We start from the raw sequence: 144,179 nt of genomic DNA on the forward strand, positions 1-144,179 counted from the left end.
ACAAATCACAGAGACAAACATTTGAAAAAGTCGGTTTATTTATTAGAGAGAAAGAAACGAAGTTCACTCATGGGTAGTTATACGTTGCATTGTCATGATGAAAGTCCAAACACGGAATCTAAATTCAATGCCATATTGATGAAAATTGAATTCCAAAAATTGTTTTTACTGAAGTTTTACAGTAAAAGTGTAAGCTTAAAAGTTATTTGTGTGTTAGTTTCTATTATGCATACAGTATGTAACAATTCCCATGAAAATAACAATCTGTCTAAATTGTACATCCGCTTCCCCATACGCGAGTGGCTGATCCGCAAAGTGGGTAGCGTGTAGTGCCGGCCGGGGGGTTGACGAGCGAAGCGAGCAGGGGGCAAAGCCCCCTAGTTTATTAAAAATCAAAAGCTGAAGTCTCTCATTTGCATAAGTATTCAGACCTTATGCCGTGGCACTTCAAATTGTAGTCGGATGCATCCCGTTTGCTCTAATTCCCCTTGAGGTGTGTTGAGAACTTAATTGTGGCAAAATGACCTGAATAGACAATATTTAGAAGGGCACCCACCTGTGTACATATGGTCCCACAGTTCATACTGCATGTCAGGACAAGAAGCAAGCCACAAAGTCTAAGGATCTCTGTGTAGACCTCTGAGATCAGTTTGTGGTGAAGCATTAATTAAGGCTGGGGGCATGATCTCACCACATGACAGATCACCTGGATTGGGACCCGAGTGCAGTTGGTGACACCTCAGCACCAACCTGGAACAGTGTGAGGGTTTTTTTTTTTTACGATGGCTGAAGTTCCTATCATGCCACCAACCCCAAAGTTTTCCCTGTAAGTTGGAGGACCTGCTTGCGGGGCTGGATGCAGATTAAAGTCATACCCAGGACGGAGCAATTGAAGATTAAGGGCCTTGCTCAATGGCCCAATGGAGTGGCAAGGGAATAGAACCATTTCTATAGCTTTGAATGTTCCCAGCAGCACAAATGGTCTCAATAGTTTTGAAGTGGAAGAAGCTTGGAGCCACCAGGACTTTTCCTAGAGTTGGCTGTCCAGCCAAACTGAGTTGCTGGGCAAGAAGGGTGTAGTAAGGAAGGTAACCGAGGACTAAATATTCACTCTGCAACAGGGGTTTCCAACTACAGTCCTGCAGAGCTACAGTGGCTGCAAGTTTTCATTCTCTTTTCTTAATTAGTGACCAGTTTTTGCTTCCGATTAACTATTTTCCTTTATATTAATTGACTGTTCTTTAGACTCTGACCGCTGAATTGATTCTTTTTTCCTTAAATGGCACCTAAATAAAACTTTGATGTGACGTGAGCCAACAGATGACCAACTAAGTTGGGGCCTCAAACTCCAACCAACTTCACTTCATTCTGTTTTTTAACTTGAAGCCAATTCTCATTGCTAATTAAACCCGTTATTTAATTCCATGGCACTCATTCTGCCATGGCAGACATTTCCAAAACTGATTTCTTTTTTAAGAGCGCTGTCAAAATATTTTGTGGACCTGAGCAGATCAACATTACTGAGGCCTTCACCTTTCTTTATTTTCAGTTATTGTGTGATGGACACAGGTTGTTGTTTATGTGTTGGTACATTTTGGGTCTTAATAATGTTTGGTTGCTAATTAAGGAAAAAATAAATAATTAAGGGGCCTGAGTCTTAAGTTGTGCATCAATTAAAATCAAGGAAAAGAGTTAATTAGCAGCAAAATCTGGTCACTAATTTAGAAAAGGGTTAGAAGTGAAGTTGGTTGGAGTTTGAGGCCCCAGCTTAGTTGGTCATCTGTTTGTTCACGTCACATCAAATTTATGTTTAGGTGCCGTTTAAGGAAAAAAGAATCAATTCAGTGGTCAGACTCTCAATAAAAGTAAATTAAAATAAAGGAAAATAGTTAATTAGCAGCAAAAACTGGTCACTGATTAAGAAAAGAGTTAGAATGAAAACTTGCAGCCACAGTAGCTCTCCTGGACTGGAGGTGGAGACCCCCGCTCTACAAGAGCTTCGGAAGTCCTCTACTGAGATAGGAGGACCTTTTAGGAGGATGACCATTTCAAGAGCACTCCCAACAATCAGGGGTTTATGATAGAACAGCTAGATAGAAACCAGTCTTGAGCAGAAGATATAAGACGACAATTTTTGGGACTCTTAGAGCAGGAGAAAGAGAATCTCTGGTCTGCTGAGACTAAAATTGAACTCTTTGGGCAGACCACAAAGCACCATATTTGATGGAAACCAGGCACTTACCTGTCTAATAGCATCCCTGTGGTGAGAGAGGGTGATGGCAGCATCAAGCTAAGGGGGTGCATCTTGGCAGCAGAGACAGGGAGACTAGTGAAAACTGAGGCAGGATGAAGGCAGTCATATGCATTTAAAAAACCTGCTCGAGGGTACATGGGACCTCAGAAATGGTGCAATGGTTTACTTTTTGGCACGACAATGACCTGAAGCAAACAAACAACACTGGAGTGGCTCCAGGACAAGTCTCTGAGTGTGTTGTGTTTTAGCAGGGGTTTCTCCCCCTGGCTAGAGTTTAAATCCATATTTTAGGTTATTTTTTTCATTATTGAGTTATTTATTTAAATTACTGTTACTGCTGTTAATTATTTACTTTATTCCCGATGCATGTGTTATGTTCCTTGAGTTTTGTGGGTAATTCCCCAAGAGGCACAGCAAACTTGTCCATCACTGCAAGGGACTGTTCTCGGCCCTATAAAGGCAGGGCCAAGCCACAGTTCATTCTAAATATGTTTGTGGTGTGGTGAGCTCTCTTGTGGTTTTTTTTTGGTGATTTTTCTGGATTTTTGAACCTGTGCTCTGCTTTTGGCTTTGCCTCTTAGATTCCATATTGGGACTATTCACTATCGGAATGCCGTATTCCTTAGGCAGCTCCTTTGCTTTTTATGATCCATGAAGTTTCATTATTCGATAGGGCATTTTTTTGGGACAAATAAATCTTTTGTTGTATAAATTTGCTGAGCTTGATCTTGTTACTAGCTGGGTTGACGTTTTCCCCCTCTAGTGCACCTTTTGGAAGTTGTTGGGACTTTGTGCTTGGGAATTCTGGAGTGGTACAACAGAGTGTCCATGAGTGGCCCAGCCAAAACTCAGAGTTACACCTCCATACAACATCTGTGGAGAGCCCTGAAGATGGCAGATTACAGACACTTCCTACCAAGTCTAATGGGGCTTAGAGGATCTGCCAGGAAGATTGAGAAAAACTGCAGGTGTGCAAAGTTTGTAAGGACTTACTGAAGAAGACTTGATGCTGTAATTGCTGCCAAAGGGGCTTCTACAAAGTGATGAGGGTCTGAATGTTTACAAGATTTCAGTTTTTTATTTTTAATAATTTTGCAAACCTTTTTGAAGACATATTTTAAAGCCAAACAATATCTACATACTTCTGTCATATCACCTATGTCCATATATTCGATCTCTTTTCACTGTTCCGTTATTTCACAAAGTAATAATTTCCATTTGTCTGCACTAATGCAATCTTTACTATCAGTTTTTTGAGACTTTTAAATTTTAGTACTTTCATTATCTCTAACCTGCTCTGCATGCATATCACACCAACGTTCTTGAATTCTTTACGACGTTCTACTTTGTCATCTACTCTTTGTCTTTTATTTCCGGCCTCGGGCCTGGTTAAATCTCTTGGCACAAAGTCTCATCTTGCAGGACATGAAAGTATCTCTCTGAAAAAGTCATGTCACATTCCAGGATTTTTTTATTATATATATATAGTAATAATTATGAGTCCAAGACATTATAAAGGTTTGGTGCAGCCACCCGTATATTGTTTTTCCCAGCTGCATCTCACAGAGTCCAAGACAGAACTGACTATAGTATCACAAGATGGAGGCTTTAAAGGTCTGGAGAGGAAATGATGTCATCAAAATGGCAGAAACCAGAAGTGACGTCAGCAAAGGGGCCGGCTTCGGAAGTGGTCAGCAAAGGGGCCGGCTTCGGAAGTGACGCCAGCAAAGGGGCTGGCTTCGGAAGTGAAGTCAGCAAAGGGGCCGGCTTCGGAAGTGACATCTTCTGAGGCACCGGAACCTTTCAGGATTTCCCGGGAAAGGTCTGTAGAGAACTGAGAAAGACAGTCAGTGCACTCTGCCGCCCCCCAGTCTGATAGATAGATAGATACTTTATTAATCCCAAGGGGAAATTCACATACTCCAGCAGCAGCATACTGATAGATGTTTTATTACACTTACTCAAACCCTTTAGCTGTCTCCTACTCGCACGTGTGTGACAATATATATATATATATATATATATATATATATATATATATATATATATATATATATAAATATAGTGTATATTTGTAGATAGTAATCCACAAAGGGAGAAAATGAACCACATATCTTAAGATAGTTTTTTATTGGTGTCATCATCAGAGGAATAGGATTACTGTAGATATAAAGGAGTCAAAGGCAATATATAGCAAATGAAGGGGTGGGGGTACAGGGCAGGGGGGTGGATCAGTAAAGTGAGGTTCGGAGGGTGTGGTTTACTAATTTCGTCAAAGAATAGTTTAGCTGGAAACCAGTAGAGCTCTTGCTGGTTAGTTATTAAACTAGTCCACCTCCTTGTTTAGCATCTGGAATCATGCAGAGGTCTCAGTGCTGTATAAGTAAACTCCAGGACGGTGGCCCATAACCGGTGGCCAAATTAATGTGCAGTGCTTATTAAATGGAAGCCTGTTGCAGATTATGGTCAGTTACTAACCAAAAAACTGACACAGCGTAAAATGCTTAACACATGTCCAGTGCTTAACAATTTTAAAAACAGTACAGCTCCTGCTATTCAGTAATGACAAACTAGTAATAACGTCCAAAGTTTAAAAACCCATACAGGAATATAACAATCAGAAAACACAGACCTTTGTAACTATTTAGCAATGTGAAATCAGTAAAGGTCCTAATGTTCAATAATTTGAAAACAGTAAAAGTGACTGGTTTTTAGCAATTGGACACCAGTACAACTCCCACTGCTAAAGGCCTGGAAATGACTATCATACTGGGACCTAATGTCACTGCAGTGTCCACTGTTTAGTAAATTAATACCAACACTGGTCTTGCTGCTTACTACCTGGAAACCAACACAACATCCAGTGTGTTTTAGGTCATTAGCTGTAAGGGCTCCTAGTCATTTACAAGTCAAATCCAATGCAGCCTCTGCAGTTTAGAAATTGAAAACCATCTCAGCTTCTGATATTAAATTACAAAGAAACCAGTAAAGTTCACAATTATTTAAGCATCATGAACCTAATATGGATCTTATTATTTAGTATATGAAAACCAGCAAGGTTTCTAATGTTTGGCAACCCAGTACAGGTCCGAGTTGTAAGAGCACATAAAAGAGTGCCATACTATTTAGTGTCTGCATAGCAGTACAGCATCCAGGGCTTAGTAACTCAAAACCAGTGCCATGTTCAGTACTTGGCAACCTAAACCCATTACAGTTCCTGAGGCTGGTAAATGGAAATGAGTGTAGACATTCTGGGTAGCTCTTCTCACCTTGCCCATTTGTCTTTTCCTTCTTTTCCACTCCAAACTCCAGCACTGTTCAGCACAACTCCTTTTATGCTGCTCAGGCATCAATGGCTCCACCACCATGTAATCTCTACATATTTAAGCAGAGGTCAGTATCACTGCACAATATCAAACTGTTTTTATAAATGTTGTAATGGGAAGCAACTGTCCCGGCCAAGATGGATGTCAGTCCCTTTCCCGGATGGGACTATAAAATGAAAGGATAATAATTCATTACATTTATATAGCGCTTTTCTCAGTACTCAAAGTGCTATCCACACAGGGAGGAACTGGGAAGCGAACCCACAATCTTCCACAGTCTCCTTACTGCAAAGCAGCAGCACTACCACTGCGCCACCTGTGAGGACAATGGGTGGGAGGAGACCACCTACTACGACTATATGCTTCTCCAGTATGTTAAGTGGTAGCCTTCCTGTGTTTGTGCAAGCATACACACATCCACAAAGCATGCTGGGAACTGTAGTCCCAATGGGCAGCTCTGTTGAGTCCCATAGTACTGCCAGACTGACCTGCTTGGAATGCCTGTCCTTACATTGAGGAGCTTCTGCCTGACCTGGAAGTGCTTCCTTCATGCATTGTTCTTGCACCAGAAGTACTCCCAGGTCCAGCATTAAAGGCCCAATAAGATCTACAGTAGTTGCAGACCTCCATTGTTTGTCTCCATTGACAAACAATGTGTGCAGGACACACTGTGCACATCCTAAGACATTTACCATCCTTTGTATTCTATGTTAATGATGCTGAACGATACATTGGTCATTTGTGTCTTCCTTAACACACCCATTTTGAAGGTGTACCTTGCACCTTGTTCTCATAAAACATCCTTACACTATGGTGAGGACTAGGATTGTGGGAAGCTATCTGACTCATGAATAATGACGACTGTTGAGCAAATGTAGTGACTCTGGGCTTCTTCACTGTATAAACCATGTGACATAAACATGCATTCCAATTGGCTGTTCAGCAGAGCTCCTGATTCACAGAGCACTGGGATGGTCGGCAGCTAGACTCTTTTCATAAAAGGAACCTCCTTGTCTCTTCTGGGAGTCAGGATGAAGAGGACAGCACTTGCAGGAGGAGACTTGGGAGACAGAAGGAGGAAGGAAGGATTTGGGACTTGTGTCTGTGTGCTTTGAAGGTACAAACTTTAAATAGAAAATCATTTAAAGTCACCTGTGACTTGTGCTTGTAAAGTTGTGTCAAGGATTTGGGGTAACAAGACACCCTCTGCTGGCCACAATGTTTATGCATGATAAACATGCTGTACATCAAGGGTCTTCAACTCCTGTCCTGGTGGGCTGCTGTGGGTACAGGTTTTTTATTCAAACAATTTTCTTAATTAGTGGCCATTTTCTGTGCTAATTAACATCTTTTCCCTTCATTTTAATTGACCAGTTTTTTAAGATTCAGTCATCTGAATTGCATCATTTTTTTCCTTAAATGTCACCCAAATAGAAATGAGATGTGAAATGAGCCAATAGATGACCAGCTAATTGGGGGTCTCAGACTCCTACCAGTTTCACTGCAACCAGTTTCTTAATTAGAAGGCATTTTCTTACTGTTAGTTAACTCAGTTATGTAGAGAAAAGCCAAGCAAAATGACATGTTTTATTGGCTAACTAAAAAGATTACAATATGCAAGCTTTCGAGGCAACTCAGGCCCCTTCTTCAGGCAAGATGTAATCAATTATTACATGATTACATCTTGCCTGAAGAAGGGGCCTGAGTTGCCTCGAAAGCTTGCATATTGTAATCTTTTTAGTTAGCCAATAAAAGGTGCCATTTTGCTTGGCTTTTCTCTACATTCATAATGGCTAACACGGTACAACACCCTAGTACTATTAACTCAGTTATTTAATTCTATGTCTTATTAGTGGTCTCATTCTGCCACAGGAGACCTTTCCAAAATTGTTAGATGCACCACCTCAGGATCCCAAATTTGGACCCTTGTGCAGCCGTGTAACAAGTGACACCTCAGCACCACACTTGTTGAAATGAAATGGAACAGGGTGAGATTTTGTTTTTTTTTACAGTGCCAGAAGTGCCAATCCTGCCACCAAACCCCCAAGATTTCCCTGTAAGTTGGAGGACCTGCTTGCAGCATTGGATGCGGGTTAACATCATACCCAGAATGGAGCAACTGCAGGTTAAGGGCCTTGCTCAAGGGCCCAATGGAGTGGAATCACTTCTAGCATTTATGGGATTTGAACCGGCAACATTCTAAGTGCCGGCACTCTGAACGCTGTCATAAAGTTTTGTGGACCTGAGTAGCCCGACATTACTGAGACATTCACTTCTCTTTATTTTCAGATATTGTATGATGGACACGGGTTAGCTGATCATGTATCGACCCCTTTTGTATTTCATTATTGTTTGGCTGCTAATTAAAGAAAAACAGAAATAATTAAGAAGTCTAAGTCTTAAATAGCAAGTCAGTAAAAATGACGGCAAAAGGAGTTAATTAGCAGTAAAAAGCAGCCACTAATTAAGGAAGGGTTTAGAATGAAAACCTACAGCCACAGTAGCACTCCAGGACTGAAGTTGGAGACCCCCTGCTAGACATGAAATGCCCACAAATTTTATGAATTGAACCTCAGTTCACCTACAAAACAAACATGACAAACTCAGAACAACAACAGCACCAACATTTATTTCCATAGCATGTTTTCAGACAGGGTATGTAGCTCATAGTGCTTTACAAAATGTGAAACAATAATTGCAATGAAAATAACAATAAATCTTCTATATACTGTATATAAAAGCCAAATACCACTGACTCACTCATCACGAAATCTCCCAAACCATGAGGACTTGGGACTTGAAATTTGGAATGTAGGTTACCCTTGGCCCATAGGTGCTCGTTAAGAAACGGTTTTAAAAATTTCGTGCTCCAAGAGACGGAATTTCTCATAGTTTTTAGATGCGTTTGTCTGTCTGTCCGATTTTCACGAGAGAACTACTTAACGGATTTAGATCGGTTTTTTTTTATTGTAATTTGCTTGAACATTCCATTGAGTTTGCGACTTTCTCATCACGCTAAGTATCACAGTTCGCTTGCGGTACCAATTTATTAGCGCGAATCCGAGAGAGACTCATCGGGCTGCGGTGCCCTCATTTGTCACGTGTCTGCCTCAGGGCGTAACCTTAACTCTGCTTAGTTAGCGAACGAGAGAACTACTTCACGGATTTAGATCTTTTTTTTTTTCTATAATTTGCTTGAACATTCCGGTTGATTTTGCGACTTCTCTCATCACGCTAAGAATCATAGTTCGCTTGCAGGAGCGATATATTCACACTAATCCGAAATAGAGGCTGCGGGCCGAGGGGAGGGGGAGAGTGACGTCAGGAGTAGAGAGCTGGGCAGGGCCCTCCTCACTGTCCTGTTTCACTAATACACGGGCGAAGCCGCGGAGGATGGCTAGTTAGAATCAATCAGTACACAACTCAGATAAACAAGTAACAGATAAAGTAGAGTCCTTAGCACTCAGATCCTAATTTGGGATGCTGAGGTGGTTCGTCATGTGGTGGGTGTAGCGATGCGCTGTCCCAACCTCCACTCCTCCCCTTAATTATAGATTTAATTGCTCATATTTTTTCTTTTTGTGATCACATTGACAGGATATATCAATAAACAGACATGACATTGAAAATAAGCCAACCCACCCTTTCCCACCCAGTCTGAGCCAAGAGATAAAAAAAAAATCAAGGCGTTACAAGCTGAGATTTACACAATTGAGCCACCGCAGACCAGAATTCATTTACATTACTGGAAGGACCATTTTGTTTTTTTATGTATCTAATGATTATAAATCCAATGCTACGCTCAGATGGCTGGGAAAAACAGAACAATAAAAATTCCAGCCAGCGAGATGCTGGAAAAAATAAATCTGAAGGGCTTCCAAGACCAAATGACCAGCCAGCCCCCATAAGTGTTAAGTAGTTCCTTTTGTTTTTAGGTTTTGTCCTAGAAGACCTGACGCAGTTAGTCTTGTCAACAGCTGGTATGTCCACATTTGGGTCCAACTTCACAGGTGGCTGCACGGGTACTTTGATCAAAAAAACACAACAACACCACTGCAGAAAAACACAAATAGTTAAGAATGATTGCAAATCAATGAAGTACTGTACTGTATATAAAATTACAATGCATATATAATCTCAAAAATGGTGTTAAAAATCAGCTATGAAAAAGATAAATTTAAAAAGTGTTTTTTTTTTTTACGAGATTTTGAAAATGTTCCACAGTGTTAGCCTGGTGTTTCTCTGTTGGCAAGGCATTTTGGTGCATGACAGCCAAAGGCCGCCTCATCACTTCTTTTATGTTTGGATCTTGGAACGATAAGCAAACCAGCATTTAAAAATCTAAGATTAGATTAGTTTAGACGGAAATTTATTTGTTCCCAGTGGGGAAATTTGGCTTTTTACAGAAGCTCTTGAAATAAATAAATACATAAATAAGTAAATCAATTAATTAATAAATAAATATATACACACACTTTGGTCTGAAGACACAAAAATGCTTTATAAATGTAACTAATGAATAATTAATCTCTACATACTATATAAAATCCAACATCTGTCTGTCTGTCTGCTTTTCACGAGAGAACTACTTAATGGATTTAGATTGGGTCTTTATTTCTATAATTTGCTTAAACATTCTGGTTGATTTTGCGACTTCTCTCATCGCCCTATGTACTGCATCATAGTTTGCTTGCGGTACCAATTTATTTGTGCGAATCCAAGAGACACGCAGCGGGCTGAGAGGAGGCGGGCGGGGTCCTTCTCATTCACGTGCCAGCTTCAGGGCATGTGCCTTATATCCGCTTAGCTAGTGAATGAGAGAACTACTTAACGGATTTAGATTGGGATTTTTTTCTATAATTTGCTTGAACATTCTGGTTGATCTTGCGACTTCTGTCATCGCACCAAGTATCATAGTTTGCTTGTGGGGGTGATATATTTGTGCTAATCCGAGACAGAGGCTGCGGGCCGAAGGGAGGGAGAAGCGTGACGTCAGGAGTGGGGAGCCGGGCAGGGCCCTCCTCACTGTCCTGCGGGACACGGCTAGTTGATTATAACTGTAATTAAAGCATCAGGAGTGTCTAATGGGTTCTCAAAGAGGGAAAAATAAGGAATAACTAGGGGGCTTTGTGCCCTGCTCACTTCGCTCTGCAACCCCCGGGCTGGCGCTACAAGCTAGCCTCTTTGCAGTTCTGCAGCTCGTGTATGGGGATGCGAATGTACAATCTAAACAGATTTTTATTTTTATGGGAATTGTTACATATGCATAATAGAACTAACTATTTTACATCACAGCGAGTAATTAACCATATTAAAAAATAGTAAAACGTAATAATTTGAAAGTAAATTATGTTTCATGTTGTATTAGAGGTATTCATTGCGTAATACGATTTCGTTCTGTTTGGCTTTGAAATTAATACGCAAATACTTTTTAAACTTACACTTTTACTGTAAAACTTCAGTAAAAACAATTTTTTAATTACATTTTCGTCAATATTGCATTGAATTTTGATTCTGTGTTTGGACTTTCATCGTGACAATGCAACGTAACCATGATTGAATTTCGTTTCTTTCTCTCTATTAAATAAAACAACTTTTTCAATAGTTTGGCTCTGAGATTTGTTAATTGTCTCTGCAAATGCTATTCTAATGGGAAACTGTTAACGTTTTAATATGAGTAAAATATCAAGATCTCCTTTGGTGTCTAATGTTATCCGTGGAAGATGTACTACATTACCTTTCTTGGATACGTCCTTCTTTCTATAGTAATTCAGCCGGTGGAAGGCCGGATGATGTTAACAGTTGTAGCTATTCTTCATGATATTGTAAGTTGATGTTTTCATCTTCCGCACCATCACCACCAACTGTTTCAGCACAGTCTATTGCTATGCATTTAACCAATTTGCCATGTAACCAATCGACAATTTTTGAGTTTATTCGTTTAACATCATCGTTTCTCAGTGCTAGGATTGCCTGTGTACTCATTTGTTATGTTGATAAACCTTTGTGATGAAATTCTTCAATAAAATTTGGACATAATACGTCTTCTTTAATTGGGAACTTAAAGTGAGGAAGACGTTAAAATTTATAAGAGCTGAGAGTGCAGGAACTGTCTGACAAAAGCATTCACATGAATGGGAGATGAGAGGACCGTGTGTGTGGTTGAGTATAGTTGAGAGGTGGGTGTGACTTGAAAAAATCTCATGGCCAAAGTCTCGTCTTGCGGGACTTGAAAAAATCTCTTGAAAAACATCTTGTCTCATCTCAGGACCTTTTTATATAATTGAGAGACATTAAGGGTGTGACGCTTAAACTAACTACTCTTCTATTCCACCTCTAGAATGGACATCTGCGTGAAGGCCTGTGACGTCGCATCCAGAAGAACAACCGTGGCTGCATTCCTTCAGTTGTATCTGCCATATAAGCAAGAACGGCAGAAGCCGCTGTTCAGTGTGAACCCAGCTATCAAGGTAGACAGACCTTAAGGCAGCCACCCTGGACCTGGCAGCCTTTCTGTATTTTTTTTCTGTGATGTTGGTGCTTTTGCTTACATGTGTTTTTGGGACATTAAATGGGGCATCCTTAACTCTTCACCTTTTGTTGTCTGTCTTCTTCACAACAAATACTTAGTAATACAAAAAAACATTAAAGCTCATACTGTTTAGGAGCTAGTACTATAGAAAAGTATGTTCTTAAAGTTCATGATTTGCATATACTGTATTCAAAGAGAGTCATGAGCATTACATCATAGTGCACGTTAGTATAGCAAGGGTTAGATCACAAAAAGGCCTCTGCCTGTATATTTTTTATTTTTCTTAGGACTGTAAAAAATGAAAGGTGGCTGAGTTGCTAATTGCTCATTTCATCTGAATTGAGACCCTGTGTTCATCTCACAATAAAGCTGGATTCTGCCTGCACGTCCTGAGCTCTCCGAGTGCCTTCTTTGAGCAGCATGTTTCTGCCACAACAGTACAAGCCCTACTAATGGCCAAAAGAAACCAATAAACTTCCAGCGCTTACTATCTATTAAGAAGTACAATTGCTGGTAGGAATTGGAATTCAGTCAAGTTTTCAATGTTCAATGTCTGAGGTAGCAATGGCAGATTGGCGTACTTGTGTTCGGTTTTGTGTGTTGTATTTATCCTTTTTTTTGACACCATTGTATGCACAACCTACCTAGAAAGGAGTCTCTGTCTAAATTGCCCTTCCCAAGATTTCTTCCATCGTTTCCTTAATTTTTTTTTTTTTACTTAGGGGGAATTCTTTTTTTGTCTTGTTAAAGAGTCAAGGCTGAGGGGACTGTCAAAAAAACAAGGCCCGTTAAAGCCCACTGAGGCATTCCTCATGTGAAATAAATTGTCGCTGCTGTTGTTATTTTTATAAGATTAGGGGGCTTCGCCCCCTGCTCACTTCGCTCGCCAACCCCGTATTTGGTTTTCCGGATACACACTTTGAAGATTTTTTTTTCTTTGAATTGTTGCTATTTCATTAGTTTCACTTTTATTTCAGAACTTCTGTAAAAACAATATTTGTAGTCTTGTGAGTCCCAATATGCTGAATCTTTTTAATGAGGTCAGGATAGGTTTCTCTGTTTGGAATTTCATCACAGACAAAACGATCTACATCATCAGCAGTTAATAATTTTCTTTTTTACAAAGTAAAAAAGTAAGTAGAGTTCTGCATTGGACTCCTGTCTGTAAAGTCGTGCTATTTTCCTCTCACAGTTCCAAAAGTACATGGGGTTACCAAGGTGATACCCCAGCTTTTGTCTAGGTTTTTGTACAAGGGCTAGACAGAACGTTTTTGACTCCTGGTGTAAATTTAGCTTTTTAAATAAGCAGACAGATAAATATATATGAACAAAGTAACCAATAAATGCATGCGCGGTAAACTCCGTTTTTGAAATTCTCAAGATTCTTTATTTGTCACATGCATAGTTATACAGGACAACACGCAGTGAAATGCATCCTGATCTGCTTATCAAAAACTGTGCAAAGTTAGAAGAATATCAGTTAGATTAACCAAAAGTCATAGATTGAAAGGTAACAGTATAGTAGAACATAATAAATAAGTAAAATTATGTGAATAAAGTAGAATTAAGTGTTAACGTGCAATAGTGTAGTAATTATTGTGCAAAACCAAAGTTAGACTGGTGCATAGTTAAATGAGGCAGTTTGTTTGTTTGCGCTACTGCGATCTTTACTTTTTTATATTTTCTAATTTTCCTACTTTCATATCGTTTAATTTTCTCCACATGTGTATAGCGCCAACGTTTTTTTTTTTTTTGAGCCTTTCTAATTTCACTGGTTTTATAGTCTCTAACCTGCTCTGCATGTGTTTAGCACCAATGTTTGTAAACGTCTTTATGAAGTTCTACTTTGTCTTTTAATCACTGTCATTTAATTCTGAGCCGGATTGGACGTGCTTTTTTTTCAATTCCACTTGTTCCGGGCTGATAATTACTTTCCTTATTTTCTGAATTTGCACCTCGATTATTCTTTTTTGCTCTTTTTTTCTGTCCAACGCATTTGAGTCTCTTTTCTCCGTGCTTCTTCATTTAATCGTCGATGTTTCATTTCTACCCTATTCATTTCTACCGTAATGACCTTATACACTTTATATTGTGGACGAAAAAGGCACACTGAAAGCAGGCAGATAATATTTCTTCAGTTCTCTTTATTATTCATTCGGAGTCACAGTAAGTAGAGATTCAAAGAGCATAACTTATTGCCGCAAAACTCAATTTGAACCCTTGATCAAAAGCCAGGAGGGGTTTTTTTATACTTCAGCATCTCATGATTAATAAGACAGAAAAACATCCTTATCATCTAAGTAGAGTTAAACAATATGTCTGTTGAGCTAAGCATTATCTGTGTTCTCAAAGCTAAGCACAGGAGAGACGCCTTTGCATAAACTACATGTACTTTTCTGCAGCCTTGCCACCTTGTCCCTGAAACATTCACTCTGAGAAAGGGAAAACAAGAAACAGCTTAGATTTTATTCATGTGGACACTATTTCTCCTGAACCCTGGAATAACATATTTTTGTTAGTTCATAAGCCAAAGCGTCTCTCACTGGCAAGTTATAAATTAGTTGTTATAAAATTCTAATTAACAATACATGGTGCTGAGGAGAACATTCTTCTTCTACAATATGCACTGAGAGCCCTGGAGCTGTGTGTGCTGCATGACTACCTTTACACTACTGATTTGTTTTTTTTTATATTGTGTGGGCGAAAGAAATTGCAGACTCGACAGCAGGTGGCCTTTCAACGTAAAGGTCTCTCTTTTATTTTTACATCAGGAGTTACAGAAAGTAGAGATCCAGAGAGCACAGTCCGTCGCAGCAGGCTGTCCCTCTGAACCCGCAATGAAAAATGAAGGGGAGTCTTATATAGTCCTTTATCTCATGATTAGTAAGTTAAGCAATGTCTGAGCTAAGCGTTATCTAGGTTCCCCAAAACCGAATACAGGACAGACTTTCTGCACATATACCCAGTAGCCTTGTGATCAGCCTTGTGATCTTTTTCCCTGAGTCCTTTACTTTGAGGAAGTAAAGCATTGGGTAACATATTTTTTGTTAGTTCATAAATCAAGCTTTCTTTTACTGGCAGAGTACTGTTATGAAACTTAGTTACCAAACACACAGGGTACAAGGTGCTGAGGAGAACATTCTTCTTCTACAATTGCTTGTAAGTAGGGTGTGTCTTGCAAGACTCTCGTTCTATGTTCCCGTGAGACGCACCGTGCAGGTCTCTTTCGTCTCGCGGGTCTTTAAATTATCTTCCGAGAAAAATCACGTATGGTAGACTATCAGGACAGGGGACAGGATTCCTTTTTATAATAGAGAGATGACATATTAAAGAGTTCTTTACTTTTCATGGGATTTCCTCTGTCTCTTTTAATACATGGCTGGCCTCCACCTAATATGAAAAGTACAAGCACAGCTGTTGGTTATGGCGCTCATTGCTTAAATTGAATAGATTTGTGCTTCCCTGCGTTCTGCCGTCGGAATCCTTTAGAGCAGGGGTCGCCAACTCTGGTCCTGGAGGACCACCGTGGCTGCAGGTTTTCATTCTGACCCTTTTTTTTAAACGAGTGCCCTGCTTGTGCTGCTAATTAACTTCTTGTGAATTCATTTTAATTGAATTGCTTTCTTAAGATTTAATCCCCTGAATTTCTTCATCGTTTCTCTGAATTCCTTCATTTCTTCCCTTAAATGGCACCCAAACAGAAATGAAATGTGAAGTGAGTGAGCCAACAGAAGACCACCTAAGTCAGGGCCTTCTCAACTCCAACCAATTTCACTCCAACCATTTGCTTAATGAGGTGCCAATTCTTGTTGTTAATTAAACCCGTTCTTAAATTTTGTGGCTTGTTGCTGCTCTCGTGGTGCATTAGCAGACATTTCCGAAAATTGCACCGGTCAAATGTTTAGGGGACCTGAGCAGATCAACATTCCAGAGACTTCCATCTTTCTTTATTTTCAGATGGACACCAGTTGTTTTGGTTCATTTTGTATCTCATTATTGTTTGGCTGCTAATTAAGGAAAAAGAAACAATTGAAGAGTCTGAGTCTTCAAGAGCAGGGGGGTATTTTTCGTACGTGGATTACTCGCTTAGCCGGATGTAATTGTTGACGATTTGGCCTGATCCTGGATCTGTCGGTTTTTTGAAACTCTTGCTGGAAGTGTTGTCATAGCAACACATCCAAATCCGCAAACCTGCTCGGAGCAGGTTTGTTCTGCGTAAACAAGGATTAGTTTACACACGTGATCAGTGACGGTGTGGAAGTCATCCAGTCAGGGCTTCGCCGTTCATGAATGAGCGACCAATTGATATTGGTGCGCAAATTATATGAAGAGAATTTCATATAAAGAGGGTTTTGCGCGATTGGCAAGATCCTTTATTGCCCCCGGAGGAAATTCTGTATGAAAGATACCGCTTTAGCCGAGGGGGAATATTGTACCTCAAAGATTTATTAGCTCCGTATATTCGAAGTCAAACTCGGCGAAGTCGGGCTGTCACAACCACACAGACAGTATGCATTGCTTTGAGGTTTCTTGCAAGCGGCACTTTTTTATATACTGTAGGCGATGCGGAACATCTATCGAAAAGTGCACTTTGCCAGGCAATTCGTAAAGTCTGTTTGGCTCTGAAACATTACCTTCAGGTTTTCATTGTGTTTCCTGGACACCTGCGTGTGCAGACAATAAAAGAGGTGTTTCATGTCATTGCAGGTAGGTAATACACAGGCTAAAACACCCACAGTTCCATAAAGAATCCCACAATCAGCCTAACATTCTCATTACCAGGATTTCCAAATGTGATTGGGGCACATGGGACTGATCAGAGTGGAGTTTGATCAAACATTATTTGGAAAAAGTACCTCTCCTCCTGATGAATAATCAGACACAGTGTCTTCATCAAATATTTGACCTTCGTTAATATCTCGTTGGTCAGACACAGGTTCGAGGGATATGACATTCCCTGCAACTGACCCAACAAAAAAGAGGGCTATATGGAACATACCTATGGCACACATGGAGGACAAATATGCAATGACCATCCTTTACCTGAAATGAAGTGACCACTGCATCCTGCCACTGCTTCTGAGGAGGAGCTTCCCCCTGGAATGCCCTCAGAAACAGGGCGATGGGCATTTTGCTGGAGAGCCAACTCTTCTGCAGGGGTTAGGTCTGGACCACATGGACCTCCACCTGTTTTTTGCTTGTCTGCCTCCTTATTAGCTTTAAAATTAATGTTTTTTATATTATATATGATTCTTTATGTCAACAATTCTTTAAATAGTTATATACCAATATTTACCAGTATATTCTTGTACTTCACTTTAACCTGTTCCCATGTTCTCCTTGTGCTCACGTTTGATCTGGAATTATGACATATTAAATAATAATTAATCTGACACATAGGAAATGAAACGCTGCATTCAGTAAGTACAATGTACACTACTTGGCGTTTAATTTTTTCGGCCACCTTTTGCCAGCCGTCTTTTCTGGTCTGGGCTGCTTTTGCAGTGTTACCCATTGTGCATATTAAATCTTGAAATTTTTCGTGTCCTTCGAATAAAAGGTCTTGCGCTGCGTGTGTGAAAAAAAAAAAATGCACCCGTTCTTTCGTCATTTTGTTGCAGCCTATCAAAGACTTGCTGATCATGTTTTCTAGACTCAATATATATGGGCTTTTCACTCAGCGCGGGCGCGCGCATTCATCTCGTATGATTAGATCCAGCTACACTAATCTACTACACAGCTGCGTTTGAAAAACCGACTTATCTGGATGAGTTTCACTGGCATTAACTCATTCAAGATGAGGCACCTGATCTCAGATGGTTTAAGCGACGTACGGAAAATACCCCCCAGGTCAATTAAAATTAATTCAAAAGAAGTTAATTAGCAGAAAAATAGGTCACTCATTAAGAAAAGGGTTAGAATGAAATCCTGCAACCACGGTGGTCCTCCTGGACCGGAGTTGGTGACCTATGCTTTAGAGCAGGGGTTCCCAAAGTTGGTCCTGGGACCCAGTGTGGCTGCAGGTTTTTGCTCCAATCCAACTGCTTAATAAGAAGCACTTATTGCTCAAGTAGCACTTCTGCTTTACTTTCGTTGTCTCGCTCGTGAAGATTTTGAACCCTTATTGCTTTTTAGTCTTAAACAGCTGTAGTCTTGGTTTTTAATTGCTCCTTATTAGCAAAGTGCCAGCAAAGCAGCAGATCCAGATGGAGTATCGCCACGACTACTGAAGGTCTGTGCATCGGAGCTGGGGGGTCCTCTACAGCGCATCTTCAACCTGAGCCTGGAACAGGGGAGAGTCCCGAGGCTTTGGAAAACATCTTGTATCACCCCAGTCCCAAAGGTATCACATCCTAGTGAGCTGAATGACTTCCGGCCTGTTGCTCTGACATCACATGTGATGAAGACCATGGAGAGGCTGCTGCTTCACCACCTGAGGCCACAGGTTCAACACGCCCTCGACCCTCTGCAGTTTGCATATCAGAAGAAGGTGGGAGCGGAGGATGCCATCATCTATATGCTACATCGATCCCTCTCTCACTTGGACAGAGGTAGTGGTGCTGTAAGAATTATGTTTCTGGACTTCTCTAGTGCCTTCAACACCATCCAACCTCTACTCCTTAGGGACAAGCTGACAGAGATGGGCGTAGATTCATACCTAGTGGCATGGATCGTGGACTATCTTAAAGACAGGCCTCAGTATGTGCGTCTCGGGAACTGCAGGTTTGACATTGTGGTCAGCAACACAGGAGCACCACAGGGGACTGTACTTTCTCTAGTCCTGTTCAGCCTATATACATCGGACTTCCAACACAACTCGGAGTCCTGCCACATGCAAAAGTTCGCTGATGACACTGCTATCGTGGGCTGCATCAGTAGTGGGCAGAAGGAGGAGTATAGGGACCTAATCAAGGACTTTGTTAAATGGTGCGACTTAAACCACCTACAACTGAACACCAGCAAAACCAAGAAGCTGGTGGTGGATTTTAGGAGGCCCAGATCCCATATGGACCCCGTGATCATCAGAGGTGACTGTGTGCAGATGGTGCAGACCTATAAATACCTGGGAGTGCAGCTGGATGATAAATTAGACTGGACTGCCAATACTGATGCTCTGTGTAAGAAAGGACAGAGCCGGTTATACTTCCTTAGAAGGCTGGCATCCTTCAACATCTGCAATAAGATGCTGCAGATGTTCTATCAGACGGTTGTGGTGAGCGCCCTCTTCTACGCGGTGGTGTGCTGGGGAGGCAGCATTAAGAAGAAAGACGCCTCACGCCTGGACAAACTGGTGAGGAAGGCAGGCTCTATTGTTGGCATGGAGCTGGACAGTTTGACATCTGTGGCAGAGCGACGGGAGCTCAGCAGGCTCCTATCAATAATGGAGAATCCACTGCATCCACTTAATAGTATCATCTCCAGACAGAGGAGCAGCTTCAGAGACAGACTGCTGTCACCGTCCTGCTCCACTGACAGACTGAGGAGATCGTTCCTCCCCCAAACTATGCGACTCTTCAATTCCACGTAAACGTTAACATTATATAAAGTTATTGTCTGCTTTTACCTGCATTATTATCACTCTTTAATTTAATATTGTTTTTTTGTATCAGTAAGGTGCTGCTGGAGTATGTGAATTTCCCCTTGGGATTAATAAACTATCTATCTATCTATCTATCTATCTATCTATCTATCTATCTATCTATCTATCTATCTATCTATCAAATGACAAAAGAAACCAGCATTTCTCCATTTAGCTTGTTTCCATTTACACCTGTGTGTATTTATCATGCACTATTAGGTTTAATTAAATACCTGGAAGGAAAGTGAAGAGAAAAAAGCGAAGCACTGAGAATAACTCGTCTGTTTTAGACTTCTAATCATTTGGATGATATCCTTAGAAAGGAAAAAAAATCTAGGATATGAGAATGACTTGACATGGCAGAGTTAAGCACTAGCAAGCCATGAAATTAAATAATTGACAAGGATTGTTTTTTAATTAAGCAACTGGGTTGGAACAAAAACCTGCAAACCACTGAGGCCCACCAGGACTGAATCTGCCCACCCGTGCTTTAGAGCAGGGGTTCCCACAGTTGGTCCTGGGGACCCAGTGTGGCTGCAGGTTTTTGTTCCAACAAGATTCATAATCAGCCACAACAACTGATAACACTGATCTCATTTAATTAGCTGGTATTTTTTATCTTCTCTTATTCTACATTCAGAAAAGCACAGCAGCATGATTGTTATATTGGTAAGACATTTAGAAATATTTAGATATTTGCTATAGATTTAAATACTTAACTCTTTTTAGTTGATTTCATTTTGCCCTTTCTCTGTGCAGTTTGCTTCCTTCGTTGTATCTTAATAATGACAACTAAAAATGAGCAGAGCAGATACCCAGGCAAACGACAGTGAATCATGAAAGGCGGCAACTACTTTAGCGTCAGACCCACTAATTAGAAAATAATGGATTAATTAAACAATTAGAACACCTGGAAGAGTAGAATGAAAATCAAGATGAAAATATTCTTAAAAAAAAAGACCTTATTCCCATATGCTTAGTACATTTTACTTTTTTTTTCCTAACCAAACTTAGTTTTCTAAGTTCTATATTGATCCCAACATACAGAATCTGGGAAATAACACATCACTTAATTAGCCCAGGAGTCTAATTAAAAACTGAAGCTGGTTGGAACAAAAATCTGGGGCCACAGGACCGAGTTTGGGAACCCCCTGCTTGAGAGCAGTGGTCTCAAACTCCAGCCCTGGAGGGCCGCAGGGAGCGGTGCAGGTTTTCATTCTAACCCTTTTTTTAATTAGTGACCTGTTTTTCTGCTAATTAACTTCTTTTGAATTAATTTTAATTGACCTGCTCTTGAAGACCCAGACCCCTCAATTGTTTCTTTTTCCTTAATTAGCAGCCAAACAATAATGAGATAGAAAACCTGACCAGCAAACTGTGTCCATCACACAATATCCGAAAATAAAGAAAGATGAAGGTCTCAGGAATGTTGATCTGCGCAGGTCCCATAAACATTTGACCGGTGCTCTTAGACAAGAGAAAATCAACAATGTCAGAAATGTCTGCTATTACACAATGAGAGCAGCGACAAGCCACGGGATTTAATTAACGACAAGACTCAGAGCCTAATTAAGCAACTGGTTGGAGTTGAAGGCCCTGATTTAGCTGGTCTTCTGTTGGCTCACTCACTTCACATTTCATTTCTGTCTGGTTTCCATTTAAGGAAAGAAATGAAGCAATCCACAGGAACAATCAGGGGAACAAATTTTAAAAAACAAGTCAATTAAAATAAAAGGAAAAGGAGTTAATTAGCAGCAAAAACTGTTCAATTAAGAATATGGTTAGAATGAAAACCTACAACCACTGCAACCCTCCAGGACTGGAGTTTGAGACCTCTGCTTTAGAGGAAGTCAGATTAACATGTTGTAGATGGACATCACACAGCATTCCTTCCACTGGGAGGATCAACATTTGTAACTACTTAATTTTCCAAGTGCACTTTTATTTTTTCCCAGCCTGTACCACAACTGATGTGCACATCTCCATTTTAGTGGAGGTTGAATTGGGATTCAACCAGCTTAGCAGCAGCCCATCCTCTAGAGATGGGCTCTAAAAACCCCTACTCTCGCTTCTGTTTCCTTTTCCGGTGTCCTTTCTACTCAAAGCACCGTGATGTTCCAACAGTGATGGATTAAAAGCCAGAAGTCTGCATGACCATCATCATCAAGTCCTTCCATGAGAACCCTAATTACAAAGAGGACTATTTAATTTATGTTAGGTAGAATGCCCAGAGGGGACTGGGCGGTCTCGTGGCCTGGAACCCCTGCAGATTTAATTTTTTTCTCCAGCCATCTGGAGTATTTTTTTTTTGTTTTTTCTGTCCCCCCTGGCCATCGGACCTTACTCTTTTTTTTTATGTTAACTATCCATCCATCCATCCATTATCCAACCCGCTGAATCCGAACACAGGGTCACGGGGGTCTGCTGGAGCCAATCCCAGCCAACACAGGGCACAAGGCAGGAACCAATCCTGGGCAGGGTGCCAACCCACCGCAGGACACACACAAACACACCCACACACCAAGCCCAATTTAGAATCGCCAATCCACCTAACCTGCATGTCTTTGGACCGTGGGAGGAAACCGGAGCGCCCGGAGGAAACCCACGCAGACACGGGGAGAACATGCAAACTCCACGCAGGGAGGACCAGGGAAGCGAACCCCGGTCTCCAAACTGCGAGGCAGCAGCGCTACCACTGCGCCACCATGCCGCCCAGGTGCCAACCCACCGCAGAGAAAACTAAGTTTGGTATAAAACAAAAAATATTAAAATGTACTAAGCAGGTATATGGGAATAATGTATTTTATTTTACTTTTTAACAATATTTTCACCTTTATTTTCATTCTGCTTTCCAGGTGTTCTAATTGTGTAATTAATCAATTATTTACTAATTAGTGAGTCTGACGCTAAAATAGTTGCCGCCTTTCATGATTCAGTGTTGTTTGCCTGGGTGTGTCTGCTCTGCTCATTTTTAATTGTCATTATTAAGGTACAATGAAGGGAGCAAACAGAATGGAGAGGGGGCAAAATATAATGAAATCAACAAAAGAAAATTAAGCATTTAAATCTATAGGAAAAGCAGACTTACTTCTACATGACTTATAAATGTAAAAATCATACTGCTGTGCTTTTCTGAATGTAGAATAAAAGAAGAGAAAACAAATACCAGCTACTTAAATGAGATCTGTGTTATCAGTTGTTGTCGCTGATTATAAATCTGATTGAAACAAAAACCTGAAGTGGGCCCCCAGGACTGACTTTGAGAACCCCCTGCTCTAGAGAAACTACAGGAATGCTTCCAAACTGATAGGCAGAGGCACACATAATGACATACAAGATGGAAAAAGAAAAAATCCAGGCATACATGGCACTGCCCAGAATAAACACTGATCAGCCAGACAAGGCACAGCTACCATAAATAGGAAAACAAGGGGGAAAACAATCCAGCACTTGTCCTATTACAGCTTGTCCACCTTCAACGGGGTTTGTCCATAATGCGCCTGACTGTTAATTTCTTGTTCCATTTCTTTTTCTTCTTTTCTCTGGCTTATTCTGTTAGATAGATAGATAGATAGATAGATAGATAGATAGATAGATAGATAGATAGATACTTTATTAATCCCAGGGGGAAATTCACATACTCCAGCAGCAAAAAATATTAAATTAAAGAGTAATAAAAAATGCAGGTAAAAAACAGACAATAACTTGAATAATGTTCAACGTTTACCCCCTCTGGTGGAATTGAAGAGTCACATAGTTTGGGGGAGGAATGATCTTCTCAGTCTGTCAGTGGAGCAGGACAGTGACAGCAGTCTGTCGCTGAAACTGCTCCTCTGTCTGGAGATGACACTGTTTAATGGATGTAGTGGATTCTCCATAATTGATAGGAGCCTGCTGAGTGCCCGTTGCTCTGCTACGGATGTCAAACCGTCTAGCTCTATGCCAACAATAGAGCCTGCCTTCCTCACCAGTTTGTCCAGGCGTGAGGCATCCTTCTTCTTAATGCTGCCTCTCCAGCACACCACTGCGTAGAAGAGGGCACTCGCCACAACCATCTGATAGAACATCTGCAGCATCTTACTGCAGATGTTGAAGGATGCCAGTCTTCTAAGGAAGTACAGGCGGCTCTGTCCTTTCTTGCACAGAGAATCAGAGAATCAGGAGTTCCTTCTGTTACTCCAATGGATATCTTTCTCCATTTGATCAGATTATTATTTGTTAGAATCATATTCAGGTCTTCCCATATTCTTCACAAAATTTAATGTTTTCACTATCCCCATTGATCTAACACCTTAAACTTTCTAACCCTTTTGTTGGTCTCGGTTTATTTCCTAAATGGTGTTTCTAGTACTTGTTCATCTCATGTGGAGCTGTTGAGAGTTGAGTGCCTTCCACCTGCCATGAAAATCCATGGCCTCCATGCCCAATGGGCATACTATTAAGAAACAGTGTGTCTATGGATCTGTCTAGTGTAGGTAGCATCCAGCGCAGCATCTGCGTTGTTGTTTTGGTTGTTTCCATGTTATTATATATTCAGTTATCTCTCTATTATGATAAAAAAATCCTGGGAGGATACAAGACTTTTGAGCCTGGGATGAGACATGACTTTTTCAGAGAGATACTTTCACGTCCCGCGAGACAAGACTTTGTGCCAAGAGATTTAACCATGCCCGGGGCCGGAAATAAAAGACAAAGAGTAGATGACAAAGTAGAATGTTGTAAAGAATTCAAAAATGTTGGCGCGATACACCTGAAGAGCAGGTCAGAGATAATGAAAGTACGAAAATTCGAAAGTCTCAAAAAAATTATAGTAAAGATCCCATTAGCGCAAAGAAAAGGAAATTATTACTCGATGAAATAATGGAACGGTGAAAAGAGATTGAATATATTGCTCTGATTTAAACTTTACGTCATAGACTTGTAGATCGTCTCATTCGTGTTGCCATCAGGGAAAAGTAGTGTTTCTTCCCAATGAAGAGGTGTATACGTGAGAATTCAAAGATTTGTTGCTTGGTGAAAGTGAAATCCACGTACGCGAGGGGCAGAGACGCCAAGTTGCTGGCGCATAACACAGGCCGGGGGGCTGATGAGCGAAGCGAGCAGGGGGCGAAGCCTCCTAGTTTCTTTAAATACAAAGACACATCAGAATATAAGAGCCAGGATTTGCTGCACAGCCCTGAGAAGCTCTGGAAAGCTTACACCTAAATTTCATATAGCCACTCATATGCTGAGGCAACCCAAGCAAACTGCATTGACATCAGTTAGACTTCACACAATCACAGACTTAGGAATGTATTTGCCCTAACCTGGAGCCCGGTTCCCAAACATTACAGAAATATTTATTATTATGTATTCATTTAGCAGACACCTTTATCCAAGGAGACTTACAAAGCAAGTTATAATACATACAACAGTGATTAGAAGGTGTAGGAGTCGCACCACCATCACTACTACTAGATTAATTACACCTGCAGCTGGACTAAGACACTGGATATCAGTGTCCTAAACTTCTGTCAGTTCAACATCAGCCATCCCTTAGAAAAGATATTAGGCAGTTCTAAAACATTTAATAAAAATGCGCATTCTCAAAAGAACTCTTAATATGAGTAAATTAAGAGCATTTTAAATAGTCAAAGGGAGATCATCCAATACTTTGGAGCAAGAACGGAGAAGTATTGTCCAGTCCTGGCATGTCTGGCAAGAGGAGGGACAGCCAGCAGACAGACAGAAATGGAATGGAGACTTCTTGGAAGGGCATATGCAGAGACCAAAGACTGGAGGTACTGAGAAGCAGAATAATTCACAGAAGCCTAAGTCAAGACAAGAGTTTTGAACTGTATTCTTGCAGCAACAGGAAGCCAGTGGATAGACTGAAGCAGACAAGTCTGTAGGAGTGAAACAAGGACCAGAGAATATCAGACGAACAACTGCATTCTGGAGGAGATGAAGAGGTCAGAGGAAGACCCACCAGAAGAGAGCTGCAATAGTCCAGCCAAGAAAGAACAAGTGTGGAGTTGTGTGGCATTATTAGTGAGGAAAGGTCAGATCCTCAGAATATTATGAAGATTTCTTTCTGCTTGACATGGACATGCTGGACATGGTTGGGTCACTAAAGAAATATATTCAATGAATAATGAGGAGTCCAGAGACATGCAGAGATTCATGACGGTGACGGATGATGAAAGGGTGACATCTTCAACAGGAATCTGAGGAGGGAGAATTATTGTGTGTTTTGAGAGCATCTTGTAATAGAGTGTGCTGTGTTAGAAACTATGTCAAATAAAGATCAATTGATTAATTGATTGACCTAGTTGTCATACATTTTCACCCTGTCAACCATGTCTTCAACTGTACAGAATCCTGTACCCACTTAAATAAGAAAAGAAACGTTTTATGCCTTAAAAGTATCAATGTTGGAATGATTATCTTAGGGGTTTACTGACCAGTGGAATATCCATTCAGAATGTGTCATTTTGGTATTCCAGTCTACACTATCTAGGGTGCTCTGGAAATAGGCAGTGTGATGTAAAGGTTAAGGTCTTGGATTTAAGACCCTGAGGTTGTGGGTTCAAATTCCACTACTGACTTTGTGTGACCATGAGCAAGTCACTTGACCTGCCTGTGCTCCAACTGGAAAACCAAAAAGAAATACAGTATAACCATTTGTTTTATAAATGTTGTAAGCAGGGCTGGCACCACCATTAAGATGATTTAGGCATTCACCCAGGGTACAGATCATAAGGATGGGGTTTATCCTAGCCACATTATCAATTGAACAGTTGGTTGGTGTACTAATAACCTAGCACTGGTTGTAAGTCCCCTTGGATAAAGGCGTCAGCCAAGATAATAAATGTAAATGGAAGTGTAATCAAGGATAGTAATAAAGTTGACTAATTTCTTTGGCAGTGTTTTCACTTGCAAATACGTTATACTGTATTTTTGGGGGGTGGGGCCGTGGATAGAGAATGAAAGATGCCATAAACCTTGGCATCTCTAACAAAAATCCAGCCAAGACAAGATGCTTTGAATGATTAAAAATCAGTACCAGTCTGCTCCACATATACCAGGATGTGTTGTAATAAAGTCGCACTAAATCACAGCAGACCAGCGTACGCAGCGCTCACTAAACATAGCTATTGTGTGAGTTTCAACAGTCATCTTGTCGTCTCAGCGTCCGTCACCCATGGGCGCGGAACCCCACCCTCATGACTGGCGTACCTTTCCATCTATCCGTTTGGCGAGATCATCAATAATCTTGACTTTCATTGCTGACCGCCGCTAAAGGGGAGAGGCTTGGCTGTGAATGGGCAGGCTTAAAATGAGTGGGGCGGAGCTTCTTTGGTGCACTTGAGAAAGGTGGATGAGTGGGAAGGAGAATTAACATGAGCGGGGCAGGCACCTCTCTAAATAGGCGGGTCATTGAGTGGCGTTTTTTCTCGTGATTGGGTAGACATGTTGAAAAGGGCGTGCCCAATAGCATCAATGGGTGGGGCTGAGCAGCTGAATCTAACGTCGCAGCACAGCAGCAGCCAGACGCGCAGACACCGAGGAAGGAAAGTGTTTGTTGTGGCGTTGAATCTGAGTTTCTCTGCTGCTCCGTTTGACTTATAGGATTTTGTTTGGCTGCTCTCCAGCAGCATGGGAACCGTCCCAGTGCTGTCCGTCCTCATCCTGGCGGTCGCTGTCCCAGGCCTGGCGGGCTACATTGAGGTAAGTCTTGTTTACTGGGTGAGGGCTTGTCTTTTGCGTCCCCAGCGTTGTCGTCGTCGTGTCTCGTCTCGCTGCAGATGTCTCCCCCACCTCCTCCCGTTAAATAGCGGCTCGCTTTGATATCCGTTAGCGGACGCTGCTGAGCTTTAGCGGTGAGACAGCTGCGTTCCTGCGTGTTTCATTTTGGCAGCAGACTCTTCTGCGGTAACAATACGCCCGCCGCAAAGAACAAATGAAAGGCGTCACATTTGGCAGCTGAACAAAACCGTAGAGAGGGTATTGTGATGAAAGAAATAAGGCAGCATTGATAGCTAGACTCTGAACCCCTTTGATTGCCGATTTTGATGGGCTTTCGGGTGCCCACCCCACCCCGACATCTCGACCCCCTGCACCCTGTCGCATTTGTGTTCTGCAGGCGTGGAGCTGCCCAGTCACGTGTGGCCGAGGCTCCATTGAAAAGTTAATTATCCACTTGCTTGTTAATAATTGAAAAGTTTCACCTGATTGCGTGCCCAAATGTACCTCGCCATTATGGGGCGACATTGGCGAGCAAGGCCCCCCTTTCTCTCCTCCTCCTTCAGTAATTCCAGCAGTAAAATTAGGCAAAGCTCTGGCGGATGCCCACCCCCAGCACAAAAGACTTTTAGCATTTAATGGCTGTATAACAATGGAGGAAGAGGAAGAATAGCCGGGGCCATTAGAGAATGTTTACGCATTGAAAAGCAGGACACTGACTGGTAAAGGGGGAGGGGCGTGGAAGAAATCAGTTAAACATTCCACCAGTGATTAATGGTGATCACCAGCCAAAAAAATCATCATTGTTCTGTTTCCACAATCGGAAACAACGACAGCTTTTGTTAGTCGAAATGTGAAACTAGTGCAGTTTGTAGAGACTAGTTACCAGCACACGTCTAAGGGCTTAGTAATTGGGAAATCGGCATTTTGTTCACGGTTTAGAAGACATAAATCACTGCACCCCTTGGTGCTTACCACCTTGAGACCAGCAATATCATTACAGCTTCTTGTAGATAGTAACAGGAAACATCCATGGGTTTAACAATTGGATAGCAGTGCTCCAGGTCATGGATGTGGGGACCAGAACCTGACCTGACCGTGTTCAGTACAAGGGCATAAACCAAACCCGGACAAAACGCCACTTCATTGCAGGGATGTCATATGTATAGAGCCTCACCCGGGGTTCATTTTGAATAGCTTGTTAACCACCCAGCATACCTTTTTAGTATGCACATCTTTGGGACTGTGAGAGCAAAACCAGGTTTCCCAGCATAGTAACTGGAAACTAGTTCAGAACCTTTTGATAAGCAACAGAAAGGCAGTACATCTTCTGATTGTTAGTAAAATGAAACCAATACAGTATAAAAGGTTTGGAAATTGGAAACCGGTGCACCTCCTGGTGCTTAGGGGCAACAAACAGTCAAGCTCCTGAGCGATACACCATATTTTCTCTTGGGTGACAATAGGAAACTAGTACAAGTCCAATTCTGAATATACAGGAATAAGTGTTTGAAAATTTAAAAAAAAAAAAAAAAAAATAGAAAAAAACTGTTATGCAGTGCTTTGAATATTTAAGAATTGGCCTTTCTTTTGCAATGGGGGAAAAAATGTAGAGTTGGGAAGGTTGAGGCCTTTTATTGATTCAGTGGTGTTTAAGTGACCCGTAACATTGCTGTGTCACTAGGTCAAAGGTTGTAAAACTGTCAAGGCCTCCTGCTTGTGCCTAACTCAGTTGCTGGTGACAACTGCTTGTGGTGACTTTCATTCCATACATTTGGGTAGCGATTGTGTCAATGAGATACACTAAAGAAACTCTAGCAGGTGCATTATGCTTTTATTCTGGGTATATACTATTATCAAGCTTGTTTAAAAAAAAAAAGCTTCTAGAAGTAAATTGCTTTTGAACTTGCAGTTCAGTGTGTGGTTTTTGAGTGGACTCATCCTGTGTGTTCCTAAATCAGAGAGACATTATTTGAAGGTAATGTAACTAAGAGGAGATGCCTTCAGATTTAAACACAGAGCTTTTTTAACTCTGGGGCCCTCCTTGAGGTGCCGTGCGATTGCCTTCAGAATTACAGCTGTGTTGATATGACAGGTCTGTGCAAAGCTGTCTCTAACAAGTTGGTGTCATTTTTGGCAAGTTATTCCAGAAGGAAGCCCCCAAGTTGCTCAGGCTTGTCTGAGACTTGCTTAAAGTTCTTGTGGGACTTGTGACAGAAATATTGATTTAGCGTGCTGCAGTTTTTTTTTTTTTTTTCTTCTTTTCACAGTGCCGAAACAGAGCATTGCATGACCTGCACAGGCCCAGCCACCCACGCTTTTCCTGGCACCATAGGTTCACGTTCTTTGCCATGTAGACCATTTTGATGACCTTTATTGAACATGTCTACTTGCAATTTTTGTTCTCTTTCACCCTTTTATTATTGAGATGGAGAAATTTGGGGTTTCAGAAGTATGTCTTGTAGGCAGGTATACCAGTGGTGGCGTTTCTTCCGAGCACTGTCGAGCAATTGTCTGATGGGTTAGTCAGTCTGATTTTCAGATCCATCATGAAATCGATCCTCTGGCACATTCTGTGCAGACTCGGCCGACTCTTGAGTGGTATGGTGGAAGTTGTCCTGGTGACTATGTCAAGTTTGTACATAGGCCAATATTGGGTTGGCTGAAGGGTAAGCTTTGCGGGGTGCCTGTCCCCCTTTAGATAGGTGGGCCGCCATTTTCGTGGCTCTGCACTACTTTTGTTCACAATCTATTTTTATCTTCAACATCTGTCCCCCGTGATGTAAGGCGTGCTAATCGGCTCTGGGATCCACGTGGATATTAAGCTTGCTGTTCAGAACGGGGGGTGGGGTGGTGGGGGGGGGGGGGGGGGGGGGGTTTAGTTGGAATCAGTGCTTTGCAATCCACTCCCAGTTTTCCTGTCTGTGCTGATCACATGAGAGCCTGGTGCTCGTATAATGCAGTGGTTTTAGACCGGTTTTGTTTATGGGGAGGGAAGTGCTGCTTGTACTTGACTTTGTGCAGTTGGGCTTTTGGTATTTGTCTCATGGTCATCAGCCCCAGACTTCCCTCAATGAACAGACAGGTGAATGTTGGCATCGCAGGCATTCCAAGGTGAAAGGCAGTCTGCCTTTTTATTCCATCGCCCCTCTTTGTCTACTTTTGTACTGTGCATAGCTGGCATTCTTGGGTTTTCTTGGAGACTGTAGGTCTGAGCATTGGTGCCTATGCTTATTTGCTCAGCTGTGGGGAGGTCGGTCAATCTGTCCATTGCTCTGTTGATTTTCTTTCGGATTTTTCCAAATGTTTGCCTTGAGCTGTTACTGTTCTCTCTTAAATAATGTCTTATCAAATACTAGGGAAATCAAATGTAATTTTTTTGCTACATTTGACAGGGAACTCGCTGGACATTTTATGGCTTTTGGAGTGTGTCTTTGAACTTTTGCCTTTAAGAGTTTATACCCACCTTGATTATGGACTTGTAGATTTGATTTGACCACACCATTTCCGCCTATGGGTCAGATTTCCTTCCTATTTTGTAGACTAGCCCTTTGCTTTTATCAGGATTTTCACAAGGTGGGGACTGTTTGTTTATCGTCAGCAAATTAGATTCTGTACTCTGTTTTGATTAAGGGAAAAAAAAACAAAAACTTCCCATTATATAAATAAGTGTCGGCAGGTTGAGGGTGTAAAAAGCAAAGGCTAGCTGTGGCAGGGTGGCTGGGCATGTGCCCAGTTTAAGTAGGTTATGCTGAAAATCTTGGCAAAGAGAAAAGGAGAGGAAGAGACAGAGAGCGCGTTTTGTGTTTTAGTAGGAACAGTAGCTCTGGGCTTTCATTCTACTGTATGAATGGCTATATCTGCCTAGTGAACCAACAACCCCCCCCCCCCCCCCCATAACCAGTTGTTCTGAGAATGGAGGCGGGGGACTCGCGTCATCAGAGTTTATAAAGGGAAACCTGAACGCGTCACCGAACCGATGAGCCTCTGCAATTCCTTCTGGCTTAAAGCCCACAAGAAATATGTCGTCTTTTGTTTATTCTCCTTAATATCACAAAGAGGGATGAAAATGACCTTTTCCAGGGTCTTGGTGGTACATTGAGATACCATCTGGTTGCAGAGTTAATTTAGAGCTGCGGTTGGAGGTCCTTCTTTCTTCCTTAGTTTAAAAAAGAAAAAAAAAAATTCCTTTCCATCCCAAAATAATTGGTATGTTGTAAATTTAAAAATATCTCTGCGGTGGCCTTTGGCAGCTGAGACATGTATTTTTGGAAACGGTAGAGAAAACCAAGTGATCCCGCCACTCTGGCACTGAGAATCAAGTCACAGAGGGCACTGCTTCTCCGGGAGTGAGGTCGGCTAGATCTGCTGGTAGGCCCCTTCCCGCTACAACAGCTCATTAATTCCACTGTAACTGGTAGATTAGGCTGTCCATAGACGTACTGATGGTATCGGTGACTGCCTGAGGGAGTGGAAAATTGAAAAGCTGCATGGTAGGGTTTAATTACACAGCTGGGGCGTGAGACATGGGAGCCAAACTTGAACTTCATTGACCCATCGTGTTGTATTGTCCCATCTCAGTTCAGTGAACTGTGGCCTTGGTGGGTCTCAATCCTCCACTCTGCAGCATTGGCTTCCAGCATTTCCATCTGACTTGTTGGCCTGGGAGGAGCTGCCACTTGTAGCTACGTCGCTTCCTGCTAATCTTTGCTTTTGAGCCTGTGGATAAGAGGCCTGTTTCAACAGGAGTCGGCGCCAGCTGTGAAGATCACTTTGGGGAGATCTTCCATAGTTTGTTGGACAATTGGTGCCAGGGAGGTCATCAGTCAGTGGCTGGGCTAAAAATGGATTGAAAGTCAATAGCCAATAAAAGGTGTCATTTTGCTTGACTTCTCATTACATTCAAGATGGCTAACTCGGTAGAACACCCTAAGTACTATTGAAAGCTTTTGAAAGAGCAGTAGGACTGACCATTAAGAAGCAATTGAACATAACTAAGGATTTATATGTATATGTGTGTTTCATAATGGAACAATAGACACAGAAATATCTAAGGTGTGTAGAAACATCTTATCTGCTCAAGATCCAGCAAATGCCTCCAAACGCTTTGGACGACATTATTTTGTACAATAAGATAATGATCACAAACGTGTTGCGAAGGCAACACAGGAGTCTATCAAAGCTAAAAAATGAAATCCTGGAACGGTTATGCCAATTTCTCAGTTTAAATCCACTCGAGCATGCCTTCCATATATTGAAGAGCGAACTTAAGGGGACAAGCCCCCTGTACAAGCAGGAGCTGAAGATGGCTATGTTAAAGGCTTGGCAGGACATCTCCTGAAAAGATCCTCTTCACCTGCTGATGTCAAGTTGTCATTTCTATGTGGTGTGACCAAAATATGTATGCAAATACCCCTAGATGAAAGTCTACAATATACACTTTAATCACATCTGAATTGTTTAATTTGTAATTTGTAATAAGTGTGGAGCAGAAGGGCAAATCAAGGAGAAGTGTGTCTTTGTCCCAAACATTTTGGAGATCACTGTGTATAAATATAGTGCTCGACAAGTTTCATACTGAATGTGCCATGATCTCGATTGTCGTGTCGCTTACTGTTTGTTGCTTCTCAGTCATTATGGCCGGCTGGAGGCAGAGCAAGTGGATTATATTGACATATTGTGTGTGCTTCCTGGGGCTACAGAATCTAAGCTTCTGTCAGCATGCTGAATGGAATCTGATACTGCTAGGTATCAGAATGCTTCTTGGTTTCACACTGACTGATGGGGCTGGCTTCCTTGTAGCTGCCTTGTGCCTGATGCTTGCTGGGATAGGTAGGCTTCAGCTTCCCCACAATCCCGTGCAGGATAACCAGCCTTGGAAATGGATGGATTTAAGGGGTAGTTCAACAACAAAGATATTTATTTCTATAGCACATTTTCATACAGATGATGTAGCTCAAAGTGTTTTACAAGATGAAAAAAGACAAAATAAAATTGGGCAATACTAATTAACATAGAGTAAAAGTAAGGTCCAATGGCCAAAGGAAGAACCGAAAAAACAAACAAAAAAAAAAAAAACTCCAGACAGCTAGAGAAAGAAAACAAAATCCGCAGGGGTTCTGAGTCCACAAGACCACCCAGCCCCCTCTAGTCTTCTACCTAACATAAATGACCTCAATGAGTCCTCATGGTATTCAGGCTTCACATGGAACAACTTGATGATGATGGTCTTGTAGACTTCTGGCCTTTAATCCAGTTCGACTAAAAGTAGTAGATGGCTCGATATTTACAGTATGTCCATTAATCTCCTGAGCAGCAGGTAGGGTGGATTTGGCAGGTTCTAAAGCAGATCCATCAGGTGATTCTACAAATTCGGACTTTTTAACATGAATAAGATAAGGCCTGGTAGAATCAGGTTGCAGAAGGTATTCCTAACATCAGATCTGGAATGTTTAATTAAACCACAGAAGGTAGAGCTGCAGAATGATAGAGAGCTCATGGGATCAGGCTGAAAGTTGACCAGCATAATGGAATGAGATCTGAAAGAATCAACAGATTGTCAGATTTCCTTTGGCAGGGATAATAATAATAATAATTAATAATAAATCTTTACATTTTATATAGCACTTTTCTCACTACTCAAAGTGCTTTACATAGTGAGTGGGGAATCACTTCAACCACCACTAATGTGAAGCACCCACCTGGATGATGCGACAGCAGACATTTTTGTGTCCGTATGCTCATCACACATTAGCTATTAGGTTGGGAAGTGGTGGGTGAGAGAGAGACAGTTGGAGACGGGGGATGATTAGGGGGCCAGAATGACTAGGACATGGAGGGCAATTTAACCTGGATATCTGGAAACACCCTTCTCGTTATGAAGGCTACCCAGGGATCTTTTATGACTACAGAGAGTCAACACTTTGGGTATGAGGTTGGACTGCTAGAGAGAAAAAGAGAGAGCGACAACCCAGTGAGGAAAGTCAAGATTAGAATCTTAAGGCGACACCTACAAGATCATATCAGGCTGCAGGTTTACATTCTGGAATGCTCCACCTATATTATGGTGAGATTGGATGGATATTTTCAAAGTGTAGCTGTTAGAGCTTCACTAGAGGTTCAGAGTGTCATTTATTGTATGGTTCCAGTCTATAACAAAGCATTCGAGTGTTTTTTTTTTTTCTTTCTTGCTGTTTTTGGGTGCTCTCATTTATTTATATATATATATATATATATATATATATATATATGTAATAAGAAAACAAGTCTGTTGCATTTGCTGCTAGTGTTGATGACTTTCACTGCAGGCTGCTGGCAGAGTCAACTGCTCCACTTCACGCTGCCGTCACGGCCTTGAGCTGTCAGCTGGCTTCCAGATGAATGCTGCTTGTTAATGCCTGAGCACAGCTCTGCAGGTGCAGGCGAAAGCAGCAGCCTTCACGTGGCATGGCGGCAGCCTGCCTCTGATCTGCATTAGTGCTGCGTATCGGCTTGGCAGCTGCCTGCTGATTGATTGCATTTGACCGCCAAGCCACTAGAGTCACTTTACCTTCTATGCCTACAGCCCCATACCAGCAAATGACTGAGATGAGCTGTAAGAATATGTGAAATATGTGTAAGGTAAGCTGGATTGACCCTGCATGGTGAACATCCAGGTGTCATTGTTCTTACCAGAGAGTGCAGCTAAAGGAAATCTAAGTGTGTGTGTTAAAAGACATCACTGGAACATTTTGACTTGTTGTACTTGAAATAGTCTGAAATGGCAAAAATGTGTGTGTGAAAGGCCAAGAAAGTGTGCTAGCATTTTTCTGGTACGGGGGCCTTTTGTATCTGGGTGAGCCTGGGGACTGCGAGTTAAAAATAAGTGTGACGTAGTAGCATATCATGCACTGGGAATGTGTAGGAGGCCTTCTGGTTCTCCAAGGACTTCTCTCAGGGTGCTTGTGTGTGCTTTTTGATTTGCCTGGGCAGTGGAGTTGAGATCACTGATAATGTCGTCTAGTCTGCTTTGGTTAACCCTGCCTCTTGTTCTCTCTTGTAGGCTCTTGCCGCCAATGCTGACACTGGCTTTGCAGTGGCCGAGCCCCAGGTGGCTATGTTTTGTGGGAAGCTGAACATGCATGTGAACATTCAGACAGGAAAATGGGAACCAGACACATCGGGCATTAAGAGTTGTTTGAGAAGAAAGGAGATGATCTTGCAGTACTGCCAGGAGGTAAGAGAACCTTGCAAGACAACAGTTTATTCCACTTAGTTTATGATTTCTTGCTGCATGGCATCCTAACTATGACCTTGTCCTCCCAGATGTACCCAGAACTACAAATCACAAATGTGGTGGAGGCGAATCAGCCCGTCCAGATTGATAACTGGTGCAAACAGGGAAAGCAGCAATGTGCCGGCCATTCCCATATTGTCGTTCCCTACAAGTGTCTAGGTAAGTGGATTGTGGGTAGGCATGTAAGGGGGGTTTGTTTCATTATCCATTTCTGTAAAGAGATCATTTGTTTTCTTTATTTATTGTGGGTCTCAATGTCATTTGTTTCTAACTTTTTTATAAATGGGGTAATTTTATAGGCTATGGAGGGGGGATTTCAATGTGCTACTTGAGAATGATCTGATTTTGATGGACTACCGCATTGATCTTGCCATGTGCATATAATTTACTCACTATTCACTAACTAAAAAATTAACTACAGTTGAAATCAATACCAAAAAAGTTTTAAACATTATTACTAGGAAGTAACAGAATTATTTAGGACCAGTAACGACACCCTCCACGATAACGTGCAGTGAATACCCTTGACCTGAGCATTCATAGTTTTCATCCTCTTTCTCTGTACGTTTACCATTCGTTTGCTCAGAGGTTGATGCGCTTGATGTTTCCTGAGCAGCTCTTCTTTTCTCCACCATAGTGGCCCACTTCTTCTCTTCTTTCGTTGGCATATTTTTGTGTTAAAACGGATTAAGTCAGTGTTTTGTGTTGCAGTTACTTAGTATGTTTTCCTTAATTTTTCACTTAAGCTGCCTCTTAAGTCTTCAATCTGCCTAAAGAATAATTTAAGATATGAAGCGGTAGAGAAAGTGATGGCAAAGGTGGTAGGGATGAGAACGGCGCCTGTACGCATGTGCCACACGGCTGCTGGTTGAGAGTTGATTCTCCATTAAAATGAGGAATAACCTTGAAGGGCAATCATCCCCCCAAAAGCGGATAGAAGTCACGTAGTATATGTGTACCAAATTTCAGGTCAATTGGTCAAACGGTTTGCAAGCTACAGGTGATTTAAAATCCTGGACAGACAAACGGACAACCACAGTAGTGTATTATATAAGAAGATATTTTCATTTACACAAACTCTCTGCATTTGTAATGGCACCCTTTTTGAATATTTTTTTTTAGAATATCATGTCAGATTTGTGATATTTCCTGTTGCTGTATTTGTGTTTGGCTCAGTATATTAACAGAGTGTTGGCATCATTTATGAAGAGTGGCATTTAATGGACAAATCAAAATTTATTCAATTTTCGGCTTTTGCAAACTGTTGTAAAGGGATTAAGAAAATTGCAACGTTTTTTACATTCGACCAAATTGAAGGCTGCCTTTGTGAAATCAGATGTGTCCATTTGAAAATTGATCCATACTTTCAGAATCCCAGTTAAACTGCCATTGTTCTGTTTGGTCTTCAAGGCTTAGGTCTGTGTATTAAACCTGAATTAAGCAAAGAACTGAACTGACCTCTTAACTGGAGACTGCATTCCGTTTGCTCCCGTACCATGTAAATATGTGCTGTCACTATGCTTGTCGCATTTTCATTATTGCTTTGGTTTCAGATACCCATCGTGAATCTAGTGTTTGGTAAAAGCAAATCAGCAAAGTGTACTGTTTTAGCATCCCCACTAACGGCACATCTAAGCGATTTACTCACTTGTGTTAATCCATTACAGGTTGTATCAGTAAAGAGATTTGTTTTTGCTTCAAACTATTATGAATTGTCATGTCATTTTCTATAACCTGCTTAATCCAAACTAGGGTCACGGGGATTGTGGGGGGCAGGAACAAACCGTGAGCAGAGCAGCAGTCCATTGCAGGGTAACCACACACACACACATACTCTCTCTTCTTCTTTCGGCTGCTCCAGCTAGGGATTGCCACAGCGGATCATCTTCTTCCATATCTTTCTGTCCTCCTCATCTTGCTCTGTTACACCCATCACCTGCATGTCTTTTCCCACCACATCCATAAACCTTCACTTAGGCCTTCCTCTTTTCCTCTTCCCTGGCAGCTCTATCGTTAACATCCTTTTCCCAATATACCCAGCATCTCTCCTCTGCACACATCCAAACCATCACAACTAGCGTCGCCAGTTCACTCTGGCAGAAAGCCAGAGCAGCCGGATTAAACCCATGCAGACACGGGGAGAACATGCAAACTCCATGCAGGAAGGACCAGGGGCATGTCCACTGGCCTCCTTACTGCGAGGCAGCAGCGTTACGATTGTGCCACCCCTATTGTGAACTGAACCGCACAAGTCTGTGAATAATGTATTTTGAAACGCTAAGAAAGTAAATTTTTTTTGTAGGGGACTCTGGGAGCAGCTTGTTTAGTTACCTTTGTAGTTTAGCTACAGCTGCAGATAAGCCAGCTAGAAAACAATCGGGAAGATGGTTGACTGTACAGCTGCAGCTCGTTCCTTTATATTCCAAAGGATGAATGAAATGCCTCTCTTCCTTTGTCGGGGTTATGTATGGTGCTGTTTTACACAAAACATTAATATGACTATATTTTCTAACGTCGTGTACAAGTTAAAACTGTTGCAGCGTATAGCTGATTAGTCACATCAATGTGCTCTCAAAACAAGCATGAAGCATGCATGAATAATGAAAGGTAGTTTTTTTTTTTTTTTTTTTTTTTTTTTTTTGGGCCTTGAAAGAGCGGTGGGTATTTCCCACCTTATTAAGTTAAACCATGTGGAATTTTAAAATAAATAGGCATGATCCTGAGTTCTGCTCTGAAGCTTAAGCCCTGGAATAAGTGCTAGAGTTGTACCTGTTTTTGATTTTCAACAATACTACAGTGTTAGACTCTGATTACGTCCACACTATTATGTGTGTTTGAATTTTTAATTGAAAAATAATCTCCTCCAACACGTACACAACGAAAAACGCATATGACGTAGACGTTTGCCTACTGCTACAGTGTGCGTTGGCAGTTCCTTGAAGAGATGGCTGCAGGATTTATCGCAAAACTATAGCAACAAGTAAATTTGCCTTTTGTGTGTGTGTGTGTGTATATGCAGCATTCATACTGTACAAAACGCAATTTAGATGCACACTGGTTAGAAATGCAACACATGCTGTGGGAAGCAATTCTACTATGTCCACTACGTTAGTTCCATTACGGGTGTCCAGTTAGAGAATGAGACGTGGTAATGAGCAGGACTTCATCAGGGAAGAGCTAGGTAATAATAAGGAGACACAAAGCGCAGTGCAATTAGAGGCTGAGTTTTCAAAACTCTACATTTTTAGTAATCCACACTGCAATGCTGAGTTGGAGTTTTCAGAAGTATACAGCTTGTATACAGCAACAACAATTCAATTACTGTGTACATTGAGCTCAGGGAGGCACCCGATGTGTCCTTAATATTTGATCCCTCAGTCTGAACCCCACTAGCCATCTTGATTTAGCCTATCTGTGAAAGGGCACATGTGATGATGGATGACTCTTTGCAATCTCCTCACTTCATTCATATGCTTCCATCAATACAGTACATTACTTGATCAAACGTAGGGACAATTTGTGCTGATGTTGTCTGAGAAATCTCCAGTAAATGAACAATTTCAAAACCATAATATAAATACTGTGTGTATTTGTTTGACAAAAGTGATTGCTAATGCTCTTGATGTCCTTGACAGGCTAGCTTATTTATAAGGTGATCTTTTTACCGACACATTTCAGTTCTCTCTTCTCCCGCAGAGCGTAGATCCTGGCATCTGGAATAACATGCAAGTATTTTGGATAAATTTGTTGTACACGTGAAGAGGACCGTGTTACCAGTTGCATTGGAAATACCAATTTTAAATATTTTTGTTAGGCAGCATCAAAGAAAGTTAGTCTGCAGTAGAGGTATTTTTATCTGATCTGTCTGACGTGTCTGTGTAAATGCTGTATGCAATACTTTCCCAGAATGCCATTCAGATAACCAGGAAACTACAATATCAGGGTAAACTGTAACTTTTTTTTATTTTACATGAGGACTCCAGGCAGGTTAAACAACTTGCTTGGGATTATGTGAAGAATGAGAGGCATGGAAATAAACCGCATCATCAATACCCTAGACACTGGGCCGCATATCTTTCCCGCTGAAACATAATATTTGCAATGGTAACCTCTGTGAATTGAGGCGGTACAGTGCCATACTCATTAATCACAGTAAGAGAACCACCACTGCTTGCCATTACAGCTGCACTAGAACAGGTGCCCTTTATTCATTTGATGTGTGTGCTCAGGCCTAATGTGCAGACCTTAGTTCTTAGCCAAGGGAAGAATTAAGGGAAATTAGATCCATAACTAACTGACGCTGTACGTGTAGGAGATTTTGAACAGATATTGGTAAAATGGGGTATTCAGTATTAAATATCTAAAGATGGGTCCTGGAGTTTTGGGCCTACATCAACTGGCACCAGGTTCATCGCTGATATTTGCTGTACAGGTAAATGAGAATATCATCGAAAAGTTAATTTATTTCAATAATTCAGTTCATAAAGTGAAACTTGTATATTTTATATAAATTCATTACACACAGAGTGATATATTTCAAGTGTTTATTTCTTTTCATTTTGCTGATTATGGTCTACAGGTAATGAAAACCAAAAATTCAGCATCTCAGAAAATTGGAATATTACATAAGACCAATAAAAAATGTTGGCCTACTGAACAGTATGTCCATGTAGGCACTCAAAAGTTGGTCGGGGCTCCTTTTGCATGAATTACTACATCAATGCAGTGTGGCATGGAGGTGATCAGCCTGTGGCACTGCTGAGGTGTTATGGAAGCCCAGGATGCTTTGATCTCGGCCTTCAGCTTGTCTAATGAGGTGGAATTAAGGTTATTTATTATTATTATTATTTAAAAAGCTTTGAGGGTTCGTGCTAGAGCTGTACTCCTGCTGCCTTCCGGCTCTCTCTGGTTTACTGGCATGTTGCTTTTATTGGCATACTCTCAATAATATTCAATAAAAATACATATTAAGAAGAACCGTCAGCAGATTAAACTAAATTTCTAAGAGACATTCCGTACTTTGTTCTAGTGTGTACCGTGACTGTGCAACATGTAAGATCCTGCCAAGAGAGACTGATTTGAACCCCACCCTATTATTCCTGTCTTGTCAAATATGCTCATGGAACAAAGCTAAAAGATACTTATTTGAGAGACGTGTTCCATGAAATGTAGGCTTTGTATAAAGTTACTGTGTATGAAGTTGTTTGTAGCAGTGTAAAGGAACATTTCCTTGCCCGACTTCACAAAAAGTAATGACAAATGACCTGGCAGTAACAGAAGTTTTGGTGTTTTTAATGGCGAGTTGGTCGTATTGCAAAGAAACTTGTGCCTGTTTCATAAACATTTTTATGGAGAGTTAGAATTGGGCTGTTTGGTAGAAATCGCTTAATTTCTACTCCACTTATCCTGATGAGGCTGGAAATAACAATATGCTGATCTAGTCACCATATTCTCGGCAACTTCTCCAACCACCTAGGGAATTCCTAGAACTTTCAAGTCAATTGAAAAGTATAATCCCTTCTACATGTCCTGGATCTTCACTCTTGGTGGCTTGTGTTTTGTTCATTTTTTGTGGACCGCTACCACTACAACTGGCTCCTCTTCATCTTTCGGAGCAGCAGTTCTACTCCAGAGGCCTTCGGTATTGCTGAGCTCCTCACCATATTATGTGGAATGAGCCCACCAGTCCTGTGCAGAAACCTACACATATATATATGGTTGAAATCGTTTACTGTCAAATAAATGCAAAGAGTACACAACACGTGTTTCGCCCTCATTCTGGGCTCGTCAGGTGTACACACTCCACTGCACTCCCTCTCGGGAATCGAACCTCGGATGTCAGCGTCAGAGGCGATGCCCCTAACGTTGCGCCACGGCGTGTGGTTCGTGTATTTGACAGCATGTAGAAAGGGGTAATTACATTCACGGCATTCGTAGTCTGTGTCACAATCTGATTGTATTTATTTGACAGTAAACTATTTCAACCATTCTATGATCTGCTCCTCACAAACTGAGGGCACCGTGGCGGAAGTTAGCAGATTGCTGGCCAACCACAAGCGTTACCTGGTAGGTAACCACCCATACAATCAGATTGTGACACAGACTACGAATGCCGTGAATATATATATATATATATATATATATATATATATATATATATATATATATATATATATATATATATATATTTTTTTTTTTTTTCCTCCCTGATAACACCTGTAGTCTAATTCTTTCTGTCACTACCAAGGGCTGGTGATCATAGATGAGAATGCAGTTGTAGGCTGACTAATTAATCCAGTATTTTATATATGGGCTTTTCTTTTTATCTCCCATTTTTCCACTATAATCCAGGGTTGGATTTCTTGGAAGTGGTGCATCTTTGTAATGAACTAACAAATTACTGAAGGATGGAAGTGAAGTACTTGCCACTGTGACTTTTTCCCAAAGGGCATCATTATCTGATATTGACTATCCTGGCTTCTCCCTTCCATTGTCATGGGTGGTGGTGGGGGGGGGAGCATCATTGATCAAATAGTAAACAATCAATATGTTAAATCTATTTTTTCACTATGATACCTGAAAATTACATGGTAATTTTTGAAATGCAGATTAGAAATCCCTCAACGACAGACAGTACAGTATGAGTGGAATGTAAACACGACTCAGAAAAGAGTGTCGGTGTATTTATTCATGTGAAAATTAAAACAAAACTAAAAAGTCAAGTTATATAAATGCATTGGAGATATCACAAGCATAATTCATATACAGATCAAGTGAAAACCTTTTGTGATAATGTTCATTCGTGTATTCAAATCCAGCTGATGGTTTGCCCTGATAAGTAAACTGCAGGGTTCTCCTGTCATCTTCCACGTTTTCATGGGAAAGGCATAAGACAGCTTGAATGGCAATGTTGTACGCACAACAGTAAAAGCTCTGCAATATTCGGGTCAAAATCCAAATATACGTGATAATTTGTGTGGGCATCAAATTCACAACTTTCAAATTTCTGCACTGCTTGTCATACTGTTTTAACTCTCTTCGTCCATATTTTGTTGATTCATCACTGGAGTTAACAAGTATGCTTGGAGGAAGATACCTGATGTCACCCAATAGCCACGCACCAGCAAATGCATCATCTCTTTGCTATTTGAAACGGAGGCTAGAAGTATATAGGGATAAGAATTCACTACACCTACATCCATGGGAATATTCCCAATAATGTAAAGAAAAAAATTTTTTTTGGTTCTGTGCAGGCAACCCCAATTTGTTGGGAGTTATATGTACTTGCGTGCATGGTGCAGCAATATTGTGGTGACTAATGTTCTGGAAAAAAACTTTCCTCTGTTTTCAAAGAAGTCATTCACGGAGACCAGACGAAAATGCAGAATGGAGTAAGCAATCATTAATACAGTTCATTCCCTTTTGATACGTTTCTGTTACTATTACCTTATCTAATACATCACATCATCTGACTCTTAATATACAGAGCAGAATTTAGCCATTCGACTGGAGCCACCAGTAGCTTTGTATACAAGTCAATCCTTCCATTATTCTAAACATTCATCCATCCATTTTCCAACCCGCTGAATCTGAACAAAGGGTCACGGGGGTCTGCTGGAGCCAATCCCAGCCAACACAGGGCACAAGGCAGGAACCAATCCTGGGCAGGGTGCCAACCCACTGCAGGACACTATTCTAAACATGGCTTCTGTTATAGGGGTGTCTTACGGGTTTTTCCATTGACTATTTTGCTTTTTAAGGGGGTGTTCATTACGCATCTACTTCATTTTAACCTTGGCAGCAACTATCTTGGCGGACCCTCTGAGATTAGGCAAAAGCCTTACGTGCCTAGGCTTCAAACATCATTTAATTAACCCTTTAGATCCATTCAATTCTTTATCATTATGTTTAATAATTCATTGTTATAACTTCATATAAATTATACTAGCTGTGAAAGCCCGTGCTGTAAAAAGCCCAGGGTCCCAGGGATGATTGCCCTATTGCAATCGTCAAAAGAAAAATTGAAATGTAAAGATGTCGGGTAATTGAAAGGAACTACTCTGGGCATCTCTCTCTCCTAGGAGGTTTCGTTTTGTCGATGTGTTCGCCTCACTTCTGTATTAGCAGCGACGTGAGTTTGTTTCCTTGGAGGCAGATCCCTGACCCCGACTCCATCTCTCACTTCTAGGACGGACGGACGGACGGACAGACAGACATACACACTTCCACACGTAGACGTTTATGTACTAGATACATGATATAATTTTACAATTTAATACATGTATTGATTAAAAACATTAAAATTGTATACTAAATGGATGAATTTGGAGCTAGCAGCGTTGCTATCCCTGTGGGCATTACCAGCAGTCTGCAGGAATCCACCCATGGTATAGTCCCTCACAGTGGGACCAAGGGCAACTTTTCTGTGAGTCCTTTTTTATCAAGTCCTCTTACACCAAACCAAGGACAGTCATTGTTTTGCACCTGGACAGCCTGCATCTCTCTTTTTTAACCCATCTTTGCGGAGGTGGTCAATGGTGTTCATATTTAACCGCACAGCCATATTAAGGAGAACATCTTGATGTTGTGGATGTCGCAATTGTTTCAGACAGAGCAACTGACTCAAGAATGATATTCTTTGGACATCCGCCAACTTCCCTTTAGGTGCGTGGCCATCATCGCCTACCTTCTCACCTGTTATTTATTTAACTGATTAACAACAGAAGAATGATTTATGGTGTGTTGCTCTGCTAAGATATCAGCTGTCTGTGGCTGCTCTTCATAAACTTGTTAATAAAGAAAATAAAATACCAGAATGTACAAAACAACAGAAGAATGATTGGTTAAGTCCTAATTTGTCGGAATTGGCTACAAAGTTACATAAAATATAGAGCAAATTACTACAGTTGTGCTAAACCAGATTTAATTAAAGAATTATTCAGCATAACCTGATGTAATTGAAAATAAATATTCTAACGTAGTAATAATACTTGTTGTCCTTTGATTTCCTGTACATAATAGTCACGAACAGGAGAGGAGATGAGACCCACCTTGGCCGAGTCTGATGCCAGTAGTTTTGAGTTAATGCCAAGTATGAGAATACAACTTCTGATTTCTCAAAAATAGTGCTCGAATGGCATACAGCAGTGGGCCTGGAACTCCATATTTTGAAGCACCCCCACAATATACTATGGGGTACATGGTCAGAAGCTTTTTTTTTTCTTCCCCCAAATCCAAAAAGGACATGTAGACAGGAATTGCAAATTCCTATGTCCCCTCAGTTCTCTGCACAAGGGGTAAAGAGTTGGCCTGCTGTTCCGCTTCTATAATCTTCTTCCTGTGTCTGTCAATCACATATCCAATGGGGACCAGCTTGCTAGTCTGCTGCTCTGGAGACACTGTCCCCATCTTCTATGCAACACTGAAGAGGTGGGTTAGCTCAGATTCCATCAGAATATCCAGTGCTGTCACCATTTCTAACGTCCGTTTTCTTCCATCCCTACAGACTTCTTTTCAGCTATGGATATCTACTATTGCTAAGTACATATTTGGGAAACCATAAAAAATATATTTTGCACACCATTGTTAAACCCTCTCTGGCCATAATTTGAGCTATACAACAGACTCGACTGAACTATTTAAAACGAGATTGTAGAGAAAAGCCAAGCAAAATGACACCTTTTATTGGCTAACTAAAAAGATTACAATATGAAAGCTTCAAGGCAACTCTGGCCCCTTCTTCAGGCAAGATGTTGCCTGAAGAAGGGGCCAGAGTTGCCTCGAAGCTTGCATATTGTAATCTTTTTAGTTAGCCAATAAAAGGTGTCATTTTGCTGGTCTTTTCTCTACATTCATAATGGCTAACACGGTACAACACCCTAGTACTACAAACAAGATTGAAAACACATTTCTATTTTCTAGCTTTCTGTGACCTTCAGTGATACTGATGGTTCCTTCCTCATAGTCATTTGTTTGTTTCAGCTTACTGCTTTTTTGTATTTTTTTCTATTGTGTTTTATTCTAGGTGTTTTATTTATGTTTATTGTATATTTTATTGTAAAACACTTTGGCTACTACATTACTTATGTTGTTTTAAATATGCTCTATAAATTACTTGCCATTGACTAGCAGTCTTGTAAGCTTTGCATAATTGAACAACTCGAGAAACTTGTTTTTTATACAGTAGTAAATATCAGACAAGATATGTGCCATGTGTGCTTTCTTAATGATTTACAAGACAATTCCTCAGTGCCCAATTGAACTGAGTCTTTGGGTCCACATACCAGGATGAGCCATTTAAGTAATGGATGGATAAGACAGGGGGCAGCATGGTGATGCAGTGGTAGTAACACTGCCGCCTCGCAGTATGGAGACCTGGGTTCGCATCCTGGGTCCTCCCTGCGTGGAGTTTGCATGTTCTCCCCGTGTCTGCGTGGGTTTCCTCTGGGTCTCCGGTTTCCTCCCACAGTCCAAAGACATGCAGGTTAGGTGCATTGGTGATCCTGAATTGTCCTTAGTGTGTGCTTGGGGTGTGTGTGTGTGTGTGTGTGTTTGTGTTTGTGCCCTGCGGTTGGCTGGTGCTGCTGACTGGGATTGGCTCCAGCCGAACCCTGCGACCCTGTGTTACGATATAGTGGGTTGGGAAATGATTTGAGTGACTGGATAGATAGGTAGAGATGTGTCAGCTGAGGAACCTTTTTGTGACCCTTTTGTCATTTTTCACCACATAAGCAAAAAAAGGTCATAGCTTGACAGTTTTATTATCTGTTTATTTATATTGTGGGTTGGTTGTATCATTTTTCAGCATTTGCAGTTGCCTCCTTGGTGTTTGTGGTGTTGACAGTTGTAGCATGGTTAGGTTAGGTAGACTTTAGTATTCTACATGGGACTTTGTTTGCTGCAGCTATGTGCAAACGCAAAACTCTCTTACACTGATGCAAGAAAATAAGCCAAAATGATCCTTTTTGTTTTTATGATTGATTTCACACTAAAGATTTTTTTTCTTCAGATAAAAAATATCCAATTTTTGCAGTTTTCTGTAATAATTGAGTGTGTCGGGCCCTAGGCAAAAAGCTCTATGGGGCCCTTCAGCCTACATGGTTTAAGTTTGTTACGATTATTTTATCGCGAAATCTAACTTAAGATCAACAAGGAAAATGTAATAATCACAAATCCTTTGATATTTTTGTGAAAAACCGATTTATATTAAGAAAAATAAAGTGAATTTTAAAAATCTAAATAAATGCAAGGTTCTCATGGCAACGAAAATGAAATGCAAACTGCACGTTGTATGTTAAAAAATAAAAACATGCATCTAATATAAATTTAAAAGATGATGAAAATGCAAAAAATAGTGCATAAAAGTATTACTTTAACTTTCATTATTGCTGTTTGCATCCTTTGGCTGCAGTAAACACAGCCACAGTGTGCTCTGTGGAAATTTGATCTCGGGCTGAAAGCCTTCCCTGGCACATGGTAGGTTTCAAGTAAGATTTAATAATAAATAATAATAATTCCTTACATTGAGTAGTGTGAAAATAGCTATATAAAAGTGCTTTACATAGTGAATGTGTAGCATCTGCCTGCATGATGTGATGGCAGCCATTTTTGTGTCAGTATGGTCGCTGCTCATGAGCTGTTAGGTGGTGACATAGTCCGTTTGAGACAGGGGATGATTAGGGGGCCAGAATGACTAGGCCATGATGGGCAATTTAGCCTGGACATTTGGATACACAGAGAGTCAGGACCTCAGTTTTACTTATCATCCGAAGGACGGTGCCATTTGTACAGCACAGTGTCCCTGTCACTACACTGGGGCATTCAAACCACAGGGTAAGAGCCCCCTGCTTGGCCTTGCCAACCCCTATTCCAGCAGCAACCCAAGCTTTTCCTAAACGGTCGCCCATCCAAGTACTGGACAGACCCAAACTCTGAAGTGCATGAGGTATGGCTGCTGGCAAGAAGTTGTAAACATTTATTCATCTCTAAACTTATCTCAACATGAGGCATTAGGGATGGGAAGAGTCAGGACTGCCGAGGGACTAAATTTTAACTTCTTGGATCCTTGACTCGCTGTTTACCCCACTTGCCCAGTAGTGGGTGAATTGGTGCTGCTGTTTTTGGCTGCACACTCACTACAGTGGTACCTTGGAGAGACTGACTGAAGCCCAAAAAGAAATGGCTGAATTGTTGAAGCAAACAGAGTTCATCCAATTTTTTTGCTTCCAGGCATGTAATCAGAACCAATTTCACAAATCATTAAGATTACGTTCATCTCTTGCAACAGAGATTGGGGGGGGGGTGCGGCTCAGGAGGATTTCCAGTTGTGTCGTTGTAGTGTATCATTGCTATGCGTCAAGGGAGATTCCCGCAGATTTGTCATTGCCTTGAGTGGCTATGCAAACAGATTCCCTCGTGGGGCCCTCTATCATTTGGACAATTGCCTGTCCTGCTGCTACACCTCTGCTCCTCGCAGCCAGAACAATTTTTATAAATTGTTCATCACATTGGGGAATTAAATGGTTTATACACTTGTTGATTTAACTATGAGGTTGTTGGTTCAGTTCCCGTCTCTAACTCACTGTGTGACCCTGAACAGTTAATGTACTTGTCCTTCAGCTGTTAAAAAAATTAAATGGGTAAATGCATTTAAACAGTTTTACTATATTCTTTATTTTATAAGTCTTCTTAGTTACAAGCCTATTTAGTCTGCATTATTTCAGGTATTTTAATATTATGTGTGTTGCGAAAATGCATTGTCTGTTACTTGGGGTGGTGGTGGGGCAACCATCAAGGATATATTTATTTATGCAAAACTCCTATAAATGTTGGTTTGTACGTAAGGCCCAGTAATGCCCTACATTTTCAAATAGGGTTAGGATTCTAACAACTCTGTAATGGAAAATGCAGCCTCAAAATATGGATGAGTGTCGCAGGCTTATCAATGATCATAGACTAAATGCTATTAATTATGACGCATCTCACCTTTCACACTGAAGAGAATCCAATTAGTGCAACTTTAGCTTCTCCAGATTTCATGACATCAAATCCTTCACCTTTTGCTGTACTTAATTTGGCACACCCTTAACAGCTGGACTCTACGTTTTAGCTAGTATGTATTTAATAAAGTAAGACAGGTTACCTTAATATTCTAATTTTTTAATGTGGGAGGAAACTGGAATACTATGTAAAATCCTACAGGGAGAATGGCCAAAATTCAGGTAGGCAGTGTGGTGCAGTAGTTAAGGCTTTGGATCACAAACCCTGAGGTTGTGGGTTTGATGCCCGCCACTGACACTTTGTGACCCTGCGCAAGTCGCTTCACCCGCCTGTGCTTCAACTGGGGGGGAAAAAAAAACCAAATGAATGTATCTCAACACGTAAATCGCTTTGGACAAAAGTGTCCGCCAAATATATGTAAATTTTAAATTCTTGTAGGCAGTTGTTGTGCTGTGTATTCAAGGAGCAGCAATGGCTGTAAACTTTGCAATATTTAAAAAATGTGTTTTTAAAGATTACTAAAATGCTGAATCTGAAAATGATTAGTGACCACATAATGCGGACTATGCTTATTATTATATACTAGCCAGCCCGCGGCGTAACATACGCCGCATAATTATGTATTGATGGGTGAACACTTCCTGAAAGACACAGTTGTCCAAATGGGGAGGGTTTGAGGATACGACTGTAGGTGAATGAAAAGATGGAACTCTGGAGAGGGCAACATACAATTGTCCGTGACTGACAATTGGAGGACCGCCGTCGCACGCTCATTCAGCGATTCACATCCGTGACAAACATGCCTCTTCTTAGATGGACCTGTCGCATCCACCCTCGCACTCGAAGCATACACACTGCCTGGTCATGTGCCCGCTTGGAAGAGCAACTCACAGAGACCCGCCCACCAACTGTAAGACCATGGGATACCCCTCGCAAACTGTTTTACACGCTGCATACAGCGATTCACATCTGCGACAAACATGCCTCTTCTTAGATGGTCCTGCCGTGTCCACCCTTATTCTCGAAGCATACACACTGCCTGGTCATGTGCCCACTAGGAAGAGCAACTCACAGAGACCCGCCCACCAACTCTAAGACCATGGCGTATAAAACAGTTTGTGATGGTGGACGCTGTCGTGTGTCGTAACCGAAAAGAATAATGAAAAGTCAACGTGGCTCAGAGGTGCATGTGGAGAGTAGCAGAGACGAACGTGAATGATGCCCTGTTTTGTGAGTTGCTGTGTCTGAGTTGGTGGGCGTGGCTCTGCGAGTTGTCGTCGTATCCAATGGTCTTAGAGTTGATGGGCGTGGCTCTGTCCTGCGTGCTTCAGCGGTGGCGGCTGCTTAGTGAGTTTTTTATATATATATATATATATATATATATATATATATATATATATATATATATATATATATATATATATATATATATATATATAATATAATAATATATAATACAGCATTATATCATTAAAAAGTATATGTGCATAAACAGGTATATTTTGAAGAATAAGGACAGACGATTTCAAGGTAAGGTTGTTGCACTCAAGTTATGATACTGAGGAATGACAACACGTTGCATGTTTTTTAGCATATGCATGTATGAATTTCACTGTACTCTGTACGGGTGACAAGAATGGACCATTCATAGGCCTGTAACATGAAGCCAAACCATGCAGTGCATTTAACCGTCTTGTTTATTTGAAGGTGGTGGGTTTTTTTTTTTTTTTTTGGTTTTTAGTGTTTGTTTTTTTAAATGCAAAAAGCCTTGTTGTTCAGTTTTATTCTTTTATTTAATCTTTGGGTGTCCCTGTCTTTTATAGTAACCTGGGAATCAAATCCAGAGGCCGCATGCACTGCACTGGTAGCACTTGTCGTGTTGACTAGCGTCTGCTTCACTCACATCTTTTGTTTTGAGCCCAGTTTATATCCTTCCAAGGTTATGAAAGTAACAAAAAAAAAAAACCAATCGGTGGTCTTAACCATCTAACCGTGAGATATTTTTAGCTACATTCCACGTAAGACATTTGCATTGCCGCGGGCCGATCTGTAAATGCGAGTCTTGAGTTGTTTTAAGCAGCTACTAAAAAGAGGGCTTCCATTTTGCATCCCTTTGTGTTGATCTACTTAAATGAAATCCATCAGGGTTAGGTTATATAACCTTCAATCAGTACATTCCAAATATGTAATGCTGACTCTAGTAATAGAAGATTCAATTTAGAATGAGATAAAATAAGGTAAAAGTCTTAATATGTTCTATTAAAAACATGTATGCTTACTTGCAGTTCATTATTGTTTATTAATAATTCTAGGTCTGCATGGTTATAAATATTTCCTTACATTTTGTGAACCGCCATGCATCTCTCGCTTCTCCCTTCCTCTCTGTCTGTGTGTGTGTGTGTATATGTGTGTGTATATGTATATGTGTGTGTGTATGTATGTATGTACAGTATGTAGTAAAATAAAAAAATCGGATTTAGATTTTTTTTTTTTTTTTTTTTTTTTTTTTTACTCTAAGTGATAAGTATCGTAGTTCTGTTGCAGTTGCACAGATTTATTTGCGCGAATCCGAGAGACAGGCAGTGGGCCGTGGGAGACGAGGCCCTCCTCCCTCCTTCGCCAGCCTCCGTTCGAGTTGCTCTTCCTCTTGCCATGTTTTGGAGTGTACCTTGCCTCCGCTTAGCTAGCGATACCTGTTTGTTCATCAGACCTTATCATCTACAAATTGTTAAAGAGTAACGCTTGACGTTTTTGAGAGAGAGATCACAGCAACTTGTGGTGTAGAGGATAGCTGCTCATTGGCAGGGATATCACGGCCAGTGCTCTTCTCCCCACGTGGGAGACGCTCTCCCATCAGGGCTGAACACGAACAGATACAGTGGCAATGTCTGACGTTGGAGCGTACCTCTCTTCCGCTTGGCCACAGATTCCTTGCCAACTTTTTACGTTTGGCAAAGAGATCACAGCTACATTCTCACCCCTGATAGCAAAATCAAAAATATTATATATCAAGAGGCTGTTGGATACGAAAGCTATCAATATAAATTCTTCTCAATACAAATTACTTTTTTTTTTTTTTTATAATTGATGTTTAAAGTTTGTCCTGTTTCACTACTATGTGGGCAGAGCCGCGGGGGACAGCTAGCATTAAATATGCATTGAAAGTGTGTAAGTCTTGTTCCATCTTGATATCTGCAAATAGTGAGTTCTACTTGGAAGCACTTGCTAAAATTTGTATTCAGAGTTTTATGTGCATGGCAAATTTATTTTATTATAAATTTACATCCACATATTCCCTTTTTTTTTTCTCCTCCCCTTTGGTTTGGTGCAGATGTTCTATCGTTTTTCTTTCCATCCTATCAAGAGTAGGGGAATACATATATCTGCACCTGTTGCTGCTCTTGTAGAATCCTCCATTTTGTCAGCTGTGCAGTCAAGTGATTTATTGGGGCTGCAGCTGCACAATGCATTGTGAAATTTCTAACCTGTAAGATGATAGCAAGATGAAACCAACTGAAATTCTTCTGGCCGTATCCATCGTTAATGCCATGGATATTCCGATTGAGTTAACTGTTTAATGAGTGCTGGGTGGTTTAGTCAAATGTGATGCAAGGTGACTGGGAAAATTGATGCAGAAAACTTAAAGGCTGGATTATAGAGCACGCTGTGCAGGCTGCCAGTGGAGAGATGCTTCACTCTTGGTCTCTGCTTTAAAAGGACATAATTGCACTAGAGAAAATCCAGAGAAGAGTTAATAAATCTAATCCAGAACTGCTTCATATGAGGTGGGGGGGGGGGGGGGGGGGAATGGAAGAAGTTCCATCTTTTCATCATAAGTAAAGCGATACTAAAAAAGCACATGACAGAAGGGTTTAAAATTAGGAAATGGATAAATAAGGTTGATGCCATCTGTTACTTGAAATGAGCTGGATAAAGGCACAAATTGAAGCTAAAATTAAATGTAGCGCAAATGTTGGGTTGTATTTCTTCAACCTGTGAACTATATATACATGGGGCAACTTTCCAAAAATTATAATTTTAAAGCAGTATCTTAGGAACCTTCAATCAGAGACTTGATAGGCGCTGAATTCGATTACTACGCTACAGTATATTGGGCTGAGCGACTTGTTCTTACCAATGTTTTTATTAATGGGAAAAGTACCATCTTGCTCAGGAAAATTGACTTCATCATCTAATAATGATATGGTTGGCCTGTCCACACCCCAAGTTGAACACACACATGTGTGCGCACACACACACACACACACACTAACGAACTCACTGACTATTAGTGGCACCACTCCACTAGTGCCGTTGACAGAGACTCCCTAACTTTTGCTATAGCAGACAAAGCAGGTGTCCCCCAAGGCAATGGATGCTAGTGTGGCTTTTCTCATTATCACTTGCCATCAGTTGCGTTTCTCCATCCTGTGCACTATTGGAGGCGTCCCTCCTTCTCCGCCTAGCTAGGATAGGCCATCCTATTTGTTTCTCTAGCAAAGAGTTTGTTTTGAAGGTACCAACTGTTATTTCTATAGTCATTCTTGATAAATTTTGACATTTCTGGGATTTCCAGTTCGAGAGAGAGAGAGAGACTTGATTCTCCCCTACTCTATAGCATGTATGTTAATGTCAGACATACCAGGCAGGTTCATGTGCACAATACTTTTCATACCTTCTGTAGTATTCTTTATTGAAGAATGCAGTTGCCACACTTGCTATGGAGCCCTAAGAAGAAAAGCAGTAACACCGAAATATCTAATGAAGTTAAATGGGATTTTAACTTTGACTTGTCACTGGAGACAAACATGATACATTTTTGACTTATTATACCCATTATGGCCATCAAGTCCATAAACCCAGTCCTTGTGTGTTTTGAAGGTACTTCTGGCTGTGCAACCAGGACCTGAATTCCTTTTACCTTACACCAAGTGGCTCGCTGATTTGGTGCTGTTGCCCTTCTCAGGTAGTTGACTGCTTAGTCAGTGACAGCATCAAATGTGTCGCTCCTTCATAGAAAATTCAGGCAGTGGTAGACCAGTGCTAGGGCTAACAGAATACCTGAGTTATTGTCTGGCAACAAAGTGCAACAGTGTTGTATCTGAGGTCACAATCCACCCCATCTTATTGTGGTGGGCTGTAAAGACAAGATTTTCTCTCCTTTTTAGTAAACAACAATATTAAGATGCGACTGGAGTGGGCTAATGAACACAATCGGTGAACGCCTGAGGAAGGTAAAAACGTTGCCTGGTCTAATCAAACATTATTTCTAGGTCAAGGATATTGTGACAACTCAATGAGTCCAAGCAGCCGTGATGATGGTGGCAATGTAATGGTGTGGGAGGTGACTTTGTTGCATACACTGGCTCCCTTGTTGTGAGCAGAGTTTTGTTACTGTGCCATAGGATATCTGAGCGTCATTGTTCAAGTGCTCCCTTTCATGGCAACAGTCTGTTCGCCTGCCAGCATGCTTTTTAAGTAAGGTAATGTCAGCAAGGCAGAAATGTCCAAAAATGGTTCAGGAAAATAAAAGTGATTCAGTAACTTTAATCACTGTGGTTTCGATTTCAGTCCAAGTATTTGTGGGGTTAAGATGGAAAGAAATATTTTAAGGCAGAGAGATCCATTATCAACTAAGGGAACATCGCATTCGACACAGGCCGGCATCCCTATGCACTTTTTTTAACCTCTTTTTGTGTTGAAATAACAATTCAGGCTAGTCAGAGAGTAAATGTTAAAAGGCTGAAAGCAAGGTAACAATTAAATGGACCTGATCGAGTTGGCGCCTGTGTGTGTGTGTGTGTATTATATCCAGCTTAGTCTTATATATAAAAGTCTTTGAGAGGAAGTGTGTGCGTGTGTGTGTGTCTGTCCGGCCTGGAAGTGAGAGGCTACAGCATGAAGCTGAAAGAAAGTGACTCCATCGCCAAAGTGAAACTACCAACGAAGACGAACTTGCTTAGCCGCTGATGCACAAGGGGGGCGAGCAGGTCGGCAAAATGAAGCCACCGACTCTGTATTTCAGTTTTCTTCTGATGATTTCTTCAATATTTTCTAGGAGCTTGCGCTTTTTACAGTATGGGCTTACGCAGCTAATAAAAATACAAGTGCCTCTGTGTCTGTTTGTGTGTTTGCCCAGTTGCTATTTCTCTGTCCTTCCAAAAGATGGCGCAACACTAACATTTTTAGTCATAAAATGCATGCATTTGTCCTTCCAACAGACTGCGCATCACAAACATTAACATGAATCGCCTAACAATTGACATATAACCGAGACTTGGGCATTGCACAGTACACTGCAAATGTTAGTCTGGTGTTTTCACACTAAGTACATTTGGAACAGCTTTTTCAAATTGTGTTCGTTCAGGTAGATGTGAACACTCCAGTCACACTCTCTGGTGCGGACCAGAACAACCATACGTAGACCCTTTGGAAAAGGGTGGTCTCCGCATGGTGCCAAGTGAACCCTGGACCAGTTTGCTTGGGTCCTGTGTCAAATTGCATTCACACCTCATCTAACCACATGAAATGCAGGGCATTATGGGTGAAGTTGTGCGTGATGTGGTACTCTGGTTAAGCATGATTATGGAATCGCATTCACAGCGTAAGGAGTCGAGGATTAACGTGACACATTATGATGATGCGGGTTCGCTCCATGCTCCCATCTAACTTCTGGGAGCTCTTGAACCCGACACTGTCGTTAATGTCACTGATGAGCTAGGCAGTAAGGCACAACAAAGCAAGGGGATGGTGCAAAAAGTGCTTTTATTTAAAACCAACAAACAAAACAGTGTATCAGAATAGGTCATTAAATAAATAATCCATAAAACAGGTGAAAGGTGGAGGTTAAAATCCAATACAAAAAATATCCTTTAAAACCCGAGGTTAAAATAACGGCTGGAAATGGTCTTTCTTTAAAAATCCTGTGCCGCCGCCTTTAACCTGACAACTCCCCTGCTTCTCCCTTCCGGACCCCGCAACAGGGGAGTCGCCCTACCAGCATGTGCAGCTCCTTCAACGCTGGTCTTGTAGCCCTCCGATCCCTGGCTATGTCGGCTCCAGCCGGACCGAGACTTGGATTTCTTCCCCCAGCGGCCAGGGCACTCACGCTGGGGCTCAACACACCCAAAGCCTCCATGACTCCGCTCCTTTAGTCAGCTAGTCGTCTCCACTGCCGGTCACTCCAGCTACTCCCAATTGCTCAGCTGGAGCGACTGCTTCAGTCTACCCACTCCAAGAGTTGGCCAAACTCCTCCAGGGCTCTCCTTCAGCTGCCTCCCTTTGCTCAAGTGAGCCTACTGTCGCTCGCAGCGGCACCCCACTTCTCCAGCCTTCCTCTCCCTTAACTTCCATACTTCTCTCTTAGCTTTTCTCTTCCCTTCCTAACTGCCTCGCGCTTTTATTTATTATGAGGACATGGATCAGATGTGACAATTGGCAGCTCCCGGAACCAATTATGAATGCGGACGACTCCTCACCTGTGTACTTAAGTGAGGACCGTCCACATCACACATCACCCGTGAACCGCTCTGGCCACACATACCACGTCCTCTCTCTTAGCCACAAAGGCGGCGATTTATTTATTTAAAAAGTGGCCTTTTTGACTTGAGCTGTGGACCCGCTACACCACACACATTCAAAACAAAAGGGTGAAGATGCCTTTAGATTTCAACCTGCCTTAGACGGGTAGCACAGCTAGTAAATATACAAATGAATTGTGCATGGCCTATCTATGTCTGCATATTAAGGGTGTTCCCTGACTGTCTGGTTTACTAATCATGAGTTCACCACAATCTTCAATTAAACATAATTTTAATTTTTAACTTTTTTATGTGTACTCTTGGCAAACTGCCACAAAGTGTAATTGTTTGATAACTTGGTTTTTCCATTAGTGCTCATGATTGCTTACTGATTAATGGGTCCTTTACAATGATAACGTTCATAAACTGGGGCCAGTTTTAGAGCAAGAACAGCTATGTGAACAATCACTTTTTTTTTATAGACATGTTAAAGGATAAGTTTGGAATTTCTCAAGTCGAAGTTATTCTTCACAAACATGGCATATTTGGAGTTGTCATGTGAAATTGTGTCCTAAAGTTAAAATGTTCTATAGATTTAAAAGATGCATATCCAATCCTGGCATTTTATGATGAACCCTATGGAAACACGAGGCTCAACCGAAAAGGAAAGATGAAAACCCTACCGATTACGTTCTCTTTGTGTTTCGATAAAAGAAAACCACATGCCTCCCGTGTTTCGATGCACGTTTGCAACAACAAACGTGATCTTGAAATAATTGTATCATCGCATATTCTCGATTCTACTCTTCTAGAGGTAAGGATACGTTTTCTGTTTGCTTGTGTGAGTTTTCACATGAATTCGGAAGTAAATCAAAACAAACCGTGTGGCACAAATGGCTTACTGTGTTTTGTGTTTTGGGAGGCAATCGTGCACCCCATGGTGGAAGGTTATTGCGGAAGAAGATGAGGGCTGAACTATTGTGCACAGCTGGTGGTCTTTTAAAATGGCTGAATCACATAATAATGGTGTTTGTTTTTTTTTTTTTGTTCAGAAATGACATGTATAATCTATTTTATAATGTGCGTATGAAATCTGACCAATACTGTCTGATGTATCTGGTGTTTACATTCTATGGGACACTGGGCATAAAAAATAATGTAAAATGCAAGGACTGGCTATGTATTTCATTTCATATGTATTTATTTTTTAATTTAGAAGAAAAACTTAACTCTAGAAGACAAATGTGCCTAGTAAATGCATGTTTGTAAAAAAAATAAATTAATAAATAAATAACTTCAGTTTTGTGGACTTGGAAAAGGCGTTCGACCGTGTCCCTCGGGGAATCCTGTGGGGGGTGCTCCGGGAGTATGGAGTACCGGACCCCCTGATAAGGGCTGTTCAGTCCCTGTACAACCGGTGTCAGAGCTTGGTCCGTATTGCCGGCAGTAAGTCGAAACCGTTTCCAGTGAGAGTTGGACTCCGCCAGGGTTGCCCATTGTCACCGATTCTGTTCATAACTTTTATGGACAGAATTTCTAGGCGCAGCCAGGGCGTTGAGGGGGTCCGGTTTGGTGGACTCAGGATTGGGTCACTGCTTTTTGCAGATGATGTTGTCCTGTTTGCTTCATCAGGCCGTGATCTTCAGCTCTCTCTGGATCGGTTCGCAGCTGAGTGTGAAGCGGCTAGGATGGGAATCAGCACCTCCAAATCCGAGACCATGGTCCTCAGCCGGAAAAGGGTGAAGTGCCCTCTCAGGGTTGGTAGCGAGATCCTGCCCCAAGTGGAGGAGTTCAAGTATCTCGGGGTCTTGTTCACAAGTGAGGGAAGCATGGAGCGTGAGATCGACAGGCGGATCGGTGCGGCGTCCGCAGTGATGCGGGCTCTGCATCAGTCTGTCGTGGTGAAAAAGGAGCTGAGCCGCAAGGCAAAGCTCGCAATTTACCAGTCGATCTATGTTCCTACCCTCACCTATGGTCATGAGCTATGGGTAGTGACCGAAAGAACGAGATCGCGAATACAAGGAGCTGAAATGAGTTTCCTCCGCAGGGTGTCTGGGCTCTCCCTTAAAGATAGGGTTAGAAGCTCAGTCATCCAGGAGGGGCTCAGAGTAGAGCCGCTGCTCCTCCGCATCGAGAGTCAGATGAGGTGGCTCGGACATCTGATCAGGATGCCTCCTGGACACCTCCCTGGTGAGGTGTTCCGGGCACGTCTAACCGGGAGGAGGCCCCGGCGAAGACCCAGGACACGTTGGAGGGACTATGTCTCTCGACTGGCCTGGGAACGCCTTGGGATTCTCCTGGAAGAGCTAGAAGAAGTGGCCGGGGAGAGGGAAGTCTGGGCATCTCTGCTCAAGCTGCTGCCCCTGCGACCCGACCTCGGATAAGCGGAAGAGGATGGATGGATAACTTCAGCTTGAAAAATGCTAAACTTGTAAAGGTTAAACTATCTAAGCAGTAATAATGAAAAAATATTTCAGAACAATAGTAGTAGTCACTTTTATTTTGTAAAATCAGGATTGATTTACCCTCTTCAGTGTGGTGATAAGCCAGAATTCAACAAAATATGGTATGAATATATAAAATATTAGGAACATTAGACCATCATGGCCTATACCAAGTGACTAACTGCGCACACATTGCGTTTAAAGTGTTTTCTTTCTCTGTAGTATTAAAACATGCAGAGACAACTGCACCCACATGAGATGCAGGTTGCTGGACATAAGCCATTGGTGTTCGTTTACTCATTTCAAATAAAAGAACAATAATGAAAGCCTCCATCTTTGTTCATTCTATGCACTTTGCTTTAAGCCTAGGGCTAATATGGCTTTTAATGGTAATGTGATGGGAGCTTTTAAATGTAATTCACTGCGACTCTTCTCACAATCTAGCTGTCCTTGCAGCTGGTACTGCTCTCAGTTGCACTTGTGTCTTTGGTTAACACTTTACTGGGATAAGCCACCAATGTTTGACTTCTAATAGTGCACACAATGTGACACTCATAAATGCTGGAAGAGCTGGTATTCTGTGATATGCCAGCTACAGTTTTACTGATGCAATTTTTTAATTTTTATATATAGTGACGTCCCATTGGTAAGAGATGCTAAGGAGTGCTTCACTATGTGTCCATTTCTTGTGGAGTTACAGTCTAACAATCCTTTGATATTCGCTTTTTTTTGTTAATGACATTAGTGACTTTGCTCCATGTGGTTTGTTAAGTGCCTGTCTTTATAATGTATAATAAATGGAAAGAAAGATCAATCATCCCAACGGTCTGTGAATAACAGTAAGGAATGTCAAATGGATCAGATCATAAGATAGCTGTGTCCCTCATATGAAGGAGGGCCTTGTGGGGTTTCAAACTAGGGATGTGCAATGTGATTAATTTTGATATTCGAATATTCTTAAAGTGAACATGCAAATATTTGGTTAATGGCAAAAAACGCAAAAACAATGAAAAGTGTTTCACCACAAGTCAAAGCACGTTATCTCCGACGTTGAGAGTTATACTTAACGTGACTTTAATGAAACGTGTTTGAGTATTTAAACAAATATACATCAGAACCTAAACATGTAATTAACCAGAGTGTCATGAAACAAGTAAGGGAGTGTGAATTGATTTAATTGTTTGGTCCTTTTCAGTGGTGGTTCAACCCACGTTGCTCAAGATGGCGCAGAGGTTTGCACATGCCGGCTTGTGCAGGTGTTAATTGATGATTTGACGTGTGGTAGTAGCCCAAAGTCGGGATGCAACGGCCGAGTACAAAAGGGTGCATAAGGAGGAGCGGGGTAGTGCAGAAAGAACAATGGTGGGGGGGGGGGTTAAAACGGAAAGAAAACAACTGTGAGTTGCAAAAGGGAAATGGTGGAGGACAAATAGGGTAGCACCCCACTGCTGAGGAGTTTGTGGCGAGCAGGGTGGGGGGGACAGAGGAGCTCAGAGAGGTCAGCCGATGAGCTGAAAAGGCAAAGCTGTTGCGAGCGTTAGCTGAGGCCACAGCAGAAGAGGGAAGGATGGGGTCACAAGGTGATGCCATCTGAGAGAGAGGACACAGTGGCTTGAGAATTGTGATGACCTAAGCAGGTGGCAGCTCCAGATTTGTGGGTCCTGGCTGAGGTGGCGGATCAGGGGGATATGGAAGGCTGCATCCATGGGATGCCCATGGGTCCTGACGAGAACAGAGAAAGATCATAAAGGAAGAAACTGTGATTTTTTACCTTTCTGGTTTGGATTTTAACCTGTTTATTGGATTGAGGATTTTAAACACTCCAGTACACTTTATGGGGTGTGACGGTATGTTTTTATCACATTAGTAATAAATTAATTGATTGATTTTAATGATCTTTTATGCACTGCACTGTTTTGCATATTTTAGTCTCCTATAACTTTGTATTGGTTGAATTGTAGAAGGAATGTTTAGCATTCCAGATATTGCACTTTAGAAAATGAGCACACTCTAGACGAGAACAGGCCATTCAGCCCAACAAAGCTCGCCAGTCCAATCCACTTATTTCTTCCAAAAAAACATCAAGTCAAGTTTTGAAAGTCCCCAACGTCTTACTGTCTACCACACTACTTGGTCGCTTATTCCAAGTGTCTTATCGTTCTTTGTGTAATTTTCCATTAACAAGTTTCCAACTGTGTCCCTGTGTTCTTGATGAACTCATTTTAAAGTCACCATCTCGGTCCACTGGGCTGATTCCCTTCATAATTTTAAACACTTCAGTCAGGTCTCCTCATAATCTTCTTTTGCTTAAATTGTGAAGACTCATCTATTTTAATCTTTCCTCATAATTCAACCCCTGTAGCCCTGGAATCAGCCTAGTTGCTCTTCTCTGGACCTTTTCTAGTGCTGCTATGTCCAATTTTTGTAGCCTGGAGACCAAAACTACACCCAGTACTCTAGATGAGGCCTTACCAGTGTGCTATAAAGGTTAAGCAGAACCTTCTGTGTACTCCACACATCAAGGCGCTATATAACCTGACATTCTGTTAGCCTTCTTAATGGCTTCTGAACACTGTAGGGAAGTCGATAGCTTAGAGTCCACTATGACTCCTAAATCCTTCTCATAAGGTATACTCTCGATTTTCTGACTGCCCAGTGATGCTGTTATACTACCAAACCTGACTTTTCATAGACTCTGGAATTGTCTGATGTCCTGCCATGCGTCATGAGTAAAATACCCAAATGGTAATTTCGAATAATAGTACCTCCAGTGGTTAACTGCTTGTCTACCCGTGCACATTCCTAGTTCAAAGTTCGGTAAGAATAGTATTTGGGCCGTAAAAAATGTCCAAATAGATTATATAGTGGCGCTATGTACTTTTCTACCTGTGCCAGTACATTTTGTTTTGTTGATCATGGGAGATTCAGTATCACTTACACTACTGGGCAAAAGTTTAACAACTTTTTTTTTTTTTTTTTTTTTTTTTGGAAATGCACTGAATGTTTTATAAATTTTTTTTTTTCTGATGATTTTGTGTATTTATGTGCTCCTAATGTTGTTTTTTTTTTTTTTTTCTTTCTCCTCTAACATGATCAACAACAAAAAGATTAGATATACTGTACTTGGCAAGTCTTCAGATAGAGATATGGATGAGTAGTCTGGAAAACATCCTTGCATTCAGTGTTTGCAAACTGTTTCTTTGCTGCAGGTAAACTGGTTAGGCAATGCAGGCACAAGCAATTTCATGTTACAGTAATCCCTCGCTTATCGCGGAAGATAGGTTCCAAGGCCGACCGCGATAACTGAATTTCCGCGAAGTAGGGACACCATATTTATTTAATTATTTAACGTGTATTTGGACGTTTTTAAACCCTCCCTGTATTGTTTACAACCCACCCTTTACTCTATTAATAACAGGGACAACTGCTAAGCAATATGAAATCAGTAGATAAATTTACACTTACTGTATAGCGAAGTACACGTAGCAGCTTGTAGGCGGTCATGACGTCGTCGACCTTGTTGCAAAGATTCCTAAAGAAGATTCCATCCAGACTACTGCCTTATCACGTCCACTTGCAACTCGTTTTGTGCCCTGGTTAAAGGACACTGCGGCCGTAGATCTTATATGCTTTTCCTCCTTTTTAAATAAAAAGAATCGTGGACTCATTGATGCTGTGATGGTGTCCTGCAGCGGTGTAGCTGTTCCCTTCCTTCAACGTATCCAAAACTTTTACCTTTTCTGCAATCATTTGCATCTTCTGTTGGCGCTTGGACACGGCCCCTGAAGCAGTAGCAGGAGCACGCTAATGCTGAATGAGTGAGATGAGACTTCCTGGTTGGCTCAGCGACGGAGTGCTGCATTAATCAGCAGCACACAGGAACTTAACTGTGTGCTCTAATTGGGTAGCTTCTCAGCCATCCGCCAATAGCGTCTCTTGTATGAAATCAACTGGGCAAACCAACTTAGGAAGCAAGTACCAGAAGTAAAATGACCCATTGTCCGCAGAAACCCGCGAAGCAGCGAAAAATCCGCGTTATATATTTAGATATGCTTACATATAAAATCCGTGAAGTCGTGAATCCGTGAAAAGTGAACCGCGAAGTAGCGAGGGATTACTGTATTTCAAAAATAAATTTCTAATCTGTCAATCTATTTATGAAAGAAACCAAAGCTGTTCTATGGCTGCCCCTTCTCTTGTACTTGTGGTACGGTGCACCATTGCAGGATCAGATCTACTTTTCTACATTAACTGGAACTTGATTTAAACCTGGCGTGGTGGGTAGCATATGGTGCACTGCACTTTGCTGTTATTTGTGTCCCGCTTTTAGATGTGGCGAATGTATTTTTAAAGGTGTGATATGTGGCATCCGAAAGCTCCGCTCTGAAGCGTACAAGTATTTCCTCTTTTATTTATTTATTTTTTCTTTCATGATGCAGCAATGGAGAATGTTGTTGGAATGTGTAGAGAACATTCCAAAATATTTAATTTGCTTTTGTTTTATTACTCTCTCCTCAGAGGAGCTTTTATTTTTTTTTTTATCTGAGCCTGGAGAGCCTTTTGACTTGACAAGTAAAGAATTCTTGGTATTTCCATGTCATTTATACTTCAGACATTTAGTTTTATGAAGTACAAATTTATAAAAAAAAAAATAAATACAGAAACGCATTCACATGAAATGTCAGTAATGAAACCATCCTTAACTTGTGGGATTCCAAACAAGATCTAGAAACACTGAAAAGGAGGAAGTGCTAATAGAACAAAATTAATACTAATTTATTTTCCTGCCCTGCTTTTTTCATATGATTTGTCTTGGAGAGTCAGTGTCTGTGCCAACAGCATCAGACACGAGGCAGGAATCATTGAATCCATCAAAAGGCTCAATCATTCACATGCCTGCACCTCCTCATTTCAAGATACTTAACAAGGAAACCCAATCAGTGTGCATAAAAAGTTTCTAGTTGTGACATCCAGATGAATAATAATCCTCACATTATTCATTTGTTTGGAGACTACAGGGTGTTAATGAACCTCTAAGCCACCAGTACAGCACACAAGGGGAGGAAGAAAAAAAATGACGTTCTGTTGTTGCCAGTGCCGGAAGGTGTTGCAGAGATCTAGAAGGTGGAAGTAAATATTAAAAATGCAATTATTATTAAATTATCATCTGTTTATTAGTGATTTTTTTTTTCCATAGTACACCAGTAAAACATTGTTCAAGTAGTGCAGTGTTTTGTGGTCTTCAGAATCAACCAGTTACTTCGTTTTAATTTCAACAAATTCCAGCTTTTAGATAGATAGAACTATATTTGTCCCCTGGGGGATATTTTTTTTTTTTTCAGAAGCTCTTTAACTTAATAAATAAGCTAAATAAATTAATTTAAATATGTAGGTAGGTAAATAAGGGTGGCACAGTGGCGCAGTGGGTAGCGCTGCTGCCTCGCAGTTGGGAGACCTGAGGACCTGGGTTCGCTTCCCGGGTCCTCCCTGCATGGAGTTTGCATGTTCTCCCGGTGTCTGCGTGGGTTTCCTCCGGGCGCTCCGGTTTCCTCCCACAGTCCAAAGACATGCTGGTTAGGTGGATTGGCGATTCTAAATTGGCCCTAGTGTGTGCTTGGTGTGTGTGTGTGTGTCCTGCAGTGGGTTGGCACCCTGCCCAGGATTGGTTCCTGCCTTGTGCCCTGTGTTTGCTGGGATTGGCTCCAGCAGACCCCCGTGACCCTGTGTTCGGATTCAACAGGTTGGTAAATGGATGGATGGATATATAATTACATTACAGTGGAACCTCGAGTCACAAACATCTCGGGCCACGTACAAATCGGGTTACGCCAAACTTTTGCATCTGTTCACGACCACACACTCGGGTGACGAACAAGCCAGTTTCCCTTCCGGTTTGTACGCGCCGATGATTTCTGCATGTGTTCAGTCTCTCCCTGTGCAGCGAGCGAGAGAGCCCAAGCAGAAGAAGTATACGTTACAGAAGAAGTAAGTAAACATTTAGTTTACTATTGCACTGTGCATTCTATGGTATAATTTAACTATTTTTGTGCTTAAAAATCTTTTTTTTTTTTTTTATTTATTATATATATATATATATATATATATATATATATATATATATATATATATATATATATATATATATATATATATAATATAATATAATATTTACATACAGCTCGTGTGGTCCAGAACGGATTAATTGTATTTACATACAATCCTATGGGGGAAATTACTTCGGGTTGTGACCAGAGTTTTGGAATGAATTGCGGTTGTGACCCAAGGTTCCACTGTGTGTGTGTGTGTGTGTGTGTGTGTGTGTGTGTGTGTGTGTGTGTGTGTGTGTGTGTGTGTGTGTATGTATGTGTATATATATAATATATATGTGTGTATATATATGTATGTGTATATATGTATATAAAAATACTTAATTATACACTATGGTCTGAACACACATGAGAAGGACTGCTGAATAATTTGTTGGCTGAAAGTCCTTGGTGTGTCAGTGAGAGGGTGTGAAGCATTGTTCATAATGATCCTCAGTTTTGTCTTCATTCTCTCCTTTGCTGTAAACTGCAGGGGGTCCAGAGTGTGTCCTATATTGCCCTTTTAATTAGCTTGTGGATTTGGTGGACCTCTCTTGAAGTGACGTTACCAGCCCAGCATGTCACAGTGTAGAAAGTTGCACTGACCATCACAGAATTTATTGAAGATTTGAAGGTTGTCCACATTAAAGAAACACAGTCTCCAAAAGAAAGAGTCTTCTCTGCCATTTCCTAGACCAATCCAACCTGTCATTTAATGTGGACCCTTAAGTACTTTTGAGAGTAGACCACCTCCATATCTGCTTCATGGATAGTGACCGGGCATCGAACCAGTTCCTTGGTTTTGCTGATGTTAAGTTGCAGACAATTCTTTCTTTGTACCAAGAAACAAAGTTCTCCCCCTGACTTCTCTCCTCTGTCTCATCCCCTTATCAATGCACCCTTATAACATTAGAATTGTTATTCTCAGGTGATTCTGCTAATAATTCTTTGCATTCATATAGCGCTTTTCAGCCAGTGACATGACCTGGTGTTATATTTATAGTCGGATATGTACAGAGTGAAGAGAAAGGGGACAGACCTGTTCCTTGTGTTGCTTATACAGTCCATGAGTCTCTCAAACTGGAGTTAAACTTAAATTATTCACTTTTTATTGGTTCATTTCAAATTACCAGCAAGATTGATTGATTTTTTTTTTTTTGTTTGTTAATTTTGTTCCCTGCTTTTTTATTGACATGGAAATGCCTTGGCTATGAATATACAGGTGAAAACTAAATGGATGTAGTTGCTTTTCGTCATTTTAAATCATTTAAACATTTGTTTTGGTCTCTGTTTTGATCACTTTATTGGAAGAAAAAGTTGACATTTGATAAATCCTACAGAAACGAGTTCAATGAAAAGAAAGTGACTCATCCATCAAGTTGTGTTATTACATTTTCACATTCTGTCCATGTGGGTTTTTCTTTGCGTCATCTTGGTTTTCCTGCCATATCCTAAAGAGGTTGCCTATTGAAATGAAATGCACCCATATGAATGAATATGTGTGTTTGTTTGAATGTGCCCGGTAGTGGACTGATGCCTTCTTCTAGGCTGGTGCCCATCTTGTGCCTAGTGCTGCCAGGATAAGACATTTCCTCCCTGAAAACCTTAACTGGATAAGCAGGTTCTAAAGTGTATGGAAGGATGGGCTCTTGTACATTATATGACAAAAAAAAAGTCTCCCAAAAAGTAATTTACATGTGGCATCATATCTTTCTGTAGATTTAAAAGATGAAAAAGCCAGCAAATATGAAAGAGTTTAAAGCAGGAAATGAGTCGGTGAGGTTATGAAATTGATTGCAACAAGGACCTGCAGGAACAAGCGTTGCGCCGTAAGAGACAGGAAAACCTCCTAAGTAGATAAAACACAACTTTGTTACCTGAAGCAGTTTTTGAATGCGTTGGAGAGAACTGGAGGTGATAGCTTCAACCCCTGAGTTTTTTTGGCAAAGATTGAAACACCCAGTTTTACAAGCATTTCAGTGAGAATGTAAAGCAAATTTGTAGTAATTTGTGAATGTGTTGTATCAGCAGCCATGCCACCATTTTACAGTACAAATGTAAGCAGGCAGGTTACATCCGTTTTAGCCTAATTTGTTGTTCTTAAATCTTCCAGTCATTAAAGTAGAATGTACAGTGGATTCAGAAAGTATTCAGACCCCTTCACTTTCTGCCGACTTTATTGTGTTGTAGGTTTTATTTTAAATAATTCATCCATCCATCCATTGTCCAACCCGCTGAATCCGAACACAGGGTCACGGGGGGTCTGCTGGAGCCAATCCCAGCCAACACAGGGCACAAGGCAGGAACCAATCCCGGGCAGGGTGCCAACCCACTGCAGGACACACAAACACACGCACACACCAAGCGCACACTAGGGCCAATTTAGAATCGTCAATCCACCTAATCAGCATGTCTTTGGACTGTGGGAGGAAACCGGAGCGCCCGGAGGAAACCCACGCAGACACGGGGAGAACATGCAAACTCCACGCAGGGAGGACCCGGGAAGCAAACCCAGGTCTCCTTACTGCGAGGCAGCAGCGCTACCACTGCGCCTCCGTGATGCTTTTAAATAATTCAATTTGCAATTTGTGCCCATTTAACCTGTACTTAAATACCCGTAATGACAAAGTCAAAATGTATATTCAGAAAGGTTTGCTAATAATGAAAAACTGAAATCTCTCATTTGTATAAGTATTCAAACTTTTAATCCAGTGCTTTTGTAAAAGCCCCTTTGGCAGCAAATACAGCTTTTTTTTTTTTTTTTTTTTTTTTTTTTTTAAAAAGGCCCTGGTAAGTCCCTACAAGCTTTGCACCCCAGGGTTTTACCAGTTTATCCCATTCTCCTGGCAGATCCTCTCATGCTTCATTAGACTGGATGGGAAGAATCTACACACTGCCATCTTCAGCTATAGGGTTTAGGTCGTGGCTTTGGTTTGGCTGCTCAGGCCCAATAGTCAGAAGCTTGTCCTGAAGCCACTTCAGCATTGTCTTGGCTTGGCCTTGAGTCCTTGTTGTGCTGAATGGTGAACTGTCTCCCCAGTCTGAGGCTGTGCACACTCTGGAGGAGGATTTCTTCAAGGACCTCTCTGTATTTGACTGCATTCATTCTTTTAACAAATCTGACCAGTTTCCCAGTCCCTGTCTTTGAGAAGCACCCCCATTGCAAGATGGTGCCCAGCCAGGCTTCACCATAAGGTATGGTATTAGGCAGGTGATAATCTTCAGCAGACATAGTGCTTGGAATTCTGTCCAAAGAGTTGAATTGTTACCTCACCAGACCAGAGAATCTTTTTTGTAAATGCCATTTGGCAAACTCCCAAGCAGGCTGCTGTATGTCTTTTACTGGCATGGTGCTGAGATGGTCATCCTTCTGACGAGTTCTCCCATGTCAGCAGAGGACTTCTGTAGCACTGTTAGAATGACCATTGGGTTGTTGTTGTTGTTGTTCTTGTTGTTGTGACCAACATTTCTTTCTGTAGTATGTTTTCATACAAATGATAGAGCTCAAAGTGCTTTACAAGATGAAGAAAGAAAAAATATAAAAGTAAAATTAGGTAATACTAAGTAACAAAGAATAAAGTAAGGTCCGATGGCCATGGAGGAAAGAAAAAAACAAACAAAAAAAAAACTCCAGCCCTCTGGGGTTAAAAAAAAAAATAAAAATCTGCAGGGGTGCCGAGGCCACGAGACCACCAAGCCCCAACTAGGCATTCTACCTGACATAAATGATCTCAATCAGTTCTCATGGTTTTCAGGCTTCACGTGGAAGAATTAGATGAGGATCATGTGGACCTCTGGCCTTCAATCCATTGAAGTAGGGACTGCACGGTGCCTTTGATCAGGTGTTGGTGGAGCATTTCATCTGCCACCACAGAAAAAGAACAGCAGAGATAATAGGGGGTTAGTATGGGTTTTGGAGCCATGATAATTAAATGCATATAAAGAGTATCAGGATTACACTAAAATGAAGCTATGAGAAAGCCATGTTAAATAAGTGCTCCACCGTATCAGCATTGCAAATTTCTGTTGGTAAGCTGTTCCATATTTTAGGTGCATAACCGCAGAAGGCCACCTCCCCACTTCTTTTGAGTTTACAGTAATCCCTCCTCCATCGCGGGGTTGCGTTCCAGAGCCACCCGCGAAATAGGAAATCCGCGAAGTAGAAACCATATGTTTATATGGTTATTTTTAGAATGTCATGCTTGGGTCACAGATTTGCGCAGAAACACAGGAGGTTGTAGAGAGACAGGAACGTTATTCAAACACTGCAAACAAACATTTGTCTCTTTTTCAAAAGTTTAAACTGTGCTCCATGACAAGACAGAGATGACAGTTCTGTCTCACAATTAAAAGAATGCAAACATATCTTCCTTTTCAAAGGAGTGCGCATCAGGAGAGAGAGAACAAAGCAAGCAGTCAAAAAAAAAATCAATAGGGCTGTTTGGCTTTTAAGTATGCGAAGCACCGCCGGTACAAAGCTGTTGAAGGCGGCAGCTCACTCCCCCTCTGTCTGGAGCAGGAAGAGAGAGAGAGAGAGAGAGACACAGAAAAACAAAGTCAAAAATCAATACGTGCCCTTTGAGCTTTTAAGTATGCGAAGCACCGTGCAGCATGTCCTTCAGGAAGCAGCTGCACACAGCCCCCCTGCTCACACCCCCCCTACGTCAGCGCAAGAGAGAGAGAGAGAGAGAAAGTAAGTTGGGTAGCTTCTCAGCCATCTGCCAATAGCGTCCCTTGTATGAAATCAACTGGGCAAACCAACTGAGGAAGCATGTACCAGAAATTAAAAGACCCATTGTCCGCAGAAATCCGCGAACCAGCAAAAAATCCGCGATATATATTTAAATATGCTTAGATATAAAATCCGCGATGGAGTGAAGCCGCGAAAGGCGAAGCGCGATATAGCGAGGGATCACTGTATCTCTTGGAGTTATAAGCAGACCCTCATTTGAAGATTTAAGATTACGATTTGGAGTGTAAGGTGAGAGGAGTTCTGAAATACAGTGAATCCCTCGCTATATCGCGCTTCGCCTTTCGCGGCTTCACTCCATCGCGGATTTTATATGTAAGCATATTTAAATATATATCGCGGATTTTTTGCTGGTTCGCGGATTTCTGCGGACAATGGGTCTTTTAATTTCTGGTACATGCTTCCTCAGTTGGTTTGCCCAGTTGATTTCATACAAGGGACGCTATTGGCAGATGGCTGAGAAGCTACCCAACTTACTTTTCTCTCTCTCTTGCGCTGACTATCTCTGATCCTGACGTATGGGGATTGAGCAGGGGGGCTGTTCGCACACCTAGACGATAGGGACGCTCGTCTAAAAATGCTGAAAGATTATCTTCACGTTGCTATCTTTTGTGCAGCTGCTTCCTGAAACGACATGCTGCACGGTGCTTCGCATACTTAAAAGCTCGAAGGGCACGTATTGATTTTTGACTGAAAAACAAACTCTCTCTCTCTCCCTCTCTCTCTCTTTGTCTGCTCCTGACAGAGGGGGTGTGAGCTGCTGCCTTCAACAGCTTTGTGCCGCGGTGCTTCGCATATTTAAAAGCCAAACAGCCCTATTGATTTGTTTGCTAGAGATTGTTTTCTCTATCTATGTGGCATTCTGTGCTCCTGACACGCACTCCTTTGAAGAGGAAGATATGTTTGCATTCTTTTAATTGTGAGACAGAACTGTCATCTCTGTCTTGTCATGGAGCACAGTTTAAACTTTTGAAAAAGAGACAAATGTTTGTTTGCAGTGTTTGAATAACGTTCCTGTCTCTCTACAACCTCCTGTGTTTCTGCGCAAATCTGTGACCCAAGCATGACAATATAAAAATAACCATATAAACATATGGTTTCTACTTCGCGGATTTTCTTATTTCGCGGGTGGCTCTGGAACGCAACCCCCGCGACGGAGGAGGGATTACAGTATAGGATGGAGCAGATTAAAATGCTGCTTATGGCTTACAAAGCCTTAAATAAATAAAGTCCATTCTAAATGGTATGGGTAACCAGTGTAGTGACATCAAACCTGGAGAGATGTGCTCGGATTTTCTTTTCCTAGTTAAGATTCTGGGAGCTGCATTCTGCACTAGTTGCAATCGGTTGATGTCTTTATTGGGTGGTCCTGAGAGGTGTACGTTACAGTAATCGAGTCGACTAAAAACAAAAGCATGAACTAATTTTTCAGCATCTTGCAAAGTTATAAGGGCTCTAACTTTTGCTATATTTCTTAAGTGAAGAAGTTTTGTCCTAGTAATCTGATTTAGATTGAGTCGATAATTACCCTAAATTCTTTACCTCTGTCTTGACATTTAAGCCTAATGGATCAAGTTTATTTCTAACTAGCCATGTGCGCCCAACTACGTTGCGCATGTTAAAGTTGTCTGTGAAGGGCTCCCTGTTTAAACGCGGCTGCCATTCGTGAACTGGGCCCTTCGTCGCACAGCATTATGATTTTTTTATAAGGGAAACAAAATTACAAAAGAAAACCCTTGGACATTGATTCGATAGGAACGGCCTACTCGGAATCACTGTCCGAATAGTAATTATGTGGTGGTGGAGGAGCATTTCTGCTTCTCTCCGTTCAGTCCGTTTCGTTTTCACGACGCTGTCGTTTCCTCTCATGATCTCTTCTCAACCTTTCTCCAATCTCGCAGGTTGCTTTGTGGCAATCCAAAGAGTCCGGCAATATACACGGAGCAATGGTTATAAAAGGGAGACACATAAGTATCCAGGCTCTTTAAAGCATAAATAGGGATCACTTCACTGACATGTGAGCAAGCCACGGTACAACTGTTGAGACGCGCAGCACTCGCCGGCTACAACATAACAATAATAATTTCTGGAACGTGCTGTTACGTTGTCATTCATTTTACCCACTGTCTTTCTTTCATTCATATGTTACGTAGGCATGTACCTTTTATCTTTGGCAATCTCATTCTCTAACCAGGCCTCAGGAGCTAACCAGCGTAACACTGTCCACCACCCCTTTCGTTATTCCAGCACATTGTTGACATCGGTGAGTAACAACAACAACGTACTAAACTGGAAGGTGGTCTACGCATGCGTGGAATTCGCGGACAAACAAAGATCAAGATCCAAATGAAGATTATATATAAAGATTAGTTAATTTAAAGCACAACAATTTGTTTAGTTTGAATGTCTGTGTTTTGAGGTGTGACTGGAGTACTACAGTCTTCAGTAGTATAAGCCTGGAGGAGATTCTTAATGCAATGCCTATGTTTTAGCTGTCTCTCTACTGCCATCTAGTGCTTCTTCTAATTCATTCGCGGACAAACAAAGATCAAGATCCAAATGAAGATTATTTATAAAGATACCCTCACTATATCCCTTTTTGTCAATCACTAAGATTTCCGATTTCACCTTATTTAGTTTGAGAAAATGACTACTTATCCATTCAGAAACATAAGTAAGACCATTGTGTCAGTGAAGCAAGAGTCGGGGTAATCGGGCGCCATTGATAAATACAGTTGTGTGTCGTCAGCATTGCTGTGGTATCTCACGTTATGCCTTGAGATAATCTGACCTAATGGAAGCATGGAGATCGAAAAGAGCAGCGAACCCAAGATAGATCCTTGTGAAACAGCATATAGAATATCATGTTACTTCGAAGTATAGTTGCCACAACTAACAAAGAATTTTTGTACCTGTCAAGTAAGACTCAAACCAATTTAAGACTCTGCCAAAGAGGCCCACCCACTGATTAAGTCGATTTAGACGGTTACCTCCCTGACAGAGGTGATTAGTGTCCAATTAATCAGTTTGGCCGGAAGGCCAAATCTAGGAAGAACCCTGGTGGATCCAATTGTCTTCCATTTTACATTTCCTGCAGTCACTGTGTTCCTGGGAACACTCAAGACTTTAGAAAATTGGTTTTATACCCTCACCCTGATGTTTGCCTCGCCACAGTTTGACCATGTAGGTCTACAAAGTGTTTCTGGGACGTAAATTTTATCTTTTTTTGTTCTGACATGCAGTATGAATTGTGGACTTTAAATATGCGCGAGAATATGTGCCTTTCTAATCGATGTCAAGTCAATTGAGTTTGCCACAAGTAGACTCCAGTCAAGTTCTCGACACATCTCAAGGAGAAGTAAAGCAAGCAGGATGCACCTGACCACAATTCAGCAAAGGATCTGGATACTCAAATGAATGAGAAATTTCAGTTTCAGATTTTTAATAAATGTTCCACCCTTTCTTAACCCATAATAACAAAGTAAGAATATATTTTAAGGGTAGATTGCTAGATGTATCTATTTAAAATTAAATCTACAACACAATAAGTGTGAAGAAAGTAAAGGGGTCTTAAGAAAAAAAAAAAAAGCTTTCTGAATCCACTGTAGCTTAATGTAGTATATTTATAACGCAACTATCCTATCTGCACTGCTAAGTGACACAGCAAGTCCGCGGCCAAAGGCATTAACTAGTAAGTCCAAAGACCATCTTGCACGCGGCCTCTCCCATGATAGCAAACTGAAGTAGCAGAAGTGTTAAGCTGCAACACTTGAGCTCACATTCATAAAGCACTTTTATTACTCACTTCAAGCCAATTTTCTTCTGGCTGTGTCACTGCAGAGAGGTAGAAATTCCAAAACTGTTGAGGAAATGCTAAACCGTATGGTATGTGCTAATGTGTTTTCACTATGCTTGTTTTCAGTGCACAAACAATTGTTGTACCGAACTGCTAATTGTCTGGACACGGTCAAGTATGCAGTAGAAAATGTTCACTTTATCATCCCTCATCAATCCTAAATGAACAATGAGGCTAAGCAGGGGGATTGTATTGGTTAGTCCATATATCGGCCTGGCCTTATTTGAATATAAATGACAAAATGAAGCTTGCTTGCTAGCCAGCCCTGTCAATTCAGCTTGGTCGCACTAAGACTCATACTGGTGCAACCAATTTGAATTTAGATGTTCACAAAGCTTGAATCTGGGTCATAATGTATAGCCTTGCGTACAATTACAAGACCTGTCAAGCTAGCCATTCATTCTGTTGCTGTTGGATTAAACGGGTCTGAGAATGTATAATAGAAGTGTTTAAAATTATGAAGGGGGTTACCATAGTGGAAGCCAGGTGTTGCTTTCTAGCTTCCTCTTCTCCCGAATTTGTCTGTTGTTAAAGAGCTCATTTTAAAGTATTTTTTCCACACATATATTTGGAATACCTAATAAATTACCAGGCAGTGCATTATAAACCTGAATTCTGAGGAACGTCTGATCCTGACATCATTTTGAAAGAATTGGATCAAGAGATTAAGTTGACTGGCTTGGCCGAGCTAAGTGGCCTGTTCTCATCAAAACCTCATCTCCTTTTGTGTCTTGCAGTGGGGGAGTTTGTCAGTGATGTGCTATTGGTACCAGAGAAGTGCCGATTTTTCCACAAGGAGCAAACGGATGTGTGCGATAGCCACCAGCACTGGCACAGTGTAGCCAAGGAGGTTAGTGGCAAGGAAAGATGCTGGCTAGATGGTGTTTTCTTAGACTGAACTTTTCTAAACTCTTTCCTTTGATCCACAGGCATGCTCCATGGATTCCATGATCCTGCACAGCTATGGAATGCTGCTTCCATGTGGCATCGATAGGTTCCACGGCACAGAGTACGTTTGCTGTCCTTCTGCTCGACCAGGAGATGACGTAGTCTCCAAAGAAATGCAGAATCAAGAGCATCAGCAGGAAGTGGAGGAAGATGAAGAAGAGGAGGAGGACGATGAAGATGAGGAAGTAGAAGTTAGTGAGCGAGAAGAGGAGGAAGAGGAAGAAGAAGAAGAGGAAGAAGTGGAGAGCGTGGTAGAGAAGAGGTATAGTGCACGATTGCCCTATGGCTAGTCAGAACTCGGTCTATCGTAGTCATAGCTACTAATAAATATCTTGTGGTCCAGCAGTGAGGCTCCCACACAGGAGAATGTGGATGAGAAGGCTGAGGCAGTGGAGGAACCTGAGGAGGAGGACGATTTGGACTATGTGTATGAAGATGCAGGGGAGGACGAAGCTGAATATGGGGATAATGAAGAAGCTGTAAACACTCCAGAAAAGATCCCTGCTGACAAGACCTATGAAGAAGTCAAAGGTAACCTCCCACTTTGAGTCTGGCTGTTGAAGTATTGTGCTGGGGGATAGGGACGTCATCCCCTCTTTAGCAGCTTACCTGAGCCCTGATTACTGAGGTCCAGATGAAGCACATGGCCCAGGCCTTGGGCGATTGTAATGAAGTAAGGAAAGAACTGAAGACTTGACTGTTCCGCTTCCCCTTTTTTGCAAGGTAGATCCACAAGGTACCCATCACCTGCTTTGTGAGTGTGTTGTCTCTGTCCTGAAGGGGTATAGTAATCGGCTAATCAAATAATCTGATATAATTTTGACCCTTGGAAAGTAATTCCCCATGTTTGCCATTTCTGCATTTTAAATGTAACCTAGCTGTTGAGTTTTAGCTTTCCAGCACATAGTGTTATTAAAAAAAAAAAAAAAAAATCTATATATTTTTTGTAAATTGGTGAAATCTACAGTATTTACCACTTAACTTTGTTTTAGCCCATGGGAAATGGACACCAGGGTTAGTGGCATGTACTAACTTAATATTTTATTAGTCACAAGCTACTTCATAGGAACATTTGAAAAAAAGAGATTGGCTCCATTTTCAATCTCAGCCAAAAGGAAAATCTGAAATGAATCTTATTTTGCTTTAAGATGAAAAATAATTTGAGAAAGGAGTACACTGCTTTTCTTTTTAAAAGTTGGGTGCTGTACATCACATTTATTTGACTTAAAAACATTGTCACTACAGCAGTGCCCTTTGTTTGTGATACCTGCCTCGCTGGGCCACCTCCCCAGAGTACTGTCATTTCCTGACACACTCATTTCGGTTTCAGTCCTTCATTCAGCTAGCAGGCCAATCCCACCTCCGCTCCACAATGCCAGATCTTTATTTTAAAATGAAATTCCTCTATTTTATATTTTTTTTTTTTTTCTTGCCCTCAATTTACCAAACACCTCACTATCCATCAACCTCTTCCCCCATACATACACTTTAACAGCCTGTCCTGCCCTCACAGCTGTCTGCTCTCTGGAGGCGGAGACGGGGCCTTGCAGGGCCATGATGCCCCGCTGGTACTTCGAACCGGACCAGCACAAGTGCGAGCGTTTCGTCTATGGAGGCTGCGGCGGCAACCGCAACAATTTTGACTCTGAGGAGTACTGCATGGCTGTGTGCAGTCGTCTGAGTAAGTCCAGCGTGTCCCGGCCCTCGTCCTTGTCTGCTGCTCCTCTTTCTCTTTAACATTCTACCAACCCGTTGAAGCTGCTGAACATTGGCTAGTGGTTGGGGGAACTTGTGTAGCTGTGAGTGTGAATGCTGTCTTTTACTAATACCTTCTAACACTTGACTTCTCACAACTGGCTTTTCACCTGCAAGTTTTGTGACTTGGTTCAGAGTGAAGTTAGAGTCTGGCAAGAAAGGGAGGGCATGTCCTCATTGTCTCTTGGTAGCATTGCATAACCCCACTTGATCTATCATTCTCTAGTTCCACCAACCCCTCAACCTACTGATGATGTGGACGTATACTTTGAGACACCTGCTGATGAGAATGAACATGCTCGCTTTCAGAGGGCAAAGGAGCAGCTGGAGGTGCGGCATCGTACCCGCATGGAGAAGGTTTGTTGAGCTAGGGTATCCAATTGAAACTGTAGGTGGTCCTTCTTCTGACTTCATGATCCTCAAGTGTCACTTCTCTTTGTACAGGTGAGGAAGGACTGGGAGGAGGCTGAAAGACAAGCAAAGAACCTACCTAAGGCTGAGAGACAGACCCTCATCCAAGTGAGTATCTTGTCCCTCTTGATAGTCACTCTTAACTGCATTGCTTTTAGTGGTCTTCCCAGTTGAGTCCCATTTTTTTCCTCCTTGTGTTCTGTAGCGCTTCCAGACTATGGTAGAGTCCCTAGAGCAAGAAGCTGCCAGTGAGAAGCAGCAGCTGGTAGAGACCCATCTGGCAAGAGTGGAAGCTATGCTAAATGATCGTCGCAGAGTCTCTCTGGAAAACTACTTGGCTGCACTGCAGGCTGATCCACCACGGGTAGGTCCACCCTGAAACGGTCTTTGTAAATAGTCCATGCTGGTGTCGCACTTTGTCTCACTTTCTCTTGATTGTCATGCAGCCCCACAGAATCCTGCAGGCCTTAAAGAAGTATGTTCGCACTGAGAATAAGGATCGTCAGCACACAATCCGTCACTACCAACATGTCCTAGCTGTCGACCCTGAGAAGGCAGCACAGATGAAATCTCAGGTGAGGGGACTTAGCAACTTTGCCATCAAGCATCTGCTCAGACTCAAATATCAACTACTACTTGTCAAAATCACCCTATCCCCTACCTTCTTCATTCATCTTCTTGTCTGATATTTTCCTCCTCCTGTATCAATTAGGTGCATTGCGCACATTGAGAATGGTTTCTCCTCCTACTGCGAATAAGTAGAACTTAATACTGTGGATGCGTTTGCTGTTTTTTAGGTGATGACACACCTGAGAGTCATCGAGGAAAGAATGAACCAGAGTCTGTCACTGCTCTACAAGGTGCCATATGTAGCTGAGGAGATTCAGGAGGAAATTGGTAAACTCTTGACTCTTCGCATACATGACACGATTGTGGTGGTGATCACAGTCCTGCAGTAACCTCTAACTGTCTTTATCCAGATGAGCTGATGAGGGAGCAAAAGGAGGATATGAGCCAATTTATGTCATCTATTTCGGAGTCACAGACTGATGTCACTGTGTCCTCTGAGGAGAGTGTAGAGCTACCGCTTGTAGAGGGCAAACCCTACCGCCCCATCCAGGTTAAAAGTCTTGGGGCACTGCCAGAGGGAGAAGGTTGGTGCTCTCTGTGAGAGGCATTTCTGCGCTGCCTGATTTCCCCTCCTCTCTACTCTCTGGTTTTCATCTTGTTTTTTTATTTCTCTCTACTCTGCTCTGGCTGTCTTGTGGCTGCTAGCCGCTCTCCCAGATTCTCCCCGGGCCATGAAGAAAGGTTGGTCAACTTGCCGCTTGTCATCATCACTCACCTTTCATATCCTGGCGCTTGTTTTGAGATGCGCTCCTGCTTCCCTCTTTGTCTGTTACACAGACTTACATCCTCCTTTTTTTTTCCCCCTCAACACCAGCTCCATCATGCAATGCTTTTCCATTGGGAATGTTTACCGTTTCTTCTTTTTCTGCAGGATCAGGAATGTCGGGACTAGATGGCCTAATTGGAGCAGAGGAAAGAGTTATCAACAGCAAGGGAAAGCTTGGTGAAAATGTGGTAAGAAACTGCAGGTTAATCTGCTGAAATTTAGGTTTTTAGTAGAGAAAGAGTAAGGGACAACTTGATAGGCACAGCAAAAAAAAATCGGCTGCAGTTTAACATGGCTTGGATTTCTGGAACTAGAAGACTATTCTTTTAGTCAGTGTAAAATGGAAAATCATCTTTAGTTTGTTTAATATGCTATAAAGTAGAAATGTATTAATTTATGAAAGACTGACTATACAGGTCAATGAGGGAAAGGGTACCCACAAATTCCTTTGCTTTTCTCATAAGATGCAAGGTGGAAGTATTTTTAATATATATATATATATATATATATATATATATATATATATATATATATATATAATATTATATTTGTAAAAGACCAGGCCCCAGGCACAGACAGACAGACACCGTATGTCTTAAACACACACGTTTTATTTTCTTCACCCGTGGGCGCACGTCTTCCCTGTGACCCACAGGCAATACACAGTCCCAAACAAGCACAATTCTCACCACAGCAACAATCCTTCTGGCAGCACCACCACTCCTCCTCCTCCTCTTCCTCAGGCTTAGTCCTCCTCCTCCTCCTGACTCTGGCTCTCTCGAGTGGTGGTGGCTGGCCTTTTTTATACCCCACCCAGAAGTATCCCAGGTGATTAATCACCTGGGCCTAATTGCATTTCCGGGTGGGGCTGAGGAATTGACCAGCCGGGCTGCAATGTCCATGCAGCTCCCCCTGGCGGCCATCCGAGCCTCCAACCAGGCTGTGGAAGACTCCATCTCCCATGGAGCCATGCGCCCGGTTGGGGAATCATCGTCTGCCAAGGAGGCTGCCACCAAGCATCCCGGGGGAGGTATTGAGCTGTCCATGGTAGCTCCCCCGGAATAGAAGCAGTAGGGGTGTCCCTGCCGGGCATGGGACCCGGCTGTCCTTCACAATATATATATGAAATAAATAAATGGTTGCCCATATTTATGTATATGATTGAAAAGGCATTATTGTCAGGAAACTACCAATGTTATTATCAAGTAACATAATGGAACATGAACATTAAGATCCTTAAATGTTTTTTCATCCCCTGTTCTCCATGGTGTGGTCCACCAATGCACCATCCAGATCAATAAACGCCTGCAGAAGATCCCAGCTTTGAAAAGCATTCGCCACAAGAGCTGTGTTTGCATCGGTACGCACATTCCTGGGCTTACCTGCTCCCTTCGCTTGCAAAACAGAACCGCTGATGTCGGAGTTGGAGGGCCACTGCCTCCAATCTCAACTGTCATCCTCCGTTTAACCACCGCATAGTTGTTTGTTGTGGAGTGTAAATGCACACAACGTACGCTCTGTTCTAGTGACAATCGATTCGTCTCCATTCTGTATTCAAACACAGCAGGGGTTGCCCAGTCCAGTACATCATCACTCCCATTCTTAGGCTACGCAGTGATGCCATTTTTACTTTTTGTGAGGTAGTTCAAATGCTACAGCCTGTGAAACGTCATATACATACAGTAAATATAAGGGCCACTAAATTTTATTTATTTAATTATTTATTTATAGTATGTGTGTTTATAAAATGTGCATTATTTATAAGTCACAGCTTTTGCAACAGTTTAAAACAGTTCTGCAGCTAAAGGGGGTAGGCTTAAGATAATTAAACTTTCCAAAAAAATTGATGGTGTTTTCAGAAATGTTAAACTGGACACCTCATGAAAAATGTAATCACTCCAGAATAATAATTTTATCAAGTTTCTATACCACTCACTACATTTTAATGTTAACTGTTCAAGAAGTAAATGAAGACCTATTGTTTTCGGCTAGCATGTAAATTATTTTGGGTAGATATATATGTCAAGGTAGATTACAAAAATTGCCTGGTGAAGACATGCAGACTTCATTACAGATGGGGCGTGCCATCTTTCTGTGTGCACCTTACTGCTTGTCATGGGATGTGCTGCATGTTAAGATGCTGGTGATTGTAAAGCTCCTATGATGCTCCTCTGGTTCCCTTGTTCTTTCATGTGTGCAGACTGGCCCCGTGTAATACCACATCAGTGTTGCACAAGTTGCCTTTTGGCCTGTAGCTGGTGGTGAAAGTGCAATTGCTGGTTTCACTCTGTGGCAAAAGCTACAAAATGATGCCCTGAAGACTGTAAGCAAATGGCAGCTGGAGAACAGAGGGTAGCTGGATCAGCACAGTGACCATAATCTCTAATAAAACCCTACATCTAATCTGTCTGTATGGAACAGTGCTGCTCGTAGGATAGAATTTTTTTTTTTTTTGTGGTCTAAAATGTCTCAAGTTAAATTTTATTTTCAACTTACTGATTTCATTATAGAAAGTTAAATTGCTGCATGGCCTGTAATGGTTAATGCCCACTAGCAAAACAGTGCAGCTGGCTTCAAATTTGCCCACTGCCAAGTGAGTATATGACCTGCAATGCAGAACAGTTATTGTCCATTTGTAAAATTGACAGTTTTTATATTGCTATAGAGGTGTACCTTCATTTTGATTTGGTCTTGATCTGCCTTTCTCCAGCTACAGCATGTCCCATGCATTGCTACAATTGTGTGTACAACATTTGCTCATTTGTTGCAATCATGAAGTTGAGGCCAGAAGCCAGTCCAAGCCAATGTCATTCAGTATACACTACATTCTCTACAGTCGCATTCTTACTCAACACTCGATAGATATTTCTGTCATGGGGTGCTCTAAAACCTGACTGACTTACTACTGCACTTTAAAAAGCAGTCGGACATACTTGTGCCCCGTCTTGCAGAAATACACTAGGCTGGCTTCTTTGTGACGAAACACATGCCCAATACATGCTTGTGTCCTTGTGGCTTCTTCCCCATGTGACACTGACTTCTCTGTGGATCTTATCCGGATCATCACAGTAATCTTACTCGTAACACATTTTCACACAAAGCCAAGTTAATCATTGACTCACTGTCTCTACCTGTAATGTGAACGCTGGAGCAAGTCAAAGCAGCAAGTGGAGCTTGGAAGGAAACTGCTAACTGGACTACTTACTTGAGGCCACAATATAGCGGAGCCTCTGCAGGGAGACAAGGGGGCACCAGAGTAACGTCTCCCTGTCTGTGTCGACAGGTGGTTGACGAGACTCTGGATGTTAAAGAGGTCATTTTCAATGCAGAGAGAGTCAGCGGTGTGGATGAGGAGATGGTGAGTACAGTGCCACATAGTGGACATACAGTAGTGTCCCAATAGGCTGGACTCTGGGGGGAGCAGCGGGGCTTGGCAGCCAGCCACAGGTTGATTTTCTATCTGCTGTTGGCAGCAAAAAAAAAAAGGTTTAATTAAAGAGTGAAAGACCAAGTGAGTGTGTGTGTATGTGTATGTATGTGTGTGTACAACTATGAGAATAACTGAGTGGTTGTGGTTTTGAGCTTTTATAGTCCTACATTTTTAATCTATTCACAGAAGTATTTAGTTTAAATATTTAAACTGTAACTGAAAATCTCAAATCTCTCTAATCAGTATTACTGCACAGTAGGTAGAATTTTCCAGATTTCCTTTCTTATTTGGTTGCATCCATACCTCCATTTTCTGGAATAGCTGATTGCTATTTGTGGTTGAATTACTTTTTATTGCCAGTGAAATAGAGACTGTCTTCTGTCCAGTGGGTGTCGGGGGTACTTTTATTTTTTTTTATTTTTTCTTCCCTTAAATGTGTTTGTTTTGCAAAGCTGTAATGTGACTTGACTTCAACTTCCCTTCCAACTAAAGGAGTCTGTTGCCTTGTGGTTCTGATTCTTGAGATCAGTGTCTCTTAAACTTTTTTTTCTTCCTTCCTCCTTGGTGTCTTTGAGACTTATTCTATGATGACCATCAGAATTGGGGGTAGGGGAATACTCTTGGCGGATCACCACCGACAGTCACAGCAGAGCAATGTCAAATGCTTAAATTGCCTGCCGTGTCCCATTCCGAGACATCTCACAAACCATATGTGACCCTTTCTCATTAAATACAACAGTGCTTCATGACTCTGCTCGACCCAAAAGCCAGCAACCCACAAGACATAGTTAAAAAAAACCTATGGTTTAGTTGATAAGGAGCTTTATACTTTAAGGCAGATTTAAATGTTGGATGCCACAAACATACAGAATTGGTGTAATCAAATGGAAGGTGAGCAATGCCTAGTTCACTTTGGCTGTTCTTGTACCTGCTGTACAGTGTAAGGCTATGGGAACTATCCACAGAAGACTACCAGACAACATCACTCATGATTGGTTATGCATATTATTACACTCAGTCGAAAATCCAGTTTTATTGCTTGTGATCATGCTTCATTTGAGAGCAGCTTGAGGCTAGGGCACATCATGACATTGTCAATCTCGGCACCTTTGGTCTTTGATGTGTTTCACAAATAAAACGGTTAAATGTGCTAATTGTCGTATTGTAAGGATCAGTGGCTGAATCATTATTTGGTTAACAGATGCCTTTATCTAAGGAAAATTCCACACAAAATATCTTTCCATCCAGTTTTGGGTTGGTTGGGAGCTGGAGCCTATCTTAGCAACACTTAGCAACACTGAACACCAGACCCCTGATGAGGCATAAGTCCATTATTGTGTACGGTCATGCACATATCAGTCCTTGCCATAACAAAAAGTCAACATTCATAAAATACATTTGAATGATTTGCGGGTGGGAGTTTTATGGTAGACCTCATATTTTTAAGGCTGAGCACGGTAAGATTAGCACCGCAGTGAATCCCAAGGCCAGTACAGCAATAGATCCAGGAGGAGAACAAGAGAGATAGAAAGTCAAAGCAGTCCCAGAAATCACTGAGATAAGATTGGTCTCTGAACCACTTCATGCTGTCAAGCGCCACCTGCAGGACTGCATTTTTCAAGTATTAATTTGAACTCCGAGTCCATCACACTATGTAGATGTTTTGTTTGGCTTCATCCAGAATAGTCAGAGTTTGAAGATTACATGAAATATGAAACTAAGCAGAAACAATAAGTATGAATAATACCCTCATAAAGTAATAAGTAATTTGGAACTTACAGTGGGTGGCACGGTGGCGCAGTGGGTAGCGCTGCTGCCTCGCAGTTGGGAGACCTGGGGACCTGGGTTCGCTTCCCGGGTCCTCCCTGCGTGGAGTTTTCATGTTCTCCCCGTGTCTGCGTGGGTTTCCTCCGGGCGCTCCGGTTTCCTCCCACAGTCCAAAGACATGCAGGTTAGGTGGATTGGCGATTCTAAATTGGCCCTAGTGTGTGCTTGGTGTGTTTGTGTGTGTCCTGCGGTGGGTTGGCACCCTGCCCGGGATTGGTTCCTGCCTTGTGCCCTGTGTTGGCTGGGATTGGCTCCAGCAGACCCCCGTGACCCTGTGTTCGGATCCAGCGGGTTGGAAAATGGATGGATGGATGGAACTTAGTGACAGAGGTTAAAGCTGCTACCTCATAATTCCAGGAGAGACTGAGTTTGAATTCTGGCCGGGTCACCACCCAAGTGGACTTGAGAGTGTCCAACCCTTCTCTTAACCAGATATTCTTCGGTGGACTAGCACCCTGTTCAGAATTTGTTCCTACTTTGCTCCCAGTGCTGCTCGGGTAGGCTCTGGCTTCCCGGACTGAGAACTTCAAGTAAACCGGTGGACAGAGAAAAAGAAATTTATTACAAACGATTTTTGTTTAATAACGGCTCCATAAGCTTGCCATGTACAGTGCCTATAAAATTATTCATTCCTTCAGAGGTTCAGCCACACCTGGGTATCCACATTGTTGTCTTGAAGCCATTCCTGTGTAGCTTTACGTTTATCCTTGAAGTTGTTGTTTTGCTAGAAAACAAATCTTCCCCCCCAAGGCACAGGTTTCTGGCAGACTGCATCAGGATTTTTCCCCAAATTTTCCTGCGATCATTTTACCCTTGCAAGCTTTCCCAAGCCTACTATTGAAAAGCATCCCAGGTCCACAGCCTGATCCTGCCAACAGCATGCTTCACTGTGGGAATGGAATGTTTTTGATAATGTGCAGTGTTTGGCTTACACCAGAAATGGTATTTAGTCTGATGGCCAAAAAGCTTCATTTTGGTCTCATCGGGACTCTACTCCATTGGGCCCTTTAGCAAGGCCCTAAAAACTTCAATTGCTCCGTCCTGGGTATGATGTTAATCTGCATCCAGCCCTTGCTAGCAGATCCTCCAATTTACAGGGAAAATTTGGGGGTTGGTGGCAGGATTGGCACTCCAGTCACTATCAAAAACCTCCCACTATTTAGTGTGGTGCTGAGGTGTCACCCACTGCACTCGGGTCCCAATCCAGGTGGTTCATCGTATGGTGGGTGCGGCAGTTCGCTGTCCGAGCATGCTCCCCGACTATAGAACCACCTTCTAGCTAGCTGACGTGTGTTCTGTTTGTATTTGTAGCTCATTTTTAATCCATGTTGGAATTAATGCATCCTGTATCTTTCATATTACGAACAGTTTCAGTTACTGGTTTTGATAACATCTGTAGTGTTTAGGTGTTTCAATGCAGTAATCAAGGGAATATTTTTTCCATAAATACATACAGAAGAGAACAACATGTGCGGATGTGTGTGAGGTGTGAGAATTGTCATATGGAAAGTCTGTTGTAGCGTGTGAGGTTCATATTGATGACCATAAGAGTGTGTGTGTGTGTGTGTGTGTGTGTGTGGAACACATCAATGATTGCCAGAAGCTTTGAGTAGGATGTGCCTGTCGATCTCTGATCTCTGCGGAGTTATGTCTGTGTGCACGGGTGCTTATATAAGATGCTTGTTGGACATGACCTGTGAGTGCATTTAAAGAATGAGTGTAGGAGTTGCGATTCATGTTGGGTAATTTTGAAGAAATGTATGAGATGTGCTTGGAATGACTTTTAAAAGTTGTTGTGCCTTGTGCTATGATGCCATGTCCCGGCACCCCCCCAGACTCTCAAAGGGCTTCTTCTTAAGTACGAGGGGGAGGGTTTAGAATCTCTTCTCTGTACTTGGCGTGCTTGACCCTCTTGCCCTCTGTCTCCCTACTTCTGTCACCTTTTCCTCTGCTGTCCAGCTCTGTCCCCCAGGCTTCACTTCCAGTTGCACGGATCTTTTGGTGCTTGTAGGTACAGTAGCCACAGGCCTCTACAACTCTCTTGACCTGTGCATCCATGTCCAGCCATCGCCTTCTCTCAAGCGGCTTGTCTCCTTCCTTAGGATTCATTCAGACCCCTTGGAGAGGAGTTTAACTTCAGCAGCAGTGCCCTGATTGGTCTGCTCGTGATTGCAGTGGCCATAGCAACAGTGATTGTCATCAGTTTGGTGATGCTGCGGAAGAGGCAGTATGGCACCATCAGCCATGGCATCGTGGAGGTAAGAGGTCACATTCCAAAAAGAATGGGGTACAGTTGCAGACTACTGTGAATATATTTATAGATTATTTCATACAGACTTGGATTTATAGGTCATCTCTTATTGGTATGATTTAACTGCATTATCTGCTTTTATTGATTGAGCAGGTTCTGTAAGCCTAGGTCTGAATTAGCAAAAAAAAAAAATACTGGAAATGCAAGTAGCCGTCACATGTGGATCTGCTTATTGATAGGGCCTCTCATTTTCACAGGTTGACCCCATGCTGACTCCAGAGGAGCGACACTTGAGTAAAATGCAGAACCATGGCTATGAAAACCCAACCTACAAATACCTGGAGCAGATGCAGATCTAAGCGGGGCAGGGCGGATACGGGCTGGGAGGCGTGCACTACTGACCAATAATGACTCGGCTTTGCTTCCAGAGGGTGGCCCTGTGCTGGCTAATCTGTTTGTTCATAACCATTAGGACAGACTTCCTTTTTCCTTTGACTGATGGAGAGGTGGCCGGGTGATTTGTGACAAGACTGAATTTTATTTTGCTTTCACATGCTGACGAGATTATCTGTATTGAACAAGGATGTCCATTTTCTTACTAGATTGCCTGTATATGGAGTTTATTTGTACTGATTTTATGTATAGTGAAGACATGATCCTATCTTTGATTTTTTTTTTTTTTTCTTTTTTTTTTATATCCTGTTTGCTGTTGCAAAATGAATGAGTAGGTGGGGGATTGTATTCTTGCAGTTGCCCCCGCCCCCACCTCAGGGGCCCCCAGGACCCCAGCAAAGCTGCCAGCATGCTGCCCAGACTTGAGGAACCAGCTGAGCACCAGGGGTTGGGTGACAGTGCTGCTTTGACTTTGCTTTTTGTAAATTTTAAAATTCTTTTAAGGCGAGACGCGAGAGACAAATTTTTAGAGTGCTGGTGTCTGTGTGGGGTCCCTCTCACTTTCCGTAATGTCTTCTTCGTATGCCTGTATAGTTGGTGTTGCTAAATCATGGCTTTTAATCGAGGTTCTGGTAACCTGTGGCATATATATATATATATATATATATATATATATATATTAAAAAAAACTTTTTATATATATATATATATATTTTTTTTTTTTTCTTTCCGTGACTTATCTCTTCTGTCCGTTAGTATCCCACTATGCACCAAAGTGGCTTTTTTCCCTGTAACGCCTGCTTGATTGCGGGAGTGTGTAATTAAAACAAGAAAACTGTAATAAGAGAGGGAAAAAAACACATCAATAAACACTATGACTTCCATACAGCCTGACGTCTGCCTCCTTTTGTATGCATGCTGTGTGCTATGGGACATTTATCCAAACTACTGAATCAGTAATGAAAAGTTCATCCATACATCCATTGTCCAACCCGCTATATCCTAACTATAGGGTGACAGGGGTCTGCTGGAGCCAATCCCAGCCAACAGAGGGCGCAAGGCAGGAAACAAACCCCAGGCAGGGCACGCATACACACACACACCAAGCACGCAATTTAGGATCGCCAATGCACCTAACCTGCATGTCTTTGGACTGTGGGAGGAAACCAGAGCACCCGGAGGAAACCCACGCACATACGGGGAGAACATGCAAACTCCACGCAGGGAGGACCCGGGAAGAGAACTTGGGTCTCCTAACTGCGAGGCAGCAGCGCTAACCACTGCACTACCGTGCCGCCCAGTAATGAAAAGTCCTCTTCGGCTTTAGTTTAATCCACTGATGCTAATTCACTCTTAATTATTACATTAAACAAATGCAGAATTTAATTATTGTGATGAGTAGCAGGGTGTCAAACTTGAGGGCCTACCGGTTGCAGCTGGCCCTTGGACATTTTCAAAGCGGCCCACTTCATCAATATTCCAAGCATGTTATGTATGGCCTGGAAAACTAAGTACCCTTTAACGCCATTTTCATAGATAGATTGTATTCATATATCATTTACATTTACACTTTAAAATGCGTCTCCAACATCCGCTTACCTGTATTTGTGCATCATAGTGTACCACAGCTACTAACCTGTGGTTAGAATGGAAACTGGCCCATTAAGCACAACTTGAGTGTTTTAGCCTGATCAGGGATGTGTGCCTCACCTGTCATCATGAAAAGTTAAAAAAAAAAAAAAAAAAAACTAATAAAATGATAACGTATAATAAATTTGTCCACTGGTCTGTGCTGTAAATATGTTTTCTGTATAATTTTGATCATTTTATAGTCCAAATCGCTGAATTGGCTCATTTCCTGTTCAAATACAGGGGAGAAATGCAAGGTGCGGCACCGACGAGCCTCACCTCACCTCAGACTGCGCTCTCCCTCACACGTTGGGTTGATGCCTGCGATTGGCGTGTGTATGTCGCAAATATAAGGTGTGCAGTCACGTGTATTATACACCGTGACTTTCCACAGTCTGGCTAACATCTTTAATGAATGTGTCTGACATATTTAGTCTTGCTGTTCGGACATAAAACTGCAGTGAAAAGGCAGAAGGAGTGGCAGACAGTACCGTGCTGTACTGAAGGGGGCGCATGTCAGCCAAACAGGTGCTCGCTACTACTGTTCTTCTACGGAGAGGCTCTTGGCACCAATAAGTTATTGACATCAGAAAGTCAAGAGCACTGCAGCGGTCCGTTTATTTTTATTTTTTGTTCCAACTGACTGCCAAAATGGAAGATTAAGACTTTTAAAACTAAAGGAAAATAAGGAGGACTTTTACAAGACAGTGACAGAGATTTTCATGGAAAAGGATAGAGGCATGGACTTCATTTACAAATAAAGGTAAGACCATAAATGGTTTTCAATTTTATAGAAAATGGGATCAGATTAAGAAAAAAAAACAATATTTTAAAAACTAAATTTTGACCTTAAATAAAATATTTTGTTTTTCTTGTTATCCTTTTGTTGAACAGTCTGTATTAAAATTGATTAAAACATCAGAATTAAAAGCTTTTAAACACAACTAAATATTTCAATTGAGGTCAAAATTGAAATTCATTTTTATACACCACTCTGTACTTTCATTTGTACTGAATGAGTATGAATTGTGGAATTGCAATGGCACATTTCGAACACATGGAGAGTGAGGACCAAATGCGCTCTCTCCGCTATAAATGTAACATTCTTTCTTAGCCAAATATGTACCTCACCTATGTGTGTGAAGAATGCTGATGAGATATGAAACATAACCAGTAGTCAATGTGCCAACTGAATAGTGAATAAGCTACTCTTTTGGGTTCATATATTTGTAAATCTCACTCTGTAGGGGTCAGTGCCTCACCAGCCATGAACCTCACTGCACATCACTGAGCCCGATGTCAGCAATGTGACAGTCTCATGAAGGAGATGGTGGCTCATCTTCACCCACGTTCCTGCACTCACTTTTTAAAGCTCCACAGATGTCAGGACTGGCCAACTTCTGCAGCTTACATGACTTGTCGCAAATGGCCCTACACAATGCTTCAATCTTTCCTTCTGCCTTGATTGTTGTATGTGGATAGAAAATTCATTTGTGTTTAAATGTTTTTGACCAACTGCAAATGTGGTCTTATGTGATCCATCACCAGCACATTTGCACCCTTTTTTTTTTTTTTTGGTCTATTTTTTATCTAATGACGTTCCACTGAATCGCAACACATGTTAATGCAGGTATAAACAGATGTACTTTGCTTTATCTACAAGTGCTCCCCTCCGTTTTTAGACTGTCCCCCTTGCTCGACTTTATGCGCTGATAATATCATTTTAATATAATTTACTAGGGGGCTTTGTCCCCTGCTTGCTTCTCTCACCAACCCTAATAACAAAAACCCCCAGGCCACTCGCATACCTCTTCATTGGGAAGAAACACTACTTTTCCCTGATGGCAACACAAATTAGACGATCTACAAGTCTCCGACTTAAAGTTCAATCTCTCTTTGCTGTTCCGTTATTTCACCGAGTAATAATTTCCGTTGGTTTGCACTAATGCAATCTTTACTATCATTTTCTGAGACTTTCGATTATCACTAACCTGCTCTGCATGTGTATTGTACCATTTTTAATTCTTTGTGACGTTCCTCTTTGTGTTTTATTTCCGGCCCCAGGCGTGGTTAAATCTCTTGACACAAAGTCTCGTCTCATGGGATGTAAAAGTATCTCTCTGAAAGTGTCTTGTCTCGTCCCAAGATTATTTTAATTATAATAGAGAGATAATACTGATATCAGTCCTGTGGCTGCTGGTTTATTTTGTAACCCACTCAAGTGAGACATGGCAGAACATACAGTTATGATGAGCAACCAGATACCTGTGTGTCTCATTTGTAAAGAAAATTGGGCAGTGGCGGTCGTCTGTTCACATATCTCAGCCCACTTTGGGTAGATCAAGTGCTTTTGTGGGCCCTTAAAGTTTGGTTTGATGCTCATTTGAAGGCTAAAGTGCCTTTTTTGGACAACCTTCACATTAAAAGAATCTTTTGTTATTGGTGGACAAGTTAGTCCTGGAAATGCCTACATTATAAAACCGTATTTACCACTAGGATCCTTAAGGGTTGGCTTATTTTGTAAAGGATTCAGCATTAAACCTCTCAATACCTTAAAAATGGCTGAGAAATGGCTGCAGTCCAAAGTCTAAACCATTACACCCCAGTGAAGATCCACTAAGAGGCTGCAGTGATCTGTGGTGTCCGGGCTGAACTTCTCCAGGCTGGTTGGTAAGTCTGTCCTTCTGGCCTTGTGAGCAGTATTTGCTTCCATTTGGACTTTCCATCTCTATCTGGAAAGGGAAGGGTGATCACCTGGATTGTGGCAACTACAGGGGGATAACACTGCTCTTGGTGCCGGGTGAGGTACTTGTTAGGATATCTGAATATCATGGGCAGCCTGTACACTGGTACTGTGAGTGGTGTGCAGAATGGAGGCAGAACTTCTGAATTCTTCCCAGTTCATTCTGGGGTTTGTCAGGAGTCTGTTATTGCTCCTATGTTGTTCATTGCGTGCGGGGTCATGGGGTCCAGGGGCTTTGGGGCATCAGTTGGTGAAGAAAGGTTCACTGATCTTGACTTTGCCAATGATGCTGTGATCTTCACAGAGTCAATGGAGGCTCTGATCGAGGCCCTCGAGAGACTGAGTGAGGGATCTGAGAGTCTGGGCTTGTGTGTGTCCTGATAAAAACCAAAGCTCCAGACCTTTAATGACCTCTTGGGCACAGCCATCAGCAGTGTGTCTGTCTGCGGAGAGAGAGAGTCGACCTCATCGAGAGGTTTACTTACTTCGGCAGTGACATTCATGTCTCTGGTGACTCTTCCTGTGAAGTCAGTAAATGGATTGGGAGAGCATGGGAGGGTAATAATGTTGCTGGAAGTGGGTGTGTGTGGTGCGCCCAATATCTATGCAAAAGGATGAAGGTCCAGGTCTTCAGAGTTTTGCTGATCCCTGTTTTGCTATATAGTTGTTAGACATGGATGCTTTCCAGTGACCTGTGGTGAAGAGCTACTGGACTCCATTGGTACTGCATCTCTTTGGAGAATCATTGGGTACTCCTGGAGTCCTGAATGAGGCACATTACCCGCATTGTGAGTCCAAAGACCTGCAGGTTAGGTGGAATGGCGATACTAAATTGGCCTAGTGTATGGTTGGGGTGTGTGTGTGTGTGTGTTTACCCAGTGAAGGATTGGTGCACTGTCCGGGGTTTGTTCCTGTCTTGCGCCCTATTCTAGCTCTAAGAGGCTCCGCCACTCCCGCCACCTATTCAGGACTAAGTGGGTTAGAAAATGACTGACTGAGGTAATGTGAGAATTTTTTTTTTTTTGGTTTTCACTTTGTTTGCCATTGTCTAAGATTGTTCTCTGTTGACTTCTATTATATTACAGTTCTACCCGAAAACAGATTAGAATCTTTTCTCAGCCACAAACTACTTGGGTTTGTTATAAAAAAAGTTTGGATGGAGTATTTCTTTAATGTCCATGCAGCTGGAATAGGACACGGCACCGAAAAGGGACGGATCAACTGAAGGATGGCACCCTCTGGCGCACTACATTAAACTCATGTACCACTCCATTTCAGGACCTTGCTTTGCCGGTGCTAACTGCAGGACATGACCAGCTTGATTATTTGATAGTTTTACCATTTACATCGATGTTACCAGACGTCTCGCATGACCTGGTGCAATCGTCTATTCCTGGCTCAATTTTTGGTGTTCTGATTTATTGTAAAATTCCTCCTTCATCCTGTATTTAAACCGTGACTCATTTCTTAGTTCAGTGACAGTCGTATGCAAGTCGTATTAGAAAGAGCAGTCTGGTGCGTCCATTCTTCAATGTGTTAAAAATCACCAATCAAATCAAATTTATGCAAATAAAGCAGTATCAGACCAATCAGATCTGCGGCATTGATGAAGCCGCGTTTACGAACTGTGAAGTGCGCACGCGCGATATTAAGGCGCGTGGTCCAGAGACGCTTTCTTTAGCCACGTGACATGTGAGTACGCGGTTCTGTTTGTTTAACGAAGAACTTCCGAGAGAATCAAAATTTCTGAAAAAAAGCTGTTTGTACAGAGGACAACAAATTGATATTCCAGATACGAGGAGGAAGATGTCCTGTTTCCCGTGGATGACACAGAGATGTTTTATTTAAAAAACAGACGTCGAGAAGAGCTGCGGTGGGTTGGCACCCTGCCCAGGATTGTTTCCTGCCTTGTGCCCTGTGTTGGCTGGGATTGGCTCCAGCAGACCCCCGTGACCCTGTGTTCGGATTCAGCGGGTTGGAAAATGGATGGATGGACGTCGAGAAGAGTGCTGTGTGACAGGTGGGTCAGGACTTGAAGCAGACCAAATGTGTGCAAGCGTAGGGCTTATTATTCAGAAACATAAATAAAATACGATCTGAGTGGTTGTGGTTGTATAAAGCTTTCAACTTTAATTGAGTTATCGTGAGTGCAAGCCATGATAAAGTAGCAATTCGCCCCCCCAGTAAGTGCATGAGATGTTTAAAGTACACGAGTAATAAAGTGCCTTGTTATATGAATATCTGTATTGGTTTGGTTTCATTTTTTTTAAGTTGTCGTATGCAAGGGCAGTGTAAACATTTGTATATAGTATTGTGAAATGGTAATACCCCCGTCCTCGGTAATATCCCCGCCCTACACCCGATGGGCCATAACTGTATTCTTTCAGGGAAAATCTGGTCGCCCTACTTAGATAGGCTCTTGATAGATAATTTAAAGTACATATCAACCTCCATTGCATTTCTCATTACTTTTTCAACGGCCATACAATATCCCTAGTAGATATACGAAATCATAAATAAACGCATACATGCTCAAACCCACTTAGTCCGATTCAGGGTCTGGAGCCCATCTTGGCAGCACTGAGCGCAAGACGAGAGCCGAGCCTGTTACAGAATGAAACAAAATAAACCTGGGCAACAATTGATGTTTTGTAGGTCCACACTGGAAGGAATATGACAAGCAGTCAGCATTAAAGAATCGGTCACAGAGTTTCTCGGACCCAAACAGGGTGCACAGCATGCTGCTAAGGTCCTTCTCTTCACCAAAATACCGGTCAAAATAGTACAGTCCGTAGTTCGATCAGCGTTCACCTGCATTTGATCGTCTGAGGCGAGCACGATCGGACAACATTTTCTGACTGAGAATATCGGGCCATGCAATATTCGTGTTTTAGGCATCCATTCTGCATATAAAGGACAATGTTCACAGAAGTCAAAGCTGTACATTCTGATGTTCTTGGGGATCACCTAGTGGTCGGTGGGTCCTATGCAGCGCACACTCTACATACCTATTATTTGGTCCCCTGAATGTATATAGTACGATCCTGTCTCGGTTACATTTATAGCTCTTGTGCAAAAGAAATTAAAGGATTATGTCAGTGATCTCATGCATATCATTTACCTAATTAAAAGCTAACACTGAGACAGTCGTTCCTTGATTTATTTAACCTTGAGACAGTCGCTGCTTGGTTTATTTAATCCCTGAGGAACGATATCACCATCGGATGTGTCAAGTGCTTTTTCCATCGTGTATTTAAAGAAGACCTCCGATACAAATCCAAGTAATTTCATTTATAGCCAGTGACGTATCGGATTTAAGAAGGCCCTGAAAAATGGATTTACATTCCATGTGGCTGGTATGCCGTTTCTTCAGATTAAACGTGCGTTGCCATGGTAACAAGATTGGGATCAAGTTTATCAGTTAGCCGCAAATAATACGGAACAAATCCCAACTCTGAGAGGAATCTGTCCATCATTCTATTTTCTAACCCCATTAATCCAAATTAAAGGTCGTGGGGTGTCAAGTCCCCCTCCCGGAAACACAGAACGTATGAAAAGAATTTATTCATGGATGAGTGCACTTGTGTACACGCGAACACTCGGTCCAGACTGAATTAACCAATTAACCTTTGGGATACGCGAGGCGTTGCTGTTTAATAGCTCCAGAGTCCTGCACTTAAATCCCGTTTTTTTTCAGATGCTAGAACTTTACAACCTCGTATAACAATAGTCGTCAATTCAACTGGCAACTATTAAACACAGGCACGGAGTGTGCTCTGCCTGCGATTAACTACAGCGCCTTGTCCAGTGTTGTTCATCGACTTGCATCTAGCCTCGTGCTGCCGGAATAAGCTCTGGCTGACTACAGTCACGAACTGGATAAGTGGAAGGACAAGTATATGAGATGAACACGGTGAGAGTGCACACACAAAACAACGGTGCCCTTGTCGATTGAACCCTGCGTCTTGCCATTCTTCTGAAAATTAGGAGGGTCGTTGTGTAGTCACCGCCTGAACAGCGTTTCCTGCTTTGAAGATGTAGAATACCGTTTATAAAGAAGTTTCTTCCCTTCTTGGTTTGTCATCTTCTTTTCTCTCTGATCATTCATCTGAAACATGAATCATCAGAGCTTTTAGGGAAGAACGATACCAGGACCGAAGACAATGAAACAATGACCTAAACAAGACTGGAAACACTAGATATGTGTTAGTCTTCAATTCCCTTTCCAAAGGCAGTTCCGTCCTAGCTGATCTGACGCTTTTAGGGCCAAAAGCAAGTCGCCTAAGAGAGACCCGCAGTATCCAGTGTCTTTAGAGTTTAATGGCATGGTCAGCTGGAATAAATAGGACTCCGCCTGCTCGCAGCTTTCCTTTTGGTTTCGCCAATGTTTCCTTTCTCTAATCTCAGGTGAAACTAGACAAGTATCGACCGCTTCACAGCGAGGCCTCTCCCCTCTGGTTGCTCCGGAGCCACGCCCACTTCCGTTTTGTGATACAGGTACGACCGCCCATTGCTAAGAAACAGCTGGATAGATTGTATTCTAAGCAAATTTAATTTAGATTGTAATAACGTTTTTGTTGCAATGATGTAGAAATTACACATTTTATTTTCTTTCATTCTAAAGTGGTGGAAAGTTCCCGGGGATCTGTAAGCAAATGGCTTGGTGCAACAAATATTATTCTACACACTTAAAAATAATGACGGTGCGGTTCTTCAGAGCGATGCCCGGGGGACCAATTCAGGTTCTTCACAGAACCATCCACATAAATATTCCAGAAAGAACCTTTACTTATACATCCGTAACAAATTCCAAAAATAACCCAGAATAAATGGTATAAAAATGTGATGTAAACACCAATGTGTTTTTTATTATAAAAGGACGCTTGTTGCAGATGGCTAAACTGAGGTTTTGTTGTTATGTTGGTAGCCTACTACACATCAAAGATTTCTGTTTAAGGAGCCTTTTTGAAAGCCCAGAGAACCAATTTATTATGCAAAGAACCCTTCCCAGAATAAATGTTTTTTTTTGTTGTTAAGCAATGGCCGAAGATCCACACCTGTAAGGGTGTACCTAAATTCAGAGTTGAAAATATTACACTTGGCTTGTTAATCAAAGACAAGAGAGTTAATTTTTTGATCAAAAATTTAGCTATGTATGTACTTTATACATATACACAGATTTCTAAAATCTCCTCAAATCATCGTTTTTTAAGGAATAAGCGGTGTTCTTTAATTACATAAAAAGTATTAAATCTAATCACGCCCTGAAATTATCCTATTTGAAGAGATTAATTTAAAATATGCACCTCCTTTACTTTTATTGTTATATATTGCATTATTTAACGTATAATACATTGTATTTTATTAAACTACTCAGATGTTAATTGTTTATGTACTATATTGGGCATGGGAAAGACGCTGTATAAATAAAATATATTAATAAGACTTTGATGTTTTTTATTTCTAATTTTTTCAATAAAGATTGTTTAAAAATGCATCCTGCGGCAGCTTGTCCAGCCATCTGTTAAGCTTCGTTTCCAAAACATGAGGCTGTCTTTACTCAATTCAAATGCGGACAACACTCTTAAAAAATCAAGGTGCCAGAGTGGTTCTTCAGAATGATGTCATAGGGGAACCAGTTTTGATTCCCAAAAGGTTTCAGAAAGATGGTAACAGATTTATGAAATAGCAGTGTTTTATAATTTCAGAAGGACACTTGCTGCATAAATGTGGGCTAAGTCCAGATTTTCTTCATCTGTTCGTCTCCTGCTATAGGTTGCTTACCGTACATTACAAACTTTGTGCTTCGAGAGACTTCCTAATAATATAGAAAAAAAATACAAAACACCAAGAATCAACTTAGAACACTTACCAAAATGAAATGGTTCTTCATAAAGCAATGGCTCTATGATGACCCACACAACCCAGTAAAGAACCATATAGTGGCGTTAAAGAACCGTTATTTGTAAAAGTGTATGGACAAACAGAGTAATACCATTTATTATCGATTAAAAAGTGGAATATTAAATGGTGTGTCCAGCATATGACTTTTTCTCTGCATAAATCTTTAATTGCTATTGTAATTGCAGTTCTTAAGCTGTGGTCGTTTGCGGAAATGGTTCGTTGCATGCGCGTGGTCCATAGTTGTGGGGGCCCATAACTAGTTTGCTGTCTCGGGTGGCTGCACACAGAATCACTGCGCTCTGCCTTCAAAGCCAGCCAACAACACTTTAATTCGTGCTGATCTTCAAGGGGATCTCCTCGATCGTGCGATTTAAAATGTCCTCAAGGGGAAACCCATTTCTCCCGGATAGCGGTGAACTAAATTCTTCGTTCTTTTTCCAAGAGGGATGGCAGTAAGTTCCTGTTGACTGGCAATAAAAAAAAAATCTCACAAGCAATCGCGATATCCGCAACCTCGCTTAGTCTAAATTACTTTCGCAAGGCTGCAGCACTGGACAGGACAGTGAGTCCATCATAGAGCCCATACGCATATACTACAAACCTGAAATGACCATTTTACCTATGAATGTCTTTAAGGCAATGTAGCTGGAACGCATGCACGTGGAAAACATCAAACTCCCCAATGACAAGCTAAGTACTATTAGCGACAAAGCTGCCCAGCCGCCAAAGGTCAACGAGATTCTACTTAATTTTTGAATTATTCTGTCTACTATCTCACATCCAGACAGAGGGAAACCAAAACAGAAATGGTCAAATCGTGCTCAGAAATGCCTAAAATGTGTAAGTGCCTTAAAAATTCGACCACACCACAATACTATGTTATACCCACGAAAAAAATAAATGATGCATTACTGGGTTGTGTGGATCGTCAAGAACCCGTGCTTGGCAAAGAACCATTTCCTGCTGGTAATCTTTCTTTACATTTGAACTTGATTCTTGTACTGTTGTTGACAAAACAGACATTTTAGTAGGCTAACAGCACATACCAGAACAAGACAACTTGAACCGAGCCTGTGTTATACTGTACGCAGCAAGAAAAAACAGAAAACCTCAAACATGTTACCATGTTTATGGTTAGTTATGGAGCCTTTTAATGATCTAAATAAATAAAAGTCCTGCGGTGGGTTGGCACCCTGCCTGGGATTGGTTCCTGCCTTGTGCCCTGTGTTGGCTGGGATTGGCTCCAGCAGACCCCCGTGACCCTGTGTTCGGATTCAGTGGGTTGGAAAATGGATGGATGGATAAATAAAAGTTCTTGCTGGAACCTTCACATGGGTCGTTCTTTTTTGGAACCAGAAATGGTTTCCTATAATCGCATTGCCTGAAGGGCCAGACTGGCACCTTCATTTTTAAGAGTGCAGCCTCCAACTTGTCTGACCCTGAATTAGGCAAAGCGACTGCAGAAAACCTGAGCCGATGGATACGTGGGTGTGTATGTGAGGGTTTCCAATGGATTGGCTTCCAGTCTTAACTGTGAATTTGGCCGAGCGTGAGAGGAAAAACAAAATCGACATTTTAAGATTAAAATTTTATACTCGTCTTAACCCATTTTCTAACTCGGTTCCACTAATAAAATAATGACATATAGAATTTCTATTATATGAACAAAGGCAATTATGCTGTGGGCCTCCACGATTAGTAGATCATTTAAAGGTATGAAATTATTCTGAAAATGTGTTTTTAAACGGTAGCACTATGTCTCAGTATAGGTGCTGTTCCAAATTCTGGAATATTCAGGACCTCTTACTTTGTGTGAACCTTGCGTGTTCTCCCCATGTTAACATTTTTGGATTAAGTAGAAACTATAAACTGTCCCAGGATGAAAAAAAAAAGGACTGCACTCTGCCGGGACCGGGTATCATCTATGATTTACCCCTGTTTGCCCAACATTTTATTATATTACAGAGGGAAGCAGACAGATGGGGGGGATATCTCCCTAAATGTGTTGGTAGTGCAATGCATGAAAGGAAACTTTCAGACTACCATAATTGTTTATTTTGATTTTCAAACAATACATTCAAATAAGAGGTGGTGCATGCTGGGGGAGCACTACTGCCTTGCAGAATGGGGTTCATGTCCCAGGTGTTCCCTGTGTGGAGTTTGCATGTTCTCCCCATGTCCACATGGCATTGCCAAATCGTGTGTGTGTGTGTGTTCACCCTGTGATAGACTGCTACCCTGTCCAGGTGTTGTTCCTGCCTTGAATACAATACAATACAATACAGTTTATTTTTGTATAGCCCAAAATCACACAGGAAGTGCCGCAATGGGCTTTAACAGGCCCTGCCTCTTGACAGCCCCCCAGCCTTGACTCTCTAAGAAGACAAGGAAAAACTCCCAAAAAAACCTAGTAGGGAAAAATGGAAGAAACCTTGGGAAAGGCAGTTCAAAGAGAGACCCCTTTCCAGGTAGATTGGGCGTGCAGTGGGTGTCAAAAGAAGGGGGTCAATACAATACAATACAGTACAGTACACAGAACAATTTCTCAATATAGTAAGAAATAAAAAAAAAATATATAAATTTTAGAAGTACAGAGTAGAATTTAACAGTAGATGATATATCCCATAATAAGATCTGTATTTGTATAGAATAAGATCTGTATTTGTATAGAATGCTATATGAATGCTATGATTGGCTCTAACTGTCCTGCAAACCTGCCCTGGATAAGCTGGTTAGGAGGATGGATAGATGGCTGGATGGCCATTTGAGTAAGATTTAATGAAAATCTTAATTTACTAATCTACATTGGCATTATTTTTATTGTTATTATGGCATTGTTCTTTTAATGTCAAATGGCAGGGTGTACTAATGGCATATGCATTTAACTCCAAGGCTGCTGGTTCCATTCTCCCTTCTGACGCACTGTGTGACCTGGAGCAATTTTACTTAGTATGCTTAAATGGTTAAAGGTATATGTATACAATTCTCCTGTATCCTGTGCTTGTAAAAGTGCCTTTAGTAAAGGCATCATCCAAATGGTTAAATAAATAAATGTCACCCCAAGAGGCGGCACGCTGGCGCAGTGGGTAGCGCTGCTGCCTCGCAGTTGGGAGACCTGGGGACCCGGGTTCGCTTCCCGGGTCCTCCCTGCGTGGAGTTTGCATGTTCTCCCCGTGTCTGCGTGGGTTTCCTCCGGGCGCTCCGGTTTCCTCCCACAGTCCAAAGACATGCCGGTTAGGTGGATTGGCGATTCTAAATTGGCCCTAGTGTGTGCTTGGTGTGTGGGTGTGTTTGTGTGTGTCCTGCGGTGGGTTGGCACCCTGCCCAGGATTGTTTCCTGCCTTGTGCCCTGTGTTGGCTGGGATTGGCTCCAGTAGGCCCCCGTGACCCTGTGTTCGGATTCAGCGGGTTGGAAAATGGATGGATGGTTGGATGTCACCCCAAGATGCTGTGCCAAGCAGACAAATAAAGAATAGGAACATTTCACCATTATATTATGTTTACTTAGTATAAATACAATTACCAATAGTGATTCACAAGAATCAAGATATATGAGTACATGGCAGAATGAAACAGGGATACTTGATAAATAATTGTCGTAATTTTTCGAGTCATGAGTCATCTTGTTGCCAGTGCACGGTTTGCACATTCTCCTCTTGTGGGAGTGTTCGTCTGGGTACTCATTTCCTCACCTGTTAGGTGAATTGGTGACTCTGTGTAAGGGGGGTGGGGGGTGTGCACTGTGTGCCAGGCTGGCACATTGAACTGGGCTGTTTCTTGCATTTTGCCCAGTTCTGCAGTGAAAACACACAAGGCCCAGAATTGGATAAAACAGTTTACTTATTGGTTGGAGTACCAAATTTGGTAACAAAATCTTGTGTCAGTAGCAGTAATTCAGGGTTTAAAGAGGGTCAGCAAAAGCAGACAGATATTTGCAGGGACGTGTGGTAGAAGGGTTTATCAATCCTGAGTTGTAAAGAGTGAGCGACTTTAAGCATTTATATATGTTGGATTCAGAAAGTCTTCAGACCCTTTCACTTTCTGCATTGTGTTGCAGATTTCATTTTAAACAGACACATTTGCCATTTTTGTCCAGCAATTTACACTCAATAATCCATAATGATAAAGCAAAAACATGTTTTTAGAAAGGTCTGCAGATTTATTGAAAGCCAAAAACTGAAATCTCTCATTCACATAAGTTTTCAGACTCTTTGCTCTGGCATTCTAGGTTGTCCTCAGGTGCATCCTGTTTGCTTTATGTGTCCTTGAGACGTTTTGAGAACTTGAGTCGACTTCACCTGTGGCAAACTGAAACGACTGGACATCATTTAGAAAGGCACACATGTACCTGTGTGTAGTCCCACAGTTCACACTGCATGTCAGGACAAAAACCCAGCCATGAAGTCCAAGGAACCCTCTGTAGTCCTCCATGATCAAATTTTAGAGTGGCATGGATCAGGGCAAGGGGAGAAAAACATTTCTAAAGTGTTGAGTGCTCCCAAGAGCACAGTGGTCTCAAGAATTGTAAAATGAAGCAAGTTTAGAAGAACCAGGACTTTTCTTAGAGTTGGCTGTTTGGCCAGGCAAGAAGGGCCTTGGTCAATGAGGTGACCACAGATTTAATGATCACTGTAACAGAGCTTCAAAGGTCCACTGCTGCCTGTTGGAAGGGATGCCATCTCAGCAGCACTCCTTCAAATCTGGCTTTTATGGTAGGATGGCTAGATTGAAACCAATTTACAGTAAAAGGCATATGGCAGTTTAAAGGACTCTAAGAGCATGAGGAGAAGGAGTCTCTGGTGTAATGAGTCAAAAATTCAAAACTCTGGGCAGGACTCCAAGCACCATGTCTGACAAAGATCAGGCACTTCTCATCACCTGTCAAATACCATTCCTGTGGTCAAAGCATCATGCTTTGGGGGTGCTTCACAACAGCAATAACAAGGAGGCTGTTCAGAATTAAGGGAAGGATGAATGCAACCAAATGTTCAGAATAAAGGGAATGATGAATGCAGCCAAATACAGAGAGGTCCTTAAAGAAAAAAAACTGCTCCAGTGAGCACATGACCTCAGGCTGGGATGTTGGTTCACCTTCAGCAGAACGATGACCAGAATCATACAGCCAAATCAATGCTGGAGTGACTTTGAACGTGTCTCTGAGTGTTCTGGAGTGGCCCAGCCAAGCCCGGACTAAAACCCATAGAACGTCTGTGGATGACCAGAAGATGGTAGGTCACAGACGTTTTCCATTTAATCTAATCGAGCCTGAGAGGATCTGCCAGGAAGAATAGGTCAATAGGTCACCAAATCCAGGTGTACAAAGTTTGTAAAGAATAGGACTTGACTCTGGAATTGTTGCCAAATGGGGGTTCTACAAAGTGTTGAATTAAGGGTCTGAACACTGATACGATTGAGAGATTTCAGTTTTTGATTTTTAAAACATTTGTAAGCCTTTATGAAATAACATAACATGTTTTCGCTTTGTCATTACGGGATATCGAATGTAGATTGATGGGCAAAACTGCCAAATGTATCCATTTAAAAAAAAAGCTGCAACACAATAAAGTGTGCAGAAAGTGAAGGAATTGCATCCTTTCTGAATCCACTGTATCTCAGCGCCATTAGACAAAATGAATTCCTTCAGTAATTCTAGGAGTGTTAAAAGTAACAAGATGAACTACGTCTTCAACTCTTCCTATCCATTTTTAAGGAGCTTATTCAATTCGGTCAAGCGGTACGCCAGCTAATCTATTCAGAGAAAGTTACCAGGATGCAAAAGATGTAAGGCACAAACTTCACCGGGACGTGAAGCTCTCAAATGGCTCACTCGCTCACTCACTCTTGCCAGCATCAGGGTCTCGATAAATCTGACACTAAAACAGACATTTAAACTCCACAGAGATGTTACAGAAGTAGGGCACTGATTTCCAGTGCAACACACAGCTCCATCACGTCGTTCTAAACATTAAACATGTAAAAAAAATAATGTGGAGGTCTTCTTTTAGAAATAAATACCGTGTTGTTAAGACAATGCTTTATTCCCAGATGAATAAAAAAAAAATCCCCTGAAGCCTAACCGGTTTAGTTTCGATATGGACTTACGGGGAATCACGTCAGACCCCTCCCACTTACGTTTAACCTGTTAACCCGCCCTCTACGCTCACCTGCGCACGGAAGTACGGCCGCGCGCCACGCCCTAGAACGAAAGAGTACGAAGAGGGGAAGGAAAAACAAAGAAACTTGGCGACGAAAGGTTTCGGTTAGTCGAATCAGCGCAGTTCAGGCACAGTTGAGTTGGGGTATTTCGTCAACGTCTCTTCACGTCGAGTCAGAACCGTCAAATCCGAAGAGTATTGCACCACTTTGTTTTCTTCTCGTTGCACTTGTTCACAGCAATGGGACTCTGAGCCGAAACCGGCCTGAGTGTTGGACTTCTTGGGTTCAGGCTGTGTTGGACTTTTATTCTTGAGCTATGAACAAAAAGGACTACCTCGACTCTGGGTTGAGGTACAATCCAAATGCGGAGGTAAGTAGGCGCGGGCGCTTGCGCTTGCGCGCATGGCTGCCATCCAGCCAGCCGGTTCGAGGGTGAAGAATTGGGGGGTCAGCAGATTACGCTTGATTGTGAGTTGAATTGAAACTGGTCAGGAAGTCGAGCCAGGGCCTTCTTTGTTAGTAGGTGAGGAATCCTCCCCTTTAATCAATTGGAGTCCACTCGTTTAGATTATTGGAAGTTTTGGGCTCACCGCGACATTTGAGTAAGAGCTTTGAAATTGTTAAGTCTCTCTGCTCCAGTCCAGTCCTCTGAAGGACAGAGACTTTGATTTTGAAGAATTTACCGGTGATGCGAATCCACGACATGACTACAACATGAGGAACACAAGTCCAAGACTATCACTGCAATTTTACCGGAATGAAGGTCTGATTGGATACAGATGATACGTCATTATTGGGTACCATCAATTTGGAGCTGTACACGTTTATAATTTCTGAGGTAATGCTTCCCATTCATGAAGCAAGTGATGCTTGGTAAGGACTGATTTCAGTTTGATTTAGTCAGTGAAAGCATGTGGACCTTACTGTTACTGTTTTTTTAATCTGTATATGTGCTTTGATTCGTTCTTTAAATGAAAAGCACTTTATAAGAATAAACTGAGTCAGTGTAGGATAGCAAATGTCTTTATGGATTTTTCATCCTTGCAAATCCCAAAGACTAACCTTGTTAGCCCAGCTTGTTTCTGTCTATTCAGCAGGCCATCTCTGTTAAGCTTAGTTCAGTATTGCTAACACCTGCCAAGTCTGGATGCAACGTTTGGGTTTGTGATCAATGAGGACTAGGACTGGTATGTCAAGGACTACGTTGTTAGGGTCTCTCGGTCTAGCAGACCTGGGTGTTGTTATGGGTGGGGTGGGGGGAGTGAATGTAAATATGTTTTCAAGTTTACGGGGCCCACAGAGACTGCTTGAGAGTTCTGTGCTACACCCTTGCTTGCAGATTCACACTATACAACATCTACAAGATCACACCATATCTGATGGGCGTATGCAGCAGAATTTGTGGTCCAGGTTTTGGCCTTCTCATGGAATGGACTGCTGCAACTCTACTGCAATCCGATGCAGATGATTCAAAGTAAAGCGGCATGTTGCTCCTCTTTTCAGATCACTACATTGGCTTTGTGTAGCACCATCATTCAAAACTTCGATATTTGCTTACAGAGTAGTACACAGGTCAGCAGTGTGTGTGTATATATATATATATATATATATATATATATATATATATATTCACAGCATTCGTAGTCTGAATCACAATCTGATTGTATGGGTGGTTACCTACCAGGTAACGCTTGTGGTTGGTCAGCAAGTCGGCTAACATCCGCCACGGTGCCCTCTTTCAGTTGTGAGAAGCAGATCATAGAATGGTTGAAATAGTATACTGTCAAATAATGCAAAGAGTACGTAACACGTTGATTCCCGAGTGGTAATGAAGTGAGTGTGTACGCCTGATGAGCCCAGAATTAGGGTGAAACACTTTGCATTATTTGACAGTAAACTATTTCAACCATATATAGTTCTTTATTTTGCCTTATACAATTTTTTATTAGTATTTTTAATATTTTTATTAGTTTTCGCATACCCCTTGGAGTCAGAGCGCAGGGTCAGCCATTGCACAGCGCCTCTGGAGCAATTACAGGTTAAGGGTCTTGCTCAAGGATCCAGCAGAGTAGGATCTCTTTTGGCAGTGATGGGGATTCGAACCAGCAACCTTCTGGATACCAGTGCAGATCCTTGGCCTCAGAGCCACCACTCCGCCCTATATATATATATATATATATATATATATATATATATATATATATATATAAAATATGGAGACTCTTGTGAAGTTCTATGCTTCTTGTCGACCACTCAAGTCTGCTGGTCAATGGCGTTAGAAGATACCATCTCTGCGTGGACTCAAATCTCAATCCAAACTCTTCATGAGTAGCTGCTAACTGGTGGAACAAGCTGCTCACCATTCAAACTACTGACACTCTGTGTGTTTAAGAAGCATTTGAAGATTCTCCGGTTCTGTGAATTTCTCTTAATTGAAAATAGCTTTGGGAGGTTCTTGAAACTAGCCTGTATTCTGTTCTGAGCGCTTCACTTGTTATGGTCAATTTTATAACGTTGTCCTGTAACACTTGCTCCATAATAGTCATCCACCCCCCCCATGTGTTTTCTTGATTATGTTGACCACTTTTGTGAGTCTCTTTGGATAAAAGCATCTGATAAGCAAATAAATTTAAATGCCAAGACCCACAGTTTAGATTACCTGGAGAATCAAAATTTGCCCCCTGTTGGTGTGTCAATATGATGGTCATGTACCTGGTCTAGTCTTGTGTTTTGTGTTTTTTTTGTTTTTTATTATTTTTATTTTTTTTTATTATTCCCACTGCTACCAGGATAGACACCTGGCTCCTCCAGAATCTGAAGTTGATACGTGGAATTAATGATGGATAGATGAGTGGACTAATTTTCCTCAGCAGGCCCACCAAGTTAATTGCGCCTGCTGTAATTTAGTTTGTCGTGTGTCTGTATACGACTGTGAGCTTTTTTTTTTGTTTTTGTCACACCCAGGATGAAACGGGGGTGCAGTTCCTTCCTGTGTCAGACAGCAGTAAATTGGAGAAAACTGGCCCCAAGAAGGTGATGCTGATGGTGGGCGTGGTGGTCCTGGCGCTGCTCCTCTCGCTTATGATTGGTTTGCTGGTGTGGCATTTCCAGTGTGAGTATATGGTCTATTCTTTAAAATGTCCGGTCTGAATCAAACCTTAAAGTAACTTCTCTTCTACCCTGTGCCCTCTCTCTCAGTCCGCAAAGACCCCAGGCTTCAGAAGATCTACACTGGGATGCTGCACATAAGCAGCGAGCAGTTTATCGATGCCTACGAGAATCAAGACTCTCCAGAGTCCACCAAGCTGGCTGCCAAAGTGGTGGAGCAAGTTAGTAAAATAACACCATGTGGTGTGACCTGTACTGGAGTGTTTGGTTTTTGGACACTTTCAGTGGTGACCTAATGCTCTTTTTGTTATCCTGCAGCTCAACTCTATGTATGCCAGTTCTCCTGTGCTGTCCAAGCATTATGTCAAGTCAGAGGTGACTGCCTTCAGGTATGCCCTATTCACGTCCTGCATTGGGAAAGCCTGTTCTGATGATGGTGACCTGTCAAGAAGTTAGGGGGTCTGTGGCCACTAGGTCAAGGAAGAACAGTAGCAAACGAGCTGTCTTGTCTTTTCAGTGAAGGCAGCGTCATCGCCTACTACCTGTCTGAGTTCCGGGTGCTACCTGATCAGGAGAAGCAGCTGGATGATGACATGGCCTCCATCTCCACTAAGGTATCGAGGGGTATGCGAAAGATGAATCAACTACAGGTGGACAACATCGATGCTTCCCGTGAGTGATCTTTTGTCTTGCAGCTTGTGGCTTTTTGGGCTGGCATTGGGGTACCCTGTGTTCCAGACACTCAATGCCTCCTTTTCTCTTTGTGCAGCTGTTGAACCCCGGAGGTTACTGGTGACCCGCAGTAAGTATCCTTTTATGTTTGTCCTTTCCAGGCTGCGGTGGTACGTTGGGTAACGCTGCTGCCTCATAGCCCCAGGGACCCGAGTTCAAATCCTGGTTCCTTTTATTTGACTCTTCATTAGCTCCTTATGCGTGTATGATGGACTAAGTTGGTTCCTGCCTTGTACTTGATACAGGGCTGTGGAATAATTGAATATCCCAGTAGTTTTTTTTGAAATGTATTCATGATTTATATAGATGGCTGGAGGATCTGCTTGCTTCTTATCACCTTCTTCTTGTGACCCTGCCGATCTCTTCTACCCATACTACAGGCAGCTGCTTGCAGAGATTACACACGGTAAAGCAGGGTGTTGTCACCTTCACCTCTCCTGGCTTCCCCAACACTCCCTACCCTTCACTCTCTCTGTGCCGCTGGATGCTGCGGGCAGACCCCAACTACATCATCAAGCTCAGATTCGTGACTTTCAACTTGGAGAACAATTGTAGCGCTGATTCGTTGACGGTGTATGACTCTCTGACTATGGAGGGATCCCGACTCATCACAGAGTGAGTAATCAATCTAGGTGGGAGTGTCCAAGCTGTGTGGGTGGAGGTTAGCATCTCTCCTAATGCTGCCATGTTGTTGCACCATAGGAAGTGTGGCATCTACCAGCCTTGGCAGACCCTTCAGTTGGAGTCTTCTAGCAATGTCATGCTGGTGCTGCTTCTTACAGACGGTGCAAATAACTTTGCAGGATTCCGAGCTGATTTTTGGCAGGTGTCTAAAGCGTCAACAGGTATGGCATTGAGAAGAGCAGTTTCCGAGATTGGTTTTGCACCTTGTTGCCATTAGCTGTGATTTGTCACCCTCTGTTCCTGTTACAGCATGTGGAGGACAGTTGACTGGGGCCGGTGGCAACTTCACCTCCCCTAACTACCCGTCATACTACCCGCCTCGGATGGATTGCACGTGGAACATAACAGTGAGTCCACTTCCAGGCTAGTCTGGTGACACTTAGAGTCATTCCAACAAACTGACTGTCATCCCATCCCTGCCCTGCCCTCTGTCCCCAGGTGCCTAACGGCTTAAACGTCAAAGTGCGCTTCAACAAGTTTCTGCTGAGTGAGCCAGGAGTGATTGTAGGGAGCTGCTCCAAGGACTATGTGGAGATCAATGGACAAAGGTAGGAAGTCAAAAAGTGAAATGGTTGGCTGCCTGGTGAGTTCCGTCACTGCTTACTGTGGTTTGTGGCAACGGCTGCTCTTTTCTTCATCAGGTTATGTGGTGAGCAGCCTGTGACGGTGGTTTCCAGCAAGTCTTCGTGGATAATCGTTAAGTTCCACTCAGATTCTTCATATGTGGATCGCGGTTTTACTGCTGAGTACCTCTCCTACGAGCCCACCAACCGTGAGTCATCCAGTCTGATAGGGGCGGGTGTATGGTGAACGTGGCATACCACTTGGGTTAGACTTGGGTTCACTGGTCTGCCACACATTTCACCCTGTGGTAACATAAATCAGTGACGGCCTTTACATGGCTTTTATACAGCCTGTCCGGACAAGTTCCTCTGCAAGAATGACCGCTGCATCAAGCAAGAACTACAGTGTGATGGCTGGAACGACTGTGGGGACAACAGCGACGAGAAACAGTGCTGTGAGTAGCGGCGTCTGTACAAAGAATGTGACCAACATGTAATGACGAGTCTGTGCGCTCAGGGGTGTGGGTCGAGTGTAACAAGAGAGTGCAGACCTGCAGGGGCACAAGTGTGAGTGTGAAAGTGTGCAGTTTTAAGAAGTATGAAGAGTATGTGTGTGTGTGTGTGTGAGAGAGAGTACAGTTTAGTGAGTGAGAGTGTGTACAAACCTCTGGAGTGAGAAAGTGTGTGCTAGAGCCAGTATGAGTAGTTTATGTAAGAAAGTGTAATTTAATGAATGGGCGTGTGCACATGTGCAGATATCGGGGTTGAGCAACTATAGAGTGTCAGAATTTGTATACTAGAAAAAGTGCACACTCTGCAGTATGAGATGCATGTGCAAAACATTAGTCTAATTAGTGGATGTGTGTACTTTGAGCAAGCGTACACACATCATGGTTTGAGTAAAAGTGTAGAGAATGTGTGATGGAATTTCCTCTGCGTTTTGGGCTCTGTGGAGATTGTGTTAAATGTATACTGTACAGGAAGGACAAGATGCATTAGATGAATTGGGTCTCCAGCTGGGAGTTGCCTGTTTAATTGGCCGATTGTTGAGTCAAAAAAGTGTGCCCCCCCTAAACATTCTCTTATACTGAGAGAGAGGAAAAGGTCATCAGAACCACTTCTAGTTGTGCAATATTTCTCAAATATAATATCTTTGTTTTTTTTTCTTCTTTCTGCTGCTCCCATTAGGGGTTGCCACAGCAGATCATCTTTTTCCATCTCTTCCTGTCCTCTACATCTTGTTCTGTTACACCCATCACCTGCATGTCCTCTCTCACCACATCCATAAACCTTCTCTTAGGCCTTCCTCCTTTCCCCTTACCTGGCAGCTCCATCCTCATCATCCTTGTCCCAATATACTCAGCATCTGCACATGTCCAAACCAACGCAATCTCACCTCTCTGACTTTGTCTCCCAACCATCATAACCAATTGATAATATCGATACACAATTATTTCTCTATTTATAGATAGATAGATACTTTATTAATCCCAAGGGGAAATTTACATACTCCAGCAGCAGCATACCAATACAAAAAATAATATTAAATTAAAGAGTAATAAAAATGCAGGTAAAAACAGACAATAACTTTGTATAATGTTAACGTTTACCCCCCAGGTGGAACTGAAAAGTCGCATAATTTGGAGGAGGAACGATCTCCTCAGTCTGTCAGTGGAGCAGGACAGTGACAGCAGTCTGTCGCTGAAGCTGCTCCTCTGTCTGGAGATGATACTGTTCAGTGGATGCAGTGGATTCTCCATAATTGACAGGAGTCTGCTCAGCGCCCGTCACTCTGCCACAGATGTCAAACTGTCCTGCTCCATGCCTACAATAGAGCCTGCCCTCCTCACCAGTTTGTTCAGGCGTGAGGCGTCCCTCTTTTTTATGCTCCTTCCTCAGCACACCACTGCGTAGAAGAGGCATCTAATGAAGTGTAAACAGTGTGTCAGTTTTTATACCAGAACAAGTTTGTAATCTTTGCACGCACAACCTTCATACTAAAGTATTACTCATAAGGTAGGATGCTCTTTACATTTTAACCCCATGAAAAGCTTGCACACATGCTCAGTGTATGCACATTCTAAACTATGCATCCATCCATTATCTAACCCACTATATCCTAACTACAGGGTCACGGGGGTCTGCTGGAGCCAATCCCAGTCAACACAGGGCACAAGGCAGGAAACAAACCTGGGCGCCAGCATTCTAAACTATACTCTTTCATATACGCAGTCCTTATATCCTCAAATTGTACATACATCCAAATGTTATGAGACACCTGCTTACGCACCCACTACATTCTTGTTTGTCATGGTACCGGAAGGTAGTGACTGACCTCTTGTGTGTTGATTAGCTTATGCCGGTAAGATGGCATAGTGGTTTAAGCCTTTGGACTTCAAACTCTGAGGTTGTGGGTTGAAGTCCTGCTACTGATGGTGTGCGACCCTGAGCAAATCACTTCACCTGCATGTGCGCCGAATGGAAAAACAAAAGAAATGTAACTGATTGTTTCTCAAATGTAAGTCACCTTGGGTAAAGGATAAGTAAAGGACGTAAGGGTAAAGAATGACAGCCAGGATAAGTAAATAATAAAGCAAGAATGTCACTGTACTCTGCACATGGACTCCACAAGACCCCCACCCTGAAGCTGTCCTTCTGTATCTGGCACCAAGATGTCAGCAGCAGATCTGTTAAGCCCTGTAAGTTGTGAGGCGGGGCCTCCATGGATCAGGCTTGTTTTTCCGGCACGTTCCTTAGATGCTCTATTGGATTGAGATCTGGGAAATCTGAGGGCTGAGTCAACACCTTGAAGTCTTTGTCATGTTCCTCAAACCGTTCCACAGCAGTTATTGCAGTTTGCCAGGGCGCATTATTCTGCTAAAAGAGTCTGATGCCATGAAAGGGTGTACTGTACACATAGTCTGCAACAATCTTTAGGTAGGCGGTACATATCAAAGTAACATCCCCAACGTTACTCGGCAGAACATCGCCCAGAGCATCACACTGCCTTCGTCGGCTTGTCGTCCCCCATAGTTTAACCTGCTGCGCTCTCTTCCCTAAGTAAGTGATGCACAGACATCCAGCCATCCGGTTGATCTAAAAGAAATTAATCAGAGCAGGCAACCTTCTTCCAGTGCTCCATGGTCCAGTAGTGACCCTCGTATGATCTTTGTAGGTGATTTTGGCGATGGACAGGGGTCAGTATGGGCACTCTAAGCGGTTTCTGGCAATGCAATAAGCTGCGATGCACTGTGTGTTCTGATCCCTTTCTCTCATGAACAGCATTAGGTTTTTCAGCAATTTGTGCTACTGTAGCTCTTCTGGAGGATCAGACCAGACGGGCTAGCTTTAGCTCCCCATGTGACTCCATGAGCTTTGGGTGGCCATGACCCTGTCGCCAGTTCACAGATTTGTTTTTCCTTAATCCATTGCTACTAAGCACTGGGTACTGGGAACACCCCACGAGATCAGCCATTCTGGAGAGGCTCTGTCCCAATCGTCTAGCCGTCACAATTTGTCCCTTGTCACATTCACTTGGATCCTTGCACTTGCCCCTTTCTCCTGCTTCCAACACGTATCTCCTTCAAGAACTGAATGTTTACTGGCTGCCCAACATATCACATCACCCCCCCGACAGGTGCCATCAGTGTTCTTTACTTCACCTGTCAATGGTTTTAATGTCGTGGCTGATCAGCACATAGCGAGTGTGTGTTCACCGATCACATGTACGATTTTACAGAGTGTCGTACAATTTGTGCACTTTTGGGGTTGTGTGTCATAAGTGCGTCTATGCTGTGATAAGTTGAAGTTTTTCAGCATGTAATGGAGTGAAGACGAGGGCGCTAGGGCTAGTGCATGCTCTTTGAGGTTTGGGGGGTTTATGTTTATAGACATGAAGGGCATTGGACAAACGTGGGGCCTCTGCTGGCTGTAGAGTGGTGTAGTATACATGTGCACGAGTATAACAAGCAAGTATGTCAGCCAACTTGTGCTAGAGAGAGACTGAGGAGTGGCCATATACCGTAAGGATATACAGTATACAGTAATCCCTCCTCCATCGCGGGGGTTGCGTTCCAGAGCCACCCGCGAAATAAGAAAATCCGCGAAGTAGAAACCATATGTTCATATGGTTATTTTTATATATTTTAAGCCCTTATAAACTCTCCCACACTATTATAAACATTTCACGCACAATTATACAGCATAAACCCTTTGTATTCTCTTAGATATTAGGTAAGATTCGTTGAAATTATGTATGTAAACACAGTTTACATACAGTAAAACCTAAATATTATTTTAAAGATATCGAGCGTCTCCGATATCACATATGTTACAGCCATTACGACAGACAGGCCACCAGCAATAAATACGTACAATGCAAGAAAAATTGTATACAGTAAAATGTGTGTACAGTGACACTAAACTATATACATGTAATAAGTACTGTAGGTAGGTAATTAATTATGGTTACTCACCAACAATGACACGACGACTTGTCCGATAACGATGAGTTTAATTTTACTGCACAACAAAGGATAGCGTTACAGCTCTTCTAAAGGAGCCTCTTCAGGCGACTGTGTAGCACCGCCGTTGTTCTTCTTCCATCACTCTTCAATCCAAATCCCTAAAGCAGATTCCATCCAGACTACTGCCTTATCACGTCCACTTGCAACTCGTTTTGCGCCCTGCTTAAAGGACACTGTGGTCGTAGATCTTATATGCTTTTCCTCCTTTTTAAATAAAAAGAATCGTGGACTCATTTATGCTGTAATGGTGTCCTGCAGCGGTGTAGCTGTTTCCTTCCTTCAACATATCCAAAACTTTTACCTTTTCTGCAATCATTTGCATCTTCTGTTGGCGCTTGGGCACGTTAATGCTGAATGAGTGAGATTAGACTTCCTGGTTAACGCAGCAGTCCGTCGCTGAGCCAATCAGCAACACACAGGAACTTAACCACGTGCTCTGATTGGGTAGCTTCTCAGCCATCCGCCAATAGCGTCCCTTGTTTGAATTCCAATGGGCAAATCAACTGAGGAAGCACACGTACTATAGACCACAGACATCCGCGAAGCAGTGAAAAATCCGCGATTATATATTCACATATGCTTACATTTAAAATCCGCGATGGAGTGAAGCCGCGAAAGACGAAGCGCGATATAGCGAGGGATCACTGTAATGAGTGTTTCTGTAGTGGGCAGGAGTGCCTTATAAGATCTTGTGGTCAAGCAGGCTTTCATAGTTTGGTGTATAATACGGGCAGAGTGGTGCATCTGAGGCTAAGGATCTGCGCTGGCATCCCGAAGGTTGCCAGTTTGAACCCCCGTCACTGCCAAAAGACATGCTACTCTGCTGGGCCCTTAAACTTCCATTGCTCCAGGGGCGCTGTACAATGGCTGACCCTGCGCTCTGACCTCAAGGGGTATGCGAAAAAGATGCATTTCACTGCGTGTTGTCCTATATAACTATGTATGTGACAATAAATAATTATTATCATAAGAGAGCATGTGTATATTCAGTCAACTTGTGTAGTGGTGCACTAGAGCTGTAGTCCTGCAGGAGGAATGTGGGGGTCCATAACTAGCCATGAGGAGTATCCTTAACCTTCATCTCTCTCTCTCACCCTCAGCCTGCAAGGCAGACCAGTTCACCTGTAAGAACTCCCTGTGCAAACCCAAGTTCTGGCTGTGCGACGGAGTCAATGACTGTGGGGACAACAGTGATGAGACCTCGTGCGGTGAGTCACACGCCAACTTTGCCAGTGTGTGTGTGTTCTCGGTGCTCCCAGTATGCTTAGCTCACTCTTGTGTTGCCTTCTTCCAGCTTGCCCACAGGGACAGATCAAATGTCTCAATGGGAATTGTGTGTCCGAGAAGAGGAAGTGTGATGGCACCGACGACTGTGGAGATGGCACAGATGAGATGAACTGCCCAAAGGGTAAGTGGAAGTGGCAGTGGGATGGCATGATTTGGGTGCTTCCCACAGCGTGTGCCCCCCTTGACCTGTATTCTTCCTCTTCAGCTAATGCGGACGTCACCTGTTCAGATGCCACATACAAGTGCAAGAATGGAAAATGTGTTAGCAAGAAGAATCCTGAGTGCGATGGCGTGAGTGACTGTTCCGATGGCTCAGACGAGAGCAACTGTGGTGAGTGTTCTGCCAAGCCAAGGTGTCATGCCGTGCCACTGGCGAGAGCTCATCCTGATGGCTTTTATTTCCCTTTTCAGATTGTGGGACGCGGCCCAGTAAGCACTCGCGCATCGTCGGGGGTCTGGATGCAGACGTCGGCGAGTTTCCCTGGCAGGTCAGCTTGCACGTGAAGGGCTCTGGACACACATGTGGTGCCTCGCTCATCTCTGATCACTGGTTGGTGACGGCCGCACACTGTGTGCAGGACGACGGCAGAATCAAGTAAGTTGACGCAGAGCCCTGAAGGCTCCCTGTTGGTGGTCTGAGTACAAGTCACAGGAGGTTCTACTCGACCTTTGTAACACACTGGTGAGGCCTCATCTGGAGTATTGGGGGTAATTTTGGTCTCCAGTCTACAAAAAGGACATAACAGCACTAGAGAAGGTCCAGAGAAGAGCGACTGGGCTGATTGAGGGGCTACAGGGGATGAGTTATGAGGAAAAATGAAAAGATCTGAGCCTTTAAAGGGGATGAAGAGTAGACCTGAATGAAGTGTTTAGCATTATGAAGTGAATTAGTCCAGTGGATCAAGATGGTGACTTTAAATTAAGTTCATCAAGAAGACACAGTTGGAAACTTATGAAGGGTAAATTCCACGCAAACATTAGAAAGTTTTTCTTTACACAGAGAACAATAGATCCTTGGAATAAGCGACCAGGTAGTGTGGTGGACAGTAAGACTTTAGGGACTTTCAAAAGTTGATGTTTCTTTTGGAAGAAGTAAGTGGACAGGACTGGCGAGCTTTGTTGGGCTGAATGGCCTGTTCTCGTCTAGAATGTTCTAATGTCTGCAGTGAGCCAATTATTTCATTTTTATTTTTTCTTGATTCCTCAGCTATGCCAGCCCCAAGACCTGGGAAGCCTACCTTGGCTTACACAGGCAGGGAAAACCTGAAACTGAGACAGTTCAGAGGAACCTCAAGCAGATCATCGCACACCCCTATTACAATGACTACACCTTTGACAACGACATCGCCTTGATGGAGCTGGACAAACCAGTGGCCTACAGTCCTCTCATTCGGCCCATCTGCCTGCCTGATGCCACCTATGTGTTACCTGCGGGCAAATCTGTCTGGATCACTGGCTGGGGTGCCACCAAAGAGGGAGGTAAGTCACCAATCCTAACTGTGACTAAGCGCGTTGACCTGATGGCGGTCATGTTGGGTGTGGACAGTACCGGGACATCCAGCTAGTTCTTCTCACAGTCGCCTTTGGTTCCTCCCCTCAGGTTTTGGGGCCACCGTGTTGCAGAAGGCTGAGGTCCGAATCATCAACGAGACGGTCTGTAAAAGCTTACTGCCAGGACAGGTGACCTCCAGGATGATATGTGCCGGCTTTCTGACCGGGGGAGTGGATGCTTGTCAGGTGAGCCTTGGTGACCTTTCTTGTGACCGAGTCAGCCTGGTTGAGGGATTTACGGCATCTTTTTACAAATTCTTGTGCTTGTTTGCAGGGTGACTCTGGTGGCCCCATGTCCAGCGTCGAAACCAACGGGCGTCTGTTTCTAGCAGGAGTGGTCAGCTGGGGCGATGGCTGCGCCCGCAGGAACAAACCTGGCATTTACACCCGTGTCACTCAGTTCCGGGCCTGGATCAAAGAAAAGACTGGCGTGTGACCGGTGTTGGCACAGAGGCTGGTGCTTTGTTTCCTAGAGACTGTGAAAGCCTGTGGTGCCAGCCTCCGTGCCAGGTTGGGTGAACTGGCAGCCCAAATGAAGTATATCTGTACATAAAATCTATATAAATGTAAAGTTTTAATTTGAGGGTGGGGGTGGGAGGGTGGTCTTCACTTCACCGACCATGAGCCTGGTTCAATGTTTGTTTTTTTATTGGTGCGGTGTTTTAAGATGGGTGGGCTTATTGTAGGGGCGGGGTGGGGGATTTTCAAGTGTTGCTTTTCTCTGCCCTGCGAAATGCGCCAGGGCAGGGTTGGCATTCCCAACAAGTGCCTTATTCTAACGTGTGATACTGGAGGACGGGGGAGGTGGCTAAGTGTGTGGGGGGGTTTGGGGGGTGGGGGGGCGTTCATGTCTACAATGGGGGCATCCACTCCAGCAAGCTGGCAGCTTTTGTTCGTCCACTCTTCTCTTTTTGCTTCTCCCCAATGTGATTTTTTTTTTTTATATATGTAATAATGCTGTACCAGTGGTGGTTTGGGGCATCGGGGTCACTCTCTCCTGGTACTGGACTTAGGAAGCGTCTACAGACCTGTGCTCGGCTTTTATCTTTCGGTTTCTTGTTTTATATTTTTGTGTGTATTTTGCCTTCTTTCCTTTCTACAAAAAAATAAAAACTTTGTGTATAAAATCATTTGACTTAAATTTGAGAAATAGTGCTAGCAGATAAAGTGGTTGGTTAACGTACACTATATTGCCATAAGTACTAGGACCCCCCCCTCCAAATCATTGAATTCAGCTGTTCCAGTCGCTTCCATGGCCACAGGTGTATAAACTCGAGCCCCTCGGCATGCAGACTGCTGGCTTCTACGCACATTTGTGACAGAATGGGTCGCTCTCAGGAGCTCAGTGAGTTCAAGCCTGGCACTGGGATAGGATGCCACCTGGGCAGTTAAGTCCATTTGTGAAGTTTCCTCGCTACTAAATATTCCACAGTCCACTGTTAGTGGTGTTATAACAAAGTGAAAGTAAATGGGAACAACAGCAACTCAGCCATGAAGTGGTAGGCCACATAACATCACAGGACAGTGCATGCTGAGGTGTTCAGAAGTCACCAGCTTTCTGCAGAGTCAATAGCTACAGACCTCCGAAAGCTCAAGAACAGTGCAGCGTAGACAGAGAGCTTCATGGCCGAGCAGCTGCAGCCAAGCCTGACATCACCAAACCGTCGGACGCAGTAATGTAAAGCCCACCACCCGCCACTGGACTCGACAGCAGTGCAGATGCATCCTCTGAAGTGACGAATCACACAATCCGACGGACGAGTCTGGGTTTGGCGGCTGCCAGGAAAACGGGACTTGCCTGACTGCACTGTGCCAAGGGTAAAGTTTGGTGGAGGGAGGATTATGGTGTGAGGTTGTTTATCAGGGGTTGGGCTTGGCCCTTTAGTTGTGAAAGGAACTCTTAATGCTTCAGCATACAAAGCCATTTTGGACAATTTCAACTTTGTGCGAACGTTTTGGGGATGGCAACATGACTGCGCACACACAAGTGCACAAAGCAAGGTCTATAAAGAAATGGAGGAGCGAGTCTGGTGTGGAGGAACTTGAGTGACCTTCACAGAGCCCTGACCTCAACCCGACAGAACACCTTTGGGATGAATTAGAACGGAGACTGCGAGTGGGTGAGCCAGGCCTTCTCATCCAACATCAGTGCCTGACCTCACAAATGCTCTCCTGGTCTCAAGTCTCCATGAACACACTCCTACAACTCATGGAAAGCCTCACCCAGAAGAGTTGAAGCTGTTGGAGTCGGCCCACCCTTTGCACCTCCACGTTAAAGCCTGTGTACAGGGTGAGTCAAAATTATGTTAACATTTGAATGGCGGAAACAATTTATTCACAAAACATACTTCATATGTGCAAGATGATTTACAGGAATGTCTCTGCCTGTTCACCATCATGTTCAACACATGGACCACATGTGACACATAAATTATATATAAGTATATACATAGCAGTACCATTAATGTTAACATAATTTTGACTCACCCTGTATTAAGAATGGGATGTCATTAAAGTTCATGTGTACGTAAAGGCAGGTGGCCCAATACTTTTGGCAATAGAGTGTATTTGAGATCATTTGTCTCCAGTGAGGGTCTTGTGCTGCCCACTTTATCTCCATATCCCCACTCTTTCTGGAAGCTGGTGCTGTGTTTCAAGTGATCCCTGCCCATCTGAGCCAAAGGCTATGAGTCTGATCATAGTCTATTCTCACTGCCCAGATCAGCCACAAATGCCCAGTTTTGCCCTACTGTACCCTTCCACTATCTCTTGGTACTTCTGGCCCAAATGGGCCACAGGCTCCAAGATCTGTCCACTCTCTAGCTGCCATATGTGGCTGCCAGTGCCAGTCAATGTTGCCCACATGTTGCAAGTCTTTAGGAGCCGGTTCAGCTGAGGCTGCCCAATTTTGAGCCCTTGCCTCTTAGTTTAACCTTAGACTTGCAGTGTGTCCAGGTGCTTACAGACCTGTCTACAGAACATTAGAAGAATCGGGACGAGAACAGGCCGTTCAGCACAACAAAGCTCACCAGTCCTGTCCGCTTCATTCTTCCAAAATAACATCAAGTCGAATTCTGAAGGTCCCTAAAGTCCTACAGTCTACCACACTACTTGGTAGCTTAGTCCTGGTGAAGGTCCTTTCCATTCAGTTTACCCGTGGATGTCCTTGATGCCAATTTTCAGATGAATCCTCAATCCAGGTGGTTCGTCATGTGGTGGATGCATGAAACGCGCCATCAGCGTGTGCTGCTAAACTCACCTCCTAAGTCATTCATTTCAGCCACAGGCTCTCAAGTGCGAGTCCATTTTAGGTGGACACTCCTTGGCACAACTCCAGTACCCTCCAATTCAGTCAATTGACCCCAGGCCTGAGTGCTGGTACTCGGTGGGCTAAAGTGGAGGAATTGGTGAAACCTGCTGGTGTTTCGGCTTCTTCATCCTCCTCCTCCTCCTCCTGCATACTGTACGTGGTGCCCTCAGAGAGTACTCGGACCCCTGCACTGTCTGCCCACTTTATTGAGGAGTAGATTTCATTTTAAATGGATAAATGTGCCATTTTTGCCTGTCTATCTACACTTGGTAACCCATAATGACACATTTTCAGAAAGGTTTACAAATTTCCTAAAAATCAAAAACTGAAATCTCTCATTTGTGTGAGTATTCAGTCCTTTGGTAGAAGAGCACAAAGCAGTTCGGCCATGGGTGCCCATTACCACATTACCCAGCTTAGCCATCCCTGCCTATTGTATGTACTCAAATTCTGGATTAGCTATAGATACCCCGCCTGAGTCCCACCTACTGTTGGGCATTTAAATCCCAGTCTAGCCACAGGCTTCCAGTCTATTGGTGCCCTTAATGCCCATGGAGGTGCCCAGTATGATCATTTCACGCCCTACACCCTCACTGGGTTTGGATACGTATGACCCATTTCAGCCAAGGCTCCCAGTGTGTCCTCATTCCCATTGTCCAGTTCATCAATGGGCAGACGTTAGTGCAACTCCTAAGAGCCCACTTCACTTACCGCCTCGCCACCCAAATGCAGACAATCATCTTCAGGTCTTACCACAGCCTCTCAGAGTGAGTCCACGCTGCCCAGTTTCTATCCATCCATTATCCAACCCTCTATATTCTAACTACAGGGTCACAGGGGTCTGCTGGAGCCAATCCCAGCCAACACAGGGCACAAGGCAGGAAACAAACCCCCAGTAAGGCGCCAGCCCACTGCAGGGCACACACAAACACAGACACCAAGCACACACTAGGGACAATTTAGGATCACCAATGCACCTATGCTGCATGTCTTTGGACTGTGGGAGGAAACCCACACAGAAACGGGGAGAACATTCCCAGCGAACCCAGGTCTCCTTACTGCAAGGCAGCAGCACTACCCATTACGCCAGTGCCCGCTGCCCAGTTTATCCTGGCATTTCCAGTCTAGTGTTTCAGCCCCAGTCCATAGTTGGCCTGTTTGAGTCATCACCTTCTACTCCACTGTGCCCACATCTTCACTGCTCGGCTCAACCCCATACTGCCCAGTTCAGCCATTCACCCACAGGGCATTGGATAGAACCCCATATTCTCCATGACCCTGCTCAGGATAAATGGGTTTGGAAAACCTTCACAAACCAGTTCAGCCATGGGTGCCCATTACCACATTGCCCATCTTAGCCATCCCTGCCTATTGTGCGTACTCACATTCTGGATTAACCGTAGATACCCTGCCTGAGTCCCACCCAGTGATGGGTATTTAAATCCCAGTCCAACCACACACTTCCAGTCTAATTGTGCCCTTAATGCCCACGGAGGTGGAAAACCTTCACAAACCAGTTCAGCCATGGGTGTCCAGTGCGAGTCCCCACCTCTCAATTCAGATGCACACATTCAGTCCTCCCCTCATCCTTCTGACAAAGGTGCTCAGTGTGTGAGGGTCCCCATGTTGCCCGGCTTAGCCATTCATGCCGCATTATTGTGGTGGAAATTGGCTTATAGCGCCTCACATGTGCAGCCTCATCTTCACATGGACAGCTAATTTAATTAAAGAGACCCACCAACTGAGCACAAATAGACCACACAGTCAGATTGGTACCACCAAAGCAGGTGCCCACTCACTGCGCTGCTTTCTATTGGAGGTGTCCCCCTTCAGCTGTGTGGGAATGTGGCGGTCACCCACACCGGGCGCTCTTCTCACTGTCCCTTGAAAGAATTATCATGGAGACTCCTGAGTTTGTGATTTTGGTTCGTCGTTTTGAGAATGACACAAATATGAATTTTCACAAAGTTTGCTGCCTCAGTTTTTATGATGGCCATTTGCATAAACTCCAGAATGTTCTGAAGAGTGATCAGATGAATTGTGATTAATTACAAAGTCCCTCTTTACTATGAAAATGAACTTCATCCCAAATACCACTGCATGCCAGCCCTGCCACCAAAGGACCTGCTGACGTCACTTCAATGATCCTCTCATTCACACAGGTGAGAGTGTGTGACGAGGACAAGGCTGGAGGTCACTCCGTCATGCTGATCGAGTTACAATAGAGAGGTGAAGAAGGCTTCAGGGCGCCCAAGAAAGTCCAGCAAGCGCCAGGAGCATCTTCTAAAGTTGATTCAGCTATGGGTACCACCAGGGCAGAGCTTGCTCAGGAATGGCAGCAGGCAGGCAGGTGTGAGTGAGGCGAAGACTTTTGGGGGATGGCCTGGTGGGCGTCAAGAAGGGCGGCAAAGAAGCCAAGAAAAACATCAGGGACAGACTGATATTCTGGGATTGGACTGCTGAGGACTGCTGGGGTCAAGTCATTCTCTCTGATGACTCCCCTTTCTGATTGTTTGGGGCATTCCAGAAAAAAAAAGGTGAGTGGCGCCGTCAACAGTCCTGTGTCAGGCCAACAGTAAAGCATCCTGAGACCATTCATGTCACGTGGGGTTGCTTCTCAGCCAAGGCAGTGGGCTTACTCACAATTTGGCATAAGAACACAGCCCTGAATAAAGAATGGGACCAATACCTCCTCAGAGAGCAACTTTTCCCAACCATCCAAGAACAGTTTGGTGACCAACAATGAACAATCCAGCATGATGGAGCACCGGGCCATAAGGAAAAAGTGACAACTAAGTGGCCCAGGGAACAAAACATTGAAATTTGGAGTCCATGGCCAGGAAACTCCCCAGATCTTAATCCCATTGAGAACTTGTGGTCAATCCTCAAACAAAAAAACACCAATTCTGACAAACTCCAAGCATTGATTATGCAAGAATGGGCTGCCATCAGTCAGGATTGGGCCCAGAAGTTGATTGCCAGCCTGCCAGGGTGAACTGCAGAGGTCGTGAAAAAGAGAGAAGGGCCAACACTGCAAATATGGACTCTTTACATAAACGTAATGTCATTGTCAATAAAAGCCTTTGAAACTTCTGAACTGCTTGTAATTCTACTTCAGTAAACCACAGAAACATCTGACACAAAGATCTAAAAACACTGAAGCAGCAAACTTTATGAAAACCAACACTGGGGTCATTCTCAAAACCTTTGGCCTCGACTGTACAGTTACTCTTAATTTCGTTGTGTATTTGAGTGTCTTGTTGCTACAGTTGAAGTCAGAAGTTTCCACACACTTGGGGTGAATTCTTTAAAACTCGTTTTCTAAGCCCTCCTAACAAACTCTACTTTTGGCACATCGTTTAAGACGTTTGCTTTGTGCCGAGCTAAAGCCATTTATTCCATCAATGTTCACAGAGCTCAGTGTATTTCACTTTTTATTGACAATGTCACAATTCCAGTGTGTCACAAGTTGACATCCACTTTGTCATCTGTGGCTGTAAACACTTTGGAAAATTCCAGAAAATGATGTCAGGACTTTAGGTAATTCGACAATTTGCTTCTGCTTGCCTGTTAGCCTACTTGGAGTCACCATGTGGATGGATGTTAAGGCCGACCATCAAAACTCCTGGCCTTTCTACTTGACATAATAGGAAAAATCAAAAGAAATCGGCCAAAGCCTTGTGGACCTCCACACATCGGCTTCATCCTTGGGAACAATTACCAAATACGATATCTGAAGGTTCCACGTTCATCTGTACAAACAATATGAAAGTATGAACACCACGGGACCACCCAGCCGTCATACTACTCAGGTATAGGAGACACATTGTGTCTCGTAGAGAAGAATGGACTTTGGCACAAAAAGTGCAAATCAATCCCAGAACAGCAGCAAAAAGACCTTGTGAAGATGCTGGAGGACATGGATAGACCACCATAAAACGAGTTGGACATCAACAGAACCTGAAAGGAGCTCACAAGGAAGAAGCCTCTGCTCCAAATCCACCACAAAAAAGCCAGACTGCAGTTTGCCATAACACAAGGGGGCAAAGATCTGATCTTCTGGAGAAATGTCCTCTGGTCTGATGAATCCAACCTGGAACTGTTTGGCTATAATGGCCATCATTATGTTTGGAGCTAAAAGGGTGAGGCTTGTAAGCCAAAGAACACCATCTGGACCGACAAGCATTAGGGTAGAAGCATCATGTTGGGGGGCTTTACTACAGGAGGGACTGGCACACATCCCAAAATAGATAGCATCACAAGGAAGGGAAATGATGAAGATATACTGTAACAACTTCTCAAGAGCTCAGCAAGGAAGTTGAAGCTCAGTCACAAATTGGTCTTCCAAATGGACAAGGACCATGAGCAGCCCTCCAAAGTGGTGTCAAAATGGCCTAAGGACAACTAGGTCAAGGGATTGGAGTTGACGATTGAACTGAAAAAGCATTTGTGAGTGAGGAGGCCTACAGGCCTGTCCCAGTTACACCAGTTCTGTCTGGAGTGATGGGCCAAAATTCCAGCAACTTCTTGTAAGAAGAATGAGGAAGGAGACCAGAAACGTTTGGCTCATGTTAAACAATTTAAAGGCAAAGCTAGTAAATATGAACAAAGTAGATGTCAACTTGTGACCCACTGGAATTGTGATATAGTTAATAAAAAGTGAAATACTTGGTGGCCTGTGAACATTTTTTGATAAAGACTTTAGCCCTGCACAGAGCAGAGGTCTTAAATGATATGCCAAGTGTATAGTTTATTAGTACAAAATCTGTGGAGGGCTTAGAAAGTGAGCTTTAAAGAATTCACCCCAAAGTGTATGGAAACGTTGGACTTTAGCTGCATATCTAGAGGTACGAGATAGCAGGGGTCTGTACCCATGGCTGCAGGCGTGGAGCATCGCCCCCTATCAACAGATCGTCTGTCAGTGAAGCAACTCCTCAATCTTCTCAAGTCAACCTCATCACTGTGGAGGCGGTGGAGAGTAAGAAACTGTGAATGACCTCAAGAGGTTTTAGTATGGAAAGAACCGTAGAGCTACCTTCATGAGTCAGCTGGCTTGGAACAGACAGATAGAAAGTTAATGGAAAGACTGATATCTAAAAATGGTGGAGCTGTGGCAGAAACGTGGACTGAAAACCTGAGAGATGGGTGGACACTAAACCATTAATGAATTCCTGCAGCTGGCGTCTGGACCAAGAGGCATCACCAGCACAGTCGCCGATGTTTCTTTTTGTACAGGACTGGTAGAGAGCCTTGGTAGGAAGATGTAGCAGCGCTACCGGGGAGTAAAAACTTCAACTCCCAGCAGCCCCTGCAGTGGCTCGGATTGGACATATGCGAAGGGTGCAGGGGCTGCTGGGAACAAAAAGACCAGCGCGAGTTTTAAATGCAGGAGACAGGAAGACTGTGTTGTGTCTGGGGTTCTCCGTCTGTTTTGTCTTCCCGATCTTTGCCCGTGGATTATTGTTCTTTGTCCCGTGTGTACGGACTGCCTGGTGTCTGCCTGCTGCGTGAGGACTGAAAGTAGCTCAAAGTGCTTTACATAATGAAGAAAAGAAAAATAAAAGACAAAATAAGAAATTAAAATATGGCAACATTAATTAACATAGAAAAGAGTAAGGTCCGATGGCCAGGGGGGACAGAAAAAACAAAAACAAAAAAAACTCCAGACGGCTGGAAAAAAAAAAAAAATCTGCAGGGGTTCCAGGCCATGAGACCACCCAGTCCCCTCTGGGCATTCTACCTAACATAAATGAAATAGTCCTCTTTGTAGTTAGGGTTCTCACGGAGTCACTTGATGGTGATGGTCATACAGACTTCTGGCTTTTAATCCATCCATCATTTTTGGAACATCATGGTGCTTTGAGTAGATGGTGGTGGTGTAAGCCACCACCAAAGGACACCGGAAAAGGAAACAGAAGAGAGAGTAGGGGTGAGTGCAGATTTTAGAGCCACCATGAATAGTTATTATAATGAATTGGATATACAGAGTATCAGGATTAAATTAAAGTGAAGTTATGAGAAGGCCATGTTAAAGTAATGTGTTTTCAGTAGTTTTTTAAAGCGCTCCACTGTATTAGCCTGGCGAATTCCTACTGGCAGGCTATTCCAGATTTTAGGTGCATAACAGCAGAAGGCCGCCTCACCACTTCTTTTAAGTTTTGCTCTTGGAATTCTAAGGAGACACTCATTTGAGGATCTGAGGTTACGATTTGGAATATAAGATGTCAGATATTCCGATATATAAGATGGGGCGAGATTATTTAAGGCTTTATAAACCATAAGCAGAATTTTAAAGTCAATCCTGAATGACACAGGTAACCAGTGTAGTGACATCAAAACTGGAGAAATGTGCTCGGATTTTGTTTCCTTGTTGGGATTCTAGCAGCTGCATTCTGCACTCGTTGCAAACGATTTATGCCTTTTTTGGGTATTCCTGAGAGGATTGCGTTACAGCAGGGGTGGGCAAAGTCATTCCTGGAGGGCCGCAGTGGCTGCAGGTTTTTGTTCCAACCCAGTTGCTTAATTAGAAAACAATCCAAACCAATAATTACATTTCATGGCTTGTTGGTGCTTTAACTCTGCTATGTCAAGTCATTCTCATATCCTAGATTTTTTTTTCATTCTAAGGATATCATCCAAATACTTTGAAGTGTAAAACGGATGGGTAATTCTCAGTCCTTCACTTTTTTCTCTTCTCTTTCCTTCCAAGTATTTAATTAAACCAAATAGTGCACGATAAATACACACAGGTGTAAAGGGTAACAAGCAAAATGGATAACTGCTGGTTTCTTTTGTCATTTGCATCTTATTGCTAATAAGGAGCAACTAAAAACCGAGAATGCAGCTGTTTAAGACTTAAATAAGCAATAAGGGTTCAAAATCTTAATGAGGGAGACAACTAAAATGAAGCAGAAGTGTTTCTAGAGCAATAAGTACTTCTTACTAAACAATTGGGTTGGAACAAAAACCTGCAACCACTGCGGCCCTCTAGGAATGACTTTGCCCACCCCTGCGTTACAGTAATCTAGCCGACTGAAAACAAACGCGTGATCTAATTTCTCAGTATCTTTCAATGATATAAGAGGTCTAACTTTTGCTATGTTTCTTAAATGAAAAAATGCTGTCCTAGTGATCTGATTAATATGCGATTTAAAATTCAGATTACAGTCAATAGTTACCCCTAAGCTTTTTACCACCGTTTTGACTTTTAATCCTAATGCATCCAGTTTATTTCTAATAACCTCATTGTATCCATTATTGCCAATCACTAAGATTTCAGTTTTCTCTTTATTTAGCTTGAGAAAGTTACTATTCATCCATTCTGAAATACAAGTCAGACATTGTGTTAGTGAATCAAGAGAATCGGGGTCATCAGGTGCTATTGATAAATACAGCTGTGTGTCATCAGCATAGCTGTGGTAGCTCACGTTGTGTCCTGAGATAATCTGACCTAACGGAAGCATGTAGATTGAGAAAAGCAGCGGACCCAGGATAGAGCCTTGTGGAACACCATATAGGATATCATGTGTCTTTGAGTTGTAATTACCACAACAAACAAAGAATTTTCTCCCTGCCAGGTAGGATTCAAACCAATTTAAGACGCTGCCAGAGAGGCCCACCCATTGACTAAGGCGATTTCTAAGAATATTATGATCAATGGTGTCAAATGCGGCACTCAGATCTAAGAGGATGAGAACATTTATCTGCATTTACCCGCAAATCATTTACATTAGCACGGCAGTTTATCCTGGTGAAGTTTTTTTTTTTTTATTTACAATAAATATTTTTTTGCACACACATTCAGTTTGCCACTATTACTATAACAGTACATTTAGCACAAAAGTTTACAGCTAACGCGGGGGTGGGGGCGTGGAAAGTGGGTGGAGTCAAGAGATTCACCTGACAGGGGCGTCGTCTTACGGGCCTCAGAATGTCTCTGGTCTCTGAAAACTGTCCTGACTGCAGCTGGACTCTATTGGGGTAGGACTGTTCTTTCCATTTACGTACAGCGACCTGACCTCTGGATTATTTAGTCTCCATCATTTAACAACATTGGTTGCCGTTTCCTATGGACTTTATCGTGTGTGGTTTTCGTTAGTTGTTTGTTGCTGCTGAGTTCATGTTTTTTGCGTAAATCCCGGAAATGGAACTGGGTTAGGATCGTTTTAGTTTGTGTAGATAGATTTCATATATTATTGTTTATAACATTCGTCAATTTCTGTTTTAATGCTGTTTGCTTCTTTGTTCTCTGTGAGGGAGTGTGCGTGAGTCGGGCCAGTGCCGGACTGGGAAGCTTATTCAGGCCGGGAATCCCAAGTCTAACTCAGGCCACACAATATACATCAGTTTTCTTGTACAGGCACAGACCCAAAAAAACTAACAAACACCATTTTGTCTTGGAAGTTTTTATGAATGAAGAGACAGTCAGCTTTTACACATACATTTCCCTCATAAATATTAGTCTCATGTGGTGGGCTGGCGCCCTGCCCGGGGTTTGTTTCCTGCCTTGCCGCACTGTGCTGGCTGGGATTGGCTCCAGCAGAAACCCCGTGACCCTGTAGTTAGGATATAGCGGGTTGGATAATGGAGGGATAGATGGATATTAGTCTCAAGACAACCTCTGATAAAGTGTGGAACATTCATTCATTCATTTTCCAACCCGCTGAATCCGAACACAGGGTCACGGGGGTCTGCTGGAGCCAATCCCAGCCAACACAGGGCACAAGGCAGGAACCAATCCCGGGCAGGGTGCCAACCCACCGCAGGACACACACAAACACACCCACACACCAAGCACATACTAGGGCCAATTTAGAATCGCCAATCCACCTAACCTGCATGTCTTTGGAAAGTGTGGAACAACACTTCATAAATAAATCAACCATGTAGTTCTTTAATATTTATATCAAGACAAACATGCAAAAAGCACTGAACCACAAAAAGTAGTTGTCATTGGAACCCACAGTGCATAGATTATGTTTGCAGTTTCAACTGTGAATCTGGAATCTCCACAGCCGCCGTCAGTGTCTGGATGGTAATGCTGAATGCTCTTCGGTTTAACTGTCAGCACGTGAGAGACGCACTTAAAATAAAGTAAAACCAAGACACGTTCATTAAAAAACTTATCATGAAATAAAGAACTACATGTACATTTAAAAACAGAAATCATTCCACTCACATACGTGTTTCATTAAAAAAAATAAAAAACATTTTGTGTAGCTTATTCAGTCACTCTTATTATAGTGCTAAGGTTTTTACTGTAGAGCGCGAGAGACACACTTAAAATAAAGTAAAAACAAGACACGTTCATTAACAAACATCATGAAATAAAGAACAGGTACCTTTAAAAACACAAATCATTCCATACACATACGTATTTCATTAATAAAAAAATAAAATAAAACATTTCGTGTAGTTTATTCAGTCAAAGGGAAAAAAAATGTTAAAAATGTGACCAAACGCACTTCGTTACAATTTGAAACAAAAATAAAACCAATAAATACACAGTAACAAATACCAAAACCCATACAACATCCAAATATAATTCAAAGTATATTATAAACTTTTAAACAATCTTCATATATAACTTTAATCACAAAAGCACCAGACGTACGCACCTCTCAAAATTGCGCTCCTGTTTAGCTGTCAGAGCGCGAGACGCACACAAAGTCAAAACTTGACTTGAACAAAAACAAGAAACCATCCAAGCAGAAACCAGAAAAGAAACCCTCCACCGTTAAACCGAAAGGATTTGTGCTCACTACAGAGCAATAACGCCTGCTCATTTTCCAGTATAATAACATTATATAATTTAACCATTAGTTTATTTCACTGGTGAAATAATTTCACTGAATGCCAGGCCGGTCAGCAGGCCACCTGGAAAGCTCCCGCTGATTGCACACGTCAGTCCGGCTCTAAGTCGGGCCAAGGCTGGGTTCGTTCCTGCTGTCCCCACCAAAAATCCTCTTTAATAAAATCCCTGTGTGCGTCCAGGTGTCCGTGTGTGTGTGTCTTCTGGTGAAGTGTGCATGCGCGGGGCACGGTGCGATGCGCGATATTACTGTCACAGAAAGTTACAGGCATTTTACGGAAATACAAACCAGTATTACTGCGAGAGGAAATTAAAGGTACACAATACAGTGACTCATATTACAGCCACATACAAGCCAGTATTACTGTCAGAGGAGATTAAAGGCATATTACCGACGCGCACGCCTGTATTACCGCCAGAGAAAATTAAAGGTATATTACGGACGTACAAGCCAGGGGACGTACAAAACGGTATTACTGTCGCAGAAAATTAAAGACACACAATACACGGCGGCAGCCCACGAAGAACGGTCAGCTCAGCAAGTAAACATCAACAAAAGAAAGGCTGAAAGAAAGACAAAGAAAAATACGACCAACAAAAAGAATGAGGTCAAAGTCCCTTGCTATTTAATATAGACTGTTCCTACTAATGTTTATGCACTACTGTACTAGCGCCCGTTATTGTAACGGGCTTAATGACTAGTAATAAATAAATCACCATCAACAGGCGGTGTGAATCTTAGCTGTTTTTTTTTTTCAGACAGCTGGAAAGACAGAAGTGATGAAGACGTGGGCCTGCTGAGTCCCCATAGTAGCCATTGTAGCTCCACTGACCTGGTGGAAAACAGATGTTATCAAAGGAGAAAGCCCTGAGGGTCAGATCACTTTCTGCCAGTCTGATGAAGGTGTTCATGAGAGGAACTAGGGGTCTGTTGAATAACCCGTCTGCAGGTACTGAGACCTTCATCACGAGGAATGACCACGTACTGAGAAGTGACGTCCATGATGAGGATAAAGCAGTCAGGAAACTAACTGGAGAGTGTGGTTAGTATCTTTAAAGTATGAGTTGAGGGGATATCTGCAGGTGGTCTCATAAGACTGCCAAAGAAAGCTGAAATATGAGGGGTGGGACAGTTTCGGTGTCCAGGGTTGTCCAGTTTGTGGAGAAGCTAAAACTGAGATCATCTATAAGTTTTCAGTTAGAACTGGGAGGTGATTTCCTTTGTGCCGATGAGTTATTATTATTATTATTAAGAGAAGCTGTAGATTTGAATTCTGGCTGGTAATCATCTGTCAGATCCTGTGTGAGGGGAAGATAAGCAGTCATATTTACAGAGTCATTTTGAAGGTCCTCCTGCCACTAAATGTAGCCATATGTGCCACAATGCAAGGCCTCAGGACCCAGTTTGGCTACGATGCCCACCGATGTGTTCAGACTCAGACATCTGGTAGGTCTGTGGCCATTACACTGTCCACCTCAACTTCACAAAACTAGAACATCTGGGTCTTCCAGGTTGCTCCAGCAGCAGATCAGGTGACCAGGTCCCTTCTAATAAGCCCCGCCCCTTGTTATCTACACAAAAGGCTGCTGTCTGCTTTATTTGCATATGGCGCTGCTCGATGTGTCATACTGGGAGAGCCGAGGGACACTTCCTGCTCGGAGGGTACAATGTCGAGGACTTTACTGCTGCTCTTTGTCTTCTGTGGGTCACTTTCAGGTAATGCCCAATCACTTTTGAGGTGATTTTTATTTATTTTTTTTTTTTGGAAGGGACGTCTCTGGGTGGAATAGTCAGGAGTCGGGGAGGTGGGCATGTGAAGTGTCTGCAATATCCAGCATGTCGGCTTGGACAGTCCAGACACTTTAAACTTACTGTGCATTTGTGTGGGACAAAAGGGTGGGGGGTATAGACAGGTTGATGAGGAAGAAAACGAGCCGGTCAGGTGCTACCCCAAATTGCTACACACCAATGAGGCTATCAGGATCCCCCCCATCAGCTGACTTGTCTCTCCCATTTGTGTATCCATTTGCAGAAAGCCACTTGAGGTGTGTGGACTTCCAGAATGTGACACCAGAGTCGCTCCAAATACACATCATAGGCTTCAGCTCCACTGACCCCCACTGCACCGTTCGTGTCAATGCATCTGATGTTCTGACTGGGCACCAGTGGGACCCACACCTGCCCACTGTGATCATCATCCATGGCAGGCGGCCCCCTTTTGTCAGACCACGCTGGGTAGGGGTCATGGCAAGAGAGCTGTTGGCTGCCCACCACATCAACATCTTGGTTGTGGACTGGTTAGCTCCACGCCGCCAGAATTTGGTCACCGTGGCTTCCAGAGCAGGTGCCCAGTTAGCGCGGACCCTGAGCGCAATGCAGGTAAGCTGCCCTCCAAGCTGCCTCGGGGAAAACCGGCAACTGCTTAGCGTTTGTCTCTCACACGGCTGTCTGTTCTTTGCAGGAAGAAGGTGCCAGCATGGCCAGCCTGCACCTGATTGGCTTCGGAACTGGGGCACACATCGCAGGCAGTGCAGGAGCCCACCTGCAGGGGGACGTTGGGCGCATAACAGGTTCACAAGCATGTGGAATGGGAATGAGCGAGTGGGTGGGCTTCTGTCTATGTCTACCATTGAACGCGAGTGCTCATATGCACCTAGAAATGGGTGTGTGTGGGTGTGTGTGTGCCTTCAGGTGCACGTTTGTCTGCATACCTCAATCTGTCAACACATTCTTTTATGTGTGTGTGTGTGTGTGTGTGCTTGAGTACACATCGTACATGTGTGTGATTAAATGTGCTTTGGAGGCACACATCTATAACTCCATGAGTGTGTGTGTCATGCCAGCCTTTGTAAGTCCTCGTGTTTCTTACACATATTTGTCTGGGTGAGAATGTGGTCGTGTTCTCTTGTGTGTGCCAATACACGGCCAGCAGCCTCACCACAAGCACTTCAGAGCAGGTCCTCCACCTGAAGCTAAGCTTGTTCAGGCCCGGCCAAGACTTGGATTGGAGACCATCTAGGAAAAGCTTGGGTTACTGCTGGAAGAGGTGATGGTGATGCCAGCAGGTGGCGCTTACCCTGTGCTCTGTGTGTAGACCCCAGTGCAGTGACGGGGACACTGTGCTGTGAAAACTGGCACTGTCCCTCAGATAAGACATAACACAGAGGTCCTGACCCTCTGAAGTCATAAAAGGTCCCTGGGCTTCATTTGCAAAAAGCGGGGTATAGCCCAATGTCCAGACTAAATTGCCCACCACCGCTTCACCCCCTGTTTCTAATTGGCTTTCTCTGTCTCTCACCCCTTCACCACCTAATAGCTAACGTGTGGTGAGCAGACTGGCACACTAATGGCTGATGTGCAGGTGGGTGCTTCAAATTGGTGGTGGATGAAGTGTCTCCTCTTTCCTCTCGTTATTTAAAGAATAATTGTTATGTCTTGTGAGCCTGCAAAACTATACAGTGAGCAAAACACATCACTATGCATGTGCAAAACTAAGCCCACCCCATGGAAATTGTTGACTTTTTGCAGCATAGCAGAAGAGGCAAACGTTAGACCTTCATGCATGTGGTGCCTACAGATAATGGTGACATAGTGGAGCAAATGACACCTAAAGGTCGTCTTCTTCTTTCGGCTGCTCCTGTTAGAGGTGGCCACAGCGGATCATCTTCTTTATCTTCCTGTCCTCGTCATCTTGCTCTATCACACCCATCAGCTGCATGTCCTCTCTTACCACATCCATAAACCTCTTCTTAGGTCTTCCTCTTTTCCTCTTCCCTGGCAGCTCCATCCTCATCATCCTTCTCCCAATATACCCAGCATCTCTCCTCTGCACATGTCCACCCTCTCATAATCTAAATGAATGAAACAGCAGACTTGTCACTTGGAAAAAGGAAGTCCACCTTTGTATTTCTCACCACTCCAGACCCATCAGATCAGAATCAGGTGTTCCAGATGAGGTGCCAATGATTAGAACTTCCTTAGGGAGTGTGTAGGTAAGGGGTGTCCAACTCTGGTCCTGGTGGGCTGCAGTGGCTGAAATGGGGAGAACATACAAAAAAACATCTTGCAGTTGAAGGAATTTAGCATGGAGGAGTAAATCAAAACTTTTCACCAGGTCGATGTCAGAGGGTGTCTGTTTGTGGAGAGAGTGTCGACCTCGTTGAGAGGTTTCCTTACCTTGGCAGTGGCATTCATGTCTCTGGTGACTCTTCCTATGAAGTCATTAGACAGATTGGGAGAGCATGGGGGGTCACGAGGTCACTGAAAAAGGGTGTGTGGCGCTCAGGATATCTTTGTAAAAGGACGAAGGTCCAAGTCTTTAGAGTCCTGGTGCTCCCTGTTTGTGAGACACGGACGCTATCCAGTGACCTGAGATGAAGACTGGACTCCTTCAGTGCTGTGTCTCTTTGGAGAATCCTTGGGTACAGCTGGTTGGACTTTGTGTTGCTCATGGAGACCCACATGAGGCCCATCATCTGCATTGTGAGGGAGCCTCAGTTACAGCACTACGGCCAGGTGGTGCGATTCCCCGAGGGTGATCTGTCTCACAGGACCCTCATTGTTGTGGACCCGAGCAGCTGAACCATGCCAAGGGGATGCCCACCTAACACCTGGCTGCAGCAGCTAGATGGTTATTTCCGGGGGGTGGGACTGGACCTCATGCCTGCTGGAGGGGCATCACAACCTGTTTCTTCGTGTGGTGTGTGCACCAATGTGCAGTACCAGTGTCTGCTCCCCAACCTGACCTGATGTCAGTGATGCAAAACACCTACAAGAAGTCACTTCTGCTAAAGGGGGCAATAAGCAGCTTCTGATGCCAAGGGTGGACTTACATTTTCCCCAGGCATTGATGTCCTTGTTGAATAAAGGATTGAAAAGCCCAATCTTCCTTGTGTTTTTTATTCAGGTCTGTCCCCTTTGGTCTGTAGGCTCTCTTTGCCATGAAGATCTGCTCTTTGCCTGTAAGCAGTTCCCGTGGGGTTACTGACTTCTTCACATGACTGTAGCTCCTTGTTTGCATTGTGTACACGTGAGCACTTACTGTATGCCGTCATCGTTCCTGATGGTTGCCTTGAGCGTGAAGGTGACAGCCACCTCAGAGACACAGCGGCTCATCATTACCCAGGTAAGCCCACCATCTCTAACCAGCCATCTTTTTCCACACAGGTCTTGATCCCTTCAGACCATCGTTTCGTCACACAGGAGCTGGACAGCGGCTGGACTACACAGACGCGCAGTTTGTAGACATCGTCCACACCAACTTTAAAGGTGCTCAGGGACAGAGGGCATTTGGCCAGGCTGTCTCCTGACTTGACACTCCCGCTAAACCTCCATCTTCTGTTTCTCCACCAGCCAATGAACCAGTTGCAGCCCTGGGGACCCGGCAGCCCATGGGTCATGTGGACTTCTACGTTGGAAAGGGGCATCGCCTGCCTGGTTGCCCCCGAGGCTTGCATGCCAGTGAGTGATCATGCTTGCTGTGTGTGATTGTGCCAGGAATGTCCAGCAGCCTGCCACCCTGAACTTTGCCTCGTGTTTCAGGAGAGCACTTTGTCCTGTGTGACCACCAGATGTCCCACAGCCTATTCACACACTCCATTCGTGCCCACTGTCCGCTGCTCGCCTTCCCCTGCCATTCTCTTGACGCCTTCTGGCGAGGCCGCTGTGTGGATTGTCAAGTTTCAGGCCTTGGGACTTGTCCTCAGCTGGGTGAGTGTAGGCCTACTAGTGTGAGAGGCTGAAAGGGGCAACCAAGACCTTGTGATGAGTCTGTGTGTCTTTCTCTGTCAAGGATACAACACCACCTGGCTGCCCAAGGCTCGCCCGCTGCCTTTCTACAAGCTCCAGTCATTCCTCGGCTTTAGTCAGCAGCCTTCCCACTGTGGTGAGCTGCTCTGTGCCACTCTTCATTGGCACAAATGCATCTATCAAATGCCAGCTTCAGGCTTTACTTCTGGAAACTTCTGCCCAGCCTGATCCAGCTTTTCTGCTCTGATTTTCCACAGTTGCCTATTTCTTGCTGACAGTAGAGACTGGGGGCGATCACAGGCTGCGAGGGTACCCGTTGGTCAAGCTGGTGGGAAGGCAGGTTCAAACATCAGTCTTACTGCTGTCAAAGTAAGTAATATTAACTTCCTGCAAGCAGCAAGGTTCCACCATGCCAGCTTGGCATTGCCTCATATCTGTGTTGTCAACTACAGCTCCCCAGTTACCTTTGTGCCAGGGAAACAGTACCAGTTTCTAGTGGCAGCAGACACAGAAGGAACCTTCCGGATGCTGCTACTGGAAGTCTACACGGGGCGCCTGGTGCTGCAACCTTGGAGGAAGAGATGGCTTTGGATTGATTGGCTCATCCTGACACGTCTGCCCAAAGACCGTGGGTGAGGAACCAGGTAGAGGGAAGTGGGCACTGTGCAAATGCCTACTTTACACTCACCTTTCCCTACTTTTTGTCTTCCAGGACTGTCTACTCGGCATACGGAGTGGCAGTCACAGAGGGCACCACCCAGAGGATCCAGTTAAGGAGGGATGGGGGTCAATCTGACTGATGTTTTGGAAATGACAAGAAATGCCAATAAAGAAAAACATGCATCAACAGTGCCTCGGAGCTGCTTGTATCGGGCTGAGGTGGCATCCAGAGGTACCTGCTTGGCATCTCTGGGCATATGATGCTACAAGAACCTTTTTCTAGAGAGAGAGAGAGGTTGGAAGTATGCACAACACAACTCACCACCTGGATTGGGACCCGAGTGCAGTGGGTGACACCTCAGGACCACACTGGAACAGGGTGAGGTTTTTTACAGTGGCTGGGGTGCCAATCCTGCCATCAATCCCCAAGTGTTCCCTGTACGATAGAGGACCTTCTTACAGGGCTGGAAGCTGGTTAACATCAACCCCAGAAGGAAGCAACTGCAGGTTAAGGGCCTAGTGGAGTAGAGTCACTTCTGGCTTTTAGCACCATAACATAATATTCTCAGACTTGCTTAATCCAATGTAGGCTCTTGAGGGGCTGGAGACTTTCCTGGCAGCATTAGGCACAAGGCAGGAGCTAGTCCTGGATTGGATTCACGTCTTTCACAGAGCTCACTCACACACACACACGCACACACCTACACTAGAGGGCAGCACCCAGAAGGTCCATCTGAGGAGGAGCAGGGGTACCTATGACCGCTGATTTGGGCATGATAAGAAATGCCAATAAAGACAAATGTGCATTAGAAGTGCCTCGGAGCTTCTTGTACCGGGCAGAGGTGGCACCCAGAGGTCTCTACTTGGGTGTTTCATTCTAAATATATCTCTCTATTATATAAAAAAATCCTGGGATGAGACGTGACTTTTTCAGAGAGATACTTTTGTGTCCCACGAGATAAGACTTTGTGCCAAGAGATTTAACCAGGCCCGGGCCCGGAAATAAAAGACAAAGTGTAGAAGACAAGTAGAAAGTTGTAAAGAATTCAAAAACGTTGGCGCGGTACACATGTAGAGCAGGTTAGAGATAATGGAAGAATGAAAATTTGAAAGTCTCAAAAAAATGATGGTAAAGATCGCATTAGCGCAAACAAAACGGAAATTATTACTCGGTGAAATAACAGAACAGCGAAAAGAGATCAAATATATGACATAGGTGATATAACAGAAGTATGTAGATATTGCTCGGCTTTAAACTTTGTAGATCTTCTGATTCGTGTTGCCATCAGGGAAAAGTAGCGTTTCTTCCCAATGAAGAGGCATATCTGCGAGAATTTAAAGATTTGTTGTTTGGTGAAAGTGAAATCCACAAAAGCGAGCGGCAGAGACGCAAAGTGGCTGGTGTGTAGCGTAGGCCAGGGGGGTTAGTGAGCGAAGCGAGCAGGGGGTGAAGCACCCTAGTATAATATAAAATAATTATAAACAATTTAAACACTATTAACATTTATAACAGAAATGAACATTTTTATTTAAATCACTTACCTCAGGCTAGCAGGGTGGAGTGCTCTACTCTGAAGTTAGGGATCTGTGCTGGCATTCGTAAGGTTGCTGGTTCAAATCCCCCAAATGCCAGAAGTGACTGTACTCTGCTGAGCGAGAACCCTTAACTTGAAAATTCCTGGGAATGACGTTAATCTGCAGGTCCTCCAGCTTGCAGGGAAAACTTGGGGGTTGGTGGCAGGGTTGGCACTCCAGCCACCATAAAACAAACCTCACCCTGTTCCACTCCATTCAAATGTCTGTGGTGCTGAGGTGTCACCCATTGCACGGCTGATCTCAGGTCCCAATCGGGGAGGTTCGTCTTGTAATCAGCACATGCTCCCAACCTCCCTCTGTTAGGCCAGCTGTAATTGAAAAAATGAAAGCATATTGGAAAGGACAAAGTTTTGGTAACTTTTAAATAACATGAATAATCTTATTTTTTTACCTCATTTTTTTTAACCCCCCCCCCCCCCCCAATACCTTGAAAACTGCAATGAAGAGGAAATTTGTATTCCCGCTGGTAACTTTGATATGTGAAATAATCCAGTACAGCAATTTTAATCAAAATCTGAGATGCAGTGGTCGCATTTTTAAAAATATGTATGGTGATCTGAAGAAAATAACCGTGCAGGTTACCCAGAGCTCATTGCAGGTTGTGAAGACCCCATAACAGTACAGGCTTGAGGGTCCCAAAAGGTCCGCTACTCAGCAGTGGTTAACTTTTCAATATCTGGTGGGATCGTGTTATTTCAGATTTGAAGTGTAAAGTACTCATTTAAAAATGCCAGTTCTTTACTGGGTTCCTCGTAGCTCCATTGATTGACAAAGCAACATTTCATTCTGGGAAGGGTTCCCTGCATATGACGTTGGTTCTTTGTGCTTTGAAAAATGTCCTAAAAAGTATTAAAAAACCTGAAATATTTAATGTTTGGTGGGCTACCTAGCAGGACACAATCAGATGAAGAAAACCTGAACTTAGCCTGCAAGCAAGAGGCCTTTTAACTTTCTCAGTAACAAAGTGTAGGGAAAGTATTGGAATCGTCAAAAAATTCAATTTCGAGATTTTGATGAATCTCGATGTTTTAGACCTCCCCGAGTCAGAAAATACAATTTTTATAATTATGTCTGTGTGTGTGTGACTCTGTGTGTGTGTGTAAACATGTTAACTTGAGTGCACTTTCACTTCAGTCAAACAAATTTTGCAGACAAGTATTCTGTACAAAACGTAGATTTCTATCAACTTTTAAACTATTTCCGCTAACTGTACATTACCTTTAATTCATGCAGCTGCAGAGTCCAATTTATTCAACTTTACTTTTATAATAATTATTTAATATATTATTAATTTGATTTGATTTGTTGTTGATGATGTCCATCCATCCATCCATTCTCTTCCGCTTATCTGATGTCGGGTCACGGGGGCAGCAGCTTGAGCAGAGATGCCCAGACTTCCCTCTCCCGGCCACTTCTTCTAGCTCTTCCGGGGGAATCCCAAGGCGTTCCCAGGCCAGCCGAGAGACATAGTCCCTCCAGCGTGTCCTGGGTCTTCCCCTGGGCCTCCTCCTGGTTAGACGTGCCCGGAACACTTCACCAGGGAGGCGTCCAGGAGGCATCCTGATCAGATGCCCGAGCCACCTCATCTGACTCCTCTTGATGCGGAGGAGCAGCGGCTCTACTCTGAGCCCCTCCCGGATTACTGAGCTTCTCACCCTATCTTTAAGGGAGAGCCCAGACACCCTGCGGAGGAAACTCATTTCGGCTGCTTGTATTCGTGATCTCGTTCTTTCAGTCACTACCCATAGCTCATGACCATAGGTGAGGGTAGGAACATAGATCGATGATGTTGATGATGTGCATAATATAAAAATCTAATCATTGTCTTGCGGTTTACTCCTCAAATATCCATCCCCATATCTGAGTATATGAGAAAGTGTAGGAGATACCACTCCCAATTTTAACAGAATGACTTCATGGTATTTCACACATATAGTATGTTATCATCTATATATGGTTATTTACTGTATGGGGCCTGTTAGGAATCAAAAGAAAGGGTTTTTACTGGAACCTTCATGTGGATCTGTCTTTTGGAAACCATAAATGATTCCCCTACCTTTTTTCTGTAGTGGCACACTTTTTGTAACCAATCCACACCACTATTTTACTAACCACAAGCACATAGAGTACACAGTACGTCTCATACACGTGCGGGACTACTGCAGAGGGCGAGCGAGACAGAGAGAGGCTGGCAGCATGCACTGATACAGAGTGCTACCATACCCACCATGTACCAAATTAGGACCCGAGCAGAGCCGTTCAGCGGGTGACACCTCAGCACCACAAAAGTGTGAATCGAATAAAACAGTGTAATTTTTTTTTTACAGAGAAGCCGGTAAAAAAAAAAGGAGCTCCCTAAGGGACAAGCATGAACCTCCAGCACCACACACAAAACCACCAATATTTGATGGCGACCCTCTGACATATATACCTTTTATAAGGGCATTTGATTACGCTGTGAACAATGCCTTTGAAAAAGATCAAGATAAATTACACTTTCTTGAACAGCACTCTTTTTTCATTTATCTTTTCATCAACAACGTCCATTGATTCACAGTGCAATTCTTGAAGTCTTCTTCTCATTCTGTGTTGTATGGGCACCTCATCATCATGAAAGCCGTGCCCCATGTATTTGGAGGATTTGTCAAGCTGTTGGTGCTGCCAGGCCTTGCTGGACTCGTAGCTGGTAAGTGTGGTAGGCCACCACGCATTTCTAATGCAGTTCCAAAGTCGGAGTTTCTGGATATAACTGACGGATCCAGAGTTTCATATGAGTGTGTGCCTGGCTATGGAAGAAAACAGGGATCACATTGAATCACTTGCACTGGAAGTAGCTGGAGTGTTTCAACTTTAAAATGCGAAAAGGTTAGGAAACCGTCTCACTTCTAGAAACATGGACTGTTAGATTAGTTTACAAACGGTTTTCTGACCGGTTTGATATGAACATCTGAAGGCATGACTGTATGACCAAACAGGCAAACACGGCACTTAGTGAGCACTTTGGTGGCATCTGTAAGCTACTTTGCCCCTTTGCCCACCCTTCCCTGCCTCAGAGGCAACTCATATGCCCACTATGTACCAGCGCTGTGAGGCTCGGTGGCAACCACACATCCAGAGCAGCCAGGAGATGCGTCCAAAGTTCTCCAACATGGCAATCATGGGGCTGCTTTGATGCCAGCTTTGCCAGGTAGGCCTATCCTCCTCATACTGGTCTCGACCACCAGCAGAGCTTGAACTTCTTTGGTTCAGACCCAGGTGTGCCACACTATTATTTTCTGGGTAGCTCTCACGGCACACCAGTTGAAAAACACTGCCCTATGGTATCGCTGTGAAGGACCACTCTGGCACCTTGAATTTGAAGAGTGCCGTTTTTGTTATCATGGAGTCCTGAATGAGGCACATTACCTGCATTGTGAGGGAGCGTCAGTTACGGTACTACGGCCATGTGGCGCGTTTCCCCGAGGGTGATCCAGCTCGTAAGATCCTCATTGTTGGGGACCTAAGTGGCTGGACCAGGCCAAGGGGTCGCCCACGTAACACCTGGCTGCAGCAGATAGAGGGTCATTTCCGGAGGGTGGGACTGGACCGCGTGTCTGCCTAGGGGGTTGCCAACCGGGATCCCGAGCTGTTTCGTCACATAGTGTGTGTGACAACGTGCTGAAGCAGTGCCTGCCCCCCCAACTTGACATGACATTTTTTTTTTTATCATTTTATGTTATCACATTGCACAGGTTGGAGATGTCATTGTCAAAATCTATAAGGTTCACTCGCAGTGTCACAGTTACAAGACAACAATCCCATTTAGGAGCTTAAGCTGGCAGAAGATGGCGGGGAGTTGGCGCTGCCTTTGTAAATGGGGTATAGCACTTGAAAAAAGTCCAACAATCTCCTGTTCTCTAAATGACCATCACACCTCAGCCTGGCTGCCCCATCAGCTCTGAATTATGACCATGAAAACAAACATCTTAGCCGCTTGTTGCAAAAAAAAGAAAAAGCTGTTGTCACTATTTAAATGATGAATGCTCATTTCCAGAACAGGCTTACTTTTAAAAATGGCCTACTACACATTAAAGACTTCTGTTTTCCCCACATATTAGGAACTCAAAAGAGCCAATTTCACAAGCAAAGGACCCTTCCAAGAATGAAATAGTTGTTTGTCAAGCAATGGCTATACAAGGAGTCAGATGACTATTTTTATTTTATTTTAAGAGTGCAGCAGTGCCGTAGCTCGAGTTCGTGCCGCTCGGGGAGGGGCGGGGCTTCCATTTGCCGCCTGCCAACATATCTGAATATGTTAAGCTACTTAAATAGAAAATTAAAATGACGTATAGAGGAAAATCAACATACATTTTGCATAGATGTATTCATATATAGAGAAACAGCGATAATTGTTCACATATTATTTATAACCATCAACTAGACAAGAATATAGTATAGACGCACTGATAAGCCGTGTTCTAATTATTAGTTTAATATAATTACGCTGTGAAAACCAGAACCGGTGTAGTGTACAAGTGATAGGTGGGGATGTTTTCTGCGCAGAGCAAGAACGCATTCGGATTGATAACGAAACGAAATTATAAATTGTAAATTAGTTGTTCGTCTTCCTAGAAATTATCATCAGTGTAATGTTTATGTTTATTTTTGTTATTGCCTCATAAATTTCAACTGCTGTGTCTGATGCCGTCACAGAAGGACAGTCTGAAAATTATTTTTGAAGCATTTGTGAATAAAAATCAGAGAATTTTACTTTTTACATTCATGAATGATATTTTTCCGAACCCTGCTGCTTACACACGAATTGTACTGAGCCTTCTACCCAATAATACCGCCCCCAAAAATGTGCCGCCCGGGGCGGACCGCCCCCTCCGCCCGCCCCTAGCTACGCCACTGGATTACAAGTTTGAGTTTCACCTCACCTCACTATTGTTTTGGGCAAAATTTAGGCCAAATGCAATTTGGAAAAATAGAATAAATGTGCAGAGGGTGAAACAATGTCGAGAGAGAGAAAAAAAGGCAGGAGTGTTCAAAAATAAAAACATCTAAAGCACCCAAGCTGTTGGCCTCCTTCTGGCACCTGGTAACACTTGTCATCACACCCGCTTGTCTATTTAAAATACATGTTGAGGCGCATGGGCTTCACTGAAAACAATACCATTTCTGAAATGAAAACCAGAAACACATACAGGTAGGTCCTTTCTAAATGATAAGTCAGCGCTAACTTATTATTAGCATTCAGGTTGGTTGAATCTCGTGTGTGTTTGTGTTGATTGACAGGTATTTGCGTGTCCATTATAAATGTAGCTTAGCTTGAACTGTCCGTTTAAATGTCACATCACTTGGTACCAAATGAACAACATTCTGGACAAAACGTTTGAAATACCTCTCAGACAGCCTGGGTGTCCCAGTCCCTCCTAAACCACTAACAGTTGTGTTTGGTGGGCTCACAGAGGGGCTTAAAGCGGAGAGGAACAAACTGTAATTACCTTTACTTCAGTATTATTATTATTTTATTTTTGCATTTAATTGATTTTATTAAAATCAAATAACATTCCATACAAGCCAGTCAAGTTTAACAATACTAGGTTCAAAACAAATCAACCCCCACCCATGAGAAAGAGGGCTAAGCCAACAAAGTAAAACTTTAAACTAGTAAAAATAAGTAAAGAGATAAATTAATAAAAATAAATAGAATATAAAAGAGGAGGAGGGCGTCACGGTGGCGCAGTGGTAGCCCTGCTGCCTCACAGTTAGGACACCCGGGTTCGCTTCCCAGGCCCTCCCTGCGTGGAGTCTGCATGTTCTCCCCGTGTCTGCATGGGCTTCCTCCGGGTGCTCTGGTTTCCTCCCACAGTCCAAAGACATGCAGGTTGGTGATTCTAAATTGGCCCTAGTGGGTGTGTGTGCCCTGTGGTGGGCTGGCGCCATGCCCAGCGTTTGTTTCCTGCCTTGCGGCTGGGATTGGTTCCACCAGACACCAGTGACCCTGTAGTTAGGATATAGCGGGTTGGATAATGGATGGATAAAAGAGGGGAGAGAACCTGCTTCATCAATTTAAATGCTTATTCTAAGATGTTATTGATTAGATCCTGCCAGGATTGGAAAACGTTTGGTAAAGATCCTCTAAGTGAGAATTAGATTTTTTCCAATTTTAGATAAAATATAACATCAGTTACCCACTGACTTAACAGAGGTGAGATAGGATTCTTCCAGTTGAGCAAGAAAAGTCTGTGTGCCAATAGTGTAGTAAAGGCCATTACCGTTTGTTTGTCCTTCTTCACTTTAAGCTCACCTGTGAGCCCACCAAACACAGCTGTTAGTGGATTAGGAGGGATTGGGACCCCAAGGCTGTCTGAGAGGCATTTTAAGATTTTGGTCCAGAATGATGTTAATTTGGTGCAGGCCCAAAACATGTGACCCAGTGAGGCTGGAACTTGATTGCAACGTTTGCATGTTGGATTTTGCCCCTGGAAATATTTTGGACAATTTTGGATAGATAGATAGATAGATAGATAGATAGATAGATAGATAGATAGATAGATAGATAGATAGATAGATAGATAGATAGATAGATACTTTATTAATCCCAAGGGGAAATTCACATACTCCAGCTTTTTACTTCACTATTAACATGTAGACTTTTCTTGCTCAACTGGAATAAACCCAGCCCACCACGTTTAAGTCAGTGGGTAACTGATGTCATATAGTACAGTATTTGAATTTGGAAAAAATCAAATTCTCACTTAGAGGATCTATTCAAAACTTTATTTTAAAACCTGGCAGGAGCTAATCAATAACATTTTAGAATAAGGTTTTACAGGTATATTGGGGAGAAGGACTTTTTTCCACCGGTTTGGTGGACTCAGGATTGGGTCACTGCTTTTTGCAGATGATGTTGTCCTGTTTGCTTCATCAGGCCGTGATCTTCAGCTCTCTCTGGATCGGTTTGCAGCTGAGTGTGAAGCGGCTGGGATGGGAATCAGCACCTCCAAATCCGAGACCATGGTCCTCAGCCAGAAAAGGGTGGAGTGCCCTCTCAGGGTTTGTAGCGAGGTCCTGCCCCAAGTGGAGGATTTCAAGTATCTCGGGATCTTGTTCACGAGTGAGGGAAGAATGGAGCGTGAGATCGACAGGCGGATCGGTGCGGCATCCGCAGTAATGCAGGCTCTGCATCGGTCTGTCGTGGTGAAAAAGGAGCTGAGCCGCAAGGCGAAGCTCTCAATTTACCAGTCGATCTACGTTCCTACCCTCACCTATGGTCATGAGCTATGGGTAGTGACCGAAAGAACGAGATCGCAAATACAAGCGGCTGAAATGAGTTTCCTCTGCAGGGTGTCTGGGCTTTCTCTTAAAGATAGGGTGAGACGCTCAGTCATCCGGGAGGGGCTCAGAGTAGAGCCGCTGCTCCTCCGCATTGAGAGGAGTGAGATGAGGTGGCTCGGGCATCTGATCAGGATACCTCCTGGATGCCTCCCTGGTGAGGTGTTCCGGGCACGTCTAACCAGGAGGAGGCCCAGGGGAAGACCCGGGACACGCTGGAGGGACTATGTCTCTCGGCTGGCCTGGGAACGCCTCGGGATTCCCCCGGAAGAGCTAGAAGAAGTGGCCGGGGAGAGGGAAGTCTGGGCATCTCTGCTCAAGCTGCTGCCCCCGCGACCCGACCTCGGATAAGCGGAAGAGAATGGATGGATGGACTTTTTTCCCCTCCTTACTACTCTCAAAAGTTTTACTTTGGCTGTTGGCTTTCCTCTCTTTCTCATGGGTTTTGTTTTCAGTTTGACTTGATTGTATGGAGCGTTACATGCTTTTAATAAGTTCAATAAAAGATTAAAATAAATAAATATCACATCATTTTTCTAAACCACTTAATCCAGTCTGGGTGTGTAGGGGGAGTGATGCTGGAGCCTATCTCAGCTAGCATAGGGTGCAAGGCAGGCACAAACCCTGGACAGGGTGCCAGTCCATCACAGGGTGAACCCACACACTGTGGGGCCAAATTAGTGTCACCGGGTCGCCTAACCTGCATGTCTTTGGATTGCGGGAAACGCATGCAGACTTGGAGAGAACATGAAAACTCTACGCAGGAAGGACACAAGAAGCGAATCCTGATCTCCTTACGGTGAGGCTGCAGTGCTACCACTGCATCATTGTGCCATTATTCAATAGTTTACTCATTGTAAGTGCCATTTGCTAGTTATTTGAGTTATATTAAATGTTTGCCTATACTGTATATTAGTGCATAGTCTATGGGAGGTTCTTACAACCCTCACAAGTTGAATTGGTATATTCTAACTATTTCTTGTCTCTCTTATAGATTAGTCTCAGTTAGTGACCTGCCTTGTCGAGGGTAAGGCATGGAGGGCACACGGTTTTAAACCATTCCTTAACATGCCCAATAGTATGAAAGTTAACA

The 144,179-nt window shown here is 42.8% G+C and overlaps 3 protein-coding genes across 8 annotated transcripts; all 3 read left to right on the forward strand.

Annotated features, from left to right (window-relative positions):
• The first annotated feature begins 27,202 nt into the window (after window positions 1-27,202).
• aplp2 (amyloid beta (A4) precursor-like protein 2) lies at window positions 27,203-86,645 on the forward strand. 6 transcript variants are annotated; one of them, XM_028808462.1, is made up of 18 exons: window positions 27,203-27,401; window positions 35,458-35,631; window positions 35,721-35,850; window positions 74,084-74,196; window positions 74,276-74,556; window positions 74,638-74,825; window positions 75,808-75,975; window positions 76,276-76,406; window positions 76,494-76,568; window positions 76,666-76,824; window positions 76,907-77,035; window positions 77,258-77,357; window positions 77,441-77,614; window positions 77,736-77,771; window positions 77,962-78,044; window positions 81,140-81,214; window positions 85,216-85,371; window positions 85,622-86,645. In XM_028808462.1, exons 1-18 carry the CDS (start codon window positions 27,330-27,332, stop codon window positions 85,721-85,723), a joined length of 2,346 nt encoding a protein of 781 aa, XP_028664295.1. In that variant the 5' UTR covers window positions 27,203-27,329; the 3' UTR covers window positions 85,724-86,645. The 6 variants fall into 6 exon arrangements, with proteins under 6 accessions (XP_028664295.1, XP_028664296.1, XP_028664298.1 ...); XM_028808463.1 differs by having other exon boundaries at window positions 74,641-74,825; XM_028808465.2 differs by lacking the exon at window positions 81,140-81,214.
• A 15,552-nt stretch (window positions 86,646-102,197) lies between these two features.
• Window positions 102,198-115,729, forward strand: st14a (ST14 transmembrane serine protease matriptase a). Its single transcript, XM_028808468.2, has 19 exons — window positions 102,198-102,559; window positions 105,154-105,301; window positions 105,388-105,518; window positions 105,616-105,686; window positions 105,815-105,969; window positions 106,067-106,099; window positions 106,410-106,644; window positions 106,732-106,874; window positions 106,963-107,060; window positions 107,152-107,261; window positions 107,355-107,485; window positions 107,627-107,731; window positions 112,903-113,010; window positions 113,097-113,210; window positions 113,295-113,420; window positions 113,501-113,684; window positions 114,297-114,568; window positions 114,690-114,826; window positions 114,915-115,729. Exons 1-19 carry the CDS (start codon window positions 102,506-102,508, stop codon window positions 115,074-115,076), a joined length of 2,517 nt encoding a protein of 838 aa, XP_028664301.1. The 5' UTR covers window positions 102,198-102,505; the 3' UTR covers window positions 115,077-115,729.
• A 13,430-nt stretch (window positions 115,730-129,159) lies between these two features.
• On the forward strand, window positions 129,160-134,351 carry LOC114657274 (phospholipase A1 member A-like). The gene is made up of 10 exons (XM_028808995.2): window positions 129,160-129,478; window positions 129,795-130,141; window positions 130,224-130,332; window positions 132,929-133,030; window positions 133,115-133,222; window positions 133,304-133,471; window positions 133,554-133,646; window positions 133,768-133,879; window positions 133,963-134,142; window positions 134,223-134,351. Exons 1-10 carry the CDS (start codon window positions 129,430-129,432, stop codon window positions 134,308-134,310), a joined length of 1,356 nt encoding a protein of 451 aa, XP_028664828.1. The 5' UTR covers window positions 129,160-129,429; the 3' UTR covers window positions 134,311-134,351.
• Window positions 134,352-144,179: the final 9,828 nt, after the last annotated feature.

Source organism: Erpetoichthys calabaricus, chromosome 9 (assembly GCF_900747795.2).
Source record: "Erpetoichthys calabaricus chromosome 9, fErpCal1.3, whole genome shotgun sequence".
Taxonomy (NCBI): Eukaryota; Metazoa; Chordata; class Cladistia; order Polypteriformes; family Polypteridae; genus Erpetoichthys; species Erpetoichthys calabaricus.

Excerpts from the sequence above, each read along its gene's own strand:
- LOC114657274 (XM_028808995.2), top strand. The coding sequence starts at position 129,430 with ATGTCGAGGACTTTACTGCTGCTCTTTGTCTTCTGTGGGTCACTTTCA. Across the intron at positions 129,479-129,794 it reads CTTCTGTGGGTCACTTTCAG|AAAGCCACTTGAGGTGTGTG; the intron begins GTAATGCCCAAT and ends ATCCATTTGCAG. Across the intron at positions 133,647-133,767 it reads TCAGCAGCCTTCCCACTGTG|TTGCCTATTTCTTGCTGACA; the intron begins GTGAGCTGCTCT and ends GATTTTCCACAG.
- st14a (XM_028808468.2), top strand. The coding sequence starts at position 102,506 with ATGAACAAAAAGGACTACCTCGACTCTGGGTTGAGGTACAATCCAAAT. Across the intron at positions 105,302-105,387 it reads GCTGGTGTGGCATTTCCAGT|TCCGCAAAGACCCCAGGCTT; the intron begins GTGAGTATATGG and ends CCTCTCTCTCAG. Across the intron at positions 106,645-106,731 it reads GGATCCCGACTCATCACAGA|GAAGTGTGGCATCTACCAGC; the intron begins GTGAGTAATCAA and ends GTTGCACCATAG.
- aplp2 (XM_028808462.1), top strand. The coding sequence starts at position 27,330 with ATGGGAACCGTCCCAGTGCTGTCCGTCCTCATCCTGGCGGTCGCTGTC. Across the intron at positions 27,402-35,457 it reads GCCTGGCGGGCTACATTGAG|GCTCTTGCCGCCAATGCTGA; the intron begins GTAAGTCTTGTT and ends TCTCTCTTGTAG. Across the intron at positions 35,851-74,083 it reads CGTTCCCTACAAGTGTCTAG|TGGGGGAGTTTGTCAGTGAT; the intron begins GTAAGTGGATTG and ends TGTGTCTTGCAG.